This window comes from Diuraphis noxia, unplaced genomic scaffold (assembly GCF_037042655.1).
Source record: "Diuraphis noxia isolate RWA-SAM2 unplaced genomic scaffold, SU_Dnox_SAM2 contig0004, whole genome shotgun sequence".
NCBI classification, from domain to species: domain Eukaryota; kingdom Metazoa; phylum Arthropoda; class Insecta; order Hemiptera; family Aphididae; genus Diuraphis; species Diuraphis noxia.
In genome coordinates this window covers 33,766,859-33,871,615 of record NW_028301714.1, presented here as the reverse complement: position 1 = coordinate 33,871,615, position 104,757 = coordinate 33,766,859, and the positions used below count along the sequence as shown (strand labels likewise).

General features: G+C 27.2%; 5 protein-coding genes and 1 long non-coding RNA gene across 11 annotated transcripts; 2 read left to right on the top strand and 4 right to left on the bottom strand.

Annotated features, from left to right (window-relative positions):
* Positions 1–4,383: 4,383 nt before the first annotated feature.
* LOC107171190 (protein KTI12 homolog) lies at positions 4,384–7,406 on the bottom strand. Of its 2 annotated transcripts, none has more exons than XM_015521424.2 (7): positions 7,244–7,406; positions 6,901–6,952; positions 6,560–6,612; positions 6,278–6,461; positions 6,108–6,219; positions 5,580–5,642; positions 4,384–5,453 (listed from the first exon to the last, which is right to left on the bottom strand). In XM_015521424.2, the coding sequence occupies exons 1-7, from the start codon at positions 7,404–7,406 to the stop codon at positions 5,226–5,228; spliced, it is 855 nt and encodes a 284-aa protein (XP_015376910.1). In that variant the 3' UTR covers positions 4,384–5,225. The 2 variants fall into 2 exon arrangements, with proteins under 2 accessions (XP_015376910.1, XP_089081835.1); XM_089225709.1 differs by having other exon boundaries at positions 7,186–7,251.
* A 29-nt stretch (positions 7,407–7,435) lies between these two features.
* On the bottom strand, positions 7,436–10,378 carry LOC107171189 (ribonuclease P protein subunit p40-like). Its single transcript, XM_015521422.2, has 7 exons — positions 9,966–10,378; positions 9,732–9,876; positions 8,713–8,847; positions 8,493–8,609; positions 8,248–8,425; positions 7,832–7,969; positions 7,436–7,757 (listed from the first exon to the last, which is right to left on the bottom strand). Exons 1-7 carry the CDS (start codon positions 10,077–10,079, stop codon positions 7,604–7,606), a joined length of 981 nt encoding a protein of 326 aa, XP_015376908.1. The 5' UTR covers positions 10,080–10,378; the 3' UTR covers positions 7,436–7,603.
* Positions 10,379–10,429: 51 nt separating this feature from the next.
* LOC107171191 (EEF1A lysine methyltransferase 1) lies at positions 10,430–11,646 on the top strand. The gene is made up of 4 exons (XM_015521425.2): positions 10,430–10,838; positions 10,910–11,057; positions 11,119–11,328; positions 11,419–11,646. Exons 1-4 carry the CDS (start codon positions 10,689–10,691, stop codon positions 11,544–11,546), a joined length of 636 nt encoding a protein of 211 aa, XP_015376911.1. The 5' UTR covers positions 10,430–10,688; the 3' UTR covers positions 11,547–11,646.
* A 267-nt stretch (positions 11,647–11,913) lies between these two features.
* On the bottom strand, positions 11,914–16,652 carry RSG7 (Regulator of G-protein signaling 7). 5 transcript variants are annotated; one of them, XR_001506314.2, is made up of 13 exons: positions 16,210–16,651; positions 15,815–15,962; positions 15,653–15,749; positions 15,528–15,578; positions 15,347–15,453; positions 14,575–14,626; positions 14,165–14,388; positions 13,880–14,103; positions 13,692–13,805; positions 13,491–13,634; positions 13,205–13,407; positions 12,977–13,069; positions 11,914–12,883 (listed from the first exon to the last, which is right to left on the bottom strand). XR_001506314.2 is itself a non-coding variant. In XM_015521419.2 (13 exons), the coding sequence occupies exons 1-13, from the start codon at positions 16,275–16,277 to the stop codon at positions 12,818–12,820; spliced, it is 1,566 nt and encodes a 521-aa protein (XP_015376905.1). In that variant the 5' UTR covers positions 16,278–16,649; the 3' UTR covers positions 11,914–12,817. The 5 variants fall into 5 exon arrangements, 4 of the variants coding, with proteins under 4 accessions (XP_015376905.1, XP_015376906.1, XP_089081833.1 ...); XM_015521419.2 differs by having other exon boundaries at positions 13,230–13,407; positions 16,210–16,649; XM_015521420.2 differs by having other exon boundaries at positions 13,230–13,407; positions 13,491–13,616; positions 16,210–16,648.
* Positions 16,653–26,090: 9,438 nt separating this feature from the next.
* On the bottom strand, positions 26,091–96,787 carry LOC149055984 (uncharacterized). Its single transcript, XR_016191403.1, has 6 exons — positions 96,188–96,787; positions 94,509–94,633; positions 85,911–86,006; positions 82,751–82,844; positions 79,131–79,246; positions 26,091–26,432 (listed from the first exon to the last, which is right to left on the bottom strand). It is a non-coding gene; the product is annotated as an uncharacterized LOC149055984 (long non-coding RNA).
* A 518-nt stretch (positions 96,788–97,305) lies between these two features.
* AlkB (alpha-ketoglutarate-dependent dioxygenase AlkB) lies at positions 97,306–99,535 on the top strand. Its single transcript, XM_089227615.1, has 6 exons — positions 97,306–97,601; positions 97,676–97,790; positions 97,859–98,012; positions 98,216–98,288; positions 98,930–99,126; positions 99,202–99,535. Exons 1-6 carry the CDS (start codon positions 97,503–97,505, stop codon positions 99,455–99,457), a joined length of 894 nt encoding a protein of 297 aa, XP_089083741.1. The 5' UTR covers positions 97,306–97,502; the 3' UTR covers positions 99,458–99,535.
* Positions 99,536–104,757: the final 5,222 nt, after the last annotated feature.

Below are 104,757 nucleotides of genomic sequence, written 5' to 3'. Positions count from 1 at the left end.
ATACGACGTGACGGTCTAAAGCACTCAATCCGCCATAACCATAAAGTCTGGTCGGGCATTGAGTTAACCATTGATTACTGACAAAAGTTATAAGGTACGATGATGCCAGTACACGCAATACCTACGCAAATGTCGCAAATCTAATTATAACAACGACGACAATTTCCACGGAGACACCAACTTAAACATAAGCAACTATTATGTATAATAATAAAATTCGATAGAGATAATTATTATAGTGCGGTTGCGGTAGTTCTTGTTTAAAAATTAAACCAACTTATTTTATTATTATGTTGGCTGGAATTAAGTAAACAAATTAAAAACTGTGCTGGCTATTATACACATATTTGCATTACCTATTATAACGAAAGTATGTTTATTTTGTTTAGTGTTTTGTGACTCTCGGTTATTGTAATTTTGTACATAGTTATTAATTATATTTATTTCATTCTCATACTTTCAAACATGAATATAATATTTTTATTTAATACTTTTAGAGTCAATTTTTCGTTTAAATAGTTGTTTTAGGAAAATGTATTTTAATGTTTTCTTATTCAATTATTGCAGGGAATTATTTTTCAGATACAAGAATATATCATAATAAGACACGATTATATAATAATTCAGATGTATTGCTTTTTCTAAATATACAAATCATCAAGCTATGGTTTTATTGAAAACAAATTAAACTGGATTAAAAATGGTACGTGAATAAAATTGTAATTATATAATTATCGTTACAAAGCTTTGCAGGATAAAAGAAAAGCAATTGACAGTATAATAGTGGTAGTAGCCAGACTAGCCAGTATAGGTAAGCTATAAGTTTAATTTATTTTTAGAAATAATATGCGAGCTCAGCAATCTTGATGAAATCGATTATTCTTTTTTCTCGTCCGGAGCCGAATGCTTCTTTGAGTGAGGTATTGTTTATATTTTATTGTGTTCGGTCTTTTTACACATAAGAAGGAATGTGTGAGTCTAGTTTGTCCAATGCGTACTCTGGTAACCATGATTTCCTCGTGTCGTGTGAACTTTATTACCGAGTTTGATCATTTTTTGGTAGATGATAATTTTATTTGTTTAAGTTTATTGTCATTGTTGGTTTGTTTTTTCCAGGAATAATGTTATTAACTGTAATTTACAACAATTAGCTATAAGTAGTATATCGTAATACTATAGAGTATAGATAAAAGTATACAATAATAGTAGCTACCTACTATTATTACATTTTTTATTTAATGTATAATCTAAATTATGCATTGGTAGAAATATAATATTGCCGTGTTAAATTCAGTATATAACTAATTATTTATTTTGTGTATATAGAATACATTTATTTTGTAATTATTTTCTTTGGTCTCGCGTTAAGCGTTTTAAGGACTACCGATAACGATATCCACGTTTTGAATTTAATACGGTACAGGGGACATTGGGAGAATTGTGGTTAGCAAAAAGATACATTATTAAAACATCTTATTTATATTTATATTAATCTGCATTATTATATTGGCTAAAATAATGATATGACATAATAAATTTCTTACGGTTTCTCAGTTTGTCTCATTTGGGTTGGCCGGCAGTTCACTCCCATTCTCCTCTTTGTGGAATAGGCCTACATGGGGACACCACAATAAAAAAAAACGCGCCTCTTGCAATACCTCATGTGACATTAAATGCGACATAATATTATACATTGTCATCGTTTAATAAGCTAAGGTGGTGTGGAAACTTGCAATGCATTACATTACAGTCTGCAGTAAATATGCTAAAATTACCAAACTAAATACCTATTTATGGTTTTTATTAGAGAACATAATCCTATAATTTATTTTATTGTACAGTCGTTGTAGTAATAATACATATCAACACGACTAACTAGTTTTCTTTAATGTAATATAATGTATACACGATTATGTTTTCAGAATTGAGAACTCCTAATACCTCTATGCGTCAAATTATTCAATAAAATTGTATCGAATACTTTGGTTTTTTATTTCAAACATTTTATTTTTTATTTTTTCATGAAATTCAATACTCCGCTGCCAAGCAGTGCTTCGGTGGAGCGGGTATTTAGTGTGGGTGGAGAAATCATGACCAAAAAGAGAAGCAGTATGACCAATGAACATTTTGAAAACATTATATTCTTAAAATTTAATAAACATTTTTTATTCAATAAATAATAAATAAAATTTAAAAAAGGCGGGTAAGTCGTGGATGTCGCTCTGCTGTAATACAGTAGGTTACAAGTGGGTTACTGTAATGGATGGAATTAAATTTGAATCCAATGATATTATATCATTGTATACGAAAAACGATATTGAGCGAAGACGGTTTACCTGTCTAGGTCTAGGATATTATATTATATTATATTATATTATATTATTATAGATTATTAAAAATTTTCAAATCTTAGATTTAAAAATACAATTTTTTATGAATTTCTAGTCCTAACCATTGTGACTATGTATTTCTTTTATTTTTCAACTTCTATTGTAAAAATATGTTAGGAGCCTTGTAATAAATTTTCAAATCTTAGAATTAAAAAGAAAAACTTTTATGAATTTCTATCTAAGATAATTTGAACATTGCCGTAATTTTTACGTATTTAGTCAAAATTTGAACTTTTAATGCTTATAAAAAAAAAAATCGTGCCTACGAATTTTTAATATTTTTTAAATTCTATTGTTACAATGTGTTAGAAGCTTTGTATTAAATTTTCAAGCTTTTCTACCGAACAAATAAATTTTTATGGATATTTATAGAAAAAAAAACTAAAAAAGTTGAAAAATTAAAATGTCAGTAAACAGCTCAAAACAAATCTAAATATTTAGAAAATGTTATCAAATATATAAAATGCCTATATAAACATTCAGTCAAAATTTCAAGTATCTGCGGTAATTTGTTTTAGAGTTACACCAAAATAAGGAAATCGCTAAAAGTGAAAATCCAATGTTGTAAAAATTTAAATTTCAAATGCTCATAAAAATTTAATTTGAATTTCCGGTGGAATTTTTATTTGTGATAAAGATTGAAAAACTTGTAAGGAATCTTGTATTAAATTTTTAAATCTTAGATTTAAAAAGAAAATTTTTTATGAATTTCTAGCTTAAAATAATTTGTGAATTTTCGTGATTTTTACGTATTTTGTCAAAATTCAAACTTTGAATGCTTATAAAAAAAAATTGTGACTATGAATTTCTTTTATTTTTCAACTGCTATTGTAACAATATGTTAAGAGCCTTGAATTAAATTTTCAAGCTTTTGAAAATTGCATGGTGGATAGAATATACTTATATAAACATTAGGTGAAAATTTCATGTATCTATGGTCATTTGTTTTAAAGTTACATCAAAAACCAAAATCGATTTTGTCGAAAACTGATTGTGCGTAAAATTTGCGTTTCTCCCTTAATTTTTAGTTTGTTTATCCCAATTATTTAGAAAAGTATTAAGAATCTTTCACTTTTGACCCCTCAAAAAGTACCAACTAGAACTAGATTCACTTTCTGATCGAACGAGGTACTGAAGTAAAAAATCGAAGCACTTTTACTGCCCCAAAACGTGATGAACTTACTATGTGTCTATTTTAGATTATTCAGATTTCAGACACTTTATAAAATATCTACATAATATTCTACAATTTTTTTATGATCTATAACTTAACTGCTCACAATATGTTATATCATACAATACTAGCTTTAAAGTTTAAATTTTGTCATATGGGTACTTTTTTTGTAGTGGTAGGTTCCCATAAAATAGTATATTAAATATTATTTTTGTTTTATTTCAATTATCAACTAGTTTAGAACAATTTATTTTTGAGGGATATAACTATGTGCTGACACTAGAATTAATATTTATTAATTCAATTAAAACTGCTGACAACATAATAGAAAGTAGGGACATAAGGTCATGTATGTTCCCCTTGTAATAACACAACTTGAAATAAGATTCAGATTTTTCATTTACTGGACAAAATTGCATGATGAAATCAATTACATTGCATTTAGAAATAAGATTTATAAAAGTATTAATAAGTTGATTCTAGACTTGGGATTGGATTAATCAATTAATTTTTTTTCTTGTATTAAAAATCTTTTTATTGATTACCGGGACCCACTGAGATAACTTATGTAGAAGTCAATATTACACAATAAGCGCGTAAAATTGACAGTTATTATTATAGATCCTTATAATATATATCACATTAATTCTTTGTGTATTTTAATAATAAACAAATACAGGTACATCTGCCAGAATAATTCAAATACTACTTAGTACTTTGTACTTATTTGTAAAAAAATAAACTGTATTAAAATTCAATAATCTTATAATTTAGTAAATTATGACTTCAAACAGCAAATGGAATAAAAATATAAAAATGTATAGAATTATTATTTATTAACAATACAATCAAATATAACCATTTATAATATATAGTTTGGTGCTGAATTAAAATTAATGATATTATGAAATGTAAAATAATAGGATCAAGATATTAAATTTTGAATAAATTGCATATGCTGTTATATTAGGTTATCGTAGATAAGGCCAGAGAAGCAAAACAAATTAGTAAATGCAGTTGTCAATTTAAAACATAAAATTATATGTGATACACAGTAAAATTTTCATAGGTGAATCTCTACCCACATTACTTAGTACCAAATTGTCCTCACAGTGTGGGACCAAATATAGAATAAAATGCCAGAATGTTATATAATTAAAAATACCAAGATGTCTTCCAGTCTTAAGAGGACGCCACACCCGCATGTGTTGTCTCAGTCATACAAGTGCGTAGCATAGCAAATTTTACGCTCAGTAGATCACGTTTATCTCCGTTAATTTAAAATTTAGAGTGAATTGACCTATTATAAAAATTAAAGGCAAGATTATTACCGAGGGCATCTCATAGGCTTTTTATTATATTTTAATTTTAAACCGAGTTATAAGCATTTTTAGATATAAAAATAATTTACAATTTTAAAATAGTCATAACTCAGTTTAAAATTAAAATATAATAAAAAGCCTATGAGATGCCCTCGGTAATAATCTTACCTTTAATTTTTATAATAAGTCAATTCACTCTAAATTTTAAATTAACGGAGATAATCGTGATCTGCTGAGCGTAAAATTTGGTATGCTACGCACTTTTACGACAGAGACAACACATGCGGGTGTGGCGTCCTCTTAATTCATCTAATGAAAAATTAAAAATAATAAAGTTTTTCAACAAGTAACAGTCTTATTCAAGAATTCTATAAACATGTTAACAATATTTGTTTGGTCATTTGTAACTGAAACATGGCTTTTGGCATATGATAAAAACTGTTTCCTAGACTTAGCAAGCTGCACTAATGAGATACTCTTATCCAATTTGTTCAGATATTTTCCTTTATAATCGGCTAATTTAATATTCTCTCCCTCCACGCCTTGTTTCTTCAACTGAATAATTGACTGTAAGGCCAATTAAAAAAAAAAAAAAACTTTTATTAATTATTAAACAATAATAATTTTCTAAACTTATTTTTGATTAAATATTTATTTAAGAAAAAAATGTATAAAAAATACTTTTATACTTACGTTAATTACTTCTTGTGTTTTTTGATCTAAATCATACAAATATGAACTTGAATTTAATGGCGCCTATTATAAATAAAAATAAAAATACAATGTAATTAAAATAACGCTAACAGTACCAACAAGTCAATGACAAGTTCCAAATTCTTAAGTCGTTTAATTTTGAATGAAAAAACAAATTTTAATAATTTATTAGACAATACATAGGTATAAATAAATTAAGTAATCACATGAAATTTTAGGAATTAAAAAAAATAAAATATTTCAAATAATAGTCTTCAATAATAAATATAAATGTAATAAATATAAATGTTTTAGGTTTATTATTAGTAGATATGACTAAAAATATTAAAGTTCAAAAATAAATTATATCAATATTTCTAATAGTATTTATTTGAGTAATAAAGTAGATAAAATCATTATTAAAAATTAGGTTTGAAATTTGCCTCAAAACTTTAATTTTATGATAAAATATTACTGATCAAATTACTTGTTAATTTTATAGATTAGGTTCTATTAGTATGTTCTTACATTTATTGTCGATTGATTTGGTACAGGAGCAGCAACTTCAAAAATTGCTTTTCGGATCTCTTCAGCAGGCAAAGTGTCATCCAGTTGTAAATTTATCAATGGAGAATCCCATCTAAATACTCATACATTTTATTTAATAAACACAATTAAAAATATTTCACTTAACTAACCTATTTGAATGATTTGGTTCTTCATATCTCATAACAAGATCATCAAATGTTTTCCTTACATATTTTTCTTGTTCAGTTCTGTTTTCATTTAGCTCCCAAGCTTTTTCAGTTGAAATATCACACACAACTAAGCACTTTGGTGTACTCAAACTTTTAGAAGAACAATACAATTCATATCTAAATCCTAATAAATGCAAAGTTTAAAATTATTTACAATTTACATTTAATTTTACAATATTATTATTTATCAATAAATTAAATGCAAAAGAAAACTAGACATACCTTTAATAAAATTTCCAGAATCCAATATTACAACATTTTCTTTGGTTAAACTCCTACAAACAGTTAAAAAAATAATGCTTAGCTGATTTTGCATTGTAGGACTGAGGACAAATTGAGGTAAGTGTATATTATTGTGACTCAATCAAAATAAAATAACTCCAAAATGTCTATGATTAAGTTTATATCATAAATTATCAATAAGGTACATGGATATAATCACAGAATATAACCAACTAGTCAGTTTACACGAATACAGACCAAATTCTTTGAATTGTGAATTTTCATCATTCATAACTATAATATAAAATAATATTATACTATAATAGTAATAGTAAACTAACTTTAAGGCATCAGAATGCAATTTTGACCGAAGATCTTTTTCTTTCTTCATATCTGTAAATAGTATTACATTTAATAATTTAACATATATAAATATTTTAAGTCGACAAAATATTGCATAATTTAAACTAATAATATATTTTACTATTTGAATAATTAAATGTATTCCAAGCTGACTAATAACTTAGAAGATTTTATTTTGTCACAGATTCAGAAAACCCCGTGAAAAAATTAATCTGTTTAAAATCAAAAAATTAGCATAGGTTAATTGATATCAAATAATTTACCTATGCTCATAATAAAACAAAAATAGGTGTATTATATTATTTATTTATTTATAACTACCTAAATACAAAACATTCTTGTCTATATTCATATTTGATATAATTTCGTTATCTGATATCAAGATAACTTCTTTGTGATGTTGATCCCTAAAGTATTTTTGGATCTCACGAGCTCTTGTCGTCTTGCCACTACTAGGTAAACCAACCATCAATATTAAAGGCATTTTTTAAAAGGTTAAAAACAATAAATATATTATAAACTGAACACAATCGTGGTTATATTTATATTGAAATTTGAATACAAAATACATATGATAACAGATAGTAAATAACGTTATCAACCACCGAAAATATCTCAACACTTATTTCCCCATGATGGTGTATGGAACAATAAAAATAATTTGATGTTTAAAATAAATTTTTAATATTTTTTGCATTTTGTGCAGTAAGAAACGTAATATTTTTTATCGGGGTTTAATACAATTGTACGATGAGTGCAAGGATATGGAGAATTCGTAAATGGTTCCAAATGAATGGCCATCCAATATATTTTGCCTTCCTTTTCTTCAAATTCCCTGCAAATATATCATATCAATAATCAATAACTAAACATTAATACAAGTTTCAAACAGGGTTAGTTAATATTTACCTAAATTTTTCTAACAAGAGCTTTACTTTTTGAGTATCAAAAAACCCTGTCCACACTATTTGAGTTACTTGACCAACATTGCGAGAATTTGATTTTGTTAACTTTCCATCAGGTAAAATACTTGGAATTCTATCATCACTAAAATGTTATAAATGTGTTATTTTCAATTATTTTAATATTATATAAATTCAAACTAAAAATAAATATGAACAATTTTTTTGTATAAAAATGTTTCCACTTAAACAATAAAATAATTTTAATTGTTATTTCTTTGATTATTTCAAAGACTAAAAAGGGTTATTTATATTAATATTCAGAATATGGTATTGGTAACTTTAAATTATCATTAAATGTGACACTAGTTTATATAAGACATTTGTTATATTTATATGACTGTAATTATAACACATTCTCACATATTTATGTCTAAGGAAAAATATGATAGCCAAGTATCCAAAAGTCCAAAATCATCAGCCCCAGTTGGGATGGTCATATTATATTTTCTTTTTGTAGTTGATCGGGGAATACATCCTTGACAGCAAAATCCATTTTTGTGAAAGTATGAAGCTATCGATGAAGGACAGACACCATCATCTAAAATATGTTTTGATAAATTATACCTACCTATTTAATATATTTATTATTTTCAACGATTGCTTACTGTTGGATTCCCAGCAAATAAGGATGTCAAACTTGGTTTGATAACGTTCAAAACTTTCCTTGATACGTTGATAAGATTTACTACTGAATTTTAATTCTTTCAAATCCAATGTAATTTCTTTAAACAACAAAAATATTAAAATTTTAGAAATTTCAAATTAAACTTAATTTAACTCAAATTTAATATAAATAGAAAAATACAATTGAAATAATAAAATTACTTGAGTCTTTTGCCGGTAGACACATATTCTGATAGGATGATTGAATTAAAGACATTTGTAATAGATTATTGTTTGTTATTGAAATACAGTCTTCAGAACCAATGTGTGTATTCAGGGATATAGCATAAACATTGCCTTAACAATTAAAATACAATATAATTAATATTATGATTATCTTGCAAAAAATGAAAGATTAAGAATGTATCCACAATACATGAAAATACTAATAGTTATACAGTGACATAATTCGAAACTTTAAGATGGTAGGTTTATAATAACTAATACATAATACACAAGGTTGGGCAGTATCTTTTACCTTGTATCTCAATACAATTATATGAAGTATCGAGTATCTTGTATCGCGATACATTTTTAGCCAATGTATCTAGTATTTCATAAAATAATTTATGATGCGATACAAGATACAATTCTGATTTTATTATCAAAATAATAATTAATAATAAATAATAAATAATTACAATAATAATAATAATTAATAATCTAGAAATTAATATTTTTATTTAATATCGTAGATTGTTGGAAATAATTTTTCAACCCAGTACCGGTAAATCATAAAATATAGTTATATATGTGATGTTTATTGTATATATATATATATCTGTGACACACGCACATTGAATTGAACTTCACATCCGTACCTTATTAGATATCTGTAATTTTGTATAATAGTGTACCTAATAGTTACAATGTTATAGTGTACCTTTCGCGATAAAGTAGGTGTTTTATTTTGTTTTATTACTAATGTATTATTATTAGTGAATAAGTGTCAATTTTTATTATTTTATTTGTCATTCTAATTACCTAATGAAGTGCCCATCCCCATAGTTTTTAAAAATCCAGTGACTAATTTTAATGTATCGAGTATCTAGTATCGCGATACTCCAAATCCAAGTATCTAGTATCTTGTATCTAGTATCTCGATACTCTTTTTTGAGTGTCTTGCCCAACCCTGACTATACAGAAAATTTAAGCGAATAATATATAATAAATATTAATACCATTTTTCACGAAAGACGTGATAAATCCAGGATCTATTAATGAGGATAAGGCAACATTTTTTATTAGGTAGTATTGACCATTTTCAGTAAATATGTTTTCAATATAATTTGGAATGAAAATTGTGTCTGGTAAAACAATCGAAATCTAAAAAATATAAAAATTAATCAATAATCACTATATTTTATTTTTTTAAACATCAGACAAACTAACTAAGCAATGATTAAAATACTTACAGAATGTGTAAGTCCGCACTCGTCTATATTTGCTAATAATTTATCCCAATGCTTTTGTACATACTTATGTTTATTTAAAGGCGGTTTGAAATTAAACAATTCTGGCTCAATCATTATTATTTTTATAACCTAATCAATTTGACATACGAGTTTATTGTTTTAAAGAAAATCAACTCATTAGAAACATGAACATAAAATAATACAACATTCAAATTGGCGATTTTAAATAATATAAGAATTCGACCATCTATCTTTTCTGTGATTCGACCTTAAGGTTTTGACTGTTTTGAGCAAGCCGAGCAATTGATATTAGTTTTGACGTACCAAGATTTTGAGCTTCAACCGGCAAAGATTACGAGGCACGACGTCAAGGTCCTAAGATGAAGCACGCCGGGCTACGGGCCTATTGGTTCCACTGATATCACAGAGCAATATTCTGATATCAGTTTACAATGTTTACATTCTGTATTATTCGATCATTCTGTAGTTGTAACTTGTAGCCTGTAGGCAGTTTTAAATTCTGTATTGCTCTAATTAAACATTCAATCATTATTCATTTTACATTCTACTATTTTAGCGGTTTTTTTTCTTGACAATTATATGGGTTCAGTAATTCCTAACTGCACACTCATCTGATTTTAAGCCGTTCTTGTTTTAAAAATTTTGAATTTTCGAAAATTGTATATTTCTTAGTATCAAGTTCTTAAATTTTTTCTTTTAAAAATGTCAACCTCTGATGATGACTCGGATGTATTACAACTCTCAGCCGAAGCACAGAGAGCTTTAAAAGAATTTTACGAAGAACAAAACGAAAAATTGTTATCTCAATGTGATGATAAAGATGCAACTGATGTAAAATTTGATGAAGATTGGGTGAGATTGCAATCTTGAATTGAGTTAATTTAATTTATTGTTTGTAACTTAAATTTAATGGTTTGTTGCAGCAATTAAGCCAATTTTGGTATGATGAAAAAACATGTGAACGAATTGTTGAATGTGCTTTTAAAAAGGTTGGATCAAACGGTAGTATAGCTTTGATATCATGCCCTACGTTATATAAAACTTTAAAAAAAAAGTCACCCACAATGTTAAGTATGCTAAAGTATTAATATATAATGTATTTAGGTGTATTTAATTTTTTTCCAATTTTTAGTAAAACTATTTGAGTTTGACAAAAGGTTTAGTGTTTATGGTTCAGATTATGTTTTCTATGATTATAATGAACCAATGAAATTTGATGAAGAACTATTGAACAGTTTTGATTTAGTTGTTGTTGATCCACCATTTCTTTCGGAAGAATGTTTAACAAAATCATTGCAAACTACAAAATCTCTAACAAAACAACATGTTATATTGTGTACAGGTTAGCATCACAGAAATTATATTTTCGTGATTTCATATGTCTTCAACTACAAATTGCAATTAATTAAATTATTTCCTGTTAATTTTTCAGGGGAAATCATGGAAGAATTAGCAACAAAGTTATTAAATGTTCATAAATGTTCATTTGAACCAAAGCATAATAATAATCTTGCTAATCAATTTGCTTGTTTTACAAATTTCTCATCTGAACTTGATTAGTAACAGCAAGTAGTTACTGGTTTCCTCAATTTCCACTGTAAAATTGTTAAAACTGATGTGTTTTAATTTTTTTTATAATTATAACAGTTATCACTGTCTAGTCATCAGTTTTTTTTTATTTCCTTTATGAACTATAAATGTGATATATATGTGGCTTATATAGGTTTATTATACATTTATACTATTGTTCAAGAAACAATTTTAAAAGTTGTTATTTTTGTTTACTGTATACATATCCAGTTAAACCGATAAAAAAGTATTTCTTAAAATTCAGGTTTTTTCCCCTTATTTATGATCAGTGCTGGATCTTGGACTTGATCCAAGTGCAAAAATTATTTTGTAGGCTCTTAATTAAAAAACAAATTAATTATTAATTACAATGTATACAATTCATTATGTTATTATAATTATAATACAGTATTTAATCATATGAACAACGTACTATGCTATTATGTTAATCTATTTATGAATATTATGATTTATTGATTTCTATAATATTTATAATTTCGAGGGCCCCAGTTACATTGGTACCTTATCCAGCAATGTTAATTATTCACTATATTACAACTACATAGATGACCATTTCATTGTGTTAATCTTAATAAAATTTATTACACTAAAATCATTTTTAGAATTTAGAATTATTATTTAGTGTAATTTGTGTTATTGGTCGCTTGTTATCATAAACACTTGTTAAATACAGTAAAAAAGAATAATTTGAACATAAATATTATGTTCAACAAATTAAGCACAATGCATATTAATAACATGTTTAACGTTTAATGGACTTCTGCTTAATTACCGAGGTATAAGTAGATCTAAAATTTATAAAATTCAACACATTAATAATAATTTAAATTTGACTAAACAATAACAATATCATAAGTACCTACACAAATTGTATAATAAAAAAAAATTTATACAATTAAAAACAATAAATATTTAATAATTTTTAATTTTGCAACAGTTGTACAACAAAAATATATGTATAAAAATGTCATCAATTTTATAGGAACATAAATTGCCTCAAACATACAATAATGACTTAATAGTTAACAATTTCACAACAATAATTGTTTATAATAATTTGTAATTATAGAACCAAAAAATTGCAAATGCCACTACACGTATAAAAAATAATAATTTAACCACCTAAAGTTAAAAAAATTAAATTGAATTGCTTATAATTTATATGTAAAAAAAGTAAATAATATTTAAAATATTTGAACTGTATTGAAAAGGTACTTTGAATAATGTAAGTACGCAAACCATCACGATGGGCAAATATCTCTTTTTCCAGAAAATGATACTATAGATCTAATGCCTTTCATGGAAGTCTAGAAAAAAATTAAAAATTAAATTAAATTCTTAAAAGATAATAATATATAAATAAAAAAAAATGGGAAAAAAGATAAATTCAAAACGGTTACCTTTTTCTTGGAAGTATTTAAATATTCTTTATACATTTCTGATCTTATATACCTCTGGTAGCTATCACTCTTCATTAAATGGTAAACATGAACCTGATTAATAACAATTAACATAATATTATACTATAATATAAACTTTTAATGTGTTCTACTCTAACTAGTTTCTAACTAAATTATTGAAGGGTCAATTTTCTTTTTTCATTTCTTGAACTCCATTCTTAATCTTACATAATGAAAATGTGCGATTACATACGGCAGCGATATCAAATGCCCATCTATCAGGAGCAGACATGTTCTTTCGGCTTAATTCTCTTGACTGAGAATCAATGTTTAATGAATCACCACTTAAATATTCTGTCCATATTTCTTCAGCAGCTTTAGGCACTTCACGTTGTGGTAATTTCTTAAGATTTTGTACTGCTTCCCAAAATCTTTGAAGAAAAATAATATTTATCAGGACTTCTACACTCATTAACCATTAGCTAACATATTATAACATGGCATTTATTCTTACTTTAAATTTTCACAACTAAATTCTTTTTCCAGGAATTTTGTAAAATGTTCCTTTCCAGCAGGATCAGCTAGAAGCTCTTTTAAACTAAATGCCCATCGTTTTATTCGACGCACTGTAACTTCTTTCCTATACGAAAACATAGAACTATTTTTAAAATTTTAATTGTTTCTAATAAACTTAATTATCAATAAAATTACGCACGAATGTTTATCACAATCCCATACTTCAATATTATCTAATAACCAAGGGTTGCTGAATTCTGGAGGTGTAAAAAATGGATCATATTCTGCATACTGTTCAAAATAGGTAATGTATCTAAAGGAAAAATGTTAGAAATTCAGTATTTTGTATAATACAATAATTATTATATGATTTGAATCAATACTAACGTGTCTGCAATTTTTGATAGTTTTATATTACGACGATCAAGCTTTAACCGCATTGCAGTTATATCTTTTTTTATAGATTCAATAGTAGGTTTACCAATGTTAGATTTTACTGGGAGCTGTATAGGCAGTAGCAGGTTGGTAATGTCTCCATTTGCTAGGGTAGATGATTCTTTATACCTCTTTAATTTCCTGTAGTCAATTTCTGTTGTTATTATAGTACCAGGCTGTAAATAAATTCATATGTTATGCTGAATTGCTTAAAACTAAAGAAATACTGGTGATTACCATTGGTCTATGTACGTCCCAAAATGCACGTTCTTGACTATCTAATATTTTTCTTTCCATACGGTCTCGTTTCTTGTCCACCTTACTTTGAGCCTCTGCTTGTAAGAATACAAATTCCCATTTTCGAGATAAAACTTTTTGGAGTTTTGCTAAGTTTTCAGCTTCATAATCAGCCAATTCTAAGCGTGTTTTATTTTGCATTGTTCTTTTGCATAAGTATACAGCTAAAAAATTAAAGTACCTATTTATTAGTTATTATCTTAAATTTGTACTTTATTATTCTACATTAAAAATGGTGTGCTATATCATGAAAAAAAAAATAGTAATAAAATAACAGAAGCTGAAATAATAAAATCAAAAGTAGTTATTTCTTATAAAATACACAACATATTTTTATTTTAGATTCTTACCATAGTCAGTATTTTCAGGTTCAAATATATTTGATGGCCAATAATAAGGAGTCTGTAATAAACAAGTGAAAATGTTTCTATTAGAGTTAAAATTAATAAAAGTCATACATTATATTGTAATAAACTAATAAGTGTCTTAATTAAATATTAATATTAACTAGCTAATCATAATATGTTTTATGTAATTTAAAATTAATGTATCTGAACTTTTATCAAAATGTTTAACTAAGCTATAGTATTTGGATGCGCTGTAAAAAAAAATAACTCAAACACTTATTTTTCAAAGTTTAAAACCTGCAAGTATTTAATATTTAACTCGTTTTAATAAGATTTATTGTATATTTAAATTTAGTTAGACATAATATTATATCTATCTGAACAATACAATTCCAATACTGTATAACCATAACAGGTCAAGTTAACTTTAATTATATTGTAAATCTAATATAACTGACATAGGTATTGATCTGTGGTATGGCTAATGCTTGATTATTATTGTGAACAATGATATCATACCACATTGTACACGCAATTGTACCATATTGTGCGATATGCCAATATAATGATTTTAATTTATTAGCCTGTTTATTATTCATAAAATAAAATCTACATGTATAAGCCTTTTAATCACTATTAACAAAATTACTGCTATTAATATAATATATCATAATAAACATTTATATTTTAAATATTAATGTACTAAGCCAAAACAACAATATATTTATCATTCAGAGTAGTAAGCTCAGCTAATTAAATATCATAATTTACATACTTGAAAACGATAATAAGATCCATCATTCTTCACATTCAGGAAATGGTCATCAATTGGAAACAAGTAACCATGAGAAGACAGTAGATTTGCAAAGTATAATGCTTCAACTAAAATTCATGGATATATTAATATTAGTTATATTTTATTGAATTGTTTATCATACAACCAACTGAATCTTTACCTTGATCATCAACATCTACATTCTTCATTATCCACAATATTAGATCGGTTCCTGAAAAAAAAAGCAATGCCTTATTATTACTATTGTCTGGATTGTAAAATAATATGAATGTGTAAGAAATTAACCAGTGAACACTGAAGGCACTTTAGCTCTGAACTTGTTGACAGTACGCACAGGAATGCCGGTGTTCTCATCCTGCATCCGGTCCATCAGTTGTTCCATCTGAAAATATAAAGAATGAGTGCTTAAGACTCCAATGAAAGATAAATAGAAAATGGAAACTATACTTTTTTGTACACTATCTGGTGCTGAGTAATGTTGTCTAGGTCGGTCATGGAAGCCGCTGTGAGTGACACAGTCGGCGTGTCAACGGGTGGATTGCCATCAGCTTTTTGTTTCTTCCGTCTAGCAGACCGCTCAGAACCAATGACCAAGCTGAGGATGTATCAGAACAATAATAAAATTGATTGTCAATTGGCATGTCTACATAATCTATTAGGCGTATTTATATAGGTAGGTATAATAACATTCTATAGTCAGAGTGTGACGGGGAATGGGGATGAACACCATTACATTGGGGAGTGTGTTGATGGGCAGGTTAGACACAACTACAGTCAATACACTATAGTAGGCATCATAAGACGTTGCGTCACATTTATGCATTTTGTATTTAGGTACGTACCTTTGTCCCATGGCTTTAAATATGTAGGAACATAGTATCCCTATCGGTTTTAACAGGACAATTAACATCTATGACGCCCGTGTGTGGTGACTGCGTTCATTAAGGACACGACGGACAAACGCGTCGGGCGGGGTGTCTGACTGGCTGGCTGGCTGTCGTTCGGTCGGTCCTGGGCGGGTGGGCGGTCGAGAGGGAGAGAGCGTTCCTGGTTCCGTGTTGCAAATTGCAATTGCGTAGTGTGTACGCGGAACACGACGGCCGTCGTAAATGCAATGTGTATATTATACAATGGCCGTGACGACTGACAGAGAGCAGTGGCGGCTGCGACCACAATAATATTATTCGCTTCGCCGGAGCAGGCTCGCGAGTCCGCGGCAAAGGGATTGGCGGGGTGGTGAGGTGACGTACCTCGAACGACCGTCGAGAGTGAGAGTGCGCGCGCGTGCGAGGGACGACCACCGGCTTCCGAGAGCGCGCGCGCGGGACGACCACTGCCGAATGTGAATGTCGATCCCGTTCGGCGACGGTACATCTTTCGAGATAACCTACTGCTTCGGTGGGCTAATTTTAAATCAATACCTACTCGGACAGTCGAACGGTGGCGCGCGCGCTGTCGGCAGAGCGTGATCCCCCTCCCCCCTGGGCACCTATTGGCTATCAATCCCCCGAGTCCGAGTGGTGCGAGTTCGTTAGTTACAATATTACTTTCATGGTTTCATCACTACTGTTGTGATAGGATTTATCGTTTATCGTTCCTTTTAGTGAATCGTCGCTTTTGTTCCAGGTTCACAAAATGAACCATTCCAAAAGATGACTCGTTCCATCGTTTTTTTCGGTACTTTTTCTATTATTATAATATCATTGTAGTCATTACCTCCGTACTTCGACCATATTTACCTTAGTTTCCCTACATTAAACCAGCTAAGTTGCATCCCCTAACAAATACTGATACCGAACCGTATGCAACCAGCACATAACCTGTTTTCAGTGTTTTCCAACCCCCATAGTATCGCAGTCTGCAGTTCTGCACAGAGAGCCCGAGGACCTATTTATATTATTATTTTAATATTGTACTATTACCACAGTCTGTGCTATTATACAGTTAAATACTGTATATATAAATATCAGTATATACCTAGGTACATTATTTGACGATAGTGGATACAGTCAAACTTATTCACATTTTAAAATGTGTAAATTATTTATAGAATATTAGGATACCGTTAATTTTTATTTTAGAACTTCATGAAGCATATAATAGTCCTTAAGTCCTTACTCCTTATCCTTATTATAATCTATTTAAATGTTTGAGGTTTATTATTTCTACTTGTTATTATAAACATTATTAAATACAAATTAGTAACTTTATTACGAAAATAATACATTTTTATTAGCTACTATATTTTAAACCCTTTGATATACAAATTTAATATTTTATAAATATTTAACTACAAAATAATTTGCAAATCTTCGAGAATTTTGCCGAAATTTGAACTTGAAATGCTATTAGAAAAAGCTTGAATAACTACTTTTTAACAGAGTGAATTTTTTTAATCAAAATTTATGGACAAAAAAAAATTCAAAAATTCAAAAATTCGTAAATGTGAAATGTCTATAATTTCTCAAAAATACACAAAATATTTTGAAAGCATATACAGAAAATTTTAACGATGATAATTTCAAATATCTACGGTTATTCGTATGACTTAAAATGAAAAGGGGAGGTTGGCAGCCGCTGGTAAATGTTTTTCAAGAAGCAAAAAAAAAATGTAGAAAAAAATTATCAGGAATACACACTGAAGACTGCAGTATGTTAACTATAAAGATAATTAAATAAAAATTATTATTAAGAATAATAATATCGTAATAGAATGATGAGGTATTTATAAGACGCATATAGTTATAAAAAAGTAAAAATTGTCTCTCAATCTGAAAAATAAAATTTAAAGGATCACAATATTTAATTTTTTTGATCATCTTCATTTTGCTTACTAAAATTTTATGATTGTTAACGCTGCACCTGTCATCTACAACGATTACCAATCGCCATAGATGATTGATTAGTTAGGTATTACTTTATTATATCGGCATCAATAGGTGTGATAAATCTACCGATATACAAGAATAATATAATTATATAATGAGTTGTTCTTATTGTAGCTAAAAAAAATTAAAAATCGTAAGTCACAATTATTTTTGATAAGCGTTTATAGTTCAAATTTTTACGAAATCTGTCGAAAACGCGAAAATTTGCAAGTAATTTTAAGTTGAAAAATCATAAAATTGTTTGTGTTTATAACTAAGGATTAAAAATACAACACTAAGTTTTCCATAAATTTTTCTTCAAGTAGCTAGAGAGAAAACTCGAAGCATCATTATAGGAAAAATTTTAAGTGCGTTTGAATTTAAATTTTTTACGGAATAGCGTAACGATAACGATTTATCCTCTAATGATTTTAAATATTTGTTATTATTCAAAAATTATAAGTCGTAGATACTTGAAATTTTTCCTCATAAGTTATTCTTATAATGATTAAAAACATATAAGAATACATAGGCACAATTATTTTTTATTAGCATTTGAAGTTAAAATATTGACAAAAATTTGTCAAAACTATGAATATTTGCAAATTATTTTGAGCGTTTGAGTTTTAAATTTGTATAAAATCGCGTAACGATAACGATTTATCTTCAAACCAGTTAAGTATATATCTATGATAATATAAGGTATTATGAATTATGATAACTACATGCATGCTGCAATGTTTTTGGAAAAACTAATTTATCATGCCTTATGGAAAATGCGTCCTGATTGAAAAATAAAATATTTGTTTCAAAATAGAATATATGACAATATTTAAATATAATATATCCTAAACTGATAAATCACCTCCGTTCAGAATCGTTTTTCGTATACAATGATACCTATCATTGCATTTAAATTTAACCTACCCTAGTCAGAGGTCCAACCCACCCCCTAATGTACAGCAGAGCGACATCCACTTATCCGCTTTTTTTTCTTGCACTTAAGATAGATAGGTACATTTGATCAAAAAAAAAAGGGCTTGAAACTGAAATGATACATTTTAGTTTCGATATTGATTTTAATTTCTGGTTTTTGAATTTATTGGTTTCTGTATCACTTTTAAATATCGATTTTCATGTTTAAATTTCATTTATATATAACGATTTACACTATTTCCAGTTTCTGTTTGGGTTTAAATAAACACCGATTAAACTATTTTGGTTTTTAAGACCGTTATTTACTTTAGGTATCAAGAATATATATATATTATTATTCTCTAAATAAATTTGTATATAAAAGTCGTACTTAATACTTTCAACATATAAAAATCTCATTAGATACTAAAATAGTTTTCAATCTTTATCCATTCATGCGTATTTACCGCATTTAATTAAAAATCACTAGTGTACCATGTATGTAAATATATATTTTGTATGAATATTTTAACTTTACACCACTCTACAGTAACTGTCAGTAACGTCAAAGATGTGCAATAAACTACAATCAATTAAACAATGATAGTATCGTATACCGTATACCAAACATTTAAAACTTTCAGACATTAAAGCAAAGAACCAGTACCTAATTGGCAATGTTAAAATTATTAATTAATGTTAACTATTAATTTTGTGCACAGCAATAGAAGAAAATGTTCGACTTTGCATTTTACCATCTAGTATAAGTTACCTTTATAGTTTATAGACGATACAGTAGATTTGATGTATTATTATATTATTATATCTTACCTATTATATTGATGTATATCTATTCACTGATATATATACAGAGTGATTATTTTAAGTGGGTACACTAATTATCTCGAAAAGTATTTACTTTTTTCAAAATATTTTTTTACATGATTTCAAGTCGTTAAAAAACCAACGTTTTTATTAAAAAATTATATTTTTAAATATTTTTTATTTTTATCATTTTTTTAAGTTTTTTAATTTTTTGAATGACAACACAGAGTTTTAATTTCATATTCCAAAGCAGAATATTTTTCTAAGTATTTTGATTCATAAAAATCGAATTTAGGGCTAGTAGTTTTTGAGTTATAAGTATTTAAAGTTTAGATTGGCAGAGTGGAGTGGTACGGGGTTACCCCGCAAAATGTTTGTCCACATGATGCTTGTCAAAACTTTAAATACATATAACTCATAAACTACTAGTTCTAAATCCGATTTTTATGAATCAAAATACTTCGAAAAATATTCTGCTTTGGAATATGAAATTAAAACTCTATGTTGTCTTTCAAAAAAGTAAAACACTTAAAAAATGATAAGGATAAAAAATATTTAAAAATATAATTTTTTAATAAAAACGTTGGTTTTTTAACAACTTGAAACCATGTAAAAATATATTTGGAAAAAAGTAAATACTTTTCGAGATAATTAGTATACCCACTTAAAAGAATCACCCTGTATATTATACCAAACATATGTTTTATATTTATGTTAACTCAGTAATTGGCACTACCTAGGATCTACTTGAAAAGCCTTAATCGCATTTATCTAAATTAATATTTATATTTAATAATTCATAAAAAAAGTTTTGTAATAATATGCATGTGATTCTAATATATCAATATTATCAGGTAGAAAAAAAATTAAAATAATACTGTATAGGTATATTTTTATAATTTAAATCAAAAATTATAAATTTTGGTTATTGTTATATTACATTTAATTATTGCAATGAATAAATCGTAAACACAGACCTCTTTGATTTAAAAGTTGTATTTTAATATACCTATATATTTAGATTCATCTGGTTGACGTAATATAATATATAATCGATGGTATATTAAATAGTATCTATCATCTGTGGCAAACGTCAATCGCAATCACTCGGTATTAATTGCCGGAGACAATTCACAATTTTATATTACTATTTTTTTTTTTTCATATTTCATTTTGCTCAAGTTATTTTTATGAAATACTTCGATACGTTCAGTTAAAAGTGAGATGAAGACAATCCGTCTCTGAATAAGACAGATGAAGGAGAAAAACAGTTCTTGGATATTTGGCGTCTGAAATTTAGATATAGGTACCTCAGTTATATTTAACCCGAATAATCGATTTACGTGTAAGTTTGATGAATTATTCTTTTGATGCTTACATATTTTACTTTTTAGTGTAAAAATTAATATTTATTGTCCGGTTAATCTGCTCCCCGTGTAATGTAGACGGCTTGTTTTTACTGTAAACTGCACTCACACTAATCTCACGCGTTATTATTACTACTATATATTATTTTATATTACGAGACTATACTTATTTATTATTTTTCTATCATTGGTTAATTAATAAAAATTTTTACTAATATAATATTTAAAAAAAAATTATTCAGAACGGCACACACACGACACACACACAAAATATTACTTCTTTTTTTTAAGAGCTGCAAGTATAGTATTAAACTATTAGGATAGCTCAACAATATTATAATGCAATATCTTTTATTATCATATTATTTTACAAATTTACTTTTTCTCTGCTTAGTAGCAAAAGAAAAATAGATATTTTGATACAATATATAACTAATTCTTATATTTCTAAAAATTGTTAACTCATTAAACTGTAATAATTATTATTAAATAACTATTTATTCCTAATAAACTTATTCTAGACCGGTCTTAAAACTGTTTTTTCCCAATAATCACTAATTTCATTGTATTTTTATAAAAATATGTATATTTCTTCTTATTTCAATCAATTATTTCTCTTTTTTTAATACTCAATACTCATAAAATCTCACAGCAATAGGTACTCAATTACATCAATTCGTTGCAAATAAAATTATTGTTTAATAAACGACGCCTTTTTTCTGGACGCCATTGCCAGGCATATAGTATAATAATATAATAATACAATTAATTACCTAGATAGTTTTTAAAAATAGACATTTCAGTTCAATTAATATAGAATGCATTTTATAACTGATAAGTTACAATTTTATTTTATAGTTGGTAATTATTTCCAAATTCAACGTTAAAAGTTATAGGAAACTATTAATACAATGCAAAAAACGTATATTTTATTGTTTATTAGGCATTTTATAGTTGTACACATCCTTTATTCTTCAACTTATGTCTAGATCGATCGTAGTGACATAAATCCTAGAACACCTAAAAAAAAATTTGCTGAGTGACTAACTGTCTATCCTGCTTGCATGAAAAATATACTTAATACTCTTATATTTAGTTGTATTTATATAAATAGTGTATAACATACATACAGGAGCTCTAATTTCCCTCAACACTTAATAGTTAATATTAATTTTTATTTATTTTTTCATTTTTCTTTTTCTTTATTCACATAAGAAAACATTTTTTTACAAAATTACATAATAATTATTAGATAAAACATGGAATTTATTTAATTATCTCCTGTATAAGCTATTATGCATGTGTTGAAGATGTAGAGTTTAACATAACGATACATTTTAATTAAAAATCATAATATTAACATTATATACATATCTAACATTAGGTATATAAAATAAAAACATATTGGATTATTAAACTTATTAAACTCAGTGTGGAAAAATAAAAATAGGATATAAAATAAGATACATAAATTATACAATATCCGAGATGAAACTTAAATAAAGACAAAAGTTAACAATACTAGGTGCGAAAATAAATAAACATTTACATTAATCATATTTTAATTTTATAATTTAAATTAGTAACCTTAGTACTTATATTGAAGATTGTCCATATTTTTAAACAGCCAATCAGTTATAATTGTTTAGGACATACCTAATATAGGTATCTATTATAACTCTTTTTTTCCTGTTCAAAAACCAGGAACTATGATCAGTTCTATGATATTATCTCGATTATAGTTAGAATATATATAGAAATGGAACTAGTTATTATTTTTTAATAATTTAACAGTTATTTTATCAAATTCAGCAGCGGTATATTCTTTAAGAGTTTTTAATTATTGCAAGATATCTTGTCCTGTTACTTTTCGTTAAAGATATTATCATTCAAGTTTAATGTTTAGTGTTAAGTGTTTAGATTTTAAATTTAAATTTATTGGTATTGCTAATTATGTTAAACAATGATTGGTGATATTTTCCTGTAAAGTTACAGCCTCAAAATTATTTATTAAACTATTATTTTTAACAAAAAATATGATCTAAACAAGAACGTTTAGAATTCGATTAACACATAATAACTAAATTGGCAAGATAAAAAATAAACATTTAGCGGGTTATTTTAGCTAAATATTTTATTAAAATTTCAGATATGGTGTTTGTCAAAGAAAATTTGCCAACTGAATATCATATTCAGCTGTATAGCTTGTATGAAATGTGTTCACAATGTTTCGAAGATTAAGTCGTGTACCTATCAGATATATTGAATCAGATATAATGTAAGTAATTTTCTATTTTTTGTTAGGTTTATTTTTATAACTGATTATTTTAGAATAATAGTTTATTTCGGTTTACAAATCTGGAGATTACAGACTGCAAACTTTACTGTATTCCTACCTAATTATATTTTTCTTTTTTTTTGTTTCTTGAAATTAATTTGCCTGCGGGCTCCGGTGCTTCACTTCTTTTTTTTCCTTAATTTAAAACTAGTACATTTTTTTCGACTTTGATAAACTAGCGCCACCTTATAATCGTTCATTAATAAAATAATTATAGTGAATATTTTTTTTTGGTTTAAGGATCTGAGAGTATAGAATGCAGTCTTCAGTGGATTTCTACTATATAATTTTTTTCTTTTAATATTGTTAATTGCCCATGATGGATGCATTGCCCGCAATCTTTCAATTAATTATTTTTCAACCACTGGTATAACACTATTCAGGTTACTAATAAAGTCATGATAAAAGTTAGGTTGGTTTATTATTTTTAAAATGTTTTTTGAATAATTTCCTCAGTGATATTTTATTTAAATATTTTCACCAGTTATCAGGATGACCTGTAGGTGCTATAGAGGCTGTGAGTGAGAGAGTGTATAGTAATGAGAGAGAGAGCGAGAGAGATAGCTTGAGTCTGTATGAGAGTGAGAGAGGGGGTAGAGAGGATAGGGGGAGAAGATAGGTATAGATAGTGATAGTGAATGGGGTGGGAGAGGGTGCGTAAGAGCGATCGGGAAAGGTAGTGAGAGGGGGGAGATTGACAGAGAGAAAGTAGTAGAGGGAGAGGTAGTGAGTGAGTAAGAAAAAGGGTTTGTGAGTAGGTGGGAGAGGGTTATGGTGAGAGATGTTGGGTGGGAAAGGGTGAGAGAGAGAAGTATATGAGAAAGGGGTTTTGAGTGTAATGGTAGAAGGAGGGGAATAAGGTTTGGTTATTTGGGAGAAGGGGGAATAGTTAGGTAGGATAGTTGTGTTAACGATGTCGATATGTAGGAAAGGACCTGAAACGCAAAGGTATATCAACCCTTTGGCTTAAACTACGAATAGTCGTAGGTTTAAAACCTTGGACTTATAGGATAGAATAAAAAGAGAAGGTTGGTGTCCAAGTGGATGTCAGTGCATTTTTAACTCTATGCTAAATTATGATCTAGAGCAACTCATTATACTCATAAATTTATTCTTATGAAATAATATAAAATAAATGGAATGCTCTAGATTATAATTTACCCTTAAATTATAAAAGGCATTTCTCTCTAATTTTAGAAAGATTACGATTATATTGTTGTGAATGTAAAATTTGGTATGTTGTGTATGGGCCAGAAAGAGAGATGATAAATGTACTGACATCCACTTAGTGTTATGAAATTGAAAAAGTTCTCGATTGTTGATTGTTTACATTATTATATTCTTGTAAAAGATACTTTTTAAAGTATACAAATACAGCAGTGTGTTAATATATTAGGTAGGCTGATTTTTCGGGACTGGACTAGAACTTTTATTGAAATAATAAACTTAAAAGTAGGTATGATTGGAAGTAAAAGAAATAAGTACCTAATAACTGTAGAGTCAGGGCTCTTATTTACTAAAAACTCATCAGAATTATGCAGTTGAATATTGCCTTTAAAAAGTTACATTCTTTTATTACACTAGAGATTACTTGATTACATTTTTTATGTTCTTATCAATAAATAAATAAAAAAAAACGATTGAACAACTAGTATAAATGTCATTTTTCATTCATATTTAATATTGCATTATATAAATAGATAATTACACCTTAATTAATGAAAATATTTACCTATGTTAAATACAATAAAGTTTATAGAAAAGAATATGCTAAATACATACAAAGTTCTTGCTTTAGTAATTCGTAAAGATATATATAGTTGTTTATCAAAATAAAAATATATAATTAGGCATTAAAAATCAGTCACATTCAGTGTGGTTATATTATATCCTTAGAAAAATGAATCTTGGACTATATATCTTTTTTTTCATTCAACATTTAACATATAGGTATAATACGAATTGAGAAATATTAGAATCTATTTCAAACTAATAAATTAAAGTCAACACATTGTTTAACATGGATGAATGATAACATGGCAAATAGTAGGCATACAATGATGTAACATAAAGATTCGTAAAATTAAATTGTGTAAATAAAAGAAAAACAACATTTTAATGTGGCTAAGATTTATAGTAATTAGATTACGAATTAAAAAGCAACTTATATTAGTGGTTACATAGAATTAGTTCAAATCTCTAATACTGGAAAGAAATAAGATCCGACGTCATCATTTTTAAACATATACTTTTTGTCGAGTATTAGAAACTATGCTAGTTTAAGTCTTTTACTTTTTTGACTAATCTAATTGATTTTTTAAATTAAAGATTTTAGATAATTTAAAAATATATTATATAGGTTTTTGGAAGGAATTTATTATCTATTCAATATTTTAATTGACATACATATTGTAATTATTATCTAAATATACAAAAAACATTTCTTATTATCTTATATTTACATATTAACTCGATCGAAAATAGACGTACAAATAAAATTTATCTCATTTAATAAATTATGTTATGGTTTCTATATATTTAAAAAATTAAATTTGGAGCCTAATGTAGTACGGATGGTTGGCCGAAGTCACTTACATGTTCTGAAGTCAACGCATCAACCACGGCGTCGCTAGCTCCCGGATGGGCGACCACCTGGGTTCTTAGTGACGAATTATCGGCCTATTTCCACGTGTTTTAAATCAAACGATAAAACCAGGCTATGCAGTTGATGCGTCGAAAAAAATGCCTCTGGCCTGTACAAAAAAATGTATTATGGGGCTTGGTGTGGCGCGGTGGTTTGCCGTGGTCAAGCATCGCCTGGCGTCACTAGCTCCCGGATGTGCGACCACCTGGGTTCTTAGTGACGAATCCTTGCCCCACGTACTCACGTGATACTTAACAAACACACGTAATATGGCCATAGTTGACGATTTATATGTTTAGAAGTGTTTTATGTAATACTACAAAAAATAATACGATTCCAATAAATTGTACATTGTTTATGATAGATGTAAGATTTTATAGTTCATAGTACAGCTTTTCAATTATAATAATTAACAATAAGTATGTAATTTGAGGTGATTAAATTTACTTCTGGACGCTTTATATCTATCACATAAAATATACAGATATTATTACATTATTACCAAATATAATTTTATTGCGGGAAGGGGGTAGAATATAGATAATAACCCATTTATATACTTATATATAAAAGTTGTATTGCTTTTATGAGAACGTCTCACCTGTCCAAATAATTAGTTATTCTTACATGTGCAAAAGATAAAACATTTATGTTCAGCATTTATCAATAGGATCATCAGTTTTGGTAGAAATACGTAAATCCTTTCAACAAATCTTTACTACTTATTAGTTATTACTTCTACAATTTACGTCCAATCATACTACCGAGTTAAGATCACATTTTTTCGTTTAGAACTAGATAGTGTGTAGTATAGGTTTGTCTATATGTAGAGATGAGTTCCTTTTACATATTATAATTAACGCATCTCGGATCTCGGTAAGACTCATCGCTTAAATCTAATATGTTAAAAATTATATATACAACAAAAAAATGAGCATGGCTCTATCCATAATATATTATCAAAGAGGCAGTAGCACCGAATTCCTAAAAATCTAATAGGTGGAAAAATATTTCAAGAGGTCCTGTAATATGTTAATACTAAGGGATATTCTTAAGAGGTCAAAAATCTAAAGAACAACTTGATGAGCAAACCCTTAAATCGGGAACTACCTAAGGATATTTTTATTCAAAGAGTCCAAATTAACCATCGGTTTGTCACGCGTTAAATTTATTTATATATTATATACTAATACTATATTTATATACTATTTAAATGTCTACGATAATTTGGATTGATAGATATTTAACTCAGTGACGTAGTCAGCATTTCCGGAGGGATATTGAGTGTATAGTACTGTATACACTTTTCCCCTCCCCGAATCCTAACCCTGGCTACGACACTGCCTTCCCCGCATGACAAGCAGATGGTTAAGTATAAGTCATCAGAAGGTTAGGTTAGGTACCTATTATAGACTATGGTAAGTTGAAGCATAGGTGATGATAGATGAATATCATCACTGGTAATAACCTTTGCAATGATATTTTCCTACTAACTATCAAGGTATTCGATATTGTAACCACAACAATGAAAGAACATATTTAAAATTGCAGAGCAAATGTATATAATTTATTTTTTTAAATTTATTATTATTATTAATTATGTTTTTTTTAAATAGAGAATTAAAATTAAAATTACTATAATTTTTAAAATGGTTTTAAGCAATATTAGTGTTATACCAATATTTCCTACACCTAAATATGATAAATCATAAACATAATGACTTATCTGATCATATTATATAATATTCTTTAAAAGGAATGTATACAATAGAATCCGATATACAATTAAAAATTGACTGCAGTCAATGACATCCCATCACAATAAAACATTAAATAATTTTCGTGTTCACAATTTTTAATTTATTATATTATTCATGTGAATTTTAAATAATCTGCATATCTGAACATTCTATCGTGAAGACTTTTGCTTGCGGCCACCAATATCCTTTCTCATTTTTTATTCTTTATATAATGTAGTAATTATTCATATTAAGTATTTTGAGGTTACACACTGCAGTCTTCAGTGTATACTAATTGCGTATAATTTTTTTAAATCTATTTTTCTCTAATTGAAATACTTTTGCCTGCCGGCGAAAATACCCTCTTTCTAATTTTTTTTTTTAAATGATTAATTTGGAGTTGAACATTTTGTACACAATTTTTAGTCAATAATAACTAAGTTTTCTCATAACAATCATTCAATCAAAAATGTTTTATTATTGTTAATTTGCATTAAAATTACATACTGCAGTATTCAGTGGATATTCATTCCGTAAAATTTTTTTTGAATTTTTTTTGCTTCCTTTAAAAACTTTTGCCTACGGGCACCTATACCCCCTTTCAATTTTTTTTTTATAAATAATTGAATTGAAGTTGATCATTATGCAATTATGTACACAATTTTAAACTTAAATAACCAAGTGTTATTCATCTAAAAATTTAATGATTTTAAATAAAAAATAAAAACAGGGTATTGGCACCCGCAAGAAAATGTGGTAAATTAAATATCAGCATCAAATTTTCTGTAGTAAATTAAATATCCGTAGAAAATTGAATTAGAAAATAGTTTACTTCGGAAAATTTCCTAGAGTTATCCAAAATTTCTACGGCAAATTTTCTACGGTTATCCAATTTACTATGGCAAATGTTATGCCAAAAATTTAATTTACTACGGATAATTTACTATGGAAAATTTATTATGGAAAATTTACGGTCGATCTCCGATTTACCGCGACAATTTCCTACATCAAATTTACTATGGTAATCCAATTTATTATGGTGAATTTAGTACGGTTATACAATTTACTATGGCACATTTACTACGATTATCCAATTTACTATGGAAAAATGTTATGACAAAAATTTAATTTACTACGGATAATTTACTATGGAAAATTTACGGTCGTTCTTTGATTTACCGCAGTAAATTTACTATGAAAAATTTACGGTCGTTCTCTGATTTACCGCGGTAAATTTACTATGGATAATTTACTATATGAAAAATTACTATGGATAATTTACTACGGATAATTTACGGCGGTTCTCTGATTTACCGCGGCAAATTTACTATGGAAAATTTAGGTCGTTCTCTGATTTACCGCAGTAAATTTACTATGGATAATTTACTATGGAAAATTTACGGTCGTTCTCTGATTTACCGCAGTAAATCTGATTTACCGCGGTAAATTTACTATGGATAATTTACTACGGATAATTTACGGCGGTTCTCTGATTTACCGCGGCAAATTTACTATGGATAATTTACTATATGAAAAATTACTATGGATAATTTACTACGGATAATTCACTATGGAAAATTTACTATGGAAAATTTGCGGTCGTTCTCTGATTTTACCGCGGCAAATTTACTATGGCAAATTTACTACGGTTATCCAATTTACTATGGCAAAATGTTATGACAAAAATTTAATTTACTATGGAAAATTTAATATGGAAAATTTACTATATGAAAATTTACTACGGATAATTTACTATGGAAAATTTACTATGGAAAATTTACGGTCGTTCTCTGATTTACCGCAGTAAATTTACTATGGATAATTTACTATGGAAAATTTAGGTCGTTCTCTGATTTACCGCAGTAAATCTGATTTACCGCGGTAAATTTACTATGGATAATTTACTATAAGAAAAATTACTACGGATAATTTACTATGGAAAATTTACGGCCGTTCTCTGATTTACCGCGGTAAATTTACCATGGATAATTTACTATATAAAAAATTACTATGGATAATTTACTATGGAAAATTTGCGGTCGTTCTCTGATTTACCGCGGCCAATTTCCTACTTCAAATTTACTACGGTAATCCAATTTATTATGGTGAATTTACTACGGTTATCCAATTAAGGATGGCAAACTTACTACGGTAATCCAATATACTTCGGAAATTTACTACGGTTATCCAATTTACTATGGATAATGGAATGCCGAAAATTTAGTGAGGAAAATGTACTATGGAATATTTAGTATGGAAAATTTACCATGGCAAATTGACGGTGGTTCCTTGATTTACTATTGAAAAATTAACTGCAGTAAAATTTAATCTACTACAGATAATCAATTTACTAAGGATAATTTACTGTGGGAAATGTAATTAGATAATATTAATAATATTCATCTACAATTTAATGATTTTAAAGAAAAAATGAGAAACAGGGTATTGGCACCCACAATCAATAGTTTTTAAAGTATGAAAAAAAAATATATGAGATGAATGTGTTAAGGTGTATGACCACATGGCAGTAAATATTGACAGTCACTGGCGTATGTCGACATTCGCTAATCATTTTGGTGAATGTTATCAATTATTTTAAATATCTCACAATGCGGACATTTACCAGTATTTGTTGACATGCGCAATAGTTATTTAGTGAATGTTGATATGTGTGACAACGGCAACATATATAATCAAATAGATAGCTAATAAATTCATAAATAAATATAGTTGAACAAATTAATTTTTTAATATTTAAGTTTAGGTAGCATATGCTTTATTAAGTTTTATTTATTACAACATGGTGAAATATCGTGGCATTTACTGTTACAAAGTATTCCCCCATTCTTACAAATACATTTTGTATCCATTATTAGTTTTAATTCGAATATAATGTTAATAAAATATTACACTAAGGCCCGCTATACTTCACTAAACTGTTGAGTTCGGTTTAGAATCCGCGTCGATACTGACGAGAGTATATTTATATTATATTATTTAGCAAACGATTGACAATCAGATTGTCTCATGCGATAACATTACTAACGTCCAAACGTCTCCAAAGCATATTGTGGCTGGGCGATAACATTTTAATTTACAAAATAATCAAAAATACCTTTTACATAAATTGTGCTTCATGTATGGTCAACATTTACCAAACACTGACTGTAAATGTCAACAATCACCGGTGTATGAACGCATTAAGACAATTTCGTCAACATTCACTACGGTTTTTAGTATATGTCAATCTACACCGGTGACTATCAACATTCGCCTACTGCAGTCATACACCTTAACAAATACACACTGAAAACTGCATTATGTAATTTTAGTACAAAATACCAATCATAAAACATTTTTGATTGAATAGTTGTTATGAGAAAAAGTAGTTATTATAGACTCAAAATTGTGTATACAATTTTCAACTGCAATTTAATCATTTAAAAAAAAAAAATTTGAAAGGGGGTATTGGCGCCCGCAGACAAATGAGTTTTACGGATCAAATATGAAATTTAGAAAAAATTACATTCGTGGAATACACAATTAAGAATATTATATGTATTCTCAAGAAAAACCAAGGAAGGATAAAAATCATGATAAACTAAAGTTTTTTAGTTGTACATGGTTCAAAATATTAGAACATCGTGACCACAAATATAAAAAAAAAGCTATATTTTGGAATAAAAATGGAATGAGGGTATTGGCGCCCGCAGGCAAATGAGTTTTAAGGACCAAAAAAGAAATTCGGAAAAAATTATAGTTTAAGAATACACTATGAAGACTGCAATACGTATTCTCAAGAAAAATAAAAGAAGGATAATTAAATCATGATAAAATAATGTTTTTCAGTTGTACATGGTTCAAAATATTAGAACATCGTGACCACAAAAATAAAATAAAGCTATATTTTGGAATAAAAATGGAAAGAGGGTATTGGCGCCCGCAGGCAAATGAGTTTTAAGGACCAAAAAAGAAATTCGGAAAAAATTATAGTCTTGGAATTCACAATGAAGACTGAACTATGTATTCTCAAACTAAACCAAAGAAGGATAATTAAATCATATTAGAACATCGTGACCACAAAAATAAAATAAAGCTATATTTTGGAATAAAAATGGAAAGGGGGTATTGGCGCCCGCAGGCAAATGATTTTTAAGGACCAAAAAAGGAATTTGGAATAAATTATAGTCTTGGAATACACAATGAAGACTGAACTATGTATTCTCAAAATAAACCAAAGAAGGATAATTAAATCATATTAGAACATCGTGAACACAAAAATAAAATAAAGCTATATTTTGAAAATAAAATAGGGTATTGGCACCCGCAGGCAAATGAGTTTTAAGGATCAAATATGAAATTTAGAAAAAATTACATTCGTGGAATACACAATTAAGAATATTATATGTATTCTCAAGAAAAACCAAGGAAGGATGAAAATCATGATAAACTAAAGTTTTTTAGTTGTACATGGTTCAAAATATTAGAACATCGTGACCACAAAAATAAAATAAAGCTATATTTTGGAATAAAAATGGAAAGAGGGTATTGGCGCCCGCAGGCAAATGAGTTTTAAGGACCAAAAAAGAAATTCGGAAAAAATTATAGTTTAAGAATACACTATGAAGACTGCAATACGTATTCTCAAGAAAAATAAAAGAAGGATAATTAAATCATGATAAAATAAAGTTTTTAGTTGTACATGTTCAAAAATATTAGAGCATCGTGACCACATAAATAAAAAAAAGCTATATTTTGGAATAAAAATGGAATGAGGGTATTGGCGCCCGCAGGCAAATGAGTTTTATGGATCAAAAAAGAAATTTGGAAAAAATTATAGTTTTAGTATACACTATGAAGACTGCACTATGTATTCTCAAGAAAAACCAAAGAAGGATAATTAAATCATGATAGAATTATGTTTTTTAGTGGCAAGTAACAAATAAAGTTTAAAAATTGTGACCACAAATATATACTAGAGATATATTTTAAAAATAAAAAAGGAAAGGGGGTATTGGCGCCCGCAGGCAAATGATTTTTAAGGACCAAAAAAGAAATTTAGAAAAAATTATAGTTTAAGTATACACTATGAAGACTGCAATACGTATTCTCAAGAAAAATAAAAGAAGGATAATTAAATCATAATAAAATAAAGTTTATTAGATGTACATGGTTCAAAATATTAGAACATCGTGACCACAAAAATAAAATAAAGCTATATTTTGGAATAAAAATGGAAAGAGGGTATTGGCGCCCGCAGGCAAATGAGTTTTAAGGACCAAAAAAGAAATTCGGAAAAAATTATAGTTTAAGAATACACTATGAAGACTGCAATACGTATTCTCAAGAAAAATAAAAGAAGGATAATTAAATCATGATAAAATAAAGTTTTTAGTTGTACATACATGTTCAAAAATATTAGAGCATCGTGACCACATAAATAAAAAAAAGCTATATTTTGGAATAAAAATGGAATGAGGGTATTGGCGCCCGCAGGCAAATGAGTTTTATGGATCAAAAAAGAAATTTGGAAAAAATTATAGTTTTAGTATACACTATGAAGACTGCACTATGTATTCTCAAGAAAAACCAAAGAAGGATAATTAAATCATGATAGAATTATGTTTTTTAGTGGCAAGTAACAAATAAAGTTTAAAAATTGTGACCACAAATATATACTAGAGATATATTTTAAAAATAAAAAAGGAAAGGGGGTATTGCAGCCCGCAGGCAAATGATTTTTAAGGATCAAAAAAAGAAATTTAGAATAAATTATAGTCTTGGAATACACAATTAAGACTTTACTATGTATTCTCAAGAAAAACCAAAGAAGGATAATTAAATCATGATAAAATAAAGTTTATTAGATGTACATGGTTCAAAATATTAGAACATCGTGACCACAAAAATAAAATAAAGCTATATTTTGGAATAAAAATGGAAAGAGGGTATTGGCGCCCGCAGGCAAATGAGTTTTAAGGACCAAAAAAGAAATTCGGAAAAAATTATAGTTTAAGAATACACTATGAAGACTGCAATACGTGTTCTCAAGAAAAATAAAAGAAGGATAATTAAATCATGATAAAATAATGTTTTTAGTTGTACATGTTCAAAAATATTAGAACATCGTTACCACAAAAATAAAAAAAAGCTATATTTTGGAATAAAAATGGAATGAGGGTATTGGCACCCGCAGGCAAATGAGTTTTAAGGATCAAAAAAGAAATTTGGAAAAATTTATAGTTTTAGAATATACTATGAAGACTGATTATTGTATCCTCAAGAAAAACCAAAAAAGGATAATTAATTCCAGATAAAATAAAGTATTTAAGTGGCAATTGGCTTACAAAGTTTAATTGTTGTCTAATCAAAAATAAAATAAAGCTATATTTTGAAAATAAAATTGGAAAGAGGGTATTGGCGCCCGCAGGCAAATGAGTTTTAAGGACCAAAAAAGAAATTCGGAAAAAATTATAGTTTAAGAATACACTATGAAGACTGCAATACGTATTCTCAAGAAAAATAAAAGAAGGATAATTAAATCATGATAAAATAAAGTTTTTTAGTGGCAAGTAACAAATAAAGTTTAAAAATTGTGACCACAAAAATAAACTAGAGCTATATATTTGAATAAAAATGGGAAAGGGGGTATTGGCGCCCGCAGGCAAATAATTTTTAAGGACTAAAAAAGAAATTTGGAAAAAATTATAGTCTTGGAATACACAATGAAGACTGCACTATTTATTCTCAAGAAAAATAAAAGAAGGATAATTAAATCATAATAAAATAAAGTTTATTAGATGTACATGGTTCAAAATATTAGAACATCGTGACCACAAAAATAAAATAAAGCTATATTTTGGAATAAAAATGGAAAGAGGGTATTGGCGCCCGCAGGCAAATGAGTTTTAAGGACCAAAAAAGAAATTCGGAAAAAATTATAGTTTAAGAATACACTATGAAGACTGCAATACGTATTCTCAAGAAAAATAAAAGAAGGATAATTAAATCATGATAAAATAAAGTTTTTTAGTGGCAAGTAACAAATAAAGTTTAAAAATTGTGACCACAAATATATACTAGAGATATATTTTAAAAATAAAAAAGGAAAGGGGGTATTGGCGCCCGCAGGCAAATGATTTTTAAGGACCAAAAAAGAAATTTAGAAAAAATTATGGTTTAAGAATACACTATGAAGACTACAATACGTATTCTCAAGAAAAATAAAAGAAGGATAATTAAATCATGATAAAATAAAGTTTTTAGTTGTACATGTTCAAAAATATTAGAGCATCGTGACCACATAAATAAAAAAAAGCTATATTTTGGAATAAAAATGGAAAGAGGGTATTGGCGCCCGCAGGCAAATGAGTTTTAAGGACCAAAAAAGAAATTCGGAAAAAATTATAGTTTAAGAATACACTATGAAGACTGCAATACGTATTCTCAAGAAAAATAAAAGAAGGATAATTAAATCATGATAAAATAAAGTTTTTAGTTGTACATGTTCAAAAATATTAGAGCATCGTGACCACATAAATAAAAAAAAGCTATATTTTGGAATAAAAATGGAATGAGGGTATTGGCGCCCGCAGGCAAATGATTTTTAAGGACCAAAAAAGGAATTTGGAATAAATTATAGTCTTGGAATACACAATGAAGACTGAACTATGTATTCTCAAAATAAACCAAAGAAGGATAATTAAATCATATTAGAACATCGTGAACACAAAAATAAAATAAAGCTATATTTTGAAAATAAAATAGGGTATTGGCACCCGCAGGCAAATGAGTTTTAAGGATCAAATATGAAATTTAGAAAAAATTACATTCGTGGAATACACAATTAAGAATATTATATGTATTCTCAAGAAAAACCAAGGAAGGATAAAAATCATGATAAACTAAAGTTTTTTAGTTGTACATGGTTCAAAATATTAGAACATCGTGACCACAAAAATAAAATAAAGCTATATTTTGGAATAAAAATGGAAAGAGGGTATTGGCGCCCGCAGGCAAATGAGTTTTAAGGACCAAAAAAGAAATTCGGAAAAAATTATAGTTTAAGAATACACTATGAAGACTGCAATACGTATTCTCAAGAAAAATAAAAGAAGGATAATTAAATCATGATAAAATAAAGTTTTTAGTTGTACATGTTAAAAAATATTAGAGCATCGTGACCACATAAATAAAAAAAAGCTATATTTTGGAATAAAAATGGAATGAGGGTATTGGCGCCCGCAGGCAAATGAGTTTTATGGATCAAAAAAGAAATTTGGAAAAAATTATAGTTTTAGTATACACTATGAAGACTGCACTATGTATTCTCAAGAAAAACCAAAGAAGGATAATTAAATCATGATAGAATTATGTTTTTTAGTGGCAAGTAACAAATAAAGTTTAAAAATTGTGACCACAAATATATACTAGAGATATATTTTAAAAATAAAAAAGGAAAGGGGGTATTGGCGCCCGCAGGCAAATGATTTTTAAGGACCAAAAAAGAAATTTAGAAAAAATTATAGTTTAAGTATACACTATGAAGACTGCAATACGTATTCTCAAGAAAAATAAAAGAAGGATAATTAAATCATAATAAAATAAAGTTTATTAGATGTACATGGTTCAAAATATTAGAACATCGTGACCACAAAAATAAAATAAAGCTATATTTTGGAATAAAAATGGAAAGAGGGTATTGGCGCCCGCAGGCAAATGAGTTTTAAGGACCAAAAAAGAAATTCGGAAAAAATTATAGTTTAAGAATACACTATGAAGACTGCAATACGTATTCTCAAGAAAAATAAAAGAAGGATAATTAAATCATGATAAAATAAAGTTTTTAGTTGTACATACATGTTCAAAAATATTAGAGCATCGTGACCACATAAATAAAAAAAAGCTATATTTTGGAATAAAAATGGAATGAGGGTATTGGCGCCCGCAGGCAAATGAGTTTTATGGATCAAAAAAGAAATTTGGAAAAAATTATAGTTTTAGTATACACTATGAAGACTGCACTATGTATTCTCAAGAAAAACCAAAGAAGGATAATTAAATCATGATAGAATTATGTTTTTTAGTGGCAAGTAACAAATAAAGTTTAAAAATTGTGACCACAAATATATACTAGAGATATATTTTAAAAATAAAAAAGGAAAGGGGGTATTGCAGCCCGCAGGCAAATGATTTTTAAGGATCAAAAAAAGAAATTTAGAATAAATTATAGTCTTGGAATACACAATTAAGACTTTACTATGTATTCTCAAGAAAAACCAAAGAAGGATAATTAAATCATGATAAAATAAAGTTTATTAGATGTACATGGTTCAAAATATTAGAACATCGGGACCACAAAAATAAAATAAAGCTATATTTTGGAATAAAAATGGAAAGAGGGTATTGGCGCCCGCAGGCAAATGAGTTTTAAGGACCAAAAAAGAAATTCGGAATAAATTATAGTCTTGGAATACACAATGAAGACTGAACTATGTATTCTCAAAATAAACCAAAGAAGGATAATTAAATCATATTAGAACATCGTGAACACAAAAATAAAATAAAGCTATATTTTGGAATAAAAATGGAAAGAGGGTATTGGCGCCCGCAGGCAAATGAGTTTTAAGGACCAAAAAAGAAATTCGGAAAAAATTATAGTTTAAGAATACACTATGAAGACTGCAATACGTATTCTCAAGAAAAATAAAAGAAGGATAATTAAATCATGATAAAATAAAGTTTTTTAGTGGCAAGTAACAAATAAAGTTTAAAAATTGTGACCACAAATATATACTAGAGATATATTTTAAAAATAAAAAAGGAAAGGGGGTATTGGCGCCCGCAGGCAAATGATTTTTAAGGACCAAAAAAGAAATTTAGAAAAAATTATGGTTTAAGAATACACTATGAAGACTACAATACGTATTCTCAAGAAAAATAAAAGAAGGATAATTAAATCATGATAAAATAAAGTTTTTAGTTGTACATGTTCAAAAATATTAGAGCATCGTGACCACATAAATAAAAAAAAGCTATATTTTGGAATAAAAATGGAAAGAGGGTATTGGCGCCCGCAGGCAAATGAGTTTTAAGGACCAAAAAAGAAATTCGGAAAAAATTATAGTTTAAGAATACACTATGAAGACTGCAATACGTATTCTCAAGAAAAATAAAAGAAGGATAATTAAATCATGATAAAATAAAGTTTTTAGTTGTACATGTTCAAAAATATTAGAGCATCGTGACCACATAAATAAAAAAAAGCTATATTTTGGAATAAAAATGGAATGAGGGTATTGGCGCCCGCAGGCAAATGATTTTTAAGGACCAAAAAAGGAATTTGGAATAAATTATAGTCTTGGAATACACAATGAAGACTGAACTATGTATTCTCAAAATAAACCAAAGAAGGATAATTAAATCATATTAGAACATCGTGAACACAAAAATAAAATAAAGCTATATTTTGAAAATAAAATAGGGTATTGGCACCCGCAGGCAAATGAGTTTTAAGGATCAAATATGAAATTTAGAAAAAATTACATTCGTGGAATACACAATTAAGAATATTATATGTATTCTCAAGAAAAACCAAGGAAGGATAAAAATCATGATAAACTAAAGTTTTTTAGTTGTACATGGTTCAAAATATTAGAACATCGTGACCACAAAAATAAAATAAAGCTATATTTTGGAATAAAAATGGAAAGAGGGTATTGGCGCCCGCAGGCAAATGAGTTTTAAGGACCAAAAAAGAAATTCGGAAAAAATTATAGTTTAAGAATACACTATGAAGACTGCAATACGTATTCTCAAGAAAAATAAAAGAAGGATAATTAAATCATGATAAAATAAAGTTTTTAGTTGTACATGTTAAAAAATATTAGAGCATCGTGACCACATAAATAAAAAAAAGCTATATTTTGGAATAAAAATGGAATGAGGGTATTGGCGCCCGCAGGCAAATGAGTTTTATGGATCAAAAAAGAAATTTGGAAAAAATTATAGTTTTAGTATACACTATGAAGACTGCACTATGTATTCTCAAGAAAAACCAAAGAAGGATAATTAAATCATGATAGAATTATGTTTTTTAGTGGCAAGTAACAAATAAAGTTTAAAAATTGTGACCACAAATATATACTAGAGATATATTTTAAAAATAAAAAAGGAAAGGGGGTATTGGCGCCCGCAGGCAAATGATTTTTAAGGACCAAAAAAGAAATTTAGAAAAAATTATAGTTTAAGTATACACTATGAAGACTGCAATACGTATTCTCAAGAAAAATAAAAGAAGGATAATTAAATCATAATAAAATAAAGTTTATTAGATGTACATGGTTCAAAATATTAGAACATCGTGACCACAAAAATAAAATAAAGCTATATTTTGGAATAAAAATGGAAAGAGGGTATTGGCGCCCGCAGGCAAATGAGTTTTAAGGACCAAAAAAGAAATTCGGAAAAAATTATAGTTTAAGAATACACTATGAAGACTGCAATACGTATTCTCAAGAAAAATAAAAGAAGGATAATTAAATCATGATAAAATAAAGTTTTTAGTTGTACATACATGTTCAAAAATATTAGAGCATCGTGACCACATAAATAAAAAAAAGCTATATTTTGGAATAAAAATGGAATGAGGGTATTGGCGCCCGCAGGCAAATGAGTTTTATGGATCAAAAAAGAAATTTGGAAAAAATTATAGTTTTAGTATACACTATGAAGACTGCACTATGTATTCTCAAGAAAAACCAAAGAAGGATAATTAAATCATGATAGAATTATGTTTTTTAGTGGCAAGTAACAAATAAAGTTTAAAAATTGTGACCACAAATATATACTAGAGATATATTTTAAAAATAAAAAAGGAAAGGGGGTATTGCAGCCCGCAGGCAAATGATTTTTAAGGATCAAAAAAAGAAATTTAGAATAAATTATAGTCTTGGAATACACAATTAAGACTTTACTATGTATTCTCAAGAAAAACCAAAGAAGGATAATTAAATCATGATAAAATAAAGTTTATTAGATGTACATGGTTCAAAATATTAGAACATCGGGACCACAAAAATAAAATAAAGCTATATTTTGGAATAAAAATGGAAAGAGGGTATTGGCGCCCGCAGGCAAATGAGTTTTAAGGACCAAAAAAGAAATTCGGAAAAAATTATAGTTTAAGAATACACTATGAAGACTGCAATACGTGTTCTCAAGAAAAATAAAAGAAGGATAATTAAATAATGATAAAATAATGTTTTTAGTTGTACATGTTCAAAAATATTAGAACATCGTTACCACAAAAATAAAAAAAAGCTATATTTTGGAATAAAAATGGAATGAGGGTATTGGCACCCGCAGGCAAATGAGTTTTAAGGATCAAAAAAGAAATTTGGAAAAATTTATAGTTTTAGAATATACTATGAAGACTGATTATTGTATCCTCAAGAAAAACCAAAAAAGGATAATTAATTCCAGATAAAATAAAGTATTTAAGTGGCAATTGGCTTACAAAGTTTAATTGTTGTCTAATCAAAAATAAAATAAAGCTATATTTTGAAAATAAAATTGGAAAGAGGGTATTGGCGCCCGCAGGCAAATGAGTTTTATGGATCAAAAAAGAAATTTGGAAAAAATTATAGTTTTAGTATACACTATGAAGACTACACTATGTATTCTCAAGAAAAACCAAAGAAGGATAATTAAATCATGATAAAATTATGTTTTTTAGTGGCAAGTGTCAAATAAAGTTTAAAAACTGTGACCACAAAAATAAACTAGAGCTATATATTTGAATAAAAATGGGAAAGGGGGTATTGGCGCCCGCAGGCAAATAATTTTTAAGGACTAAAAAAGAAATTTGGAAAAAATTATAGTCTTGGAATACACAATGAAGACTGCACTATTTATTCTCAAGAAAAATAAAAGAAGGATAATTAAATCATAATAAAATAAAGTTTATTAGATGTACATGGTTCAAAATATTAGAACATCGTGACCACAAAAATAAAATAAAGCTATATTTTGGAATAAAAATGGAAAGAGGGTATTGGCGCCCGCAGGCAAATGAGTTTTAAGGACCAAAAAAGAAATTCGGAAAAAATTATAGTTTAAGAATACACTATGAAGACTGCAATACGTATTCTCAAGAAAAATAAAAGAAGGATAATTAAATCATGATAAAATAAAGTTTTTTAGTGGCAAGTAACAAATAAAGTTTAAAAATTGTGACCACAAATATATACTAGAGATATATTTTAAAAATAAAAAAGGAAAGGGGGTATTGGCGCCCGCAGGCAAATGATTTTTAAGGACCAAAAAAGAAATTTAGAAAAAATTATGGTTTAAGAATACACTATGAAGACTACAATACGTATTCTCAAGAAAAATAAAAGAAGGATAATTAAATCATGATAAAATAAAGTTTTTAGTTGTACATGTTCAAAAATATTAGAGCATCGTGACCACATAAATAAAAAAAAGCTATATTTTGGAATAAAAATGGAATGAGGGTATTGGCGCCCGCAGGCAAATGAGTTTTATGGATCAAAAAAGAAATTTGGAAAAAATTATAGTTTTAGTATACACTATGAAGACTGCACTATGTATTCTCAAGAAAAACCAAAGAAGGATAATTAAATCATGATAGAATTATGTTTTTTAGTGGCAAGTAACAAATAAAGTTTAAAAATTGTGACCACAAATATATACTAGAGATATATTTTAAAAATAAAAAAGGAAAGGGGGTATTGGCGCCCGCAGGCAAATGATTTTTAAGGACCAAAAAAGAAATTTAGAAAAAATTATAGTTTAAGTATACACTATGAAGACTGCAATACGTATTCTCAAGAAAAATAAAAGAAGGATAATTAAATCATAATAAAATAAAGTTTATTAGATGTACATGGTTCAAAATATTAGAACATCGTGACCACAAAAATAAAATAAAGCTATATTTTGGAATAAAAATGGAAAGAGGGTATTGGCGCCCGCAGGCAAATGAGTTTTAAGGACCAAAAAAGAAATTCGGAAAAAATTATAGTTTAAGAATACACTATGAAGACTGCAATACGTATTCTCAAGAAAAATAAAAGAAGGATAATTAAATCATGATAAAATAAAGTTTTTAGTTGTACATACATGTTCAAAAATATTAGAGCATCGTGACCACATAAATAAAAAAAAGCTATATTTTGGAATAAAAATGGAATGAGGGTATTGGCGCCCGCAGGCAAATGAGTTTTATGGATCAAAAAAGAAATTTGGAAAAAATTATAGTTTTAGTATACACTATGAAGACTGCACTATGTATTCTCAAGAAAAACCAAAGAAGGATAATTAAATCATGATAGAATTATGTTTTTTAGTGGCAAGTAACAAATAAAGTTTAAAAATTGTGACCACAAATATATACTAGAGATATATTTTAAAAATAAAAAAGGAAAGGGGGTATTGCAGCCCGCAGGCAAATGATTTTTAAGGATCAAAAAAAGAAATTTAGAATAAATTATAGTCTTGGAATACACAATTAAGACTTTACTATGTATTCTCAAGAAAAACCAAAGAAGGATAATTAAATCATGATAAAATAAAGTTTATTAGATGTACATGGTTCAAAATATTAGAACATCGGGACCACAAAAATAAAATAAAGCTATATTTTGGAATAAAAATGGAAAGAGGGTATTGGCGCCCGCAGGCAAATGAGTTTTAAGGACCAAAAAAGAAATTCGGAATAAATTATAGTCTTGGAATACACAATGAAGACTGAACTATGTATTCTCAAAATAAACCAAAGAAGGATAATTAAATCATATTAGAACATCGTGAACACAAAAATAAAATAAAGCTATATTTTGGAATAAAAATGGAAAGAGGGTATTGGCGCCCGCAGGCAAATGAGTTTTAAGGACCAAAAAAGAAATTCGGAAAAAATTATAGTTTAAGAATACACTATGAAGACTGCAATACGTATTCTCAAGAAAAATAAAAGAAGGATAATTAAATCATGATAAAATAAAGTTTTTTAGTGGCAAGTAACAAATAAAGTTTAAAAATTGTGACCACAAATATATACTAGAGATATATTTTAAAAATAAAAAAGGAAAGGGGGTATTGGCGCCCGCAGGCAAATGATTTTTAAGGACCAAAAAAGAAATTTAGAAAAAATTATGGTTTAAGAATACACTATGAAGACTACAATACGTATTCTCAAGAAAAATAAAAGAAGGATAATTAAATCATGATAAAATAAAGTTTTTAGTTGTACATGTTCAAAAATATTAGAGCATCGTGACCACATAAATAAAAAAAAGCTATATTTTGGAATAAAAATGGAAAGAGGGTATTGGCGCCCGCAGGCAAATGAGTTTTAAGGACCAAAAAAGAAATTCGGAAAAAATTATAGTTTAAGAATACACTATGAAGACTGCAATACGTATTCTCAAGAAAAATAAAAGAAGGATAATTAAATCATGATAAAATAAAGTTTTTAGTTGTACATGTTCAAAAATATTAGAGCATCGTGACCACATAAATAAAAAAAAGCTATATTTTGGAATAAAAATGGAATGAGGGTATTGGCGCCCGCAGGCAAATGATTTTTAAGGACCAAAAAAGGAATTTGGAATAAATTATAGTCTTGGAATACACAATGAAGACTGAACTATGTATTCTCAAAATAAACCAAAGAAGGATAATTAAATCATATTAGAACATCGTGAACACAAAAATAAAATAAAGCTATATTTTGAAAATAAAATAGGGTATTGGCACCCGCAGGCAAATGAGTTTTAAGGATCAAATATGAAATTTAGAAAAAATTACATTCGTGGAATACACAATTAAGAATATTATATGTATTCTCAAGAAAAACCAAGGAAGGATAAAAATCATGATAAACTAAAGTTTTTTAGTTGTACATGGTTCAAAATATTAGAACATCGTGACCACAAAAATAAAATAAAGCTATATTTTGGAATAAAAATGGAAAGAGGGTATTGGCGCCCGCAGGCAAATGAGTTTTAAGGACCAAAAAAGAAATTCGGAAAAAATTATAGTTTAAGAATACACTATGAAGACTGCAATACGTATTCTCAAGAAAAATAAAAGAAGGATAATTAAATCATGATAAAATAAAGTTTTTAGTTGTACATGTTAAAAAATATTAGAGCATCGTGACCACATAAATAAAAAAAAGCTATATTTTGGAATAAAAATGGAATGAGGGTATTGGCGCCCGCAGGCAAATGAGTTTTATGGATCAAAAAAGAAATTTGGAAAAAATTATAGTTTTAGTATACACTATGAAGACTGCACTATGTATTCTCAAGAAAAACCAAAGAAGGATAATTAAATCATGATAGAATTATGTTTTTTAGTGGCAAGTAACAAATAAAGTTTAAAAATTGTGACCACAAATATATACTAGAGATATATTTTAAAAATAAAAAAGGAAAGGGGGTATTGGCGCCCGCAGGCAAATGATTTTTAAGGACCAAAAAAGAAATTTAGAAAAAATTATAGTTTAAGTATACACTATGAAGACTGCAATACGTATTCTCAAGAAAAATAAAAGAAGGATAATTAAATCATAATAAAATAAAGTTTATTAGATGTACATGGTTCAAAATATTAGAACATCGTGACCACAAAAATAAAATAAAGCTATATTTTGGAATAAAAATGGAAAGAGGGTATTGGCGCCCGCAGGCAAATGAGTTTTAAGGACCAAAAAAGAAATTCGGAAAAAATTATAGTTTAAGAATACACTATGAAGACTGCAATACGTATTCTCAAGAAAAATAAAAGAAGGATAATTAAATCATGATAAAATAAAGTTTTTAGTTGTACATACATGTTCAAAAATATTAGAGCATCGTGACCACATAAATAAAAAAAAGCTATATTTTGGAATAAAAATGGAATGAGGGTATTGGCGCCCGCAGGCAAATGAGTTTTATGGATCAAAAAAGAAATTTGGAAAAAATTATAGTTTTAGTATACACTATGAAGACTGCACTATGTATTCTCAAGAAAAACCAAAGAAGGATAATTAAATCATGATAGAATTATGTTTTTTAGTGGCAAGTAACAAATAAAGTTTAAAAATTGTGACCACAAATATATACTAGAGATATATTTTAAAAATAAAAAAGGAAAGGGGGTATTGCAGCCCGCAGGCAAATGATTTTTAAGGATCAAAAAAAGAAATTTAGAATAAATTATAGTCTTGGAATACACAATTAAGACTTTACTATGTATTCTCAAGAAAAACCAAAGAAGGATAATTAAATCATGATAAAATAAAGTTTATTAGATGTACATGGTTCAAAATATTAGAACATCGGGACCACAAAAATAAAATAAAGCTATATTTTGGAATAAAAATGGAAAGAGGGTATTGGCGCCCGCAGGCAAATGAGTTTTAAGGACCAAAAAAGAAATTCGGAAAAAATTATAGTTTAAGAATACACTATGAAGACTGCAATACGTGTTCTCAAGAAAAATAAAAGAAGGATAATTAAATAATGATAAAATAATGTTTTTAGTTGTACATGTTCAAAAATATTAGAACATCGTTACCACAAAAATAAAAAAAAGCTATATTTTGGAATAAAAATGGAATGAGGGTATTGGCACCCGCAGGCAAATGAGTTTTAAGGATCAAAAAAGAAATTTGGAAAAATTTATAGTTTTAGAATATACTATGAAGACTGATTATTGTATCCTCAAGAAAAACCAAAAAAGGATAATTAATTCCAGATAAAATAAAGTATTTAAGTGGCAATTGGCTTACAAAGTTTAATTGTTGTCTAATCAAAAATAAAATAAAGCTATATTTTGAAAATAAAATTGGAAAGAGGGTATTGGCGCCCGCAGGCAAATGAGTTTTATGGATCAAAAAAGAAATTTGGAAAAAATTATAGTTTTAGTATACACTATGAAGACTACACTATGTATTCTCAAGAAAAACCAAAGAAGGATAATTAAATCATGATAAAATTATGTTTTTTAGTGGCAAGTGTCAAATAAAGTTTAAAAACTGTGACCACAAAAATAAACTAGAGCTATATATTTGAATAAAAATGGGAAAGGGGGTATTGGCGCCCGCAGGCAAATAATTTTTAAGGACTAAAAAAGAAATTTGGAAAAAATTATAGTCTTGGAATACACAATGAAGACTGCACTATTTATTCTCAAGAAAAATAAAAGAAGGATAATTAAATCATAATAAAATAAAGTTTATTAGATGTACATGGTTCAAAATATTAGAACATCGTGACCACAAAAATAAAATAAAGCTATATTTTGGAATAAAAATGGAAAGAGGGTATTGGCGCCCGCAGGCAAATGAGTTTTAAGGACCAAAAAAGAAATTCGGAAAAAATTATAGTTTAAGAATACACTATGAAGACTGCAATACGTATTCTCAAGAAAAATAAAAGAAGGATAATTAAATCATGATAAAATAAAGTTTTTTAGTGGCAAGTAACAAATAAAGTTTAAAAATTGTGACCACAAATATATACTAGAGATATATTTTAAAAATAAAAAAGGAAAGGGGGTATTGGCGCCCGCAGGCAAATGATTTTTAAGGACCAAAAAAGAAATTTAGAAAAAATTATGGTTTAAGAATACACTATGAAGACTACAATACGTATTCTCAAGAAAAATAAAAGAAGGATAATTAAATCATGATAAAATAAAGTTTTTAGTTGTACATGTTCAAAAATATTAGAGCATCGTGACCACATAAATAAAAAAAAGCTATATTTTGGAATAAAAATGGAAAGAGGGTATTGGCGCCCGCAGGCAAATGAGTTTTAAGGACCAAAAAAGAAATTCGGAAAAAATTATAGTTTAAGAATACACTATGAAGACTGCAATACGTATTCTCAAGAAAAATAAAAGAAGGATAATTAAATCATGATAAAATAAAGTTTTTAGTTGTACATGTTAAAAAATATTAGAGCATCGTGACCACATAAATAAAAAAAAGCTATATTTTGGAATAAAAATGGAATGAGGGTATTGGCGCCCGCAGGCAAATGAGTTTTATGGATCAAAAAAGAAATTTGGAAAAAATTATAGTTTTAGTATACACTATGAAGACTGCACTATGTATTCTCAAGAAAAACCAAAGAAGGATAATTAAATCATGATAGAATTATGTTTTTTAGTGGCAAGTAACAAATAAAGTTTAAAAATTGTGACCACAAATATATACTAGAGATATATTTTAAAAATAAAAAAGGAGAGGGGGTATTGGCGCCCGCAGGCAAATGATTTTTAAGGACCAAAAAAGAAATTTAGAAAAAATTATAGTTTAAGTATACACTATGAAGACTGCAATACGTATTCTCAAGAAAAATAAAAGAAGGATAATTAAATCATAATAAAATAAAGTTTATTAGATGTACATGGTTCAAAATATTAGAACATCGTGACCACAAAAATAAAATAAAGCTATATTTTGGAATAAAAATGGAAAGAGGGTATTGGCGCCCGCAGGCAAATGAGTTTTAAGGACCAAAAAAGAAATTCGGAAAAAATTATAGTTTAAGAATACACTATGAAGACTGCAATACGTATTCTCAAGAAAAATAAAAGAAGGATAATTAAATCATGATAAAATAAAGTTTTTAGTTGTACATACATGTTCAAAAATATTAGAGCATCGTGACCACATAAATAAAAAAAAGCTATATTTTGGAATAAAAATGGAATGAGGGTATTGGCGCCCGCAGGCAAATGAGTTTTATGGATCAAAAAAGAAATTTGGAAAAAATTATAGTTTTAGTATACACTATGAAGACTGCACTATGTATTCTCAAGAAAAACCAAAGAAGGATAATTAAATCATGATAGAATTATGTTTTTTAGTGGCAAGTAACAAATAAAGTTTAAAAATTGTGACCACAAATATATACTAGAGATATATTTTAAAAATAAAAAAGGAAAGGGGGTATTGCAGCCCGCAGGCAAATGATTTTTAAGGATCAAAAAAAGAAATTTAGAATAAATTATAGTCTTGGAATACACAATTAAGACTTTACTATGTATTCTCAAGAAAAACCAAAGAAGGATAATTAAATCATGATAAAATAAAGTTTATTAGATGTACATGGTTCAAAATATTAGAACATCGGGACCACAAAAATAAAATAAAGCTATATTTTGGAATAAAAATGGAAAGAGGGTATTGGCGCCCGCAGGCAAATGAGTTTTAAGGACCAAAAAAGAAATTCGGAAAAAATTATAGTTTAAGAATACACTATGAAGACTGCAATACGTGTTCTCAAGAAAAATAAAAGAAGGATAATTAAATAATGATAAAATAATGTTTTTAGTTGTACATGTTCAAAAATATTAGAACATCGTTACCACAAAAATAAAAAAAAGCTATATTTTGGAATAAAAATGGAATGAGGGTATTGGCACCCGCAGGCAAATGAGTTTTAAGGATCAAAAAAGAAATTTGGAAAAATTTATAGTTTTAGAATATACTATGAAGACTGATTATTGTATCCTCAAGAAAAACCAAAAAAGGATAATTAATTCCAGATAAAATAAAGTATTTAAGTGGCAATTGGCTTACAAAGTTTAATTGTTGTCTAATCAAAAATAAAATAAAGCTATATTTTGAAAATAAAATTGGAAAGAGGGTATTGGCGCCCGCAGGCAAATGAGTTTTATGGATCAAAAAAGAAATTTGGAAAAAATTATAGTTTTAGTATACACTATGAAGACTACACTATGTATTCTCAAGAAAAACCAAAGAAGGATAATTAAATCATGATAAAATTATGTTTTTTAGTGGCAAGTGTCAAATAAAGTTTAAAAACTGTGACCACAAAAATAAACTAGAGCTATATATTTGAATAAAAATGGGAAAGGGGGTATTGGCGCCCGCAGGCAAATAATTTTTAAGGACTAAAAAAGAAATTTGGAAAAAATTATAGTCTTGGAATACACAATGAAGACTGCACTATTTATTCTCAAGAAAAATAAAAGAAGGATAATTAAATCATAATAAAATAAAGTTTATTAGATGTACATGGTTCAAAATATTAGAACATCGTGACCACAAAAATAAAATAAAGCTATATTTTGGAATAAAAATGGAAAGAGGGTATTGGCGCCCGCAGGCAAATGAGTTTTAAGGACCAAAAAAGAAATTCGGAAAAAATTATAGTTTAAGAATACACTATGAAGACTGCAATACGTATTCTCAAGAAAAATAAAAGAAGGATAATTAAATCATGATAAAATAAAGTTTTTTAGTGGCAAGTAACAAATAAAGTTTAAAAATTGTGACCACAAATATATACTAGAGATATATTTTAAAAATAAAAAAGGAAAGGGGGTATTGGCGCCCGCAGGCAAATGATTTTTAAGGACCAAAAAAGAAATTTAGAAAAAATTATGGTTTAAGAATACACTATGAAGACTACAATACGTATTCTCAAGAAAAATAAAAGAAGGATAATTAAATCATGATAAAATAAAGTTTTTAGTTGTACATGTTCAAAAATATTAGAGCATCGTGACCACATAAATAAAAAAAAGCTATATTTTGGAATAAAAATGGAAAGAGGGTATTGGCGCCCGCAGGCAAATGAGTTTTAAGGACCAAAAAAGAAATTCGGAAAAAATTATAGTTTAAGAATACACTATGAAGACTGCAATACGTATTCTCAAGAAAAATAAAAGAAGGATAATTAAATCATGATAAAATAAAGTTTTTAGTTGTACATGTTCAAAAATATTAGAGCATCGTGACCACATAAATAAAAAAAAGCTATATTTTGGAATAAAAATGGAATGAGGGTATTGGCGCCCGCAGGCAAATGATTTTTAAGGACCAAAAAAGGAATTTGGAATAAATTATAGTCTTGGAATACACAATGAAGACTGAACTATGTATTCTCAAAATAAACCAAAGAAGGATAATTAAATCATATTAGAACATCGTGAACACAAAAATAAAATAAAGCTATATTTTGAAAATAAAATAGGGTATTGGCACCCGCAGGCAAATGAGTTTTAAGGATCAAATATGAAATTTAGAAAAAATTACATTCGTGGAATACACAATTAAGAATATTAGATGTATTCTCAAGAAAAACCAAGGAAGGATAAAAATCATGATAAACTAAAGTTTTTTAGTTGTACATGGTTCAAAATATTAGAACATCGTGACCACAAAAATAAAATAAAGCTATATTTTGGAATAAAAATGGAAAGAGGGTATTGGCGCCCGCAGGCAAATGAGTTTTAAGGACCAAAAAAGAAATTCGGAAAAAATTATAGTTTAAGAATACACTATGAAGACTGCAATACGTATTCTCAAGAAAAATAAAAGAAGGATAATTAAATCATGATAAAATAAAGTTTTTAGTTGTACATGTTAAAAAATATTAGAGCATCGTGACCACATAAATAAAAAAAAGCTATATTTTGGAATAAAAATGGAATGAGGGTATTGGCGCCCGCAGGCAAATGAGTTTTATGGATCAAAAAAGAAATTTGGAAAAAATTATAGTTTTAGTATACACTATGAAGACTGCACTATGTATTCTCAAGAAAAACCAAAGAAGGATAATTAAATCATGATAGAATTATGTTTTTTAGTGGCAAGTAACAAATAAAGTTTAAAAATTGTGACCACAAATATATACTAGAGATATATTTTAAAAATAAAAAAGGAAAGGGGGTATTGGCGCCCGCAGGCAAATGATTTTTAAGGACCAAAAAAGAAATTTAGAAAAAATTATAGTTTAAGTATACACTATGAAGACTGCAATACGTATTCTCAAGAAAAATAAAAGAAGGATAATTAAATCATAATAAAATAAAGTTTATTAGATGTACATGGTTCAAAATATTAGAACATCGTGACCACAAAAATAAAATAAAGCTATATTTTGGAATAAAAATGGAAAGAGGGTATTGGCGCCCGCAGGCAAATGAGTTTTAAGGACCAAAAAAGAAATTCGGAAAAAATTATAGTTTAAGAATACACTATGAAGACTGCAATACGTATTCTCAAGAAAAATAAAAGAAGGATAATTAAATCATGATAAAATAAAGTTTTTAGTTGTACATACATGTTCAAAAATATTAGAGCATCGTGACCACATAAATAAAAAAAAGCTATATTTTGGAATAAAAATGGAATGAGGGTATTGGCGCCCGCAGGCAAATGAGTTTTATGGATCAAAAAAGAAATTTGGAAAAAATTATAGTTTTAGTATACACTATGAAGACTGCACTATGTATTCTCAAGAAAAACCAAAGAAGGATAATTAAATCATGATAGAATTATGTTTTTTAGTGGCAAGTAACAAATAAAGTTTAAAAATTGTGACCACAAATATATACTAGAGATATATTTTAAAAATAAAAAAGGAAAGGGGGTATTGCAGCCCGCAGGCAAATGATTTTTAAGGATCAAAAAAAGAAATTTAGAATAAATTATAGTCTTGGAATACACAATTAAGACTTTACTATGTATTCTCAAGAAAAACCAAAGAAGGATAATTAAATCATGATAAAATAAAGTTTATTAGATGTACATGGTTCAAAATATTAGAACATCGGGACCACAAAAATAAAATAAAGCTATATTTTGGAATAAAAATGGAAAGAGGGTATTGGCGCCCGCAGGCAAATGAGTTTTAAGGACCAAAAAAGAAATTCGGAAAAAATTATAGTTTAAGAATACACTATGAAGACTGCAATACGTGTTCTCAAGAAAAATAAAAGAAGGATAATTAAATAATGATAAAATAATGTTTTTAGTTGTACATGTTCAAAAATATTAGAACATCGTTACCACAAAAATAAAAAAAAGCTATATTTTGGAATAAAAATGGAATGAGGGTATTGGCACCCGCAGGCAAATGAGTTTTAAGGATCAAAAAAGAAATTTGGAAAAATTTATAGTTTTAGAATATACTATGAAGACTGATTATTGTATCCTCAAGAAAAACCAAAAAAGGATAATTAATTCCAGATAAAATAAAGTATTTAAGTGGCAATTGGCTTACAAAGTTTAATTGTTGTCTAATCAAAAATAAAATAAAGCTATATTTTGAAAATAAAATTGGAAAGAGGGTATTGGCGCCCGCAGGCAAATGAGTTTTATGGATCAAAAAAGAAATTTGGAAAAAATTATAGTTTTAGTATACACTATGAAGACTACACTATGTATTCTCAAGAAAAACCAAAGAAGGATAATTAAATCATGATAAAATTATGTTTTTTAGTGGCAAGTGTCAAATAAAGTTTAAAAACTGTGACCACAAAAATAAACTAGAGCTATATATTTGAATAAAAATGGGAAAGGGGGTATTGGCGCCCGCAGGCAAATAATTTTTAAGGACTAAAAAAGAAATTTGGAAAAAATTATAGTCTTGGAATACACAATGAAGACTGCACTATTTATTCTCAAGAAAAATAAAAGAAGGATAATTAAATCATAATAAAATAAAGTTTATTAGATGTACATGGTTCAAAATATTAGAACATCGTGACCACAAAAATAAAATAAAGCTATATTTTGGAATAAAAATGGAAAGAGGGTATTGGCGCCCGCAGGCAAATGAGTTTTAAGGACCAAAAAAGAAATTCGGAAAAAATTATAGTTTAAGAATACACTATGAAGACTGCAATACGTATTCTCAAGAAAAATAAAAGAAGGATAATTAAATCATGATAAAATAAAGTTTTTTAGTGGCAAGTAACAAATAAAGTTTAAAAATTGTGACCACAAATATATACTAGAGATATATTTTAAAAATAAAAAAGGAAAGGGGGTATTGGCGCCCGCAGGCAAATGATTTTTAAGGACCAAAAAAGAAATTTAGAAAAAATTATGGTTTAAGAATACACTATGAAGACTACAATACGTATTCTCAAGAAAAATAAAAGAAGGATAATTAAATCATGATAAAATAAAGTTTTTAGTTGTACATGTTCAAAAATATTAGAGCATCGTGACCACATAAATAAAAAAAAGCTATATTTTGGAATAAAAATGGAATGAGGGTATTGGCGCCCGCAGGCAAATGAGTTTTATGGATCAAAAAAGAAATTTGGAAAAAATTATAGTTTAAGAATACACTATGAAGACTGCAATACGTATTCTCAAGAAAAATAAAAGAAGGATAATTAAATCATAATAAAATAAAGTTTATTAGATGTACATGGTTCAAAATATTAGAACATCGTGACCACAAAAATAAAATAAAGCTATATTTTGGAATAAAAATGGAAAGAGGGTATTGGCGCCCGCAGGCAAATGAGTTTTAAGGACCAAAAAAGAAATTCGGAAAAAATTATAGTTTAAGAATACACTATGAAGACTGCAATACGTATTCTCAAGAAAAATAAAAGAAGGATAATTAAATCATGATAAAATAAAGTTTTTAGTTGTACATGTTCAAAAATATTAGAGCATCGTGACCACATAAATAAAAAAAAGCTATATTTTGGAATAAAAATGGAATGAGGGTATTGGCGCCCGCAGGCAAATGAGTTTTATGGATCAAAAAAGAAATTTGGAAAAAATTATAGTTTTAGTATACACTATGAAGACAGCACTATGTATTCTCAAGAAAAACCAAAGAAGGATAATTAAATCATGATAGAATTATGTTTTTTAGTGGCAAGTAACAAATAAAGTTTAAAAATTGTGACCACAAATATATACTAGAGATATATTTTAAAAATAAAAAAGGAAAGGGGGTATTGGCGCCCGCAGGCAAATGATTTTTAAGGACCAAAAAAGAAATTTAGAAAAAATTATGGTTTAAGAATACACTATGAAGACTGCAATACGTATTCTCAAGAAAAATAAAAGAAGGATAATTAAATCATAATAAAATAAAGTTTATTAGATGTACATGGTTCAAAATATTAGAACATCGTGACCACAAAAATAAAATAAAGCTATATTTTGGAATAAAAATGGAAAGAGGGTATTGGCGCCCGCAGGCAAATGAGTTTTAAGGACCAAAAAAGAAATTCGGAAAAAATTATAGTTTAAGAATACACTATGAAGACTGCAATACGTATTCTCAAGAAAAATAAAAGAAGGATAATTAAATCATGATAAAATAATGTTTTTAGTTGTACATGTTCAAAAATATTAGAACATCGTTACCACAAAAATAAAAAAAAGCTATATTTTGGAATAAAAATGGAATGAGGGTATTGGCACCCGCAGGCAAATGAGTTTTAAGGATCAAAAAAGAAATTTGGAAAAATTTATAGTTTTAGAATATACTATGAAGACTGATTATTGTATCCTCAAGAAAAACCAAAAAAGGATAATTAATTCCAGATAAAATAAAGTATTTAAGTGGCAATTGGCTTACAAAGTTTAATTGTTGTCTAATCAAAAATAAAATAAAGCTATATTTTGAAAATAAAATTGGAAAGAGGGTATTGGCGCCCGCAGGCAAATGAGTTTTATGGATCAAAAAAGAAATTTGGAAAAAATTATAGTTTTAGTATACACTATGAAGACTACACTATGTATTCTCAAGAAAAACCAAAGAAGGATAATTAAATCATGATAAAATTATGTTTTTTAGTGGCAAGTGTCAAATAAAGTTTAAAAACTGTGACCACAAAAATAAACTAGAGCTATATATTTGAATAAAAATGGGAAAGGGGGTATTGGCGCCCGCAGGCAAATAATTTTTAAGGACTAAAAAAGAAATTTGGAAAAAATTATAGTCTTGGAATACACAATGAAGACTGCACTATTTATTCTCAAGAAAAATAAAAGAAGGATAATTAAATCATAATAAAATAAAGTTTATTAGATGTACATGGTTCAAAATATTAGAACATCGTGACCACAAAAATAAAATAAAGCTATATTTTGGAATAAAAATGGAAAGAGGGTATTGGCGCCCGCAGGCAAATGAGTTTTAAGGACCAAAAAAGAAATTCGGAAAAAATTATAGTTTAAGAATACACTATGAAGACTGCAATACGTATTCTCAAGAAAAATAAAAGAAGGATAATTAAATCATGATAAAATAAAGTTTTTTAGTGGCAAGTAACAAATAAAGTTTAAAAATTGTGACCACAAATATATACTAGAGATATATTTTAAAAATAAAAAAGGAAAGGGGGTATTGGCGCCCGCAGGCAAATGATTTTTAAGGACCAAAAAAGAAATTTAGAAAAAATTATGGTTTAAGAATACACTATGAAGACTACAATACGTATTCTCAAGAAAAATAAAAGAAGGATAATTAAATCATGATAAAATAAAGTTTTTAGTTGTACATGTTCAAAAATATTAGAGCATCGTGACCACATAAATAAAAAAAAGCTATATTTTGGAATAAAAATGGAATGAGGGTATTGGCGCCCGCAGGCAAATGAGTTTTATGGATCAAAAAAGAAATTTGGAAAAAATTATAGTTTAAGAATACACTATGAAGACTGCAATACGTATTCTCAAGAAAAATAAAAGAAGGATAATTAAATCATAATAAAATAAAGTTTATTAGATGTACATGGTTCAAAATATTAGAACATCGTGACCACAAAAATAAAATAAAGCTATATTTTGGAATAAAAATGGAAAGAGGGTATTGGCGCCCGCAGGCAAATGAGTTTTAAGGACCAAAAAAGAAATTCGGAAAAAATTATAGTTTAAGAATACACTATGAAGACTGCAATACGTATTCTCAAGAAAAATAAAAGAAGGATAATTAAATCATGATAAAATAAAGTTTTTAGTTGTACATGTTCAAAAATATTAGAGCATCGTGACCACATAAATAAAAAAAAGCTATATTTTGGAATAAAAATGGAATGAGGGTATTGGCGCCCGCAGGCAAATGAGTTTTATGGATCAAAAAAGAAATTTGGAAAAAATTATAGTTTTAGTATACACTATGAAGACAGCACTATGTATTCTCAAGAAAAACCAAAGAAGGATAATTAAATCATGATAGAATTATGTTTTTTAGTGGCAAGTAACAAATAAAGTTTAAAAATTGTGACCACAAATATATACTAGAGATATATTTTAAAAATAAAAAAGGAAAGGGGGTATTGGCGCCCGCAGGCAAATGATTTTTAAGGACCAAAAAAGAAATTTAGAAAAAATTATGGTTTAAGAATACACTATGAAGACTGCAATACGTATTCTCAAGAAAAATAAAAGAAGGATAATTAAATCATAATAAAATAAAGTTTATTAGATGTACATGGTTCAAAATATTAGAACATCGTGACCACAAAAATAAAATAAAGCTATATTTTGGAATAAAAATGGAAAGAGGGTATTGGCGCCCGCAGGCAAATGAGTTTTAAGGACCAAAAAAGAAATTCGGAAAAAATTATAGTTTAAGAATACACTATGAAGACTGCAATACGTATTCTCAAGAAAAATAAAAGAAGGATAATTAAATCATGATAAAATAATGTTTTTAGTTGTACATGTTCAAAAATATTAGAACATCGTTACCACAAAAATAAAAAAAAGCTATATTTTGGAATAAAAATGGAATGAGGGTATTGGCACCCGCAGGCAAATGAGTTTTAAGGATCAAAAAAGAAATTTGGAAAAATTTATAGTTTTAGAATATACTATGAAGACTGATTATTGTATCCTCAAAAAAAACCAAAAAAGGATAATTAATTCCAGATAAAATAAAGTATTTAAGTGGCAATTGGCTTACAAAGTTTAATTGTTGTCTAATCAAAAATAAAATAAAGCTATATTTTGAAAATAAAATTGGAAAGAGGGTATTGGCGCCCGCAGGCAAATGAGTTTTAAGGATCAAATATGAAATTTAGAAAAAATTACATTCGTGGAATACACAATTAAGAATATTATATGTATTCTCAAGAAAAACCAAGGAAGGATAAAAATCATGATAAACTAAAGTTTTTTAGTTGTACATGTTTAAAAATATTAGAACATCGTGACCACAAATATAAAAAAAAGCTATATTTTGGAATAAAAATGGAATTAGGGTATTGGCGTCCGCAGGCAAATGAGTTTTAAGGATCAAAAAAGAAATTTGGCAAAAAATTATAGTTTTAGTATACACTATGAAGACTGCACTATGTATTCTCAAGAAAAACCAAAGAAGGATAATTAAATCATGATAAAATTATGTTTTTTAGTGGCAAGTGTCAAATAAAGTTTAAAAACTGTGACCACAAAAATAAACTAGAGCTATATATTTGAATAAAAATGGGAAAGGGGGTATTGGCGCCCGCAGGCAAATAATTTTTAAGGACTAAAAAAGAAATTTGGAAAAAATTATAGTCTTGGAATACACAATGAATACTGCACTATTTATTCTCAAGAAAAATAAAAGAAGGATAATTAAATCATAATAAAATAAAGTTTATTAGATGTACATGGTTCAAAATATTAGAACATCGTGACCACAAAAATAAAATAAAGCTATATTTTGGAATAAAAATGGAAAGAGGGTATTGGCGCCCGCAGGCAAATGAGTTTTAAGGACCAAAAAAGAAATTCGGAAAAAATTATAGTTTAAGAATACACTATGAAGACTGCAATACGTATTCTCAAGAAAAATAAAAGAAGGATAATTAAATCATGATAAAATAAAGTTTTTAGTTGTACATGTTCAAAAATATTAGAACATCGTTACCACAAAAATAAAAAAAAGCTATATTTTGGAATAAAAATGGAATGAGGGTATTGGCACCCGCAGGCAAATGAGTTTTAAGGATCAAAAAAGAAATTTGGAAAAATTTATAGTTTTAGAATATACTATGAAGACTGATTATTGTATCCTCAAGAAAAACCAAAAAAGGATAATTAATTCCAGATAAAATAAAGTATTTAAGTGGCAATTGGCTTACAAAGTTTAATTGTTGTCTAATCAAAAATAAAATAAAGCTATATTTTGAAAATAAAATTGGAAAGAGGGTATTGGCGCCCGCAGGCAAATGAGTTTTAAGGATCAAATATGAAATTTAGAAAAAATTACATTCGTGGAATACACAATTAAGAATATTATATGTATTCTCAAGAAAAACCAAGGAAGGATAAAAATCATGATAAACTAAAGTTTTTTAGTTGTACATGTTTAAAAATATTAGAACATCGTGACCACAAATATAAAAAAAAGCTATATTTTGGAATAAAAATGGAATTAGGGTATTGGCGTCCGCAGGCAAATGAGTTTTAAGGATCAAAAAAGAAATTTGGCAAAAAATTATAGTTTTAGTATACACTATGAAGACTGCACTATGTATTCTCAAGAAAAACCAAAGAAGGATAATTAAATCATGATAAAATTATGTTTTTTAGTGGCAAGTGTCAAATAAAGTTTAAAAACTGTGACCACAAAAATAAACTAGAGCTATATATTTGAATAAAAATGGGAAAGGGGGTATTGGCGCCCGCAGGCAAATAATTTTTAAGGACTAAAAAAGAAATTTGGAAAAAATTATAGTCTTGGAATACACAATGAAGACTGCACTATTTATTCTCAAGAAAAATAAAAGAAGGATAATTAAATCATAATAAAATAAAGTTTATTAGATGTACATGGTTCAAAATATTAGAACATCGTGACCACAAAAATAAAATAAAGCTATATTTTGGAATAAAAATGGAAAGAGGGTATTGGCGCCCGCAGGCAAATGATTTTTAAGGACCAAAAAAGAAATTTAGAAAAAATTATGGTTTAAGAATACACTATGAAGACTGCAATACGTATTCTCAAGAAAAATAAAAGAAGGATAATTAAATCATAATAAAATAAAGTTTATTAGATGTACATGGTTCAAAATATTAGAACATCGTGACCACAAAAATAAAATAAAGCTATATTTTGGAATAAAAATGGAAAGAGGGTATTGGCGCCCGCAGGCAAATGAGTTTTAAGGACCAAAAAAGAAATTCGGAAAAAATTATAGTTTAAGAATACACTATGAAGACTGCAATACGTATTCTCAAGAAAAATAAAAGAAGGATAATTAAATCATGATAAAATAAAGTTTTTAGTTGTACATGTTCAAAAATATTAGAGCATCGTGACCACATAAATAAAAAAAAGCTATATTTTGGAATAAAAATGGAATGAGGGTATTGGCACCCGCAGGCAAATGAGTTTTAAGGATCAAAAAAGAAATTTGGAAAAATTTATAGTTTTAGAATATACTATGAAGACTGATTATTGTATCCTCAAGAAAAACCAAAAAAGGATAATTAATTCCAGATAAAATAAAGTATTTAAGTGGCAATTGGCTTACAAAGTTTAATTGTTGTCTAATCAATAATAAAATAAGGCTATATTTTGGAATAAAAATGGAAAGGGGGTATTGGCGCCCGCAGGCAAATGAGTTTTATGGATCAAAAAAGAAATTTGGAAAAAATTATAGTTTTAGTATACACTATGAAGACTGCACTATGTATTCTCAAGAAAAACCAAAGAAGGATAATTAAATCATGATAGAATTATGTTTTTTAGTGGCAAGTAACAAATAAAGTTTAAAAATTGTGACCACAAATATATACTAGAGATATATTTTAAAAATAAAAAAGGAAAGGGGGTATTGGCGCCCGCAGGCAAATGATTTTTAAGGACCAAAAAAGAAATTTAGAAAAAATTATGGTTTAAGAATACACTATGAAGACTGCAATACGTATTCTCAAGAAAAATAAAAGAAGGATAATTAAATCATAATAAAATAAAGTTTATTAGATGTACATGGTTCAAAATATTAGAACATCGTGACCACAAAAATAAAATAAAGCTATATTTTGGAATAAAAATGGAAAGAGGGTATTGGCGCCCGCAGGCAAATGAGTTTTAAGGACCAAAAAAGAAATTCGGAAAAAATTATAGTTTAAGAATACACTATGAAGACTGCAATACGTATTCTCAAGAAAAATAAAAGAAGGATAATTAAATCATGATAAAATAATGTTTTTAGTTGTACATGTTCAAAAATATTAGAACATCGTTACCACAAAAATAAAAAAAAGCTATATTTTGGAATAAAAATGGAATGAGGGTATTGGCACCCGCAGGCAAATGAGTTTTAAGGATCAAAAAAGAAATTTGGAAAAATTTATAGTTTTAGAATATACTATGAAGACTGATTATTGTATCCTCAAGAAAAACCAAAAAAGGATAATTAATTCCAGATAAAATAAAGTATTTAAGTGGCAATTGGCTTACAAAGTTTAATTGTTGTCTAATCAAAAATAAAATAAAGCTATATTTTGAAAATAAAATTGGAAAGAGGGTATTGGCGCCCGCAGGCAAATGAGTTTTAAGGATCAAATATGAAATTTAGAAAAAATTACATTCGTGGAATACACAATTAAGAATATTATATGTATTCTCAAGAAAAACCAAGGAAGGATAAAAATCATGATAAACTAAAGTTTTTTAGTTGTACATGTTTAAAAATATTAGAACATCGTGACCACAAATATAAAAAAAAGCTATATTTTGGAATAAAAATGGAATTAGGGTATTGGCGTCCGCAGGCAAATGAGTTTTAAGGATCAAAAAAGAAATTTGGCAAAAAATTATAGTTTTAGTATACACTATGAAGACTGCACTATGTATTCTCAAGAAAAACCAAAGAAGGATAATTAAATCATGATAAAATTATGTTTTTTAGTGGCAAGTGTCAAATAAAGTTTAAAAACTGTGACCACAAAAATAAACTAGAGCTATATATTTGAATAAAAATGGGAAAGGGGGTATTGGCGCCCGCAGGCAAATAATTTTTAAGGACTAAAAAAGAAATTTGGAAAAAATTATAGTCTTGGAATACACAATGAAGACTGCACTATTTATTCTCAAGAAAAATAAAAGAAGGATAATTAAATCATAATAAAATAAAGTTTATTAGATGTACATGGTTCAAAATATTAGAACATCGTGACCACAAAAATAAAATAAAGCTATATTTTGGAATAAAAATGGAAAGAGGGTATTGGCGCCCGCAGGCAAATGATTTTTAAGGACCAAAAAAGAAATTTAGAAAAAATTATGGTTTAAGAATACACTATGAAGACTGCAATACGTATTCTCAAGAAAAATAAAAGAAGGATAATTAAATCATAATAAAATAAAGTTTATTAGATGTACATGGTTCAAAATATTAGAACATCGTGACCACAAAAATAAAATAAAGCTATATTTTGGAATAAAAATGGAAAGAGGGTATTGGCGCCCGCAGGCAAATGAGTTTTAAGGACCAAAAAAGAAATTCGGAAAAAATTATAGTTTAAGAATACACTATGAAGACTGCAATACGTATTCTCAAGAAAAATAAAAGAAGGATAATTAAATCATGATAAAATAAAGTTTTTAGTTGTACATGTTCAAAAATATTAGAGCATCGTGACCACATAAATAAAAAAAAGCTATATTTTGGAATAAAAATGGAATGAGGGTATTGGCACCCGCAGGCAAATGAGTTTTAAGGATCAAAAAAGAAATTTGGAAAAATTTATAGTTTTAGAATATACTATGAAGACTGATTATTGTATCCTCAAGAAAAACCAAAAAAGGATAATTAATTCCAGATAAAATAAAGTATTTAAGTGGCAATTGGCTTACAAAGTTTAATTGTTGTCTAATCAATAATAAAATAAGGCTATATTTTGGAATAAAAATGGAAAGGGGGTATTGGCGCCCGCAGGCAAATGATTTTTAAGGACCAAAAAAAAATTTGGAAAAATTATAGTCTTGGAATTCACAATGAAGACTGAACTATGTATTCTCAAACTAAACCAAAGAAGGATAATTAAATCATATTAGAACATCGTGACCACAAAAATAAAATAAAGCTATATTTTGGAATAAAAATGGAAAGGGGGTATTGGCGCCCGCAGGCAAATGATTTTTAAGGACCAAAAAAGGAATTTGGAATAAATTATAGTCTTGGAATACACAATGAAGACTGAACTATGTATTCTCAAAATAAACCAAAGAAGGATAATTAAATCATATTAGAACATCGTGAACACAAAAATAAAATAAAGCTATATTTTGAAAATAAAATTGGAAAGAGGGTATTGGCGCCCGCAGGCAAATGAGTTTTAAGGATCAAAAAAGAAATTTGGCAAAATATTATAGTTTTAGTATACACTATGAAGACTGCACTATGTATTCTCAAGAAAAACCAAAGAAGGATAATTAAATCATGATAAAATTATGTTTTTTAGTGGCAAGTGTCAAATAAAGTTTAAAAACTGTGACCACAAAAATAAACTAGAGCTATATATTTGAATAAAAATGGGAAAGGAGGTATTGGCACCCGCAGGCAAATGATTTTTAAGGACCAAAAAAGAAATTTAGAAAAAATTATAGTTTAAGAATACACTATGAAGACTGCAATACGTATTCTCAAGAAAAATAAAAGAAGGATAATTAAATCATAATAAAATAAAGTTTATTAGATGTACATGGTTCAAAATATTAGAACATCGTGACCACAAAAATAAAATAAAGCTATATTTTGAAAATAAAATTGGAAAGAGGGTATTGGCGCCCGCAGGCAAATGAGTTTTAAGGATCAAAAAAGAAATTTGGCAAAATATTATAGTTTTAGTATACACTATGAAGACTGCACTATGTATTCTCAAGAAAAACCAAAGAAGGATAATTAAATCATGATAAAATTATGTTTTTTAGTGGCAAGTGTCAAATAAAGTTTAAAAACTGTGACCACAAAAATAAACTAGAGCTATATATTTGAATAAAAATGGGAAAGGAGGTATTGGCACCCGCAAGCAAATAATTTTTAAGGACTAAAAAAGAAATTTGGAAAAAATTATAGTCTTGGAATACACAATGAAGACTGCACTATTTATTCTCAAGAAAAATAAAAGAAGGATAATTAAATCATAATAAAATAAAGTTTATTAGATGTACATGGTTCAAAATATTAGAACATCGTGACCACAAAAATAAAATAAAGCTATATTTTGGAATAAAAATGGAATGAGGGTATTGGCGCCCGCAGGCAAATGAGTTTTATGGATCAAAAAAGAAATTTGGAAAAAATTATAGTTTTAGTATACACTATGAAGACTGCACTATGTATTCTCAAGAAAAACCAAAGAAGGATAATTAAATCATGATAGAATTATGTTTTTTAGTGGCAAGTAACAAATAAAGTTTAAAAATTGTGACCACAAATATATACTAGAGATATATTTTAAAAATAAAAAAGGAAAGGGGGTATTGGCGCCCGCAGGCAAATGATTTTTAAGGACCAAAAAAGAAATTTAGAAAAAATTATAGTTTAAGAATACACTATGAAGACTGCAATACGTATTCTCAAGAAAAATAAAAGAAGGATAATTAAATCATAATAAAATAAAGTTTATTAGATGTACATGGTTCAAAATATTAGAACATCGTGACCACAAAAATAAAATAAAGCTATATTTTGGAATAAAAATGGAAAGAGGGTATTGGCGCCCGCAGGCAAATGAGTTTTAAGGACCAAAAAAGAAATTCGGAAAAAATTATAGTTTAAGAATACACTATGAAGACTGCAATACGTATTCTCAAGAAAAATAAAAGAAGGATAATTAAATCATGATAAAATAAAGTTTTTAGTTGTACATGTTCAAAAATATTAGAGCATCGTGACCACATAAATAAAAAAAAGCTATATTTTGGAATAAAAATGGAATGAGGGTATTGGCACCCGCAGGCAAATGAGTTTTAAGGATCAAAAAAGAAATTTGGAAAAATTTATAGTTTTAGAATATACTATGAAGACTGATTATTGTATCCTCAAGAAAAACCAAAAAAGGATAATTAATTCCAGATAAAATAAAGTATTTAAGTGGCAATTGGCTTACAAAGTTTAATTGTTGTCTAATCAAAAATAAAATAAGGCTATATTTTGGAATAAAAATGGAAAGGGGGTATTGGCGCCCGCAGGCAAATGATTTTTAAGGACCAAAAAAAAATTTGGAAAAATTATAGTCTTGGAATTCACAATGAAGACTGAACTATGTATTCTCAAACTAAACCAAAGAAGGATAATTAAATCATATTAGAACATCGTGAACACAAAAATAAAATAAAGCTATATTTTGAAAATAAAATTGGAAAGAGGGTATTGGCGCCCGCAGGCAAATGAGTTTTAAGGATCAAATATGAAATTTAGAAAAATTTACATTCGTGGAATACACAATTAAGAATATTATATGTATTCTCAAGAAAAACCAAGGAAGGATAAAAATCATGATAAACTAAAGTTTTTTAGTTGTACATGTTTAAAAATATTAGAACATCGTGACCACAAATATAAAAAAAAGCTATATTTTGGAATAAAAATGGAATGAGGGTATTGGCGTCCGCAGGCAAATGAGTTTTAAGGATCAAAAAAGAAATTTGACAAAAAATTATAGTTTTAGTATACACTATGAAGACTGCACTATGTATTCTCAAGAAAAACCAAAGAAGGATAATTAAATCATGATAAAATTATGTTTTTTAGTGGCAAGTGTCAAATAAAGTTTAAAAACCGTGACCACAAAAATAAACTAGAGCTATATATTTGAATAAAAATGGGAAAGGGGGTATTGGCGCCCGCAAGCAAATAATTTTTAAGGACTAAAAAAGAAATTTGGAAAAAATTATAGTCTTGGAATACACAATGAAGACTGCACTATTTATTCTCAAGAAAAATAAAAGAAGGATAATTAAATCATAATAAAATAAAGTTTATTAGATGTACATGGTTCAAAATATTAGAACATCGTGACCACAAAAATAAAATAAAGCTATATTTTGGAATAAAAATGGAATTAAGGTATTGGCGCCCGCAGGCAAATGAGGTTTATGGATCAAAAAAGAAATTTGGAAAAAATTATAGTTTTAGTATACACTATGAAGACTGCACTATGTATTCTCAAGAAAAACCAAAGAAGGAAAATTAAATCATGATAGAATTATGTTTTTTAGTGGCAAGTAACAAATAAAGTTTAAAAATTGTGACCACAAATATATACTAGAGATATATTTTAAAAATAAAAAAGGAAAGGGGGTATTGGCGCCCGCAGGCAAATGATTTTTAAGGACCAAAAAAGAAATTTAGAAAAAATTATAGTTTAAGAATACACTATGAAGACTGCAATACGTATTCTCAAGAAAAATAAAAGAAGGATAATTAAATCATAATAAAATAAAGTTTATTAGATGTACATGGTTCAAAATATTAGAACATCGTGACCACAAAAATAAAATAAAGCTATATTTTGGAATAAAAATGGAAAGAGGGTATTGGCGCCCGCAGGCAAATGAGTTTTAAGGACCAAAAAAGAAATTCGGAAAAAGTTATAGTTTAAGAATGCACTATGAAGACTGCAATACGTATTCTCAAGAAAAATAAAAGAAGGATAATTAAATCATGATAAAATAAAGTTTTTAGTTGTACATGTTCAAAAATATTAGAGCATCGTGACCACATAAATAAAAAAAAGCTATATTTTGGAATAAAAATGGAATGAGGGTATTGGCACCCGCAGGCAAATGAGTTTTAAGGATCAAAAAAGAAATTTGGAAAAATTTATAGTTTTAGAATATACTATGAAGACTGATTATTGTATCCTCAAGAAAAACCAAAAAAGGATAATTAATTCCAGATAAAATAAAGTATTTAAGTGGCAATTGGCTTACAAAGTTTAATTGTTGTCTAATCAAAAATAAAATAAGGCTATATTTTGGAATAAAAATGGAAAGGGGGTATTGGCGCCCGCAGGCAAATGATTTTTAAGGACCAAAAAAAAATTTGGAAAAATTATAGTCTTGGAATTCACAATGAAGACTGAACTATGTATTCTCAAACTAAACCAAAGAAGGATAATTAAATCATATTAGAACATCGTGACCACAAAAATAAAATAAAGCTATATTTTGGAATAAAAATGGAAAGGGGGTATTGGCGCCCGCAGGCAAATGATTTTTAAGGACCAAAAAAGGAATTTGGAATAAATTATAGTCTTGGAATACACAATGAAGACTGAACTATGTATTCTCATAATAAACCAAAGAAGGATAATTAAATCATATTAGAACATCGTGAACACAAAAATAAAATAAAGCTATATTTTGAAAATAAAATTGGAAAGAGGGTATTGGCGCCCGCAGGCAAATGAGTTTTAAGGATCAAATATGAAATTTAGAAAAAATTACATTCGTGGAATACACAATTAAGAATATTATATGTATTCTCAAGAAAAACCAAGGAAGGATAAAAATCATGATAAACTAAAGTTTTTTAGTTGTACATGTTTAAAAATATTAGAACATCGTGACCACAAATATAAAAAAAAGCTATATTTTGGAATAAAAATGGAATGAGGGTATTGGCGTCCGCAGGCAAATGAGTTTTAAGGATCAAAAAAGAAATTTGGCAAAAAATTATAGTTTTAGTATACACTATGAAGACTGCACTATGTATTCTCAAGAAAAACCAAAGAAGGATAATTAAATCATGATAAAATTATGTTTTTTAGTGGCAAGTGTCAAATAAAGTTTAAAAACTGTGACCACAAAAATAAACTAGAGCTATATATTTGAATAAAAATGGGAAAGGGGGTATTGGCGCCCGCAAGCAAATAATTTTTAAGGACTAAAAAAGAAATTTGGAAAAAATTATAGTCTTGGAATACACAATGAAGACTGCACTATTTATACTCAAGAAAAATAAAAGAAGGATAATTAAATCATAATAAAATAAAGTTTATTAGATGTACATGGTTCAAAATATTAGAACATCGTGACCACAAAAATAAAATAAAGCTATATTTTGGAATAAAAATGGAAAGGGGGTATTGGCGCCCGCAGGCAAATGATTTTTAAGGACCAAAAAAGGAATTTGGAATAAATTATAGTCTTGGAATACACAATGAAGACTGAACTATGTATTCTCAAAATAAACCAAAGAAGGATAATTAAATCATATTAGAACATCGTGAACACAAAAATAAAATAAAGCTATATTTTGAAAATAAAATTGGAAAGAGGGTATTGGCGCCCGCAGGCAAATGAGTTTTAAGGATCAAAAAAGAAATTTGGCAAAATATTATAGTTTTAGTATACACTATGAAGACTGCACTATGTATTCTCAAGAAAAACCAAAGAAGGATAATTAAATCATGATAAAATTATGTTTTTTAGTGGCAAGTGTCAAATAAAGTTTAAAAACTGTGACCACAAAAATAAACTAGAGCTATATATTTGAATAAAAATGGGAAAGGAGGTATTGGCACCCGCAAGCAAATAATTTTTAAGGACTAAAAAAGAAATTTGGAAAAAATTATAGTCTTGGAATACACAATGAAGACTGCACTATTTATTCTCAAGAAAAATAAAAGAAGGATAATTAAATCATAATAAAATAAAGTTTATTAGATGTACATGGTTCAAAATATTAGAACATCGTGACCACAAAAATAAAATAAAGCTATATTTTGGAATAAAAATGGAATGAGGGTATTGGCGCCCGCAGGCAAATGAGTTTTATGGATCAAAAAAGAAATTTGGAAAAAATTATAGTTTTAGTATACACTATGAAGACTGCACTATGTATTCTCAAGAAAAACCAAAGAAGGATAATTAAATCATGATAGAATTATGTTTTTTAGTGGCAAGTAACAAATAAAGTTTAAAAATTGTGACCACAAATATATACTAGAGATATATTTTAAAAATAAAAAAGGAAAGGGGGTATTGGCGCCCGCAGGCAAATGATTTTTAAGGACCAAAAAAGAAATTTAGAAAAAATTATAGTTTAAGAATACACTATGAAGACTGCAATACGTATTCTCAAGAAAAATAAAAGAAGGATAATTAAATCATGATAAAATAAAGTTTTTAGTTGTACATGTTCAAAAATATTAGAGCATCGTGACCACATAAATAAAAAAAAGCTATATTTTGGAATAAAAATGGAATGAGGGTATTGGCACCCGCAGGCAAATGAGTTTTAAGGATCAAAAAAGAAATTTGGAAAAATTTATAGTTTTAGAATATACTATGAAGACTGATTATTGTATCCTCAAGAAAAACCAAAAAAGGATAATTAATTCCAGATAAAATAAAGTATTTAAGTGGCAATTGGCTTACAAAGTTTAATTGTTGTCTAATCAAAAATAAAATAAGGCTATATTTTGGAATAAAAATGGAAAGGGGGTATTGGCGCCCGCAGGCAAATGATTTTTAAGGACCAAAAAAAAATTTGGAAAAATTATAGTCTTGGAATTCACAATGAAGACTGAACTATGTATTCTCAAACTAAACCAAAGAAGGATAATTAAATCATATTAGAACATCGTGAACACAAAAATAAAATAAAGCTATATTTTGAAAATAAAATTGGAAAGAGGGTATTGGCGCCCGCAGGCAAATGAGTTTTAAGGATCAAATATGAAATTTAGAAAAATTTACATTCGTGGAATACACAATTAAGAATATTATATGTATTCTCAAGAAAAACCAAGGAAGGATAAAAATCATGATAAACTAAAGTTTTTTAGTTGTACATGTTTAAAAATATTAGAACATCGTGTCCACAAATAAAAAAAAAAGCTATATTTTGGAATAAAAATGGAATGAGGGTATTGGCGTCCGCAGGCAAATGAGTTTTAAGGATCAAAAAAGAAATTTGACAAAAAATTATAGTTTTAGTATACACTATGAAGACTGCACTATGTATTCTCAAGAAAAACCAAAGAAGGATAATTAAATCATGATAAAATTATGTTTTTTAGTGGCAAGTGTCAAATAAAGTTTAAAAACCGTGACCACAAAAATAAACTAGAGCTATATATTTGAATAAAAATGGGAAAGGGGGTATTGGCGCCCGCAAGCAAATAATTTTTAAGGACTAAAAAAGAAATTTGGAAAAAATTATAGTCTTGGAATACACAATGAAGACTGCACTATTTATTCTCAAGAAAAATAAAAGAAGGATAATTAAATCATAATAAAATAAAGTTTATTAGATGTACATGGTTCAAAATATTAGAACATCGTGACCACAAAAATAAAATAAAGCTATATTTTGGAATAAAAATGGAATTAAGGTATTGGCGCCCGCAGGCAAATGAGTTTTATGGATCAAAAAAGAAATTTGGAAAAAATTATAGTTTTAGTATACACTATGAAGACTGCACTATGTATTCTCAAGAAAAACCAAAGAAGGATAATTAAATCATGATAGAATTATGTTTTTTAGTGGCAAGTAACAAATAAAGTTTAAAAATTGTGACCACAAATATATACTAGAGATATATTTTAAAAATAAAAAAGGAAAGGGGGTATTGGCGCCCGCAGGCAAATGATTTTTAAGGACCAAAAAAGAAATTTAGAAAAAATTATAGTTTAAGAATACACTATGAAGACTGCAATACGTATTCTCAAGAAAAATAAAAGAAGGATAATTAAATCATAATAAAATAAAGTTTATTAGATGTACATGGTTCAAAATATTAGAACATCGTGACCACAAAAATAAAATAAAGCTATATTTTGGAATAAAAATGGAAAGAGGGTATTGGCGCCCGCAGGCAAATGAGTTTTAAGGACCAAAAAAGAAATTCGGAAAAAGTTATAGTTTAAGAATACACTATGAAGACTGCAATACGTATTCTCAAGAAAAATAAAAGAAGGATAATTAAATCATGATAAAATAAAGTTTTTAGTTGTACATGTTCAAAAATATTAGAGCATCGTGACCACATAAATAAAAAAAAGCTATATTTTGGAATAAAAATGGAATGAGGGTATTGGCACCCGCAGGCAAATGAGTTTTAAGGATCAAAAAAGAAATTTGGAAAAATTTATAGTTTTAGAATATACTATGAAGACTGATTATTGTATCCTCAAGAAAAACCAAAAAAGGATAATTAATTCCAGATAAAATAAAGTATTTAAGTGGCAATTGGCTTACAAAGTTTAATTGTTGTCTAATCAAAAATAAAATAAGGCTATATTTTGGAATAAAAATGGAAAGGGGGTATTGGCGCCCGCAGGCAAATGATTTTTAAGGACCAAAAAAAAATTTGGAAAAATTATAGTCTTGGAATTCACAATGAAGACTGAACTATGTATTCTCAAACTAAACCAAAGAAGGATAATTAAATCATATTAGAACATCGTGACCACAAAAATAAAATAAAGCTATATTTTGGAATAAAAATGGAAAGGGGGTATTGGCGCCCGCAGGCAAATGATTTTTAAGGACCAAAAAAGGAATTTGGAATAAATTATAGTCTTGGAATACACAATGAAGACTGAACTATGTATTCTCATAATAAACCAAAGAAGGATAATTAAATCATATTAGAACATCGTGAACACAAAAATAAAATAAAGCTATATTTTGAAAATAAAATTGGAAAGAGGGTATTGGCGCCCGCAGGCAAATGAGTTTTAAGGATCAAATATGAAATTTAGAAAAAATTACATTCGTGGAATACACAATTAAGAATATTATATGTATTCTCAAGAAAAACCAAGGAAGGATAAAAATCATGATAAACTAAAGTTTTTTAGTTGTACATGTTTAAAAATATTAGAACATCGTGACCACAAATATAAAAAAAAGCTATATTTTGGAATAAAAATGGAATGAGGGTATTGGCGTCCGCAGGCAAATGAGTTTTAAGGATCAAAAAAGAAATTTGGCAAAAAATTATAGTTTTAGTATACACTATGAAGACTGCACTATGTATTCTCAAGAAAAACCAAAGAAGGATAATTAAATCATGATAAAATTATGTTTTTTAGTGGCAAGTGTCAAATAAAGTTTAAAAACTGTGACCACAAAAATAAACTAGAGCTATATATTTGAATAAAAATGGGAAAGGGGGTATTGGCGCCCGCAATCAAATAATTTTTAAGGACTAAAAAAGAAATTTGGAAAAAATTATAGTCTTGGAATACACAATGAAGACTGCACTATTTATACTCAAGAAAAATAAAAGAAGGATAATTAAATCATAATAAAATAAAGTTTATTAGATGTACATGGTTCAAAATATTAGAACATCGTGACCACAAAAATAAAATAAAGCTATATTTTGGAATAAAAATGGAATGAGGGTATTGGCGCCCGCAGGCAAATGAGTTTTATGGATCAAAAAAGAAATTTGGAAAAAATTACAGTTTTAGTATACACTATGAAGACTGCACTATGTATTCTCAAGAAAAACCAAAGAAGGATAATTAAATCATGATAGAATTATGTTTTTTAGTGGCAAGTAACAAATAAAGTTTAAAAATTGTGACCACAAATATATACTAGAGATATATTTTAAAAATAAAAAAGGAAAGGGGGTATTGCAGCCCGCAGGCAAATGATTTTTAAGGATCAAAAAAAGAAATTTAGAATAAATTATAGTCTTGGAATACACAATTAAGACTTTACTATGTATTCTCAAGAAAAACCAAAGAAGGATAATTAAATCATGATAAAATAATGTTTTTAGTTGTACATGTTCAAAAATATTAGAACATCGTTACCACAAAAATAAAAAAAAGCTATACTTTGGAATAAAAATGGAAAGGGGGTATGGCGCACGAAAGCAAATGATTTTTAAGAATCAAAAAAGAAATTTGGAAAAATTTATAGTTTTAGAATATACTATGAAGACTGATTTTTGTATCCTCAAGAAAAATAAATAAAGGATAATTATTAAATCATGATAAAATTATGTTTTTTAGTTGTAAATGGTTAAAAATATAAGAACATCGTGACCACAAAAATAAACAAGTGCTATATTTTGAAAATAAAATTGGAAAGAGGGTATTGGCGCCCGCAGGCAAATGATTTTTAAGGATCAAAAAAGAAATTTGGAAAAAATTATAGTTTTAGTATACACTATGAAGACTGCACTATGTATTCTGAAGAAAAACCAAAGAAGGATAATTAAATCATTATAAAATTATGTTTTTTAATGGCAAGTGGCTTATAAAGTTTAAAAGTTGTCTACAGAAAAATAAATTAAAGCTATATTTTAAAAATAAAAATGGAAAGTGGGTATTGGAGCCCGCAGGCAAATGATTTTTAAGGATCAAAAAAAGAAATTTAGAAAAAATTATAGTCTTGGAATACACAATGAAGACTTCACTATATATTCTTATGAAAACTGAATGATAATAAGATCATGATAAAATTATGATTTTTAGTTGCACATGGTTAAAAAAGTTTGAAATTTGTGAACACAAAAATAAACTAGATTTTTTATTGTTTATTGAACTAATTATGATCAGAGGACGCATTATTTATTGTGATTGACATTACTTCATATGAAATACTGGTATAACACTAATACTCGTATGGCTTTAAAACCTTGATCCAAATTATGTCAATATTAATCAGGTATATATAATATTTTAAGTATTAAGTATTCATTATAAAAGCTAAAAAAAAAAAGTATGTTTAATACACTAATATATAAGTATAATATTATATTTATTATAAATGTATTATTAATATTTTCCTTGTTGATTTTTAAATATTTTTCATTGTTACGTTGACAATTTCGAATACCTTGTTAGTTAGTAAGAAAAGATCTATGCAAAGGTCACGACCAGTGATGATAGTCATCTATCATCACTTGAGCTACACTTACCATTGTGTATAGGTACCTAACCTAAACAAACCTCCTAATGACTTAATTAACCATCTGCATGTCCGCGGGGAAGGCAGTGCCGTAGCCAGGGTTAGGATTTGAGGAGGGAATAAGTGTATACAGTACTATACACCCAATACCCCTCGGGAAGGCTGACTACGACACTGGGTTTAATAAGTATCAATCTAAATGATCGTAGAAAAATAAATGCTATTTGGGTAACGCGTGACAAACAAATGGTTAACTAGGACACTTTGAATAAAAAGATCCTTAGTTGATTTCCGATATAGGTGTTTAATTATCAAGTTGTTCTATTGATTGTTAACCTCTTAGAAATAGCTCTTATTATTAAGATGTTGAGCCTCTTGAAATATTTTTCTCCCTACTAGATTTTTAGGACTTCGGAGGAAGAAACTACTTCTTAGATAATATATTTCCTATGGATAGAGCCATACCCATTTTTTTTTTTATGTATATAACTTTAAGCAAATATTTATATGACATCGAGTGTCTGGCCGCGATGAATATGCATAAATGAGCATACGTGAGGGGAACTGTTGTTAACACATCCATAACACACTCTATCAAGTCATAATCAAAAATTGTCATCTAAACTCGCAAGTATGATTGGATGTAAATTGTACAAGTAATAACTAATAATTATTAAAGATTTATGAGTTTGTATTGTCTACGACTTACAAAAGTCCTGTTGAAGAGAATGAGAGTGCGACATCCTCATTAAAGCAAAACAACTTTTGTAATATTACTACGATAATGGTGTAATATCTAAATTATTTGCCCTTCCAACACACTAAAATTATAGTTATCATGCTTTTCTGGGCCCAAAAACGTTGGGTGGTAGGTGGTACTATAATGGTAATTTAATTTTTATTTTTATATGGTACCTAATAAAAACGACCCTAGACACCAGAAATTGAATTGTTACGATTTTGAATATTTTGTTAAATGAAACGATCTAAAAAATTGTTTACACAATCTTTTCTACAGTAAATTATTATTATTTATTATTTCAACATAACATTTTGCTGTGTGATTGGTAATCTTTACATCACAGTGTCTGTACATTTTTTGTGACAAAGAAAATTTAATCATCTAAAATATCTCAAATTACATACTTATTGTTAATTATTATTATTAAAAAGTTATAGTATGAAGTATAATATCTCATATAGACTTAAACAATGTACAATTGGTTTCTTATTATTTTTATTATTACATAATATTCATTTTTTTTTTTTTTTTTAACAAATCCTTCGGCAATTATATATCCATATTGCGTGTGTTTGTTTAGAAACACGTGAGTATGTGGGGTAAGGATTCGTCACTAAGAACCCAGGTGGTAACCCATCCAGGAGCTAGTGACGCCAGGCGATGTTTGACCACGGCAAACCACCGCGCCACACCATACCCCAAAATACAGTATACAACTAGTGTGCATTGCATATTCCAGGCCAGAGGCAATTTTTTTGTAACTGCATAACCTGATTTTACTGTTTGGTTTTAAACACATGTAAATAAGATGTGTATTCGTCACTAAGAACCCAGGTGGTTGCCCATCCGGGAGCTAGCGACTACAGTCGATGTGTTGTCCTTTAGGTCCAAAATTTAAATTTTTAACATACCAATACCATATCTATTATATGAGATAATTAGTACTTGTACGTCTATTTTTCATCAAGTTAAAGAATTTTTTTTTTTTTATAGCTAATAATAACAACAACATGTATGTCACTTAAAATATTGAATACCTAGGTAATCAATACATACGTGAACAACAAATTTTTTTTTTAAGTTCTAAAATCTTAAATTTAAAAACTCCATTAGACTAGTCGAAAAAGTATACGATAAACACTAGTATAGATTCCAACACTCAACTAAAATTATACTTTAAAAATGATTGTATTTCTCAGAAAAATTAGCTATCACCAGATCTTATTTCTTCTTTCCAGCATTAGAGATTTGGATTAATTTAAAAAAAACTAGTAATATAAGTTGCTTTCAATTTCATAATGAAATTCTTTTAACTGTTAATCACCTTCAAAAGTTGTTTTTCTTTTATCTGGACAAATTACTATTTCGAATTTTTATTGTAAAACATTTTATGTTTTCTGGAGCAAAGACTATTTATGCATTTTATATATTTTTTCTTTTTGTAAGCTTTATTGTATGCTTATTTCTAGGTTAGTAGTAGTACACAGCATATTTAAAAACTTATGTGATTAAATTCTAAATGTTTTAAGGGCATCTTTTGATAGTTTATCGAAAATCAAGCACTTAGTAAAATATTTTTATGGATCAAAATATAATTATATTAATTTCGATAGAAAAATGAAATTTTTACTCGCTTTTTAATTTTTTTTTTTTTTTTTAATATATACAATATATCATGTGTCTCAAATAACAGGGTACACTTTATTGCTCATTAACCAGTAAATGTCTTTCAATTCTGTTTGTTAGGCATCAAACTTGACAAATCAATCATAAAATCCTATATGACTTAAAATTCTTATAAGTCATGTATTTCTTCATTATTTTTAAATGGAAATGCCTATTTTAAATATCATTTTTGGATATCATGAAATTCTCATACAAGGAAGGGCTCATCTGATCATACCAATCTAGTATGTCGGAATACAAAAAAAAATATTTAATTTTCAATAATTTACAAAATAAATAATGACATTGTACACTATAAAAAACCAAATATACTGGAGACCAAACCAAAAAACTAAGCAGTATAAATAAAATATAAATAATCACACAGAGATGTTTTGATTCAAATAAAATAAAAATATATTATAACTATATTATAGTCCAAATGATGACTAATTATAAATAAAGATCAAATAAATATATTAATATAATATCAAATTAAATTAAAATTATAGTCAATGCGTTGAATGATAATAAATAAAATATAATCCAAAGAAGATTAACACATTTTTTTTAAAAAATTAAACACAGAGATGTTTAGATTCAAATAAAATAAAAATGTATTATAATTATATTATAGTCCAAATGATGACTAATAATAAATAAAATATAATCCAAAGAAGATTAATACATTTTTTATAAAAGAATTAAACACATAGTTTGACATAGCTGACATTCAAATAAAATTAAGATTATAGTCCAAACGATGACTAATAATAAATACAACATAATCCATAGCAGATTATCCGGAATATAATTCATAGCTGACTTTTAACAAATAATTCTGATTTAAATACCTACAAAAGAAAAAAAAATAATGACAAAAAAATTAATGTCCAGAGATAACAATAACGCTCAAATAACTAAAACAAACAACAAAGTTTACTACAAATCACTTAATTAGGTACGAATGTACGACATAAATCCCTCAAATTCCAATTATCAATTTTGCATTTACAACCTAACCTAGCCTAACCTAAACGAAAAAATTATTTAGACAAAGGTCACGGAATAGTATGCTTTAATCCAGGTGACCAAGAATTAATAAAATTTCCATTTTTACAAATAGGCAAAACGCCTAATTTAGTATAAAAATACAGAGGCCAATTTAAAGTAATTTAAAATTAATAAATAAATATCAGAATTAAATTATAAAGTAAAATTAATCTTCGATAAAAAACTATCTGAAAACATCATTCATGTTAGAAGAATAAAATCATATTATTACAAGTTAACCATACAACAAAAATACAAATTTAAAATAATAACCAATTAAAATTTCATAATTTACAGATTTCTACAAGACTATAGGTACCTAAAAATTATACTAATAATCTAATTACAAAACAATGTTCAAAAACAATAAAATTAAAATTACAATTTTTAATTTATAAAAATAAATAAATGTAAGCTACAAGAAATTTAATGGATTATCCATTCAAATTCCAGATCATAATCAGGAAATCCTTATACAAGGAATGGCAGATGAGCCATCGATCATACTAAACCACCACAAAAACAAAATTCTAATTTTCAATAATTTACCAAATGAATAATGTCATTGAACACTATTGCCACAATCAAGCAAAAGACAACAAAACATCAAATAAGAATAATACATTAGAGATTCTAATATTCAATCTCATACATATTAAGTAGATACTTCATAAAAGACGTTAGATATTCTACTACATTATCAATAGAAGACATTTCTACGATAAATAATTATGCCAGGAAACGCTATATGCTAACTTCATCAAAAATATAGACAACAATAACAACATATACAAATATTAAAAGGCATCTTCACAAATCTTACTCAATTTATCTCGCATATACAGCATGAAAATGAATTTAAAAAAAAACACTAAAGATAATAAATTTAAAGAATACGCAACATTTTAAAATTCAATCACAACAACAAAATGCCTTGATAAAACCAAAATCAAAAACATTCAATGAAACATCACCATACTAAACAAAGAACTTTAAGTCATATAGGAATTTATGATTGATTACAGGGTATAATTAAAGAGTAATGAGTGATAATGTGTACCTACCCTGTTTTGTGGGACACACGGTATATATATATATAAACATATGATAAATGCGTAAAATATTTAATTAAGTAATTTTTATAGTGTAATAAAAGAATGTAATTTTTTTTAAGGCCTATTTAACTGCATATATTTGATGAATTATTAATAAGTACATAAAAGTCCTACCTCTACAGTTATTAATTATAACTTTTACTTCCAATCATGCCTACTTTCAAGTTTATTTTTTTAATCACAATCATAGTACAATCTTGTAAAGTAATATTAAACAAAAGTATTCAAATATTTTATTTTGAAAATGAAGTCCTGAGATGAATATTTTAAGAATGATAATTTATAATATTTAAATTTTTTACTTATCAACCCTCAACTCTAATACTTTTTTTTGAGCATTACATTACATTACATTACATTACAAGACTATTAACTATAATATGTTTAATGAAATTGTAAATTTGTATATAAAAATAAAATTTGTTATTGTAAACATAATATTCATTTGATTGATGTGATATTTTAACAAAATATGTAATGACAAAGTCATACTTTTTACAAGACTTATAAAAATGTAAACAATCAACAATCAAGAGCTTTTTTGACTTGATAACACCTAAGAGGATGTCAGTGCATTTCTTTTTTTTCTCTCTGACCCACGCACAACATAGCAAATATTACGTTCACTATAATCATAATAATTTCTAAAATTAGAGTGAAATGGCCTCTTTTAAAATTTAAGATACTTATGATTAATACCTAGAGCATCTTATAGGCTATAAGTATATTTGAAGTGAGTTATGAATACTTTAAAATACTCATAACTCAGTTAATAATTAAAGTATAATAAGCCTATGATATGCCCTAGATAAAAATCTAACCATTCATTTTTCTCTAATTTTAGAAATTATTAAGATTATTATGAACAAAATATTTGATATATTGCGCATGAGTTGGAGAAAAAAAATTCCACTGACATCCTCTTAATCGGCCTAACCAACCTTCTCTTTTTATTCTATCCCATAAGTCGAAGGTTGTAAACCTTACCTAACCTGGTAGTATCACTCAAAGGGTCGAGTGACCTTTGCAATTTAAGATCCTTTCCTACATATTCAGAATTGTTAACATAACTATTCTACCTAACTATCCCCCTTCCCCCACCTAACCTAATCCTCTCTCTCTCTGCCACTACCCCTCTTTCTTCCTATCACTATCCCGCCCTCCACTTCACATATCTCACTGTCTCTCACAACCTCTCACAATTCTCTCTCACTTTTTGTTCTGTTCCCCCACCTAACCTTATCATCTCCCATTGACACTACCTCTCTCTCATCCTATCACTTTCACACCATCCCCCTCACCTATCTCTCTCACACTCATTCGTCTTACATTCCCCCTATACCCGTTTTTCTAACACTTGCAACCTCTCATTCACTTTATCTCCTTATCCTTCATCCTATCTACCTCTCTCACTCCCTCTCACACTATCCTTCTCTCGCCCTCTCTTTACAAGTCACTATAGTACCTACCTTACCTAACTTAACCTAATCTAACCTTACCTCTCACTATCTCTCTCTCTCTCTCTCTCTCTCTCCACCCTAACTCTTTATCCTTCTCTGCCCCCACTCTCACACTCCCAGTCCCTATAGTACCTACAGGTCATCGTACCTGATAATTGGTGAAAATATTTAAATATCATTGAGGAAATTATTAAAAAAAAAAAATTTTAATATTATACCTGACCAATTTTCTAATTTTTATCATGATTTTATTGATAACTTGAATAGTGTTATACCAGTGGTTACAAAACGAATAATTTAAAAATTGCAAGTAATCTATCCCCTGATCAATTAATAAATTATTAAAATAAAAATAAACCTACTGAAAAATAGAAAATCACTTACCTAATATCTGAATCTACTATAAAACTTCATCTTTGAAACATTGTTAATACATTTCACACAGGCTTCACAACGAATATGATATTTAGTTGGCAAATCTTCACTGACGAATACCATCTCTGAAATTTCAATAAAATATTAAACAATATTTTCTGACCTATTCATTTTAGATTCTGAACGAAGTGATGAATGTATTGATTTTACAATGATGTGTGTTTTTTTTTTTGTGTGTGTCTGTACAGCATAACTAGTCGAAATAATGCTTCAATTTCAAACTTTGGAGGTGGTTTCCGATATAAAAGTGAATGTTAGTGTAATCTATATACAGTTTAATTTTAGAGTTATTTATAGACCACTGAAATTTTAAATTTTTCTGAAAATTTTTTTTCGAAGTGTCGATAAAATTTTTTTGGCCCTATAAAAAAACTTGAAAATTGAATACAAAGTTTCTAATAAGTTATTCTTATAGTGATTAAAAAATAATAAGAATACATTAGCACAATTTTTTTTTATAATCGTTTATAGTTCGAATTTTTACGAAATCTGTCGAAAACACGAAAATTTGCAAGCAATTTTGAAGTTGAAAAATCGAAAAAAGGTTGTGTTTATAACTAAGGATAAAAAATACAAAACTATGTTTTCCACACGTTTTCCCTCAAGTAGCTATAGAGAAAACTCGAAGCATCATTATAGGAGAAATTTTAAGTGTGTTTGAATTTTAAATTTTTACGAAATAGCGTAACGATAATGATTTATCCTCAAACGATTTTAAATATTTGTTATCATTCAAAAAGTATAAGTTGTAGATACTTAAAAATTTTACCAGTTATTTAGATTGGCATTTTCTTTACACGATTTAATTTTCAAAATATTTTGACTTTTTTTGAGATATTTATAGATAACTGAAATTTTCAATTTTTCAGAAATTTTTTTTTCGAAGTGTGGATATACATTTTTTGGCCCTATCAAAATACTTGAAAATTTAATACAGAGTTTGTTATAAGTTAGTCTTATAGTGATTAAAAAATTATAAGAATACATAGGCATATTTTTTTTTTTTATAAGCGTATATAGTTCAAATTTTTTTGAAATCTGTCGAAAACGCGAAAATTTGCAAGTAATTTTGAAGTTGAAAAATCATAAAATTGTTTGTGTTTATAACTAAGGATTAAAAATACAACATTAAATTTTCCATAAGTTTTTCTTCAAGTAACTATAAAGAAAACTCGAAGCATCATAATAAGAAAAATTTTAAGTGCTTTTGAATTTTAAATTTTTATGAAATAGCGTAACGATAACGATTTATCCTAAAACGATTTTAAATATTTGTTATTAATCAAAAAGTATAAGTCATAGATACTTGAAAATTTTACCAGTTATTTAAATTGGCATCAAAAAATTTTTTTATTAGCATTTGAAGTTCATATATCGACTTAATACGTAAAAATTACGGCTATTTTCAAATTACCTTAGATAGAACTTTATAAAAGTTTTTCTTTTTAAATCAAAGATTTGAAAATTATATACAAGGCTCCTAACACATTATAACAATAGCAGTTGAAAAATATTAAAAATACATTCGCACGATTTTTTTTTATAAGCATTTAAAATTCAAACTTTGACTAAATACGTAAAAACCATGAATATATTTTTTTTTGTGTCTGTCATCACGTTTTGGGGCAGTAAAGATGCTTCGATTTTGACTTCAGTACGTTATTCGATCAGAAAGTGAATCCAGTTACTTTTTTAGGTACTTTGGTGGTCAAAAGTATTCTGAATATTTTTGTAAATAATTGGGATAAACAAACTAAAAATTAAGCGAGAAACGGCAAATTTTACGCACAATCAGTTTTCGACAAAATCGATTTTGATTTTTGATGTTACTTTAAAACAAATGACCATTAATAAATGCAATTTTCACCGAATGTTTATATAAGTATATTCTAACCACCATAAAATTTTCAAAAATGTTTGACTTAAGTTGAACTATTCATAGGTATATGGAATTTTCGATCATTATTAGTTTTTTTTAAATTAATATCGATAAAAATTTATTTTTTGGTAAGAAAATCTTGAAAATTTAATACAAGGCTCTTAACATATTGTTACAATAGCAGTTGAAAAATAAAATAAATTCATAGTCACAATTTTTTTTATAAGCATTCAAATTTTGAATTTGGTAAAATACGTAAAAATACACTAAGTTTTCCATAAGTTTTGTTTCAAATACCTATAGAGAAAATTTGATGCGTCATTATATGAAAAATGTTTTGAGCGTTTGAGTTTTAAATTTTTATGAAATCGCGTAATGATAACGATTTATCCTCAAACCAGGTATATGTAGGCATATCTAAGATAATACAAGGTATTATGAATTATGATAACTACATGCAATGTTTTTGGAAAAATTGATTAACCATGCCTTATGAAAAATGCGTCTTAATTGAAAAATAAAATATTTGTTTCAAAATAGAATATATGATAATATTTATATATGATATATCCTAGACCGACAAATCATCTCCGTTCAGAATCGTTTTTCGTATACAATGATACCTATCATTGCATTCAAATTTAACCTACCCTTGTCAGAGGTCCACCCCACCCCCTAACCTGTATAGCAGAGCGATATCCACTTACCCACTTTTTTTCATCATTACAGATAAAATATAGCTAAACAATCCGTTTAATATTATTATATGTTTTGATTATTTTATTCAAGAACTTATTAATTGTATATGGCTATAAAAACATTATACCTACTGTATGGCTACTACGCTACTAAAACTCTAGTACCGATTCATTTTTATTTTAATAATTTTTTATACAAACTTTAATTATTATTGCGTATTTTAGTTTGTTTATTTATTTTATTTCAAGAATTCATGAATATTATTATTATTATTCTATAATAATTTTTGAAAGATTGAGTTTTATAAAATGAATAAAAATTCGATTGCAATAAATTAGAGTTTGTTTATTTACCTAACTTTACGTAACTTCATAATAAATAGTGACTGTACAATTTTGAAGAAAATAATAATTCCCGTGTGTATGTATTAGGTAGATACACTATTTTAACAGATATTTATTATATGTATGATAACTAAGTTATAATATATTTTTCGTAACCGCTTAGTTCACCACACAGTGATCAATTTTTTTAGCCTTTAGGTCATAGGGCTTTATAGGTGTACCTACAATGTAATAACTTAATAAGTACCTATGATATTAGATATAAGGTAAAGAATAAAGGTTATAAATAACTATAAACATCTATAATATACATAATTTATCGAAATAAAATATATTTTATTCTAAATTCCTGACTTCTAACGTTGGATTTGGAACAAATTACCATTAACAAAAATTGAAAAATGTCGATTACAAACACATACCTAGGTTATAATTATAAAATTATAATTATTATACGTCTGGCAACCTGAAAAACGACGCAGAGCGTTTATATTATTCGATCTCGCGTATTTCTTAATTTCGCGCTTAGAAATAAAATATGCGTCAACGATACTTGGAACTTGGGAATATATTTTTCGTGACGTTAAATATTTATTTAAAGCCTAACATAAGATTCAAGCCTCAAAAGAATATGAAAATAAACTTACCTTAAACATCGACTCTTTTTCGGGGTTTTGGTGAAATCCGAGACGTGTACACTCCGAAACCGACGTAAGAACGCATCAGATACTTAATTGAAGTCTGAAAATATTATTAATTATGAAATTAAAATTATACGGAATATAGAATATTTTTAGTTAATGTTTGATCTAGTGATCATTGAAATTATAATTTTAGAATCTTTAATCGACTGCCACTTCTGATTCTGAAAAGACAATTGCCACAGATTATATTATGTTACGCTAATAGAATAAATCCAAAGATATGTAATATTTCAATAAAACTTCTATTACCAAGGAGGTTCACGTTTATGAATAATGTTCATTTAAATAATTAAATGTGATACAACAATAACCAAAAAATATTTCTAATTTTAAATTTAAATTATAATATAATATATTATTTTTCTTAGCCTATTTTTGTTTGATTATTGATTACGATTATGCTTATTTTATGCATTACAGGTATTATATATCTAAAAAAATCAGATAAATGTTTAATTTTTATCTTCCCTACCTAGTAATAATGTGTTAATTTATGTTTTAAATATTTTATTCAAGATATTATTATTTCTTTACTAGTTCACTAACCACAACAAGTTAACTACTAGAACTCGGATACCTACCGGTTCGTTTTTATTTTAATAACGTAAAGATTAATTATAATTACTTGTATTAATGTTTATTGATTTTACTTCCATAATTTTTTTAAATATTATTCCAATTTATTATTTATGAATTTTTTATATATTGTTTTTTTTTTAGAAAATAATTAATAAATGCAATTTTAATGAATTATTGAATTAGGTACCTACGTAAAATATAAAATAACCTATTCATGAAAAAAACCAAGACATAATTAATTTTTTAAGAAAAACAAAATTGTTCAATCTTATATAAAAAAAAATGTTTTATCCTAATTAAATAACTTACCATTGTATCAGTACCTACATATTATATTATATCATTTTTATAAATAAGTGTAACTAATGGCCTTTGTTGCCGATGTGAATATATGCTCAATAAAAAAAAAATATTTATAAAATAATTATAATATTGTTTACCTATAAATCTGTAAAAATGTAATTTAATTTTAAATGGTTTAATTTTTAAGCAATATGAATTAAAAATATAATGTATAAATAGGTAATTATATATTAATCTATGTCAGTTGTTGGCTTATTGTATATATTTTGTATAATATTATATACCCTAATAAATATAGAATGCAAGTCATTATATTCATCATTTTCAGATAATTTCTAATGTACAAAACCTTATCAACCATAAATTTTAATTAAATTGTGTTATTGTTCTATGAAAATATTAATAGCTATTAAAAATGCAGAATTTAATATTACAAATAAAATAATATTGGATGGTTAAATACTTCACCTTCTGTGATAAGTGCATGAATATGAGAACAGTAAGTAAGCACTTAGCAGCTACACAGTTGCAATTTTTTACAAGCTATATTATTATAATATTTTTTAGACGATTTACCATTGAAAACCACACATGACATATTCAAACGAATCAAATGAAAGTTCACAAAATTTCATTGAGCTAGTAGGTGCCAATGGAAACTTAGTGTGAGAAAATAACTGACTCTAATAATAAATAATAATTTTATGTTGATCTCAATGATCTCGTGTTTATATGAACTTTATGTTACAACACAGTTTGTATTCTGTTTATAGATTTAGATAATGAAGATTTTGATGATGGTATTAAAGACAAGGACTGGAAGGGAAATAAAAGCTCAGGAGCATTATAAAAAAGGTCTAAAATCAGAATTTGATGACATTTTAACTAAAACAAGGTGTCATAGTAAAGATTTTTGTAACAACTTTAATAAAAATACTATCGGTCAAATGGTTTTATAGTGAGATATTAAATTAATTAAAGTTAAAAAAGAATTCCCTGATAAATAAATTGTTTTTACAACAATTTAAACAACTTATGGGCAAGCAAATTATCAAGAAATTATAGTTTTAAAGAAAAATAGAAATTCAAAAATAAAATTATCAAACATATATTACATATGAAATTTGCATTTATTGTAAAGCCTGGAATCTTACACATAAAAAAGATTTAATTTTATCTCTATAACTTATTCCAGATACTTATTATCATTTTTTTAAAAACTTAAAAATATCTGAAATTTATAATATTTATAACAAATACTAATAAAATAATAATAATAATAATAAAAAACTATAAAGATGGTGATTAATTTATATTATAAAATTAGACTTATTATTTATTTATTTTCAAAGCCATAGGTAGCATAATATTATTAAACATAAGGCCATGATAATTATAATGAGTAACTTTTATTTTTACATTGTATTTCAAACAAGTATACTTAATATAGTTAATATATTACCTATATTATTAAAATAATAATAAATTATTCAAATTCGTACATAATGTTAAAGTCTTGTACTCTTGTTGTTCAAAAGCATTTGATAATTTTATAGTCATTATCAGTTTAGAATATATTTTTTTTTAATTTGTCATATTATTTGTTACTTTGATACATAAAAATAAGCTTATTGACTTAAAGACAAGTGGTATTTTGTTTTTTATTTAGTGTTTTATAGTAAATTATTTTTAAAGATATTGATTGCATACCTACAACTATTAAATGATTAATTTTCATCCTTATATATATTACATGTACAATTATAAATTATAACACAACAATTTTAATTAAATTTCAAAAAAACTAACAATTAATAATATTTTATTATTCATTAATAATTCAATGTTCAATACTGCCATAATTGGATATATGACACAAAAATAAACATAGCTTAAATTCAATACTGCCATATTTTGGTATGTCTGAAAATCAATTTCTGTATGCAATACAGCCACATATCAAAATATGACAGTCTTGCATTTACTTAAAAAATTGTAAAAGGCCATAATAAGTCTGACTTTTTGGGTTCAAGGGAATATTTTATTACATTTGAAAAAGTCACAATATAAAGTATGTTTAAAGTGCCTATTGTAGTTTTTAGTTTCAAATGCATAGGTGAAGAACTCTTTGCAAACATCACCATTGTAAAAGTGTACGGACGTGTACCTCAATTCATTTATAATATTAAGCCGCAAAACAATTGGTATTAAACAAACTTACCTTAAATATCAATTATTTTGGGCTTTGTTAGAGTCTGCGACGTGTATGCACTCCGACACTGAAATGGAAACTCATCAGATACTGCTGAATTGAAGTCTAAAAATAATGTTATTTATGGAAAAAAAGATTAAACGGAAAACAGGACGTTTTTCGTTCATGTCTACTTTGCTATCTAATTGAAATGTTAGAATCTTTAATAGACTGCGTCCTCCGCAACGACTTTGACAATCGCCATGGATTATATTGTACTAAATCAATAAGAGAAATCCATAGATAGGTACCTAGGTATATATTATAATTATAATACTACTTTTGTATCAACGATTCCCTTGTATACAATCTATTCATTGCAGAGCCTCGGGCAATAATGAAATGAGATAACTATACCGCAATAATGCATAACTTTAAATTAAAATTATGTATAACAAAATAAAGTAGGTACCTTGGTATTATTTTAATTATTTTTTTTTTTTATTTATTTATTTGATTATCGATTAAGAATATTTAAGATGGTGCTTAAATGTTAGAAGCACATGCATATTTTTACTAAAATATATTTCTTTATGAACTATTAAATAAATGTGATTACTGCTTTTTTAAAGTTAAAATTAAGTTATACAGTGTACAAATTAATTTTCCGTACCGACCATGTTGGGCGACAGCTAGTTTGTAAAATTCCAAGTCAAAAGTTTTCTCCGAATACGAAACTAATAATTGATACAAATTTATTATTTATTATAATTAATTAATTATCTACGGCAAAAGCCACCAATATGCCAATCATGAGCCACCACAATCTCATTAAACACATCTTCGTAGCATAATAATATTGTTAATCATAAGGTCATGACAATTATAATAAGGAGGGCTAGGGTTTTAAAGCAAATACTTATTTTTTCATATAGGTAGGAGATAGAAATTTAATTTATACATATATAAATTGGACTCACGCTATTCTTATTCCAAATAAACCAATTTGTTTTAGCTTTTTTTATTGTTTCTTTCAGTTATTTTAGATGTCGAATTTGTATATTATGTTTATTATCAGGGTTCGGATTTTATAGCATCAAAAATCCTAAAATATGCGCTATAATATGACCAAAAAAAAACCGTAAAATATGCTCTATAAATATTCCCTAAAAAAATCAAAAATAGTAACAAATAAAAATAAATACAAATAACTTAAAAATTATAATATAGGTACCTACTATTGTTTTGAACATTTCCTATGTCGTACGTGTGTAAGACGGAGACAACACATGCGGGTTAGACGTCCTCTTAATAATAAAACTATAGGTATACTATAGGTACCTATATAGCCATATATAAGTAGGTACTCACTATGACACTACTCACTACTCAAATACTATAATTATATTTATATTGTATTTTTCTATAAACACTTAATTAGTTTATTATTGTAATAATATTGTCCTTCTAGCAATACCCACCTAGTACCCACCCACCCACTAATATTTAAGGTGTTGCTTGAGCAACACTTGGACCCTAGGTTACACGCCACTGATCGATTGTATATTATTACATCAATAAGATTTCTACAACTTTGAAACCATAGAGGTCTGTGTTTTGTAAGACCTACGATTTGTTTATTGCAATAATCAAATGTAATATAACAATAACCAAAATTTACAATTTTTGAATTACCTCTAGTCGAAATAATGTTTCAATTTCAAACTTTGGGGGTGGTAAAAGGGGCGTCATTCATTTGGGCGAATAACCCAAAATTTACCTGAGTAGAGCTGTATCATTTGGGCGAGAAATTAACCGATCGTTTAGATGAATTTATAAATTATTGAATAATAATAGGGAAGTAACATGTTATATTTAACATATAATAAATACGATCATATTAAATATGAGTTAAAATTAAAAAAACTAGTTAGGTACTATTTTTAATAAAATATTATGACAATATGACAATTTATATGAGAATATATAATGGATATGAGGTACCATACTAATAACAAATTATAAGATAATAAATTATATATGACAATTACAACATAACACATTTTTAACCATATACCAATTAGAATTAACTGAGAGTCCTAAGTCTCTAAAAATGGGAAGGAAAACGTATATTATATAGTCTATAAATTATAATCAATATGATGACTAAATATAATATTGTGATAATTAGTCATAATTTTATAAATTATTTTTTAGGAATAATATTATATAACAATTTTTTTTTTTTAATAACTCGGCTCGCCCAAACGATGTATTAGATAAATTAGGGGTGTGTGTACATTTCGCGCAAATGATGTATATAAATTCGCCCAAACGATATGTTATTTTGGGTTATTCGCCCAAATGAAAGCCGCCCGGTAAAAGTGAATATCCTTGGTGCATTATAGAGGTCAAAAGTAAACATTTTCCAACAGTTCCAACAAAAAAATCGAGAAAAACAAAAAAAAATTACAGAAAAACGGGAATTTTTACGCAAAACCAGTTTTCCACCAAATCGATTTTTTTATATGGTTGTAATTCAAAAACTAATCACTGTAAATTCTTGAAATTTTCACCAAATGTTTATATCAGTGTTATCTATATACGGTTTAATTTTCAAAATTTGATTTTTTTTTTTGAGATATTTATAGACCAATGAAATTTTCGATTTTTATGAGAATTTTTTTTGGAGTGTCGGTAAAAAAATTTTAGATGGCCAAAAATACTTGAAAATTTAATACAAGGTTCCTTATGAGTTGTTCTTATTGTAGCTAAAAAAATTAAAAATCGTTAGTCACAATTATTTTTTGTATGCGTTGGAAAAATTTTAAGTGCGTTTGAATTTAAATTTTTTACGAAATAGCGTAACGATAACGATTTATCTCAAACGATTTTAAATATGTTTTTGTAATTATTCAAAAAGTATAAGTGTTAGATACTTGAAAATTTTACCAGTTATATAGATTGGCATTTTCTTTACATGATTTAATTTTCAAAATATTCTGACTTTTTTGAGGTATTTTATAGACAACTAAAATTTTCAATTTTTCTGAAAAATTTTTTTTGAAGTGTCGATAAAATTTTTTTGGCCCTATAAAAATACTTGAAAATTTAACACAAAGTTTCTCATAAGTTATTCTTATAATAATTAAAAAATTATAAGAATACATAGGCACAATTATTTTTTATTAGCATTTGAAGTTCAAATATTTACAAAAATTAGACTAGAATATTATGTAGATATTTTATAAAGTGTCTGAAATCTGAATAATCTAAAATAGACACATAGTAAGTTCATCACGTTTTGAGGCATTAAAAGTGCTTCGATTTTTGACTTCAGTACCTTATTCGATCAGAAAGTGAATCTAGTTGGTACTTAGGTCAAAAGTAAAAAATTCTAATTGTTTTTCTAAATAATCGGGGTAAACAAACTAAAAATTAAAGGAAAAACGGGAAATTTTACGCACAATTAGTTAAAATACCTACTCAAATACACAATAATAAATAAAAAATCAGAAACAGAAATACAATAATATAATTTTGAACAGCAAATATGAATAAACAATGTTAGTGTAAAAACAAATTAATCTTGATACTTCAGTATTCTAGCATCGTATTCATGGTGAAGTCAATTGGTAATGTATTTTTTGAAAATAGGAAGAGACATAATAGCCACTTCTTTGGACATTATATTATGTATATTTACGACAACCAGCTTTTTTGGGAAATTTTAGCGAATAGTTATTGGTAGCATATCTAGTGTTAACTTTGTGATTTACAGTGGATAACAGGTTATGTTTTTTAGGAAAATGGTACAGGTTTTTATATATAGTTTATTGATATTAAGTACATTAAATTATTCATATAATTTTTTTGTAGGATATCTCCATTTTTTGTTACAAGCAACTCTAATAATAGAATTTTTGCATTTTTGAAGTCGTAATAGCACATTATCATAAGCGCTACCCCAACCAATTATGCCATGATGTGTGATTAAAGGTTCAAAGAGAGTTAAGTATATAAGTTTTGTGTCTTTACAATCTATTATTTCACGTAGAGATTTCATGATGAAAATCATTTTTCTCAACTTATGGGTAGTATTAATAATTTGATTTTTGGAATTTTGGATCATTTTAGATTTCAATGCTTATACTGCTTATAGTAATATTAAAAATTAACATCGTAGTCACTACTCACTAATCGACAGTAGTTACTAATTTTATACATTGCGAATAATGGGTAGTCGGCGACTCGGCGTACGGATTGTGATTGTAAATATTGTTATGAAAGTTTTTTGCAACTACCTACCACTTTGTATAATGGGAAGAAAGCCTTAAAATCCAGTTGGAAAATTATTTTTCATGTTTAACATTGAAAAAGACGAATCGACATGCAATGTCAAATGGGGTTGTCGACCTATTATGAAGTCAAAACCAAGAAACGCATATAAATACATCTCATACTCAATAGAATGGGAAATTTAAGTAAAAGCTAAACAAGATATTGCGAATGAAAAGGTTGTAAGTAAAAAAGAAAAACGTTTACAAGAATCTTGTCACTAGCTTACACTGCGACATTTTCATTGAAGGTAAAACTAACAAAATGTTGTATTTAATAAAATTACTCTGCGTATAGGTATTTGCATATTTCAGTATTCATTTGAAATTATTTTATATATCTAATAATAATACAATTTTAAACATAACTACAACTTTCGGAGATGATTAAAATTTACTTTTTACTACCTATCATCACATTTATGCTGAAATACCCATAGTATATATATATATATACATAATATATTTATTAAATTTGCCTATTTGGTAACTAAATATTAAACAATTTACCAAGTACAAACTATAAGACTATTATTCAATTTGAGAAAATCGAATTTTTTTATTAGTGTAACTCTAAAAAAAATTACCCTAGACTGGTTAAAATTTTCAAATTTTCAAATCTTTTAAAGTTATTTATTGACATTTGAAATTTTCTTTCTTTTTATATAGGTACATGACAGTAAAATGTCATTTTTTTGGTACAAAAGCTTCAGAATTGAATACAAAGCTCCTAATATGTTGTTACGACGACAGTTAAAAATATTAAAAATACATAGTGACTCATTTCATTAATAAACATTTAAATTTCGAATTTTGACAACATACGTAAAAATCACGAAAATTCGCAAATTATTTTAAACTAGAAATTCATAAAAAATTTTCTTTTTAAATCTAAGATTTGAAAATTTTTAATAATCTATAATATATCCTAGACAGATAAACCGTCTCCGTTCAGAATCGCTTTTCGTAGGTACAATGGTATAATATCATTGGATTCAAATTTAATTCCGTCCATTACAGTAATCCACTTATAACCTACTGTACAGCAGAGTGACATCCACGACTTACCCGCTTTTTTTAAATTTATTATTATTATTAATTATGTTTTTTTTTTAAGTAGAGTAATTTAAATTAAAATAACTATAATTTTTAATATGGTTTTAACTTTTTAAGCAATATTAGTGTTATACCAATAATTACTACACTTAACTATGGTAAATTATAAAACATAATGACTTATCTTGATTATATTATATATTCTTTAAATTGAATGTATACAATAGAATGCGAAATGCAATTAAAAATTGACTGCAGTCTATGACTACCTGCAGCCTTTCATCCTATCACAATAAAACTGTAAATGATTTTTGTGTACTTAATTTTTAATCTGTTATATTCGTGTGAATTCTAAATAATCTGTATATTAGGTATCATAAATTCTAATATATATATATATATATATATATATATATATATATATATATATATATATATATATATCTAAACATTTTATCGTGAAAACTTTTGCCTGTGGGCACCAATAGTGTCCAATACCCTCTTTCTCGTTTTTTTATTCTTTAAACATAGTATTAATAAATCAATTTAAGTATTTCAAGGTTACACACTACAGTCTACAGTGTGTATCCATTCCGTATATTTTTTTTGCTTCCTTTAAAAACTTTTGACTGCGGGCGCCACTACCCTCTTTTTTCTCATTTTTATTGAAAATAATTAAATTGCCGTTGAAAATTGTATACACAATTTTAAACTTTAATAACCATGTGCTTTCTAAATTATCATTTGATAATGATTTTATTACGCTTAATACAAAATATAAAGTATTTGATTAAAGTATTTTGAGATTACATACTGCAGGCTTCAGTGTGTATACTTCCCATTTATTATATTTAACATTTTTTTTTTTTGCTTCTTGAAAAACTTTTGCCTACGGGCGCCAATACCCTCTTTCTAATTTTTTTTTAGTATTTTCCTAGTATAATAAAACTGTAAAAATTACTTGGTGAGGCGTGGTCGTACGCTTAATCTGCGGAAACACACTGAGCGTACGTACCGGCTGTAGTTGCTAGCTCCCGGATGGGTGACCAGCTGGGATTTTTAGCAACATATTCTTGCCACACATACACAAATACGTGTTAAAACTCTACCCACTTAAAAACCTAACAAACAAATACACAAAATACCGTACCACCCTACACCCAATGGCTTATGTTGCCGCGGGTATTCCCCTTTAAAAAAAAAAAAAAAAAAAACTGTTAATAATTATTGTGCACACAATTTTTAATCTATTATATAGGTACTCATCTGCATTCTAAATCATCTTTCTATCAATTCAGATATATCTAAATATTCTATCTTGAATTTATCATTCTTTATACATAATATAAACTAATTAGTTTAAGTATTTTAAGATTACATACTGCAATCTTCAGTTTTCATTCTTACTGTATTTTTTTTTTCTCTTGTCTTTCAAAACACATTTACCTGCCGGCGCCAATGCCCTCTTTTCCATTTTTTTTTATAATTCAAATGCAGTTGAATTTTGTGTACATAATTTTAATTCTATTTTAACCAAGTGTCCTCGTAACAAACATTCTTTCATGATATTTATTCTTTATAGTTTTTTTTCGCATTTAACTATATTGAGAAAACTTACTAAAGTCTGCAGTGTGTATTCTTACTGCATATTTTTTTTTAGATTCTGAGCGGAGCGATGAATGTATTGATTTTACCTTGATATGTGTGTGTTTTTTTTTGTGTCTGTCATCACGTTTTGGGGCATTAAAAGTGCTTCGATTTTTGACTTCAGTACCTCGTTCGATCAGAAAGTGAATCTAGTTGGTACTTTGGGGGGTCAAAAGTGAAAATTCTTAATACTTTTCTAAATAATCGAGAAAAACAAACTAAAAATTAAGGGAAAAACGGGAAATTTTACGCACACTCATTTTTCGACAAAATCGAATTTGATTTTTGATGTAACTTTAAAACAAATGATCATTGATACATGAAATTTTCACCGAACGTTTATATAAGTATATTCTATCCACCATGCAGTTTTCAAACATTTTCAACTTAAGTTTAACTATTCATAGGTATTTGAAATTTTCGATCATAATTAGTTTTTTTAAAATTAATATTGATAAAAATTTATTTGTTCGGCAGAAAAGCTTGAAAATTTAATACAAAGCTCTTAACATATTGTTACAATAGCAGTTGAAAAATAAAAGAAATTCTTCGGGAAACTTTCCCGGATGTAAGTATTAACATTTATATTATATTTTATGATACTATCGTGTTTGAATCATTGTACTTATACCTACTTGAATTGTAACATAAAATTATAGTTGACTAATCCTTACTAAATTTTACTATAAATCCTTAGGTACCCGTTTTATCTTTTACTTTTATTACCCAGATTTTATTTGTATTATAATATTTCATAATATATACAAAAATACGTAATATATTATATAGTTTGACTAAATTTGATTGAATTAAAAATATATATAATAACCGTAAGACCATTTTTAGTACGGAGTAGGGACCATTACAATTAATTTATATTTTATTATTTTATAATGTCAAAATTCAAAAACATTAAACCAGTACTAAAGATTTGTGATGTTTTTTTTTCATAGACGAAAGTAATGCGCTTCCGGATGTGTCGCGCTGGTGGTCCTCATCTTAGTTAATAACCAATTAGGTACCTAAATGAGAATTAAAAATAGAATATTATCAATTTATAAGTATTATTATTATTATGTATATTATATTATTATTTTAATTGATAATATATTAAATTATCTATTTTAGATCTATCTTCTCTACATCATACTTAATATTATTTTTTTTTTCTTATATATTATATGGGTACCTACATAAATATAATTAAGATTTTTTGTTTGGGTATTTGGGTGTACCTACTTGGGACTTGAGTTAGTAGGCAGTAGCCAGTATATTTGAGCTTTTATTAGCAATTTGAACTAGTACCAGTTGTCAGTACCTTATACCTATTGTACTAAATTGTACCTATTTACTAATTCCATTTTTGTACATATATGTATCAATTAATAAATTAATATATAAATATCATACATTTTATTTAAATCAATATAATTGTACGATTGACTGAATATCATATATCATTTCAATTTTTACATAATGATTGGCTCACGATTCCAAAACAATTGTGTATTTTAATAATCTATACAATATAACATAATATATATTATTTGGCATGCACATTATTGAAATTTGAATATAAATAACCTACATTACGACTCGTATAAAGTCGGCCTTCGTGCGAATGGTAGCGCACTCTGGTGATCAATTCTGAACTACCAAACTGCCGCGATTTTTTGCGTCAATGACACCCAGCGCGGCGGTAGTGGCACGAAGCTAAGTAAAAAAAAAAAGCGAAGCGGTCACTACTCAGTACTCACTACCGTTACAGTAGTACAGTACTACAGTACATTACACGAGCCAGAGTTTGCCCATTGAATGTGTGTAAATTTGCCCGTTTTCTTTAGCCAGGGCTACAGACCTAATGAATGAACGGATTTGTCTGTTTGTACTGTTTGCAGTATCAATAGATCGGGCATGATTTGTAGATTACACCTTTGTCATTTTTGAAAAAATTGTTTGAATAATGCCGAATATATTAGCAAAAAAAGTCAAGTATTTTCGAAGCAAAACGATATTGTGCTCGGCCGTTTATAATTTTAATTATAACGTTTCACGCAAGCAGCGCACGTGCGCACGAGACCGTATTACCCCATCTATTCCGTATACGTATACGTCGCTTTGGGCAGCGGGTTGCGACTTGCGGCAGTGCCGTATCTAGGCATTGGCAAGATGGGCGGTGGCCAAGGGCGCAGTTTAAAATGATCGCACTAGGGGCAGTGGTTAAACTGAGGGTGGACGAAGGAGGACTGAGTACCCCTTCTTATTTACGGTTAGATTATGCGTCCCCTTTAATTTAAGTCTCCAAAGTCTGGGGGGACGCTAAAAAAATAAATTTATTGTGAATTTAATAATATGTTGCATGTTAATTTTAATAATTTATTAAATTATTTATGCAGCCACACACATTGATTAGATTTCGAATTTAAACGTATTTTATTTCGCTCGAATAATCTCCACGTTCTGAAGATGGTTAAGTTTAGTGCGATAAGCAATTTTTAAATAATAAATTATTGTGTAGTAGTGTCACAGAATAGATTAAATAGTGTAGTGTGTTATCCATAATAGTGTGCGATTCCATGTGATATAATAATTATGGTTTAAATAAAATATTAAACTGAAAGAATATGAATAGTGATATTATTTATTATAAATTGTTTTTTTAATGAAATGTTTAAAACTAAAATGTAAATGTATTTTTTTTTTAATTTCGGGCAATGATTTTCAATTCATTTTTAACTTAGCAGGCATTATATATTTAAAATCATTTTTCATAGGAGAAAATTTGATATTACATACTATATTAACATAACATTTTTATGAACCATGGTGTATAAAAAAATCAAATTATATAGGTTCATACCTAGTAGGTTTCTTAAAAAAGTTTGGTTAGATATAGATTTTGGATGAAGAACTCGGGAACGCTCCTTAGTTTTTGGTAACGTTAGTCCCCCCTCAAAATTTTTCCCACTTTAACCACTGACTAGGGGCGCAATTTTTATATCATTTAAATACTAAAAATTCATTATGAATTTATAACATTGGTTGCCAAGGGCGCACATAAAGCTAGTTACACGGCACTGACTTGCGGTTACCGCCGGTTGCCTGGGTCTTCGCTTATCGCGTTCGTAAATTCGTAATTTCTGTTATCGAGTGTCGACATTCATGACCACGGCCTTACTGCCTTAGAGGCTTAGACTAGTAACAGCATTGATTATAGAATAGAATAGTCTATTCTATAATCAATGGTAACAGTATATAGTAACTTACTATAGTTCATGACTCATGTTTCTGGCGACGTTCGATGTAGATGGCAGATGCGCGTAGCCGCCGCCGCGTCGGTAGAAAAACTACGTTTTATTTGTTGTCTCGTTTGTTTTAGTTGTAGTAGGCCGTACTTTACTACTATATTATTTATTTATATTATTATAATTTGTGATTCTTTATTTCTAAAATGGTTTCTAAAACATATAAACAGAAATTACGAAAAAGGAGAAATTATTTAGAAAAAAAAACGACAATGTGTATGGAGGAATGTTCAATAAAGATAATAAATAAATGGCTACGATGACACTGCAATACATTTTGAACGATGGCCTCGAGGGGGTAAAAATGTACATATTATAATAATGGAAAAAAAAAATTGAATATGATTTTTAAAAAAGAAATAGAGTATATTAAATAAACAAACATAATAATAAAATAAATTAATACAAATATAAAAATTACATATTACATGCCAGTACATAAAAATATGTTATAAAAAACTACTGATATCCCAACAAAATTACTTCGTCGAACTCCGTGTAAAAAATTGCTAGGTAAAAAAAACTAGTCATCTATATAAGATTTCAGCATTATAAAGATGTAATATCATGAATAAATGCTAAGTAAATTAAATTTTAAATTAATTGATTCTATCTCAATCATTTATTTACTTTGCTAGAATTTATTTATTTCGACAAATAAACATGTCTGTTCATAACTGGACTATTTAACAAATTTCAATGACAAATGTTACTAAATTTGTTTTGTAAAAAATTCTTAATTATTTATATATAAAGAAAATAAATTCTAGCAAAGTAAATAAATGATTGAGAATTGAGATAGAATCAATTAATTTAAAATTTAATTTTCTTAGCATTTATTCATGATATCACATCTTTATAATGCTGATGCTGAAGTCTTATAGCTGACTAGTTTTTTTTACTTAGCAATATTTTTTACACGGAGTTCGACGAAGTGTTTTTGTTGGGATAATATAATATCATAATAATATAATGCGTGGTAACATTGAAAGATACGAGAGCGGTGTCACCTTATCTTCTCTACATCGTGTCTTTACGGTAGGTGGAATAATATTATCTACAGCCGTGATAATTTTGATAACGTCGATTCTAGACCGAGTTCAAAATTATCAAATTTTACTAATTTTAGTAAAAGACAAAAGTGTAAAAGTCTTACTTGTGTTAGGTCTAAAACGTCGAAAACTTTAAACTTTAATAATAAGAGAATATTAATTATATGCTGGATATTTATATCAAAATTTAACCATATATTAAATATATGTTAATTTAGTCTTATAATGTTTAAAGAATGTTTTAAGTTTTATAAACATATTAATTCATCTGAACAACTATCAGATGTTATAGACTTTGCAAATGAGATCAATACCGAACTCATGGTAAGTTATTCTTTATAGCTTTCTATAATTTATTCAAACAAAAACACTAATTTATGATTATTATTTAATTATAGAAGCCTAAGAAATTAGCATCAGAATTTTCTAACTATGATAAAAAAATACTAGACAATCTAGGTTTAAAGAGTGATTTATCAGATTGGAATTGTTATGATGTTTTAAATATACCTGGTAAGATATCCAAATATCAATTTAAATAAATTTTAATAATTTTATATATTATTGCTTAATATTCCTAGGTTTAATATTTATTAAAAATCCATTTACATCAAATGGTCAAAAATATTGGATAAAACGATGCATTGTAGATTATACGAGAAAGCCAAATCGATTAAATATTGATGCACATCATATCCTTGGTGATGAAGAAGATTGGTGGACTACAGCAAATAAGTTAGCTGTAAATTATATTTATGAACTATGATTAATATTAAAACCTTAAATACATGATAGTAAAGCCAACAAAAGTATTTACTATATTTTAGTTTTATTAAGATAATAAAGCTCAACAAATTATTTTATTTTATTTATTCTCTTTAATTTAATTTAATCTGCTAGTTATTGTTTCTAATAATTGTTTTTTTTTTCATTTTTAGGATTGGAAATATAAAACTTAGAGATCAATTACGATGGGCAACACTTGGATACCACCACAATTGGGATACAAAAGTTTGTTTCTAAATAAATTTATATATTATTATTATATTTGTTCATGCTCAAATTATTTTTTTTTCACAAATTCTTAAAATTTTAATTAAGAGAACGCCATACCTACATGCGTTGTCTCCGTTTTACAAATATAGAACATAGCAAAAACTGTACTTGCGCGGGACAACTTTTCTCCTTCAGTATGTATAGTAGAATTATTAGGATTCCACAACGCATTGGTAAGAATCTAGTCTGTGTCATAGCATCGTTATTTTTTGATAACATAAATATAATTCAAGTTATCACCATAAGAAAATACATTAATTTTTTCATCTAATTATTAAAAAATTATTGGCTTGTGCCATCAAAAAAATAACGATACTATGACACAGATGAAGTTCTTACTTATACATTGTGGAGTTCTGATAATTCTATTACAAATACTGAGAAAGAACAGTTTTTGCTATGTTCTACGTTTGTAAGATGGAAACAACGATTACGAGAGTAACTTTAAAATAATCATGTTTTTTGCTGCTAAATTAATTTTGGTCTTACTTCCTTGGAATATGACTGGACATAATCTAAGCAACACTTATTATACAACATTAACATTTATAAAAATGAAAGAGATTAATAATTTTGATCATACAATTTTAAATCAGGTATATTCTGAAACCTCAAAATCTGAATTTCCAAAAGAATTATCTAAGCTTAGTAAAACCATCATCAATTTATTACAATTCCCTGATGAATTTATGGCAGAAGCAGCTATTGTAAATTTTTATCATCCGTCATCAACACTCTCTGGACATACAGATCATTCTGAGTATAATCTAAACGCTCCACTATTGTCAATCAGGTTAAAACAATAGATACAAAAATTATGTACTTCATTAAATTAACTGAAAATATTATATATATATATATCTTACAGTTTTGGTTTAAGTGCCATATTTCTTATTGGAGGACGTTCATTGGATGACAAACCATCAGCTATACTTTTGAGGTCAGGAGATGTTATCGTTATGAGCAAAGAAAGCCGATTATGTTACCACGGTGTACCAAAAATTCTGTTATCCAAAAATGATCAACATTTTAATTATGAAAATGAGTTGGAGGACCCTTTTAAGAGTTATATGCAAGTTACAAGGATTAATATAAATGTTAGACAAGTAAACAATACCGTTTGAAATTATTAATTAAACAATTAAACTTAATTGTACACCACACTCAAAACAATACATATGAATAAATTATTTATATAATCATTTAAGACTAATATTTATTTCCATTTTGGTATCCTATTTGTATACTAAAGATATGAAATTATATGCAACTACAGCCATTTAATGTATATATATATTTATGTATGTGATGTAATAAATACTAAATAATATCTAAAATAACAAGTATGCCAAAACTTAAAAATAGCCTACTCATAAAAATTGGTACCCACTATTATTCTTCTATATGATTAAAAATATATTATTATATTTACCATTGCTAATTGTTCAAAGTTCAAAAACAAATTGAGATGGTTCCTTCATGTTATGAAGGAAAGCGATCCCTAAGCAGTGAGAAATTCTTTCAGAGTTAATGTTGAAATAAAGAATGAAGTTCAACCCAAATAGATAGATAATATCTAAATAGAGAATAACATGAAAATAGCTGGTGTGGATGAATTTAAATTGGGAAATGAATATATTATGGATGTATATCAGTTACACAATTAAGTAGTAAGTCTTCTCCATTTTTATTTAAGAATTAAAGTGTCGTCGGTAACACCATAAAAAAAAGAGAGGTAATTTATGTTTAACTGATCTAAAATCGAGCATAAGGTTGTAATTGATATATTTTAATTCAATAATAAATTATTTCATACAAAAAATTTTACTGAGCAGAAACATATATTCTAATTTTAGTTATGAAATTAAAAAAACTTTTTTGAATTTTTAACTGAAGAATAGTTTAAAAAAATATCATGACTATAAGTTGCACGAAGTAAACAGTAAAAATTCAAAATATTTTTAAAATTCTTCCATGTATAGAAAATACTGATATAAATATTTTGTGAAATACATAGTTATTTATTTTTAAATTACAAAACAAATATCAAAAAAAAATTTTTAAAAAATATGCAGTAAGAATACACACTGCAGACTAGTAGGTTTTCTCAATATAGTTAAATGCAAAAAAAAACTATAAAGAATAAATAATCATGAAAGAATGTTTGTTACAAGGACACTTGTTGGAAGTTGTGTACACAAAATTCAATTGCAATTGAATTATAAAAAAAAAAATGGGAAAGAGGGCATTGGCGTCGGCAGTCAAATGTGTTTTGAAAGACAAGAGAAAAAAAAAATACAGTAAGAATGAAAACTGAAGATTGCAGTATGTAATCTTAAAATACTTAAACTAATTAGTTTATATTATGTATAAAGAATGATAAATTCAAGATAGAATATTTAGATATATTTGAATTGATAGAAAGATTATTTAGAATGCAGATGAGTATAATAGATTAAAAATTGTGTGCACAAAAATTATTTACAGTTTTATTATACTAGGAAAATACTAAAAAAAAAGCGGGTAAGTGGATGTCGCTCTGCTGTACATTAGGTGGTGGGGTGGACCTCTGACTAGGGTAGGTTAAATATGAATGTAATGATAGGTATCATACTATCATTGTATACGAAAAACGATTCTGAACGGAGATGATTTGTCAGTCTAGGATATATTATATTTAAATATTGTCATATATATTCTATTTTTAAACAAATATTTTATTTTTAAATTAGGACGCATTTTGCATAAGGCATGGTTAATCAATTTTTCCAAAAACATAGTATGTAGTTATCATAATTCATAATACCTTATATTATCATAGATATACATATACTCGTACCTGGTTTGAGAATAAATCGTTACGTTACGCGATTTCATAAGCATATAAAACTCAAACGCTTAAAACATTTTTCCTATTATGACGCTTCAAATATTCTCTATAGCTATTTGAAGCAAAACTTATGAAAAACTTTGTGTTGAATTTTATAACCTTAAATATAAATACAAACAATTTTATGAATTTTGAACTACAAATTAATTTGCAAATATTTATGGTTTTGACGAATTTTTGTCAATATTTGAAATTCAAATGCTAATAAAAAAAAATTGTGCCAATGTATTCTAATATATTTTTAATCACTATAAGGATAATTTATAAAAAACTTTGTATTAAATTTTCAAGTTTTTTTATAGGGCCAAAAAATTTTATCGACACTTCAAAAAAAAATTTTCAGAAAAATTGAGAATTTCAGTTGTCTATAAATATCTCAAAAAAACAGATATACTATAACTAACAAATATTTAAAATCGTTTGAGGATAAATCGTTATCGTTACGCTATTTCGTAAAAATTTTAAAATTCAAACGCACTTAAAATTTTTCCTATAATGATGCTTCGAGTTTTCTCTATAGCTACTTGGATGAAATCTTATGGAAAACTTAGTGTTGTATTCTTAATCCATAGTTATAAACACAAAAAATTGTATGATTTTTCAACTTCAAAATTACTTGCAAATTTTCGCGTTTTCGACAGATTTTGTAAAAATTTGAACTAGGTATAAACGCTAATAAAAAAAAATTGTGACTAACGATTTTTAATTTTTTTAAGCTACTATAAGAACAACTCTTAAGGAACCTTGTATTCAATTTTCAAGTTTTTTTGGTTATCCAATTATAAAATTAAACTGTATATACATTTGATTATTGCAATAAACAAATCGTAGGTTTTACAAAACGCAGACCTCTTTGGTTTCAAAGTTGTAGAAATCTTATTGATGTATAACATAGGCGCAAATAGACAAATTATTTTGGGGGGACTAAAGCCTTTCCTATAATATTTTCCAAAAATTATATATTCCCAGTACTTACTAATTAATGACTTTTGAACTGGGGGGACTTAGTCCCCCCAAGCCCCCACCTATTTGCGCCAATGATTAATATACAATCGATAATAATATGTTTTATATAGTATCTATCATCTGTGGCAAACGTCAATCGTCGTCACTCGGCATTAATTTCCGGATACGATTCACAATTTTATATTATTGTTATTTCATATTTCATTCTGCTAAGTTATTTTTTTTTATATAACTCGATACTTTCAGTTCAGAGTGAGATGAAGATCAGTTCCTGGATATATGGCGTCTGAGCTCTATATATGGCTCAGTTATATTTAACCCGAAGAATCTATTTATGCGTAAGTTTGATGAACTATTATTTTGGGGCTTACACATTTTACTTTTAAGTGAGTGTTAAAATTAATATTTATTGTCCAGTCAATCTGCTACCCAGTTTCGGGTGATGTAGAAACTAGATGCGTATTTTATTCCCGATCGCGCAACACATGAAATACGCAGCCACTATATCGACAACGACACATCCAGATCGTATAGAATAATACGTCATATTATATTTTAACAATTAAATAAGTATAAATGGTGTTACACATCTAGGCATAATACAGTATTACATACCGGTGTTTTTATATAGGTAGGTACTGTATAATTAAACAAATTTTCATTGTTACTATTTAAATATTAAATGTTTAGTTACACTAAAATATTTTTAAACTCTACACCACATATAGCTGTCAAAGTCCGGCGTAAGTTCTAGGGTATGAATTGACTTAGACGAATTGAATAACAAGTAAATTATAAAATAAATTAACATTACGATGTCATATTTTGCTGTGAACCAACTACGAATTAAAATGACGCCGTAATTTATCAAACATTAAAATATAATTGTACAAAGCAGGGAAAGTCGAAAAGTAAATAAAGTTTTTCAGTGCTGTACCTACCTTGTCAATGAGTAGGATATGTAATGGATGCTCTGAATAGTCTGAATTCAATAATATAATATTATTTTAACCTCTACTTAAAACGGTTTTGAAATAAGATAGTTTATACCTCTATTTCTAAGTATTCTGTGCATTCGTGTTGCAATAGTCAGTATCATAGGAAATAAGTCATTTAATTTTCAACCAGTATAGTATAGCTTCCCTTAATAAAGTATGTTAACTTCTGCCATAAAAAAAAAAAAAAAATGGTATAGGTATATTATGTATATTATACTATTATAATTTATTTTTATCATAAAAAGTATTATTGTAATTCACTTAAGACTCTGCACTATTGACTATTGACGAGTACCTAACGTATCTTACTACACATTTATCGCCTTTCAATAAAATGATGAAGGTACATGTCTGTTATGTACATTTTACAATAGTGACTTCTCACAATCAATAACTAATTTTATAATTTGTCATTCTATCATCATATAAACATTCATATTTTAATTTAACATTTTTAAAACTATTCATTTTAGAAGTCATTATAACATAAGTCTTTTAAAAAATATCCAAAATAAATTGTAATGCGCAACGAAAGCACTATTGAATAAAAACTAAAAATAAGTATTAATATTTTTAAAATTGCATTTGTGTACTTAAGATAACAAAACAAAAATATGTCATGAGAAAACCTGTTTTGCAATTAAAATGGTTTTTTTACATATATAACATATATTTTTATAAATACTTATCGGAATTAAACACGAGAAGTTAAAAATTAAAAATTTTCTTAAATTGTTTAAAATCAAAAGATATAAAATATACTGTATACAGTGTGTATCCAATACAATTAACACTAACAAATTGATTGTTAATTATTAATTATGTGCACAACAATAGAAGAAAATGTTCGATTTTGCATTTTACCATCTAGTATAATAGTTACCTTTATAGTTTATAGACGATACAGTAGATTTGATGTATTATTATATTATTATATCTTACCTATTATATTGATGTATAAGTATACCTATTCACTGATATATATATATTATACCAAACATATATTTTATATTTATGTTAACTCAGTAATTGGCACTACCTAGGATTTACTTGAAAAGCCTTAATCGCATTTATCTAAAATAATATTTATATTTAATAATTCATAAAAAAAGTTTTGTAATAATATGCATGTGATTCTAATATATCAATATAATTTTAATCAATATTATCAAGTAGAAAAAAAATTAAAATAATACTGTATAGGTATATTTTTATAATTTAAATGAAAAATTATAAATTTTGATTATTGTTATATTACATTTAATTATTGCAATGAATAAATCGTAAACACAGGCCTCTTTGATTTAAAAGTTGTATTTTAATATATATATATGTAGATTCATCTGGTTGACGTAATATAATATAATATAATCGATATGGTATATTAAATAGTATCTATCATCTGTGGCAAACGTCAATCGCAATCACTCGGTATTAATTGCCGGAGACAATTCACAATTTTATATTACTATTTTTTTTTTCATATTTCATTTTGCTCAAGTTATTTTTATGAAATACTTAGATACGTCCAGTTAAAAGTGAGATGAAGAAAATCCGTCTCTGAATAAGA

Coding starts and splice junctions, on each gene's coding strand:
- RSG7 (XM_015521419.2), bottom strand. CDS start 16,277: ATGTTAATTGTCCTGTTAAAACCGATAGGGATACTATGTTCCTACATA. Junction 14,389..14,574: donor ACCTGAAAATACTGACTATG/GTAAGAATCTAA, acceptor TTAATTTTTTAG/CTGTATACTTATGCAAAAGA. Junction 12,884..12,976: donor TAAATACTTCCAAGAAAAAG/GTAACCGTTTTG, acceptor ATTTTTTTCTAG/ACTTCCATGAAAGGCATTAG.
- AlkB (XM_089227615.1), top strand. CDS start 97,503: ATGTTTAAAGAATGTTTTAAGTTTTATAAACATATTAATTCATCTGAA. Junction 97,602..97,675: donor AGATCAATACCGAACTCATG/GTAAGTTATTCT, acceptor ATTTAATTATAG/AAGCCTAAGAAATTAGCATC. Junction 98,013..98,215: donor TGGTGGACTACAGCAAATAA/GTTAGCTGTAAA, acceptor TTTCATTTTTAG/GATTGGAAATATAAAACTTA.
- LOC107171189 (XM_015521422.2), bottom strand. CDS start 10,079: ATGATTGAGCCAGAATTGTTTAATTTCAAACCGCCTTTAAATAAACAT. Junction 9,877..9,965: donor AGTGCGGACTTACACATTCT/GTAAGTATTTTA, acceptor TATATTTTTTAG/ATTTCGATTGTTTTACCAGA. Junction 8,848..9,731: donor CACGTCTTTCGTGAAAAATG/GTATTAATATTT, acceptor TTAATTGTTAAG/GCAATGTTTATGCTATATCC.
- LOC107171191 (XM_015521425.2), top strand. CDS start 10,689: ATGTCAACCTCTGATGATGACTCGGATGTATTACAACTCTCAGCCGAA. Junction 10,839..10,909: donor TAAAATTTGATGAAGATTGG/GTGAGATTGCAA, acceptor GGTTTGTTGCAG/CAATTAAGCCAATTTTGGTA. Junction 11,058..11,118: donor AAAGTCACCCACAATGTTAA/GTATGCTAAAGT, acceptor TCCAATTTTTAG/TAAAACTATTTGAGTTTGAC.
- LOC107171190 (XM_015521424.2), bottom strand. CDS start 7,406: ATGCCTTTAATATTGATGGTTGGTTTACCTAGTAGTGGCAAGACGACA. Junction 6,462..6,559: donor TTCTGGAAATTTTATTAAAG/GTATGTCTAGTT, acceptor TGCATTTATTAG/GATTTAGATATGAATTGTAT. Junction 6,220..6,277: donor GAACCAAATCATTCAAATAG/GTTAGTTAAGTG, acceptor ATGAGTATTTAG/ATGGGATTCTCCATTGATAA.